Source organism: Anabrus simplex, chromosome 2, assembly GCF_040414725.1.
Source record: "Anabrus simplex isolate iqAnaSimp1 chromosome 2, ASM4041472v1, whole genome shotgun sequence".
Taxonomy (NCBI): domain Eukaryota; kingdom Metazoa; phylum Arthropoda; class Insecta; order Orthoptera; family Tettigoniidae; genus Anabrus; species Anabrus simplex.
The window spans coordinates 95792282-95936460 of record NC_090266.1 but is presented as its reverse complement, the minus strand read 5'-3'; the positions used below and the strand labels follow the sequence as shown (position 1 = coordinate 95936460).

The window sequence follows — 144179 nt, the reverse complement described above, 5'->3', positions numbered from 1 at the left end:
AATTTATTTTTAACAACGACAAAATCAGCTTCGTGATCACTAATACCATCTATTACTTGTGTTTCTCTATAGAGCTCATCTGGTTTTAACAGCACTAAGTCCAGAATATTCTTCCCTCTAGTTGGTTCCATCACTTTCTGAATCAGCTGTTCTTCCCATATTAACTTATTTGCTTTTCGTTCCTGTCATTCTCATTACCTTCCCAACTGACATTTGGTAAATTGAGATCACCCGCTACAATCACATTCTTTCCATATCGTTTCCCACATAGCTGATTATCTTATCAAATAATTTCGAATCAGCCTTCATGTTCGTCATCTTAATCTTCTTCGTACTTTCAAATTCTTCTTTCACAAGAATGCATACTCCCCCTCCTACTATTCCTCTCCTATGTCCATGATGCACACTTCAGTTGCGTGAGAAAATTTCTGCATCCATTAAGTAACTTCTCAGCCATGATTCAACTCCTCTTACAATATCTGGTAAGTATATATATATATTCAATTACCGTACTTCATTCTATTCCTTTCTTTACAGTACTTCTACAGTTCAACACTAACATTTTTAAGTCATCCCTACTTGACTTTCAGATTCCTGTTTCCTTATAACTGCTCCCTAGACCACCCCGTTTGTCTGAAATGGATAAAGTGTAAACGCTTGTCCTCGTCCCAAGGCGTTGCAACTCTCTTCAGGCATACACCCAAGGGAGGTTAGCTGCATGTACCATTTTAACCACGTACCAGCCATCGTTCCCTCCTTAAATGTCTGACAGTGCCGGGGATCGAACCCAGGCCTCTGAGGACGACAGCTAATAGCTCTAACCGTTGCGGTACGGAGGATGGCTATTATTGCTAGGTGATACGATAATACGTTCTTAAGGTGAAGTTGATTTTGTGCACCAAAAATGTAAACAATTATTAACATTATATTGTAGGCCATGTGATGTGGGGCGGGAACACTGGCACAATGGTCTAGCTACTCGGCTTTCTAACCGACGGTTCGTGGTTCAGATCACGTACGCTGACGATATACAATTATATCTGCCACGTGAACCGGAACATAACTGAAGAAATTGAGAATTTCAATAAGTCCATACAGAAAGTTTGTGTCTGGACTGATACAAATGAACGTGAAATCTCGAGCAATAATAATCTCATCCAAAAGATCGTACAAGACATGCAAAAGGCATATTTAACAAAATTTCCCGATATAAATTCAGTCGAACATCTTTCTATTTTACAATTTTTTCCGTCGCACCGACACAGATAGGGCTTATGTCGACGATGGGATAGGAAAGGACTAGGAGTGGGAATGAAGCGACCGTGGCCTTATTTGAGGTACAGCCCCAGCATTTGCCTGGTGTGAAAATGGGAAACCACGGAAAACCATCTTCAGGACTGCCGACAGTGGGGCTCGAACTCACTGTCCCCCGGATGCAAGTCAAACATCTTGGTATCATAATATAGGATATACAGTTTCATGAAAGGAGCACATAATCAGCGTTCCCAGAAGTAGCCTATTACCTACGCTGTCAATCAATCAATCAATCAATCAATCAATCAATCAATCAATCAATCAATCAATCAATCAATCAATCAATCAATCAATCAATCAATCAATCAATCAATCAATCAATCAATCAATCAATCAATCAATCAATCAATCATATTTGATCTGCATTCAAGCCTGTTGCCCTGGTGGCAGATCCCCTATCAATTGCATACCGTGCCTAGACCTTTCTTAAATGATTTCAAAGAGGTTGGAAATTTATCAAAATTATCCCTTGGGAAATTATTCCAGTCCCTAACTCCCTTCTCTATAACAGAAAATTTGCCCCAATTTGTCATCCTGAATTCTAACTTTGTAATTCATATTATGATCTTTCCTATTTTAAAAACTCCACTCTAGTGTATTCGTCTACTAAAGCCATTCCATGCCATCTCTTCACTGACAGCTCGAAACATAACGCTTAGCCAAGTAGCTCGTCTTCTTACTAGCATGTCTTCCTAGGGCGAGATTTACAACATTTTCCTAACACTAGCCTTTCGTCGGGAATCAGCGAGAACAAACCGTGCTGCTTTCGTTTGGATCTCTTCCAGTTTTGGAATCAGGTCATTCTGGTGAGGGACCCATTGGCTGGAACTAAGATGCCTGTAAATAAAGTAGTGCCAATACTGATAGAACGCGATTTTTAATGAACTAGCAAGTACAATTGGATTACATACCTTCAGTATAGTCACCCAAATACCAAATGTCGGGAAGCCATTGCTGACCGTTGGCAAGGCGTTCTCCGTGCCTTGTCATACAACACGATAGGACGATGATCTCGCAACAAACGTGGAAGTCAGCCAGTTCATACCAGTGCCCTTTCTGTACGTCCGTGAGCTGATGTATAACCCAACGGGATGCTATTTCCCCTCATGTTAAGGCATTTCGTCAGTATGTGCCACACCGTTTGATGACTAAAACAAACATATACGGATAATTCCCGTACAGTCCATCGATGGTCTAAGGCAGGGCCTCTCAGGGTGCATGCACCAGTGCATTGCACTGTACACGATGCAAAGACGACTTCGCTTCGTTGAACAGAGTGCAGACCCCCACTCCTCGATTTGGAGCAGTGGCGCTGCCTCTCTGTTTCCCCAGCCTGTCTCGCTCTTCCTCACTTGCTCCGTAGCGCTCCAATTCTGAGCCGAGTTGAGCCGAGCTTAGCCTAGTAGCCCAGAGACGAAGCGTTGGTGCGAGCCGAGCCGAGTGGGACCGATGCACTATGCACAGGACCTCTGCGCCTCAGTTTGCACGCGTGAGATTTTGGGCGTTTGAGAGGCTCTGGTCTAAGGAAAGGAGACCACTCTCGATGTCAATCTGATCTTGAGGAATGGTCGACCGACCTGTGCAGTGCAAATCTGCAGTCTCAATCCGACCCGCGCGAAACACCTTGAACTATCGTGCAACCGCCACAGGCTTCACGTAATCCTCGATAGCATTCGGATGCAATTTTGCCATGGGTAATCTCGATTTCAATCAATGAACGCTGATCACCTTTTGGAAACTTGATTTAGAGCAGTGAAATCGACGCTCTTCATTTGAACCCTACACAGTAACAACACTTCCAACTCGATGCCCGTCAAATGCAGATTACACAACGACAACAGCACCACCCGACCGCTCCCATATCTTATATGCGCAAGCCCGATCTCCTGCGAGTGTCTGGACTACGATGCCACTACTTTATTAACAGCCCTCATATACTCTTCATTGGGGTCTTTACCATGACTCCTACGCCGTTTCATCTCATCCCTACTGTAAACATTAAAAACACTCATAGCGTCATAACCATATTAATCCCGTTAATGTGATTACCCTACTGAATGAAACAAATACTTACAGTGATCCTCCCCGATGTATTTCCACACCACCAACATTGTAATAAAAACTTAGGCAACTTTTCCTCTTGGTGAAATTTACAACCTGATTTTTCACTCCGTTTACCACTGTACCATTGTCCATCACACAATATTGTAAAGGCATTTTTGTAGTCGCTCGGAATACTTTATGTTATTCGTTACTCAATACAGTATAGCATAATCACACCTATTATTACTATTATTCATTTCATTCAACTTCGCTAATCGGCCAACTAGGGACCACGATAAGCCTCACTTTACATTCTGGCATTTGTTGAATTTTCGCTTGATCCACATCGTCTTCATTAGCTCACTGTGTTTAGCACGACGTTCTTCTGTCCATTTAGCACCAGTTGCCCATTTTTCGTCCCGGAAAGTCCCAAATATTTCGGTCTTGTGCATCTTCTGCTTGTAGGCCAGGTTCTTTAAGATCTTTCTTGACATTTACGTACCATGGCATTGCCGTTTTTGGTTCTGAGTCAAATATATTGAAATATATTGAAGATACGTTTCGTCCATCCAGAGTCGATCATCCGTCGTATATGACCGTAGAAGCGAATTCTGCCTTTACGCATTGTGTCCGTAATCTTCTCTTCCTTAGAGTACTCTTCTTGCCTGAATTTTCTAATGTAGATGCAATTTTTGCAGTTTGGGGCAAGTATGGTGTGTAGGATCTTTCTTTCTTTCCTCTCTATATCCGCAAGCAAACATTTCTCGGACAGGATAAGGAATTTAGATGCATACAGCGATACTGGTTTGACCACTGATCTGCATTTAGGGAAGTCACCCAGAGGGCAGATTCCCTATCTGATTTTTTACCTAGTCTTTTCTTAAATAATTGCAAAGAATTTCGGGTTTAAACTGACCTTTCGACAAAAGTTTTAATAGGTATTCTTTAACTCTTTGTAATGCAGCTGGCAAGATGAGACAAGCCGTAACATTAATTACATCAATACCTGAATGAATATTCTACAACTAAACATGAAGATTCTCATGGTTGTGATATCTTCGAAGTTAGGTAGTCTTGAAATGAAAACCCGAACGTTGTTATTATTAGATGATGTTCCTCCTAGGTTACGAAATCCGGCTCCCAAAGCTGCCTGCAGGTCTCGGAACCTCTGTAGATTTGAGTATGTCCATATTTGATCAATATTTTTGTCGATAAGCAGAAGAATGGCTTTATTTTTGTAACTTTTTAATTGTAGTTTTCTGTACAAGTCAGTTCTTTATATCGTTGAAATTCCTCGAAATCAGGGTCTTACAAATTGAGATGTATGCTTACCTGCATTTTTTTTCTGTAAAATCTCAGGAACTTCAAAGCTGATAAGATAAGGCGTTTCTGTAGGCTTGGAGGACGGAAGCACACGAGCTCAGCTGTACTTCCCATATGCAACACTAATTTAGATTTGCCCATTACACTGCAATGGACTGGGCGTCACAGAGCAGAACATAATTCAGCACGAGCCATACTGATGTGATGTGTGGAAATTTTACTTTTAAAGATCAACCTCAAAGTTTGACTCTGCTGGTTAAGAAATGTTATCAGCTGTATTTTGTGTGTGAGGGAGGGAATCAAGGTAAGAACTGGGACCCTTATATCTGTTATTTTACTTGCGTTAAACGCCTGACAGGTTGACCTATGTTATACCTATGGTTTAGCGTGAACCACAAGATCACACAATCGACTGTTATTTTTATATTATAGTGATAAAAGGAATAAGCAGCAAATCAAAGTACTCAGTGAAATACCCTAACTTACGATCTGCTATGGGGCCGGTATGTCACAGCGTGGATTTACTAAAATATCCCGGCATTATCTAGTACATAACCTCTGAAATATTTACCAGGAACATACCTCACTTATTGAGTCGCGTGGTTTTACAACAACAACATTGACCAAACACAACATCACTACCACCCACAAAGTTACATCGGACAGTTACAAAATTTCTCTATACGACAGAACCCTTCACTTGGAAATACGATAATCCAGACACATATGATACTCACTTCAACGTCGACTTCCAGCCGTATCAGACTGAACTCGGATACTAACACCTCCTGGCAAAATTATCACAAAATATCCTTTCACAAACTAAAATGTTACCGCACGGATATTAACCAATACGCGTTCATTACTTAGTATTAATTACTGACATTTACAAATTAAAGATTGACCAAAACTTTAAAATATTGCGCACACAACGGATTCTACGTCTGTGAACATGAACTATCTCAAAATAACGTAGTTAAAAGTCTCTCTTCATGATAATACGCTTAAAATATTCTAAATTTCACTGTTTACCGTAAACATGTTCCTGAATACGTCTGAATGAAATGGAAATGGAAATGGCGTATGGCTTTTAGTGGCGGGAGTGTCCGAGGACAAGTTCGGCTCGCCAGATGCAGGTCTTTTGATTTGACTGCCGTAGGCGACCTGCCCGTCATGATGAAGATGAAATGATGATGAAGATGACACATACACCCTGCCCCCGTGCCAGCGAAATTAACCAATGAAGGTCAAAATTCCCGACCCTGCCGGGAATCGAACCCGGGACCCCTGTGACCAAAGGCCAGCACGCTAACCATTTAGCTATGGAGCCGGACATCTGAATGAATCCCTTGAGAAATATAATGACTTTAACGTCTCCATCCGGAAGGAAAAAGTTAAGAAAAAATAGCTGAAACTGCTGTCAACTTCCACTAAATAAAACGAGGCAAAAATCAGCCCTACATATGACAAAATGCTAGCATGGAAAAATACAAGCGACTGCGTTGTAATAGGCGTGAAAGGCACAGATATTATTTAATTCGCACGAGTCATTGGTAACACTGCGTAACGTTAATCGAGCTTCAAAATCACGTCCGTGGAGCTGCTGGTGTAACTGCAGATAGTAGGGGTGAAATGTATTGATATGCTATACTCACACAACAGGCGACCGGCTGATGTTGATCTTCCGTACAAGTGTCCATGTGCTAGTATAGGGATTATTCCGGACAGCGACCAGAACAGTCCCTTTATTTGGACCAGACCTTACATGAACATCTCTAACAGGAGGTATCCTTCCAAGTGTCCTAGTTCACTGCAATCAACGTTCCAGTTTTCGGAACGTATTTATAGTCTTTTGTCAGAAAATCGAATGACCTGGTAAACTGAAACAACGCGAGACGTTACCTATGTAAATTTATGGCATGTTTGTAACATCGCGTTTTGTTCTGAGGAGCGCACTACTTACTTGTTCAGCAATCCACTTGCAGAGAGCTTCACGACGGGTAAGATCATCTGGTTGGATACACTGGCAAGGGAGGTGCGTGACCTTGTCAGCAACTTATGGTGACGAATTTTGGCAGATGGAGCCAGGGAAGGGTAGAGAAGACATAGGTGCATTCTTTCCGCTAGTTTTAAAGAGTGCTAGGGTGTAGACGCGACGGAATCAGCGCACTACTACATTTTCTTCTTGTTTACAAATGCCATAAATCGATACTCAAGCAGTTCTCGTTCTTCTAGCAAAGGATTTCCCTGGAGAATACATTGGAGATACGAATAAGGAGGTTTGTTAGGTGGCCCAGAGGGTTCGAGATATTATAATTGCAAACAACTTAATGGATGAAGAGAGGGCATTGGGCGCCGAGGACTGTACTATCCATGAAGATGACGAGTCCAATTCGTTTGGACGTGCGCCCTTTGAAGAGGACATTCCTGGTGAAGGAACAAACTCGCAAAAGGAATACGCGCCGTCGCCACCGAAGAAATCAAAGCAGAGGTATGATGTAGATTATCTTCAGAGGGCATACGAGTACTGGAAAGGTACAAAATGAGGGAAACTGTGGTAATTGAAAACCGTGAGAAACCAATTCCCGATATCGGAGTTCTATATCGATGTGAGTAAAAACCGCAAGAGCATGTAGAACACTCGGGGAACACCTATCAGGAGCACAAGGCAACAATCAACAAGCGGACCTTTGAAGGCTGGTTGCAGCGAGCAGCATTATTCGTTATAGAACTGTTAGACAAATAGCACTCCGATGTGTATGAAGTTGCACCTGCCAACAATTTCACGGCATCTTGCCCATGGGTGCAATTATTTAAACAGAGAAACAGAATTGTGCCTCGTGCCATTAGGCATCGTGTTGAACGAAATTGAAAAGATCGATTTACAACAATTATCAGATGACATTCTTCGCATAATCTGGAATCTGATAATCAGAAACAACATTCTACCTACGGATTTTAAACTGTGACTAAAGTAGCTTCTATGAAGAGGCCCATATTATAGGACGTTAAGACCGTCTGTTAGCAAGCGGGTCTTTGCTGTTAGTGCTTCGAATGCAGCCACCACACACTTGTACATGATCTTACCTGTGATTTCCACGGATAGCACTTCCAGAGGCCGGTAGAAAATGTCCTAGTTCTTTTATTGTAACTGAAGATGTTTCTAATATCGTACCTCATGTGTCTACGAGTGAAAATATTCACAAAGACTCTTTGAAGGACTTCCTGAAGAAAGCATTCTTTCCTAGTACCGCAGGTAAAAACAATCTACTAATCGTTGATTAATGGCATGCATTCAGAAATGAGCAACTAATCCAACGGCGTACACCTGCTGACGTGCATTTGAAGATGGAATAATTCCATAAAATGCGCACAGGTCTCATACAACCACTGGACGTGTCCTTGCAAAAATTTCATAAAATATATCACAGGCTCCTTCTTTTAACTATTGCTCCACAGTATGGAAAGGGAAACACTGCTTGAAACTTCAAGCAGTGGCGGTTCTAATCTGTGGCATCCAGATTCAAACCATCAATTTTGTGTTCATTTCATAAAGTTGGATATATAGATCCAGTACAGTGAATATATAAAACGTCACTCAGTTTTGTTTCGACGAAAACACTGATGATGAATTTATCACATGTGAACGTATTACATTCATGCAATATGCACACTGCTGTAGAACATTTTGTTTTATTCATGCTACTGTGGAACTACATAAATATGCATGATGCTCCACATATTTTCAAACAATCGCGTTGGCTGTGTTCCTTTCGTACATTTCATACGTTATACCTGATTAATCCATTGCGCTGTGGCGTCCATATATTTTCTTCATGCCTATCCTGTCATGTACTTTCGATGTGCTACGGGAAAAAGGAAGGTATTTGAAATAATTCTACCAAATCGTAAGCCATTTCTCTAAAATTCCCTCAATAAGTAGAAACTTCCCTGAATTCTTTCGCTTCTATTCAGAAATGGCAATAACATTTAAATTAATTAATGATGGATAACTATCCAGCAATCCTAAAACCATTTTGGAGCATAAATTACCGGTGACACCGTCATCTCATCTAGAACTTCAAGATATTTAGATGATGATGTGTATGATGGGTCTATTGACCGCCTAAATATGTTTTACATATATTTTTTAATAGAAGGCTTAGATGTGTCATACAGAGAAGAAATCGTCGTGTACGTGTGTGATCATCTTGACTTTCTAAATTCAAGCTAAAAATCAATCAACTCTTCCAAGAATATCAAGGAGGGCGAAGAGGAAGGAAGCTTAGTGCCCTCTGTCCCGTCTTGTCAGCGATCAACACTGTTTCATTGTTCAGATTACCGTGCTATGTCCTTCGGCTCAGTGAATGAAAGTTGACTCTCCTATGGTTGAAAATCGGAAGACGACACCATCCAGGAAAAGACAATGGGAATAAAGATTTTCCTCTTTTGAACTGAATTGTTCGATAAGTACCGGTGGTTCATGTTTGTGAAAGTGAAGGTACTTACTTGGGCGATAAAAGAGCTATTTATTGAAAATAGGCAATAACGGATTACCAGAAGGGACATTCCGGGAAACGACTACTTGTGTAGGAAGCGGAGTAGTGCCAAGAGGGGGTAGAAATTGGTTCGAACAAAGGCGTGCAAAATTGAGGGTCACTTCTTAACACAAGGAGCACGGTGATAGGATTGTCGTCTCATTCATATGACGTCAATCGATCGATCTGCTTCATTATCAGAGTCACTCGAAAACAGACAAGCTGTAACTTATCACCCACCATCGTTTTAAAGTTTGATAACTGTATGTTCAAATTCATTATAACATGTGCTGTTGAAAGAAGTTTGTGAAACTGAGATTATTAAGGTTAGTAACTGAGACATGTAATAAGAACCTAACCAGGCATTCCCATCGAGGGAACATGAACATTTTTAGATAATTTCGCTCTGTGGTTAACCAGATTGATAGTTGGGATATGAATGTTGCAGTTCTGAACGATGTAGTGGAGAGTGATTTGGTGCGTTTGGCCAAGATGGTAGAAAATTAATTTTCTCTATCAAACACTATACCTGTGCAGGCTATGTTACGTGATAGAGATGAAACTCGAATCGTTGTGGTTAAAATGGGAACCATAGTTGCTTTCAGTTACAATTACCATTGCCAATTTCCATGGCTAAATGCTTAGCATGCTGGCCTCTGGTCACAGGAATCCCGGGTTCGATTCCCGGCAGGGTTTGGAATTTTAACCATCATTGGTTAATTTCGCTGGCGCGGGGGCTGGGTGTATGTGTCGTCTTCATCATAATTTCATCCTCATCACGATGCGCTGTTCGCCTCCAGGAGTCAAATCAAAATACCTAAACTTGGCGAGCCGAACATGTCCTCGAACACTCTCGGACTAAAAGCCATACGCCATTCCATTCATACCATTTTCGTTCAAGCATTTATTTTCACTACGAACAAATTGATGTTGTAAGTCTACATCATTCCCAATCCTAGTCTAAGGATTGTTAAGCTCACGTTTGGTGGCGAAAATTTCGAGATAGAATCCAATTTCTTTCATTCACTCGGTGAACAGGACTATTCATTAGATTTGCTTTCTTTAAAAATTTCAGGAACAACATTCATGACATATTTAGACACTAGCTTGTTTCTAAGAAGTATGTACTGCGTCAATATTGTGTCCCTTTTCCAGGATAGAACCAAAGTCACTGACAACTGTGTTATCTGCAGAGTACAAAGCATCGGTAGGTTAAGATAGTGATTATGAATGTCTACACAAGGATCTCCTTCCTCTTCTTCTTATGCTTAAAAAACTTTTCTCACATCTGTGGGGTCGTGTGTGCAAACTGTGTCACATATTTGTCAATTTGATCATATTTTACTGCCGGATGCCCTTCCTGACGCCAACCTTATGTGGAGGGATATATTCGCTATTGCGTATTTTGGTAGTGGTTGGTAACATGGTGTGATGTCTGTATATGAAGAGGAGAATGTTGGTACTGAACCCATGACCTTTGTGCCCTAAGAATTTTAAGTATTAAAATTATTACACGAGGCCCCATGTCAATTGTAATAGGAAGCTCGAATTTTTATATATATCCGAGGCGACACGTGACAAGGGGGTTGGCTACCTTCCGTCCCACGCTCTGAGATGTGACGTCATCCGCACGTGTCGACAGTGGAAGGATACAGAAGAAAGTTTATGTTGAATAAATATATTTAAATGAAAGAATTAGTAGTGAACGCAGTATAATGAGGGTCCTGTATTTATGTATAAGAAAATTGGTCATTAATAAGACGGATTTGAGACTGCTAAGCCGTTTCTGTGGATTATTTCAGAGGGACGCGCGTGTCTAGTTAACCCACGCTAAGTCGACAGAAATAAGTGCCTATCAAATGTGGTCATTTAACCAGTTAATTTAATAAGAATAAATTTTAAAGGTTCATGAACACTGCCGCTAGCAACGTAGCAAGTATGTGGTTACATCAAAAACTCCTTTAAATACAGTTCATTTAAGTCGAAAAAGTTACGCAAATTTTCTTGGCGGCAAAAGGAAAATGCCTGGAGAGAGGGGGTGGTGTCTATAAATAAGAAGGGACGCCATGTTGAAGCCCCTGCATTTTATCATTGAGGCTTGAGACAGAGGGTTGAACTGTTCTGTAAATCGATCGACAAGAAGCTGACTAAGTCCAACAAACAGATTTTGGCCGATGTGGCTGGGGTCTTGAATCCATGGAGATAGTTTTGATTGAGCAGAAGTAGTTTTACAACAGGACGGTCAAGATACAGAAGAAGTATTTTTAAAGTTGTAAACATTTTGTTGTGTAAAGAAAGTAATTCGTGTGCGGGTAATAAATACAATCATTCGAGGGCAATCAACGAAGACACCGAGTGAAAGGACATTTCTTTTTTATGCTTTATTTCCAGGAAACATGAAGAAAATTCGATGTACAGCCAGAAATGTAAAAATGGCTAAATAAATGACAGAGGGTCAGAGGTGAGCCCAAAGATGGACGCTGACGTAACATAAGGTAGGTGACATACCATCTTACCGCCTACTATATATCTTGTTTATGATGTCAAACTTATATGTATTTGAAATGGTTTATTTATGACGCAGTTGGTCATCCATATGTTTTTGTGAATGTTAGAAATATGACGAAAGGTCATTTGTTTTATTTTCTGCTTGGATAAATTTTTAAAAGTATTGCGAGTGCCGTGTAATGTTGTAAAAAGTTATTAATGAGGGTTTCGAAGTTATATCACGTCCAAAGTATATCGTCATTTCCGTGAATTTATTGCCTATATTTTATGATGTCAAATTAAGATGTTTATTCGACGTAAAATTTTCTGTTGGAATTTTGATGGAATTGGTGCAAAAGGATCCGTGGTTACCCATTTTCAATCGGGTGGAAGCTCTGTATGTAGTGTTGAGTAATGCAGATTGGTGAATTTTGTCACGAAGTGTAACGTTATGCTATGTCCGTTTAAACTGGGTCTATGTGACAATAAATCACAGTAAAATTTGTCAGTCATTTTTGTGAAAATCCAGTTGTAAAATACGAGATCATTATATGCGAAGTTGTTCATTATTAAAGTATTTGTGCGTTATTATGCGTCGTGGATTCTAGTAAGGATTTTTATTCCAGTTCTTTTGTCAGTGAGAGTCGTCGAGTTTGAGACAAGAGGTTAGAGTTGTCGTATGAGTTGAGATGGGATTTGCGAATCAGGTGATTGGAAGCCTGTTAATGGTGCCGGGACTTTGGTGTGAGCCTGAGGAAGATTTTATAATGTTTGGGATGGAATGTAGAGTGCGAGAATCCACGAAGTTTTTTATTTGCGACGTGTACAATTATTGTAGGGCATTTAAAAGTAAAATCTATGTGCATATTTGTTTGGTCAGAATATCGTATCATATTCTATGTTGCGAAGTCAAAAGGGTTCATTCTTAGAGGCCCGTCAAGCGTGGCGAAAGACATGTGTTTCATGTTAAAACAGACAGACAGGTTGAGGGTCGTTTGTTTTCAATGCCGCCTGCTGATCGGAGTTCGCCGCTCGAAGATAACAGGGTTGTGCGCTTGCTACGTGTTAAAATGATATTACCTTCTTTGGAACGGAGATCATTAATTGGGGAACTAGTTGAAATTTTCACCCGGAAATTACGTGTAGGTTATTAGATACTGTGAATGTGTTTAATTGAAATCGTCATTTATATTTGAAACCACGAAGTTTGAATATAATGAGCGAGGTTAGCCAATTTCAGAGTTGTCCAAAATATATAGTGGTGGTAGTGATGATTGTGTGTGAGGGGTACACAAAGCTTTATGGAATATTATGACAAGACATGACATCGTAATCGGCTTACATTGTACGGCGAGTTACTTATGGTTTTTTACTTAATTATTAGGGTTATCCAAATATTAATAATAGTTAGTATTAGATTAGATTTAAAGTGCGATGTCATGAAACAAGAGATAATACTGGAAATAAATTATGTAAATTTTTTCCAGCTGCACGATAACAATAGATGATAAACATTAAACATGAACTGAAAATAACTACGTCAGAATTCGTCCGTGGATATAGAATTTGTTTTTCATTAAGATTTCATTAAATAATTTAAATTTATTTAATTATTAAATTCAGTGGAAACCTTATTTGTGAAATAACTTAAACCAAGGGAATAACTTGAAAATGCATTCTGGAAATCTTAGTTTATCTTTCTGGGAATATTTAAATGTTAACGTAACGATTAAGGGGGCATATCCGAAAGTAATGGATTTTACTGCCACAAAGTATTGAGAGCGTTGTTGTTGTTGTTGCATTATTTGACTTTGATTGATTGAGCAGTAGATGTACTGGGGTTAGTAAAGTGGAAACTTTGGTCATCAACCGATGTAACTTAATTGTGTTTAGCCGTCAGCTTAGAAACTTGGATGGTCATGGGGTCATCAACCTCAGTGACTTAGATTAGGGCCATACGCCACTGTAGCATCATTTTCCTTGCGGTCATTATCCACAATGACTTTAAAGTAACTTAGAAGTTTAGAGGTCGGTCCATGACATAGTCGCAGGTCACATCGATTCAATTAAGGGTCCATGCCGTACAACCACTGTGTGGCATACACCGATTGGGCTGCCTGAATTATACCCAGAGCCCAGAGTTCGTGTTACGAGGGCTGGACCATCAAGAATCATTATGATGGTACATGTAGTCTTACATGGAAGCCGAAGTTAATGATTTCCAGACTTTCCTTTCTTTTAATAATTGAGACAATGGTTTCTAGTATAGACGCCCATCAGGCAGTTAAGTCAAAGGCTCAAACCAGCGTTCGGCCCCTCTGTGTAAAAATGATTGTAGTGTCAAGCGGACAGGATTTGAGTCCATATTATATTGATTATAAATTGTTATTCCTTCAGAAATCACATGAATAAATAGGAATATTTTTAAACAGACCTTTCATTTGAATAGATAGATTAGGATTACTGAACCCTACCTTTTACCTCAGCAAGTGACGAAGAACCCGAAACGACCCAGGAGACAGACCCCATGAAATTTTGCTGATAGGTAAGGAAGGTAGGTATCGTTCAAGATGGACCAAAGGGTTCAGTATAAACACAAAAACCGACTCCAGATTTAGAAGAATTAATCAGACGCGATAAAATCCCCGACATGGCCGGTAATTGAACCCGGGACCCTCTGAACCGAAGGCATCAGCACTGACCATTAGGCAAGGAGTCGGAGGAAATTAGAATTACGAGGGCTGTAAGTAATGTATTGCCAACGTAGTCCAGACACTCGTAGGAGATCGGGCATGCGCAAATAGGGTATGGGAACTGTCAGGTGACGCGTTTGTGCATTTGACGAGCATCCAGTTGGGAGAGTTGTTCTCTGTGGCGTTGAAGTGAAGAGTGTCGATTTCACCACTCTAAAGGTGATCAGCGTTCGTGGATTAAAATAGAGGTTTCCAGTGGCAAAAATGCATCAGAATGTTATCGAGGCTTGCGTGAAGCCTGTGGCGAGAATGCGTTACCATAAAGGACGGTTGCACGATGGGTCAAGGCGTTTCGTCGGGGTCGGAATGAGACTGCGAATTTGCACCGCACAAGTCGGCCGTCCATTCCTCAAGATCAGATTGATATCGAGAGTGGTCTCGTTTCCGTAGACCATCGATCGACAGTCCGGGAATTATCCGTAGAGGCTGGTCTCAGTCATCAAATGGTGTGGCACATACTGACGATATGTCTTAACATGAGGAAAATTGCGTCCCGTTGGGTTTCACATCAACTCACCGACGTACAGAAATGGCACCGGTATGCACTGGCTGGCATCCACCTGGACAGATACCGCAACGAAGGAGACGCATTTCTGAAGCATATTGTCGCCATTGATGAGACGGGCACGAGCCTACGAGCCTGAATTAAAGCGTCAGTCGAATGAATGGCGTCACTCAGGTTCACCAGAAATTTCAGCAAGAACCCAGTCGGGGGAAATTTATGCTTGCTGTGGCATACGCCACGAGGGTGTTATTAATTAATAATGTTATTTTGGTTTACGTCCCACTAACTACTTTTACGGTTTTCAGGGACGCAGATGTGCCAAAATTTAGTCCCACAGACGAGCTTTTACGTGCCAGTAAATCTACCGATACGAGGATGACACATTTTAGCACCTTCAATTACCATCGGACTTAGCCAGGATCGAACCTGGCCGGTTGGGGCCAGAAGGCCAGTGCCTCAACCGTCTGAGCCACTCAGCCCGGCTAGGGTGTTATTCATACGCATGTTTACCCTGAGGAACAAACCGTCAACCGTGACTACTATTGCCGATATGTGGAGCGACATCTGCGCCTGGCTATGCGGCGCAAAGATCCACTTTTACTGCCAGACGATCGCCCTATCGTTTTACATGACAACGCTCGTTGTTATGTCGCAAAGAATGTCAAGCTCTTATTGCAACGGTGGCATTGGGAGGTCTTTGAACACCCTCTGTACTCACCAGACGTGGGTCCTTGTGACTTCGACCTGTTTCTGATGTTGAAGGAATTCCTCCAAGGCCGCCAATTTTCTGACGTGGCACCTGTACACAGAGCACTTTGGAGATCCGTCGCTGTCATTAACCGATAACGCCTTGCCAACGGACCCGTACGGATTCTGAACATTGGACTACATTGAAGAAGTGTAATGCAATTGTACTTGTTCTTTCATTATATATCGCGTTCTATCAGTATTGCCACTAATTTATTTTCACCCCTCGTACATGGAATATATAATATGTCACCAAATAAAAGGAGAATTGTGACATACGAGGATGCTGTAGTACAAACAACAAGGGAATGCCGGGAATAACTGTGTGTAAAGATCAAAAACAACGCATGAAATAGGCGAATCAAATGTAGCTCCGTACAGGATTTGATGTAGGAAGGAAATAGCACGCAGGTGAAACAAGCACAATGAAACAAATCATTGTAGATTCAGAAAGGAAGTCATGGGAATATTTCGTAAATAAGCTGGAAAAGCTAGGTGAAGTGCCAGGAAAATATTTCAGGACTGTAATTACGAAACTTATAGTAAACAGCGTCTTGGTAAATCACGTGAACTCATTATTGATTCTAGGGAACAACTGGACAGATGGAAGGAATATTTTGAACATATTTCCAATGTAAAAGGAAGTCATTCCGTTGAAATACAAATCAACCGGCTTCATGGAGGAGAAGAACGAATGAATCAATCACTACTGATCTATATTTAGAGCAGTCGCCCAGGAGGGAGATTCTCTATTTGTTGTTTTCCTAGCTTTTCCTTAAATGATTGCAAAAGAAATTGGAAATTTATTGAACATCTCCCTTGGTAAGTTATTCCAATCCCTAACTCCCCTTCTTATAAACGGATATTTGTGAAAATGTGTCCTCTTGAATTCCAACTTTATCTTCATATTGTGATCTTTCCTAAAACGATGATGGCAATGAAATTACGCCGGAGTAAATGCAAAATGGTAAATAAACTGCATGGCCATAAAGCGGCAAGAATAGATGAAATGGTCATGAAATGGTACAATATATCAAGAAGGTGGGGATGAAATGGCATGATAGACTACCTAATAGGATTCGCACGGAATTTGAGTAAGGTACTTTCTTATTGGACGAAAGCACACAAATTAAGCAAGGGAACGGAAAGTGTTGCAACAACGACCGATATATTTCTTTGATCAGAATACTTGGCAAGGGGTCCACAAGCATCTTAGAGAAGAGGGTGCGATCAATGGTGAATAGTATATTGGATGAATACCAGTGCTGTTCCTGACCACAGAGAGGCTTTGAAAGCTAGGTTTTGTATTTCGTGGGGTTAAGAGACAAAACCTCGTACCTCACAATGGTCTTCCTCTTTCTTAATACAGGTCACGCCTTCAGACACATGGATATGTAAAGGAAAATGAACCTTACATACATTATACTGTCGGAGTGCGTAAATTCGCCATGCAAACAACGCCCCTACAATCCTGTGTGGTAGGGTCCATTTCCCTTTACACATTAGAATAGGAAAATTAAAATAATGAAAATTATTCTGATGGACTGCATACTAATAGGCCATGTGACTGGAAGGCGTGACCAGTCTTACGAAATATAATGGGAAGGAAGAGCATTAGGAGATACGAAGTTAGAAGAAAGTCATTTGATATTTGCATGACCTATTTACGCACTCCTACAGTATAGTGTATTTAACGTTCATTTTTCTTCACACTTCAGCATGGGAATGAACACTGTTCTGATGGACTGCATATCCATATGTGATTGGGATTTCTGACCAGTCTTAAGGAAAATAATAGATAGGAAGAACATTGTGAGAAACGAGGTTTTGTCTCCTAACTCCCAATTTGTATCAAGTAACCGAAAAACGCGACGAAAGGAACAGACAGCTCTGTTTGTGTTTCGAGGATCTAAAGGAGGCATATATACCAAGGGAAAAGATGTTGGCCATGCTGAGGGGAAGGTTATTACTAGCACCCGGATGTTTGTGACATGTCATACTTTATTTTTATACTATTTCCATGGAAAATACAACTTAACCATGATTTTACCTATAGTGGCTATAGTGGCTAAAATTATGCAATTTTCATGGGTCATATAAAGTCGTATTTTGGCTCTTTTAACGTTCTTTGTCATATTCTGGTAATTTTTCATATTATGGTCATATTTCCCAGTGATGTTCGTGTTTTTGTCAAATTTTATCATCTTATTCCATTTTCGCATAGGCCTACGTGCTTTCAGTCGTCTCAAAGACGGACTTTTCACATCACTTAATTTTTGTCTGTAATTTCTTAAAATTATCTTTCTTAGAAACATATATTTATGAGAATTAAGAGGGTAAGCTGTACAGAAAGAGACAGATGCGTATGAAGTGACAGAATAGTGAGCCTCAGTATTGAAATCTAATGATTTGCCGTATTTCAAATGTGCCACAATAACATCCTGCGATGTTCAGCGGTGTTTTCCCCGTAACAAGTCAACGTGGCCTGAAAATAGAAGATCATTCCAGTTTGAAAACTTCAATATAATTAGTTATTGTAAATTTTTCTCATCGCCCATCAAAATATGACATTTATTTCATTCTGTGCAGGGTCGAGAGTTACCTCTGGATTAATTAATAATTAAATAAATTCAAATATAATAATAAATTAATATTATTACTTATTTTTTATTACTGAATGTTCTAGATTTTTAAGAGTATAATTTGAATATAATGTTAATTTAAACAGCATTGAGTGACATCGTGGTCAGGGTCAACAGCTAGAATAGAATAGTGCTAATGGGCGATTTCAATGCGAGAGTTGGGAATAGAACTGAAGGATACGAAAGGGTGATTGGTAAATGTGGGGAAGATATGAAAGCTAATGGGAATGGGAAGCGTTTGCTGGACTTCTGTGCTAGGATGGGTTTAGCAGTTACGAATACATTCTTCAAGCATCAAACATAAGGGTACCAGATCCATAATAGATTATATCTTAACCGACTTCAAATTCAGGAAATCTATTAGGAATGTACGAGTTTTCCGGGGATTTTTCGATGATACAGACCACTATCTGATCTGTAGTGAACTAAGTATCTCGAGGCCTAGGGTAGAGACAGTGAAATCTGTCTGCAAACGAATAAGGGTAGAAAATTTCCAGGACGAGGAAATTAGACGGAAGTACATGGATATGATTAGTGGGAAATTTCGAACAGTGGACAGTAATCAGGTTCAGGATATAGAAAGTGAATGGGTGGCATACAGGGATGCTGTAGTAGAAACAGGAAGGGAATGCCTAAGAACGACTGTGTGTAAAGATGAGAAAAGGCGAACATCTTGGTGGAATGATGAAGTGAGAACAGCTTGTAAACGTAAAAATAAGGCTTATCAGAAGGGCCGAGGCAGACAGGAAGGGAGGGAAAATGGAAATGAACAGTGTTTTGAGTAATTCAGGTGAACTCATAATAGATCGCAGGGAATCACTGGAGAGGTGGAGGGAATATTTTGAAAGGAAAACGTCCTGGTGGTGTTGCAAACAGACAAGCTCATGGGGAGGAGGGAAATGATGTTGGTGAAATTATGCTTGAGGAAGTGGAAAGCATGGTAAATAAAGTCCATTGTCATAAAGCAGCAGAAACAGATGAAATTAGACCTGAAATGGTGAAGTATTGTGGGAAGGCAGGGATGAAATGGCTTCATGGAGTAGTAAAATTAGCATGGAGTGTTGGTAAGGTACCTTCAGATTGGACAAAAGTAGTAATTGCACCTATCTATAAGCAATTTAACAGGAAAGATTGCAACAATAATCGAGGTATCTCATCGATTAGTGTACCAGACAAAGCATTCATTGGCATCTTGGAAGGGAGGGTGCGATCAGTCGTTGAGAGGAAGTTCGATGAAAATCAGTGTGGTTTCAGACCACAGAGAGGCTGTCAGGACCAGATTTTCAGTATGCGCCAGGTAATTGAAAAATGCTATGAGAGGAATAGGAAGTTGTGTTTATGTTTCATAGATCTAGAGAAAGCATATGACAGGGCACCGAGGGAAAAGTTGTTCGTTGTGAAGATCAAGGAGCCTAATTTGAATAGCACCAACCAGGACTACAGCAGAAAGAAAAAGTATTCCTTCCTTACGTGGCAGGTATAACTGACAGAATAGGGCGCATTCTTAAGAAGTACAATATAATTCCAATTTTCACCGCAGACCGGAAGCTCAAATCCCTGTTTCGACCAGTCAAAGAGAAGCCACGTCTTGAAACACCGGGCGTATATGAAATTCCATAGCAGAACATTTCTACAGTACAGACCATGAAATCCTCTTTGACCAGGTGAAGGTCATCGCGCCTGTCAAAGACTTCTATGCTCGTCTTGTGAGGGAAGCCATAGAGATAGAGCTGCGCCCAACAGGGAAGACGGCTTCAAGTTATCAAATACATGGAGACCTGTACTGCAGAAATACATACATAACACCACCATGGCACAGCGGGACGCACTCAAACTGTCGACAGAGAGCGGTGCATCAGTAACTTCCCTCCCAACTACCAGAGCACAGCGCCACGATCCTGGAGTCCAGTTAGTGGGGTAGGCCGTGGATAGTACGGGCATGACTTCCATGTTCCTTTAGATAATTTCTTTGCTCACTGTCGGAGGCAAAACTTCACATGCCCTGATGAAGGCCAATGCAATTTGGCTGAAAGCTTGGCTTTATTATTAATAAATATATATATAGTGGCTTTAATCCAGTTCATTTATTTCTTTATGAATCTTCAATGTTTAATATGTTTAATATTTTGTGTCAGAAAGAACATTATAAAAATATTTTTTTATTGTTGAAAATTCCATCAACTGATGTACCTTTTTCTAAGAAAATACTCAAACCAGACCCCAGAAACTTTCCATTCATAATATTTAAACATTTTTTAGCTTCTGAAGTAAAATTATTGCCCTATTGTTTTTAGGGGTTTAGAATGTTTCTTTTATCCCAGTTGAAAATTGACACTTTCTGTAAAATTTTCTTTGTTCTTCAAGCTCCATGAACTAAACTAGATATCTGATTAAATTTACTTCCACCAGCAGATCTATACAGTGTCTAAGAGACTGCCAAGTTTCAAATACATTGATGTCATAGTTTCTGTGAAAAACGTACACAAAGTTTCAAAAAATATGATTTACGGGAAATCCAAAAAGAATCTTTGACAGGTAGCAGGCATCCAATGATATTCAGCGTGCAGAGTTATGTTTAAACCTAATTTTATTGCCTCAAATATAGCTTCAGCACAATAATTGATACACCAATTTCTTCAGAGAAGAATGGAGATATTTTTAAAAGTTCGAAAACGAAAATTGACATTTTTGGGCTTCTCGCACTTCCCGGTTCCCTTAAACTTCAAAAGACCGGGCGAGTTGACCGTGCGGTTAGAGGAACGCGGCTGTGAGTTTGCATCCGGGAGATAGTGGGTTCGAATCCCACTGTCGGCAGCCCTGAAGATGGTTTTCCGAAGTTTCCCATTTTCACACCAGGCAAATGCTGGGGCTGTACCTTTATTAAGGCCACGGCCGCTTCCTTCCAACTCCTAGGCCTTTCCTATCCCATCGTCGCCATAAGACCTATCTGTGTCGGTGCGACGTAAAGCCACTAGCAAAAAAGAAAACGTCAAAAGAATTAAATCAATTAATTTTAAGAGTGAGTTAATGTAGATATAGTAGACTACACAAATAGTAGGATCTACACAATCTGGATTGACGACATGCGGACAAATTCTACTGAATAAGTTATAAACGAGAGAAAATAAGTGTCATGAACTGTGCAAATAATGCAGGTTGCTTAAAATTTCTTAATATTATTAACTTACTACAACTTACGTATACAAAGCAAATGCATGTTGAATATCATTGGACCGGGCGAGTTGGCCGTGCGGTTAGGGGCGCGCAGCTGTGAGCTTGCATCCGGGAGATAGTGGGCAGCCCTGAAGGTGGTTTTCGGTGCTTTCCCATTTTCACACCAGGCAAATGCTGGGGCTGTACCTTAATTGAGGCCACGGCCGCTTCCTTCCAATGCCTAGGCCTTTCCTATTCCATCGTCGCCATAAATCTGAGACGGTGCGGCGTAAAGCAAATAACAAAAACAACAAAAAATCCTAATATTATTGGCTTTACGTCCCAGTAACTACTTTTAACTTTTACTATTTTTCGGAGTCACCAAGGTGTTCTGCAGGAATTTTTTTTTAAGTGCCAATAAATCTACTGACACGAGGCTGACGTATTTGAGCACCTTCAAATACCACCGGACTGAGCCAGAATCAAACCTACCAAAGTTGGGATCAGAAGGCCAGCGCCTCAACCGTCTGAGCCACTCAGCCCGGCATTTACACACAAAAAGCAATAAATAAAGTAGTTTATTTCACATTTTCTGTTATTTCCCAAACGTTTAACCCCTATACTCTTCTGTGTTTCGATCAAGTGCCCCGGCTTCTTTATTTCGATAAATGAGATCCCTAAGAAAAGGCTCTTAAAATATGTTCAGTTCTGGCCTGAGAAAGTATTAATATAACATACGTTTTATCGGTTACATCCATTTGATACATAGTGATCTATTCCCGAAGTACAATATTTACCTGGTATATAATCTGCTCATTTATTTCCTTTGACGTACATCATCATAGGCTTTCTGCCTAATCAGCAGGAGCAGTAGCAGCAGCAGGACTTGTGTGGAGTACCCTTGAGAACGGTTACTCTGGAAGCTGCTGGGCTCAGCAGAAATGGGGCGACAGCCTAACAAGGCGTGGCCGAAGGGGGTTTGTAGGATCGCAGAATGCCAAGAAGAACGAGTCAATTGTATTTGAAGTGCTCCTCGGATCCACCCCACCCCACCCCCACTTTCCCCCTTCCCTTTCTCCTAAAGCTAGGCCATATGCAAGAGCAGACAAGGGAAGCTTCAGCGGCCATTGCACAAATCTGGAACAAAATCATACAAAGCATTCTAACAAATGAGTACAATGCAATGACTTCAAATAAGAAAGGAGTAAGTGTGAAGGGTCATATAAAAAGCTACTGTCTTTTTCCCAGCATTGCTACCAACCACATTTCCGTCCAAAATTCGGCTCCGGGCACTTCTTTAATAATTAGGCGAATTATGTCTCATATTCATGAACTGCAAACTTAACCACACAATATACAAGCAAAACAACTGATAATGTTAGAAAGAGCATTAGAGAAGAGTGCCAGTTCAATTGGTGGTTTCTGATATACAACAAATTAAACATGTGGACGTACCGGTACTCAAAGTCCGCCTCTGTAGTGTAGTGGTTAGTGTGATTAGGGGCCACCCCCGGAGACCCAGGTTCTATTCCCGGCTCTACCACGAAATTTGAAAAGTGGTACGAGGGCTGGAACGGGGTCCACTCAGCCTCGGGAAGTCAACTGAGTAGAGGTGGGTTCGATGCCCACCTCAGCCATCCTGGAAGTGGTTTTATGTGGTTTCCCACTTCTCCTCCAGGCAAATGCCGGGATGGTACCTAACTTAAGGCCACTGCCGCTTCCTTCCCTCTTCCTTGTATATCCCTTCCAATCTTCCCATCCTCCCGCAAGGCCCCGGTTCAGCATAGCAGGTTAGGCCGCCGGAACGAGGTACTGGTCATCCTCCCCAGTTTTATCCCGACCCGGAGTCTGAAGCTCCAGGACAGTGCCCTTGAGGTGGTAGAGGTGGGATCCCTCACTGTATCCGAGGGAAATACCCAGGAGGGTAAACAGATAAAGAAGAAGAAGAAGAAGAAGAAGAAGAAGAAGAAGGGGACGTCCTCAAGACTCGAACCCGGATACTTCTAGTTTATTTCTAACGGTTTTAATGTTGCACAATGACGGGTGTGCGAAGCGATTAGTATTGAGAGGTTGGTGGTCACTCCCTTAACTTTCTGATTTGAAACAAAAATTCCACAGCCTGTTTCCAGTCATTTGACCGGGTCAGGAATGAAGTGAATGAGCCCCCTTCAGCGCAACTTATTGATTTTACGTCTCACCAACTACTCTTACGGTTTTCGGAGACGCCGAGGTGCCGGAATGTAGTTCCACAGGAGTACTTTTACGTGCCAATAAATCTACCGACACGAGGCTGACGTATTTGAACACCTTCAAATAACCCCGGACTGATCCAGGATCGAACCTGACAAGTTGGGGTCAGAAGGCCAGCTCCTTAACCGTCTGAACCACTCATCCCGGTAGGATAGGAAGTGTGCCGGCTGCCGAAGCCTGAATGTAAAACCATAGCTTGAGCTCAAACCAAGGTCTCTAGCTGGACACAATGGTTACAGTAATCACCAGGATACCCATTATCCAACACACGATGAAACGTCTCACACACTCATGAAAATTAAATCATATTATTCTACTGGCTACGGCCAAGAATGTTTTTCCATTTGATAACAATGCAGTATGCATCTACAGTATGTACATCAAATAAAATTAAAACATTGCCAAGGTACACTTGAAAAATCTCCCTCATACAGTTAGGCCTACTTCGTCTTTATCTTGGACTAGCGAGATACCCGTGTTTCGCTACGGTTTTAAACTGAAAGCTATTATTCAAAGTTTTACGTTTTGGAGAGTCCACTGTCAGCGGAGCCTGTGAAATACACCCTCACTTCGTATGTCAAACAGCTTTTGGGGGAATGGTTATTTATTTTCTGATCTAACACTCATTTGAACACCATACTGAAGAATTTGAATGTTTTAAAATCTATCTTATTTAACATGTACGATGTATGATTTTGTACGTCGAACAGTAATGGAGGAATGAATACCTTTTAAGGGGTGAATGTTTTTAGGATGCAGAGGACCATCCTTTAAGTTCTTGCCTGAAACGATTTCGGAGCAATGGATATTGTGTTTTTGAGTGTCACCCACCATAGGTATAAAATCTTTTAGGAGAGAAATATATGAAGTATACGATATTTTTCACCTAGGACATAAAAGAAGACACTTCTTGTAAAAATGCAACTTTATGCGTCAAACGGTTTGGGAGAGATGAATAATTTCGTTTACGGAGCTAACCTCATTTAACACTTTAGAGGTGGAACGTTAAAACATATCTAGGATTTAAAATATATACCGCTATTTGGAATTTTGTCTTCGTATGTAAAACAATTTCGCAGGAAGGAATGAATACATTTTTACCGGGTCTTAACCCTCATTTAACTCTCTGAGTGGTTAAAGTTATTTCAAACCTTCTGCTATTTAATACCCAGGATATCATTTCAAATGCTTTCATATAAATGCATATTTCTGTCATCATTCCTCACCTCCCAGTTAAAAACCCTTTACGAGTGCATTGCTTTAAGTCCACTTCTAATTTTTAACCTCATAAAAAGAATTCAGCTCATTTTACACCCCCTCCCCTCTAAGTTGATTCCACACACCCCCTCCACCACCACAAAATACGTGTGTCGTTACTTTTAAAAGAGATTCCAAATACCAATTTTCTCGTCCTTAACATCCATCGTTTTCGAGATATAAGTATCTCAAAGCAATAATTCAACTCATTCCCAATTCATTTATCCCCCCTTAATTGGATTTTCCGAAAACAAAAGAATACGTGTTTCTTTATTTTAAAAGGAGATTCCAATTACAAATTTTCATGTCTGTAACATCTTCAGTTTTTGAGATATATGTATCCTCATTAAAATAATTCAACCCCTTCCTCAGTCCTTTTTGCAACCCCCACGCCTTAAGTTTTCCGAAACCAAAAAATACGTGTTACTTTTAAAGGATAAAAGTACCAGTTTTCACGTCTGTAATATGTTAAGTTTTTGAGATTTACTGTAGATATGCTCATTTTAAAGAAAATTCCAAATACAAATTTTCACATCTGTAACATATTCAGTTTATGAAATATAAGTATCCTCATAAAAAGAATTCAACCCCTTTTTCAATTCTTTTTACAACCCCCTTAAGTGAATTTTCCGAAAACAAAAGTACGTGATTCTTTATTTTTAAAGGAGATTCCAAATACCAATTTTCACGTCTGTAACATCCTAATAAAAATAATTCAACGTACTTTTCCCAGTCATTTTTACCCCACCTTAAATGTTTTTCGAAACAAAGAAATGCGTGTTGCTTTTTTTAAATAGATTAAAAATACCAATTTTCACGACTGTATTATGTTACGATTTTCAGGTTTACTGCAAATATGCGCATTTCAAAATTTCACCCCTTTAACACTTCCCCTTAAGAGGATTTTCAGAAAACAAGTTATGAGCGTTCCTGTACTTTTACGGCGATTCCAAATGCCAATTTTCACGTCTGTTACATGTTACGTTTTTGAGATATATTGTAGAAATACTCAATTTAAAAACTCGCCCCTTGTCACTCCTGTTTACCCCTCTCTTAAGTAGATTTTCCGGAAACAAAAAAATACGTGTTTCTTTATTTTTAAAGGAGATTCCAAATACCAATTTCCACGTCTGTAACATCTTCAGTATTTGTTATATTACTATCCTCATAAAAATTATTCAGCACTTTCTTCACTTCATTTCACCCACCCCACGCCCTTAAGTGAATTTTCCACAAACAAAGAAATAGTGTTCCTTTATTTTTAAAGGAGATCCCAAATACAAATTTTCCCATCTGTAATATCCTCAGTTTTGGAGACACCAGTATCCTAATAAAAGTAATTCAGCTCTTTTCTTCCAGTCAGTTTACGCCCTCCTTAAGTTTTTCCGAAAACAAAAATAAGTGTTATTTTATTTTTAAAGAGACTAAAATACCAATTTTCATGTCTTTAATATGTTGAGTTTTCATATATATTGTAGATAAGCAAATTTTGAAATTTCACCCCCTTTAACACTTCCCCCTAAGAGGATTTCCAAAAAACAAATTATGTGTGTTTCTTTACGTTTACAGGAGATTCCAAATACCAATTTTCATTACTGTAACATCCTCAGTTTTTGAGATATAAGTATCTACATGAAAAGTATTCAACCCATTTTCACCCTTTTTCACCCCCCTTAAGAGGTTTATCCGAAAACAAAAAATAGTGGTTTCCTTTTTTTAAAATAGATTCCAAATACTAATTTTCACGTCTTTAAACTGTTAAGTTATTGAGATATAGATACACTCGATTTAAAAATTCATCCTCCTTTTGGCCTCCTTGGCGACAGAATATCCACAAATTATCCCTTAGCGAGTACATACATTGTGATATAAATGTAGGCTCAAAATTTCATTTCTTTATGTCCAGTAGTTTTGGCTCGGAGATTATGAATCAGTCAGTACATGTTATTTTATATATACACACATATATACTAGCAAAATACCCGTGCTTCGCTACTGTTTTAGACTAAAAATTATTATTCAAAGTTTTACATTTTGTAGAGTCCACTGTCAGTTGAGCCTATAAAATACGCCCTCAGTTCGTACGTCAAACAGCTTTTGGGGGGATTATTATTTATTTTCTGATCTAACACTCATTTGAACCCCATACGGAAGAATTTGAATGTTTTAAACCCTATCCCATTTAAAATCTAGGATATAAAAGCGAACAACCTGTGAAATTTTGATTTTGTACGTCGAACAGTAATGGAGGAATGAACGTTTTTAAGGAGCGAATGACTTTGGATATTTATTATCATCTACGATATAGAAGACCACGCTTCATAAAAAATAATTTATTGCCTGAAACGGTTTCAGAAGAATGGATATTGCATTTTTGAGAGTCAACCACAATCTAAACCCCTTAGGGGAGAATTTTTTTGAAGTATACAATATTTTCCACCTAGGACATAAAATAACACCCATCTTGTAAAATTTCAACTTTGTACGTCAAACGGGTTTCGAGGGCTGAATAATTTCGTTTACGGAGCTAACCTCATTTAACACTATAGGTTGGAACGTTAAAAAATATTTCCTATTTCACACCTAGGATCTAAAATATAAACCGCTATTTGAAATTTTGTCTTCGTACGTTAAACCGTTTTGGAGAAAGAAAGGAATATATTTGTTTCCGGATCTTAACCCCCATTGAACTCTCTGAACGGTAAAATTTGTTTCAAACCTTCTGTTACTTAATACCTAAGATATCACTTGAAATATTAACTTCATAATTCAAACGGTTTCAGATAAATGCATATTTTTGTCACCATTCCTCATCCCCCAGGGGTGTATTGTTTTCAGTCCACTTCTTATTTTTATCCTCACAAAATAATTCAAATCCTTTTACACCCCCCTTAAGCTGATTCCACCCTTCCCCCTCGCCCCTCAACATAATATGAGTGTCTTTATTTTTAAAGGAGATTCGAAATACTAACTTTCTCGTCCGTAACATACTTCGTTTTCGTGATATAAGTATCCTCAAACAAAGAATTCAACTCATTTTTCAATTCATTTATCCCTCTCCCCTTAATTGGACTTTCCGAAAGGCAAAGAATACATGTTCCTTTATTTTTAAAGGAGATTCCAAATACCAATTTTCATGACTGTAAAATTGTCAGTTTTTGAGATATAAGTATCCTCATAAATGTATTCAACCCATTTTTTCAACCTTTCTCACCTCTCTTAAGAGGATTTTCCAAAAACAAAGAAAATACGTGTTTCCTTAAAGTAGATTCTAAATACCAACATTCACGTTTTAAAACTGTTAAGGTTTTTTGATATATAGATACATTCATTTTAAAAATTCATACCTTTTTCACCCCCTTAGCATCGGAATAACCAAAAATCCTCCCTTAGTGAGCAGCTACGTTATATATATAAAATAACTTGTCCTGACTGACTGACTGACTGACTGACTGACTGACTGACTGACTGACTGACTGACTGACTGACTGACTGACTGACTGACTGACTGACTGACTGACTGACTGACTGATTCATCATCGCCGAGCCAAAACTACTGGACAAAAAGAAATTAAATTTTGAGAACACATTCACATTACGTTGTAGGTGCTCACTAAGGGAGGATTTCTAGATATTCCGTCGCTAAGGGGGTGAAAAGGGGGGTGAATATTTAATGTGAGTGTATCAGTATGTCGGAAACTGAACAATTTAAAGACGTGAAAATTGGTATTTGGAATCTCCTTTAAAAATAAAGAAACACGTATTTCTTGTTTTTGTAAAATCCCGTTAAGAGGATGAAAAAGGTGAAAGGGAGTTTGAATACCTTTCATGTGGATACTTATGTCACAAAGACTGAAGATGTTACATTGATGCAAAATGACATTTGAAATCTCCTTTAAAAATAAAGAAACGTATTTTTTATTGCCATTAATGCTTTCACGGCCTGCACTTATAGACATGACATTGTATAGACTTTTGGGCTTGTGCCGTGTCAAGAAAATAAGGTGAAATTATTAACGTTTCGCAGAAAACTGTGCTCTGCGTCCTCAGAAGAATTCTCGACTGCCCACGAGAAAGGCTTTCTAAACAATGACACTTTTGAATTTGGAACGTTATAATAGAAGTAGAAATGGAAATGGTACGTTCATTCACCACCAGATGGCCCCCAGGACGTGGCACAACGCAAGCGTTCGAAGCGAACGTTCCTCGTCGCCAGATGTTTCATTCCAAGCTTATGTCTATGTCTTACACCTGTCATATGTTACGCAAACAAGTTATGTGAACCGCATAGTCAGATTGTGATAGTTCAGTCAGCTTCCGCTTTCATCTTGTGTACCCTTTCTTCTACTGCAGATTTGTTTAAACCATTTTCTTGAATTATTTCTCCCAGATGTTTGAATTTCGTTACTCTTTCTACTGGACCAATATACTGTATGTTGCCAAAATTTTGGAGCATTCTTGATGTTTGTAATAAATTTTGTTTTTTCTACGGAGATCCTTAAACCTCTCTTGTTGGCTACTTCTTCCAAAAGATTGATTTGTGTTGTTGCACTTGTTAGGTTTTATGACAATAGCGAAATCATCTGCAAATGCTAGGCAATTTATTTCAATGCCTTTGTTTTTTCTCCCCAAACTTACCGGCAAAATGTAATGCTCTTTAAGTTTTACGTTACAAATTCTTACAATTTTCTCTAGAACGCAGTTGAATAGAAGGGGTGACAGACCATCACCTTGCCGTACCCCTGTATTTATCTTAATAGGTTTGGATATCTCACCCATAAATTTCACCTTTGAAAATGTGTCAGTAAGGATTTCACTTATTAGGTTTGCCAACTTAGTTTTCACTCCAAATTCACGAATTGTTTTATCTATGGTTTCTCTATCAACCGAGTCAAAGGCCTTTTTAAAATTTAAAAAAGTCACAACAATGTATTGAACCCTTGAACTTACCATTCCATCGTTGGTCGGCCACGGCTGCTACAGCAGAGCAATATTGAACTCTTAAATCATGGGTCGTTGCGGGAAGAAATTCGGTCACGATCTTAACCAAACGATGGGGTTCAGAAGAGAGCCTAACTACTTGAAATGAGGAGCAAATATGTGCTTACTAACTTTTATTAAATTCGAAATGGCACGACAACATTATTTTAATATAAATCATTGAAATAAAAAATTATAAATCATTTATTATTGAATGTTTCAAACGCAGTCACATTGCATAGCGTTGCTTTATTTCTCACAATATCGAAAAGTTGCTTCGGAGAAAGTAATAAATTAGTGGACAGCGAAACTGAAAAACTGAAAAAGGAAAGACCTGAAAACCGGGAACCTATTACTCCAAACGAGAACTGAGAATTAATCCACACGATCCGTGGAAAATCTGACTTTCAACAAGTAGAACGCCTGATTTCCTCTCAATTAAGGTTATCCACCAGTCGAATACCCTTACGGATATGGAACACCCGCCGAATGGACCCTTAATCGAACCAAATTGACTATCAGTTGCTTTGGATAGGTTGCGAAATATTATGGGAAAGCATGGTGTTCACTACGAGTTAACAGCATCATTCACAATTGAAATAAAATTCCACCATGTATTTGTCATATCATGACACCCTTAAGTGATAAAATAATCCCGATGCTGAATGTGCATCACCCAAACAACTGTTCGGAAGGAACCAACAACAACATGATCCGCGAGGATCTTACGTTACGTCGTTCTGAATGAACAAAACTGCGAAATGCAGGAAACACTTATTCATCACCCATTTAGAAGAAATGCCAAACACTGAAGTTAATTAAAAAGTGGTAAATCACTTGAAAAGTATTATTATCAAACCGATTTTCAGGTTAGAAATGGTAATGTTACGCTTAATAAAATTACCAGTCCACATTGAAAAATACAACAAACTTAAGGAATTCTTTCCTTTCTCAAACAATGACTATCAGTACAGATCCATCTACTTATTGTTTGTCCCAACACACTACCTACAAAGTTAGCACTTAATCGAACTCAACTACGTATATAAATGAAAGAACGACAAAGATTGAAAATAAAAATAATACTACTGGCTGACGAATCGAAACCACATTCGCAACTCAAGTCTCCCACTAATACATTGAATGTCAATATGCACACTATCAAAACGAAACGGACGTTAGAACGACAAAACAATTAAGTCCGTAAAATAAAATAAAATATCGAAGTCATTTAAACTCAACACGCATGGAGAATTACAGTAAAATATTTAATCACCATCAGGTCGACATCCAATGTTAGGCAACCCTCATTCGCCGATAACGGTCCCATATCTTAGGGAGCACCTTCCAGCTGTTTGGAGCTGCGCACAAGTTGGCCTCATTATTACCCATCTAACCCTCTTCATATTTCGTATTTTACTGTAGATACTACCTTCGCCCAGGTCACTTCGCAAAAACAGAAAAACATCTAATCTGAGACTTGAGTATGTACAGCTGACATCCCAGATCTATCGTCGGGGTCACTTAAAATCTGTACACCCTAACACTAATCTCTATGTACACGATACCTTCCTAATTCTATCGCCGAGCGTGAACTAGGACGTCTCATCATCAGTATACTCCAAGGATAACATGTGACGTCCTAAATCTATGGTCGGGCGTAAACTGAGACGTATTACGCTTCCCCTGGCATATCAGGCGAACTAACAAATTCAAACAAACTCTGACATTTCAATTTTAAACCTGGTCAGACTAATAACACACAACGGAACAACGTCTCTTACTATTAAACGAATGCAAGTCGGAAAATGCAGTAAGTCTCTATCTCGTTACAAACGTGAGCTCGAAAATAAATATACGTGACGAACAATCCCCCAACTCAAACACGATCTCAGCGTGCGCAATGAATGTTTAGGGAAGAATATAATAATTCCCAACACACGTCTACCATATAGTGGATGTTGTCCAAAAAAAATCATCACTACCGCATTGGACACCCTCAAATTGCCTACCGTCAATTTCAAATATTTATATCTATGACTATCCAGTGAAACGAAATTCAATAAATTTACACGGTCAAACAACACCGACCGTGTATTCTAAATGCTCTTTTATCCTTGAGGTCACATTATCCTACTATTCATACTGACTTTACGTAACTAGTCACTTGACTTTTACTACCACGATTTTTAATCTTTACTAGAATCGTTTTCACTTGGGATCTTACTAGAAATCTAGGGTGCCTCACACAGTAGTCGTCTCGATTTTCGGATTGTTAGCGGAATACCCTACAGCCTGCCTCAATACAGCCTGTCTCACAAATCCTTCCTCGGCAAACATAGCCCGTCTCAAAACTCATTCTCCTCGCCTTATCCCAGCGGTATTACTTAAAATCCAGGCTCCCTTTCACCTTCAGTATTCCTATCACTCTCATCTCCACATATATAAATTCTTCGCTCTCAATCCATTTTCTTATATTTCAAGACCCTTTTAAAATTTCAATCCTCTTATGAAAAAAACAATAACCATTATAAAATACACCTCTTTATTTTACTGTTACTACAACTTTCGGACCTCGAGAATACAAGAACACACCGCGATTTTCCGTATCATCGACATACACGATGTCACAAAATTTTACTTCCCATGAATAAAACATAACTCTATCGAATTTCACTGGAATTTTTCTAAATGCCTGCGATCCTTGTAAAACATACTTGTTAAATGCACTTTTAACATAGAAAAATTTTTATCCCGCGGTAGATATTATTATTATTATTATTATTATTATTATTATTATTATTATTATTATTATTATTATTATTATTATTATTATTATTATCATCATCATTAATTTCGACACAAATTTCTGAATTCAAATGATATTTGAAATTAAGACATTCGCCACGACTATTTTACCATTATCGCTTTCCTAATTTTCCTCACTTTGGACAATATCTCATAGAACATTAGCACCAGATTTAAACGTCGCATTTTACAGTTTCTTGGCGTAAAATTTTACAAAACTAAAATTTTCACACACTGACCAAAATTATAACATTTCTCGCGTGATAATTACAAATATCAACCCGACACACGTCTTGAAAAAAATTGGTTGGGACAAACAAAAAAGTCTAACTACAACATAATGCAAAATATAGACAGACCTGCATTGACGTCATCTCCAGTATTCTGGCTACATTTTTGCCAGCTGACCTCGTGCTTAGCCGCACATTGGTACAAGGAACATCATCTCCTCAAACATATCTATCTTACAAATACTGCCTTTTCACACGTTATTAAATGACAACACAAATCACGCACTTTCTTTCGTTATAATTTGTACAGCAAACCTCCTTCGTTCTGCAGTCAACTGCGACTGTCTGCCTTCTCCCCAGAGTCGGCTTTCAGTCACCCTAATACAACAGGTGTTCAACAGATAACGAAATCAGAACTACTCTGACTAGCTTCCCAACTCCCTTAACACTTTCCAACACACACGAGGTCATACAATAAAAATGTGCTATGTACTTTAACAGATGCTATGCTTTCACAGTTTGTCGGCGAAAGTTCAGAAAATTTCTATCACCTTCCCTTTTTAACAGAAGATGTGGACCACAGCCACGAACATGTACTAAGTTATTTGTAGATCAATCTTATACAATTTTCTGCTGACGACGGGCGTAAGCTTCCGCTGCTTCAGAACCCAGACCGACACTGAGAAAAATGCAGAGGGGGGTTTCTTTTATAGTCTTAGGAGTGACGCTACTCACACTACTAAGCTTGATTACGTAATCTGCTAATTTCCCGTCCAATAGACCGATTTTCATGAAACTTGTTCCAGAATTCCGGACAGACTTGTGATTTATTTAGATGTTAATCTCATAATTTTACCACACTTGCAACAGGTGAAATAAATTATTTCTGCCCGGGCGTTTCGCTGGTTTTCTTCATCCATTGACCTTGGCACGTGGAGCTAGTCCACTGATCTGACGCTGATCTGTACTTAGGCTTAACTGCATTTATATTTACCCTGGGGGTCCTGTCTTCACGTAGGGTTTAAGAATAATTTAGATTAATTTTTTCTGTATTTACTGTGTTGCCAAAATCTCTCGTTACGCCGAATTCCGTGAATTTGAAGAATTGTTGGGTACTCGAAGTCCACCGAGGTGTCACGGTATTTCACTAGCTTACCGCGGGTGAGTTCGTTCCCACGCGACAGCGAGGCTCTGGAAGTGCAACATGGCTGCTCTCAAAAATAAAAGTAGCTTATTATTTGAAATAAATATTGAGAAAAATAAAAAATATTTTTCTCATCGTAGAATTATTGGTTCAGTATTTTGAATTCAATATCCTATGGCGAATTATGGATTTTAAGTTAAATATTTGTTCTGAAAAAGATCAACCTTTTCGAAATCCAGCTTGATACTCACCCAGTTGTTAGTCAAGTGATGTTTCTACTCTATTCAGCAAGATTTTTGAGAATACCTTGTATACAATTTGCAGAAGAAAGATGCCTCTGTAGTTATCAACCTTTTGATTGTTCCCTTTTTTATGAATTGGGTGCTTCAGAGCCACTTACCATTCTTCTGGTATCCTCTCTGTTCTCCAAATATCTTAAAAGATCAACTGCAGCTCTTCAATGATTTTTGACTGAGACAATTTCAAAAGGTCAGCTGTTATAGAGTCTTCTCCACTAGCTGTATTATTTTTCCGATTGTTCATTACTTCTTTAATTTCTTCAGCAGTGGGTGGTATATCTTCTTCCAGATTTTCAGTTGTTTGAGAGAATTCCAACTTGCGGTTGGGTTCAGGGAAGTTTAAAAGTTGATAAAAGTGCTTCGCAAGTATTTCACAATTCTCAGCATTGCTTAGGCCAAGTCTACAATTTTCATCTTGGAAGCATATGCTAGGATCTTGATAACCCTTTAACCGACTTTTAAAACTCCGGTAGAAGATTCGAGAGTTATTTTTAATAAAACTGTCTTGTAGATCAATAAGTTGTGATTTTCCGAAAGTTCTTTTAACTCCCCTATTATTCTAGCAGTGTCTTGCCTTTGCCGTTTAAATTGGTCATAGTGCTCAGTATTTCCAGAGATTTAAACTTTTTCTATTGTTTAATTCTCTCTTGTAATGCATCTTCACATATTTGATTCCACCAAGATTTTTTTTTCAGGTTTGACTAGCCCAAATGTTTTCTGGGCTGCACTGGTTATTTCTTTAGATAAATCTTGCCACTTCCCATGATGACATACTTTTATATCTTCCTAAAATGTTTCCAATGTTTCTTGTGTAATTTGAAGTCTATTTGTGTTATATTTGTTTACTCTTTCCCTTCTTCTGTGATTTCTGTTGGGTAAGAAATTTAGTTTGATTTCAGACAAGTAGTGATCGGAATCAAATTATCTGCTTCTTACTACCTTGATATTCATAATTTATTTTATGTTTCTTATGGATATAGCTACATGATCCAGTTGAAATTCACCTAGTAATGGATTTGGAGAAATCCATGTTTTAGCTTTCCTTGGCAATTTCTTGAAGAAAGTTGACATTAACTTCAGCTGAAAATTTTTACTGATGGTAATTAATCTCATTCCATTGATGTTTGTTCTTTGGTGTGTGGCATATTCCCCCACTATTGGTCTATAAATTCTCTCTTTTCCTACTTGGGCATTGAAATCGTCAAGTAATATCACCACATTTGATTTCGAAATTTTAGATAATTCATCATCCAGGAGTGTCCAGAATTCCTCTACTTTATTTGGGTTCTTTTTGTTGTCTTCATTTATTGGTGCATGACATTTAATAAAAGTATTTATTTTCATTTTTTCAGTTCATTGTTAGGAGAAATGTCCGTTCTGAGTGGGATTTGAATTCAGTTACATTGTATAATAATCTTTTATGGACACAAAAGACTGTTCCCAAGAGTGGCATTCCTTTCATAATTTTAATCGCAGGTTTACCTTTAAAGATTCGATAATCTTTTGTTTCTGTCACATTCTCATCCAAAAATCTCCTCTTGTACTGCAAAGATCTGAATTTCGTTTCTGTCTAGAAGTAGTTCTAATTCCTTCTGTTCACCAACCTTCAACAAAGAATTTACATTCAAAGTTCCTGCAAAAACTTCTGTTTAAACTTAAGTCTGGACGAATTCCAAAGATGCTCCGAATCATTCTTATTGCAGAGGTTGCGACTCCCCAGGACCCTAGGTCCCGATGCATTGCATAACGCAATGGTGATTTATCTTCCGAGCTGCCACCAGGGGCAGTGCTTTCTTTAAGCGGCTTTTCCATTCTACAATTGAAATTGTATGTTTCAAGGATAGGAATAACATTCCAAAGTAAGATCAGATTGTTAGTTTGAAATGATTGTTTTTCGTGGTTGACTCCACTAGGTTCTTCCGCCCTCTCAGCCGTTGAGAAATGAGATTCTTCTTCCGCCTTTGAGACCGTTGACCGTTTTTCTCTTAACCTCAGTTGATCCGTGGGTGCTTATTTGGCATTGCCGTATTCACACCTGTCCTGTCACGCTTTGAACCTCTTCCAACAGCTAGGCGAGTATTACTGCGCCTGTGCCAAGCAAAACCCCTCTCCCCTCGACACCGAGACGTATCCTAGTACGTCCTCCGGTCGTGTTGCCACAGTGGAAAGTGGAAACAAGAGCTTATAACATAGGAGCTGAGCTGTTCCCTCCGTTCTTCCCGCCGCGCTCAACAGTGCATTTTTACATTATTGTGTTATTGTTTTCTATTAAAATACGATGTGACTTCTCCTGTTAAGGTGTGAATTTATATTTAATTTATGTTAGGTAAAGATAGCCTATAGGACTGCGCAACGTATCAAACATTAAGATGAGTGCTGTCGCTTCCACCTTGAAAATAAGTGAGCTGACGGGCCCAGAATGTTCATGTATAATAGAAAGCTTAATGTGCACGCCATTTTCGTTAAGAACGTTTGAAGAAAATAATACACATTTGAAATAGGTAGACCCACGCCTTCTCTCAAAAATTTATTTAAGGAATCGAAAAGAACAGTACGATATTTTTATGACTCGTGGTACATAAATCTGGACTGGTTATGTGGTTGTGCGAAAATGAATAAACTAAATGAAATAAAATAAACTAAATGAATAAACTAATGCACCCAATACTGTACCTTCGCGTTGGCCTTGTATTATATTTTCCTCAGAAAATAATGCTTGGAATTAAGACGATGTGGACAATTTAGATAGTTTCAGAGTTTTAAAGAGACGCCATGGGGTGTCTCAAGCACACATCAACGCTGTAGCCGATATGATAAAAATGCGGTGCAAGCGAAAATATACTCTCAGAAGGAGTGTGATAACACTTTTCTAAACGTCACGTGTCGCCACTGTGAGGCACATTCCCCCGCAGATCACCGGCGCTTGTGCAGTTACCGTCCCAGTTGGTCCCACGCGTGCTCCAAGTTTGAAGGGTCTATCGGCTTCGTCGACCAATGCAGATGGTTAGCACATTGTAGAACCATTGGGTTACGGCTTAAATCGTGTGTTGTGATGTTGCAAAATCCCTTCTGGCGTAGGTAGAGTAACAGCGGTAGTCTGCTGAAAATGTCTCTCGCACAAACACCAGAGAGACCCTCAGTTTATCACGAATGCACCCAATACTATACCTTCGCGTTTGGAGCCTCTCTTCAGTTCCATGATGTGCATCTCACGACAATGCCGACCTCTGGGAAAGCCGTGTCTTCATCCATCCATTATTGCAGTCTTCATCCGAGCAGGCGATGCTCGCCTTCTCTGCATCACAGAAGGTGCGCTTGGATGCATGGATGTAAATGGTAATCTGCACAGAGGAAATTGTGACTGTAGCCCTTTTTCATTCAATCGCCGCCAGATAGTCTGTGGATTACTGGCGACGGTAGTAGTGACCTCAATAGACAGCATGATCTGAAGTGATTGCTTTGATTGTTGATTGTTAACACATTCTAGAACCATTGAGTTCCATTGAGAACTATTCAGCGTCTCGGTGGTGAGTCTAAGTCCCTATTTACGTAGGCTTTTCTTGACGTGGCTCATGCGTAGTATGAAATACACTCATGTATCTGCTACATCTACCATGCGAAATTGGCATCTACGTCCGTGCGTCCGTGCTACGGTCATGCTACATGCGCATCAGACAGGAGAGACATAATAATACGACTATTGGCGAACACGTCCGTGTTACGGTCATGCTACATGTGTATCAGACAGGTGAGACATAAAAATACGACTATTGGCGAACACGTCCGTGTTACGGTCATGCTACATGTGTATCAGACAGGTGAGACATAATAATACGACAGGGCCCGAAGGTCAGCACTACACGAAAGGTAACATGTGACGGAGTGGAAAAGTTCCTGGAAGTACATTGAACTGACGAGAAGTGTTGATTGCATTGCGTTCTGGTGCGTTGGTACACGGCATATAGTGCGATGATCGACGTACAACATTTGTTTGGCCTTGTGACAACATGTATAGCGTCTCGGTGGTGAGTCTAAGTCCCTATTTAGGTAGGCTTTTTTTGACGTGGCTCATGCGTAATATGAAATACTCTCATGTATCTTATACATCTGTTGTTGTTGTTGTTGTTTGAGTCATCAGTCCATAGACTGGTTTGATGCAGCTCTCCATGCCACCCTATCCTGTGCTAACCTTTTCATTTCTACGTAACTATTGCATCCTATATCTGCTCTAATCTGTTTGTCATATTCATCTACCACGCGAAATTGGCGTCTACGTCCGTGCTACGGTCATGCTGCATGTGCATCAGACAGGAGAGACATAATAATACGACAGGACCCAAAGGTTAGTAGAATACAAATCGTAACATGCGACGGACTGGAAAAGTTCCTGGAAGTACATTGAACTGACGAGAAGTATTGATGCTCCTATGATGCTAGGAGTAGGGACTAACATAATCTAATGAATAGGTGTAATGCTTTATAGAGTATTTGTCAAAATTTTACATAAGTTCATCCTATACTAGTATGACTGTTGCTGAATACCGCAAAGTAGTGGAAAGATTTTCATCGGGTGAAAGATATACCTTTGAACAGACCTCAATGTCTTAGTGTGTATCAAACACAGTAACAAATGATAGGTGTCTTCATCAATTCTTAAAACATTTCCGAATGAGTATTTATTCTCCAGTAATATACAGGATGGCCGGAAACAATGTGAACCGAATATATGGGCGTTAGAGTGTTGGTCATGCGGACAAATAGTTGGAAAAAAATAGTTAGATATCACGCGCCGTTGTCATTTTATCAGCTGCTGAAGTTAGCGGGCGACTCCAGATGGGCTTTGCGAGGCGGTGTTGCTAAATCTTCACGTGGCTTATAACCATCTTGAGAGGGACAATAGAAGAAATAAACTTCTCCAGGGGAGGTACTTAACAAGGACCTCCCTGCTGATAGGCTCGGCCCACAGCAAGCACGCTACTGTGGCACTGGCTGAAACCCACTGTGTGATAGTGTTTGAGACTCATTTCTCGGCATGGCTCTCTCGAGCCCAACCAAACCGTGTGGAGATTTAGCAACACCGCCTCATAAAGCACATTTGAATTGTCTACCAAGCAATCTGATTGGCTAAATGCAGCAGCTGATAAAGTGACAACGGCGGGAGATATCGACGTAAGTTTTTCCAGTTACCTATCAGTATGACCAACGCTCTAACGCTCATACACTCGCTTCACGTTGTTTCCGGCCGCCCTGTATTTTGACTTAGGGAACTAAAACGTTCCGTACCTTCGCGCTTTAGTTTATTCTATTTTTTATTAGTGCAAGTTAGAAACAAACCACGGCTTTCGTCATGCTTACGTCCATTTTGAAAGCACGGCCAAGGTGACAGATGTTGCGCCACAATATGCCAGTGTAGACAGGAGCTCAAAGCCGTCTGAGGCTTGGTTAAGCTTGCTCACTTTATCGCCAGTTACTGTCCTATTAAAACAACGTGCGATTTCTGACGGGAGCACTGTGTTGCCACATGTTCCGGCTGGTGTTACTACCATCCGAGACGACGAGCTGTTACACCCCTTTAAACCCAAACATCTTCGTCATGAATTGGCAACGTGGAACTCGGACTGGACGCATCAGGGAGCTTTAAGGCAGATAGGTTAGGGAAAGGGAGAGTGCGCGACTACCTGGGATTGGCTTAAACGGGAGGCGTGTACTGGTTACCATAGTAACTGCCAAATGGAACTACCACTCTGCCAGCTGTCAAAACATGCACGTTGTTTTAATGGGACTGTAAACTGCGCTAAGGCAAATAGCTGGGCTGGTGACTTGACTAGACCCACCCAGAGGACCTCCGTACTTCTCTACATAGACACAAAACATCTTCATTCCAGTAAGAGAAAATGCTCTTACTCGAGAATTACCACCACCGCCATCAATTCATTTCGAATTATTCGTAGGAAAATATTCAAAATACCGTACTTTGCACCATAAGGCCCCTTTCATAAGATCCACTGCTTACCACGCCACTGCACACCACCAGAGGTGTAAAAAGTGGCGCGGAGACACTTCGGATGGCGCCACCTCCCTACACTCTCGTCAACAGCAGGCCGCTATCAACAGGTCTGAAGTCTCTTTTACTCTTGTCGACTAGTAGCTCACTAAATCAGATTAGTTCGCTCAGACGGTCAACACTGTGTGCGCCACAAATTCGAAGTTTTTGTCTCAAAATGTCGGTTCCATTCGTAGAAGGTGAAAAATTAATAATTTGAAATACAAAATATCACTTACCTTAAAGTAACAGCAAGCCTCTCCTTGCGTGGAATATATATTCCCTTGCTGGTGTCCTGACGCTGTAAACTTGCTTTAAGGACTGACTACAATTCATCAAACGAATTCTCAGTAATACTAAAGTAATTAAATAATTTTTTAGATCACTGGTAAGTTCACCTAGAAGGTACGGCTCTATGGCTAAATCGTTAGCGTGATGGCCTTTGGTCACAGGATTCACGGGTTCGACTTCCGGCAGGGTCAGAAATTTTAACCACGATTGGTTAATTTCTCCGGCAAAGGGGGCCGGGTGTATGTGTCGTCTTCCTCATCATTTCATCCTCATCATGAGGCGCAGGTCGCCTATGGGAGTCAAATTGAAAGACCTGCACCTGGCGAGTCGAACATGTCCTCGGACACTCCCTGCACTAAAAGTCATACGCCATTTCATTCTTTCATCTAGAAGAAAGCTATGAATTCCTCGTTCTAGGCGATATGAATTCAGTGGATGGACCCAATGAAGCCTAGTACTCTTCTTTCACCTCAATCTTCTTTTCGTAAGAATAAAAATAACCATGGTCCAAAGACAAACTGAGACGCAAAAGTTGTGGTGTGGGTTAGAAGTTGCCGGAAGTAGACAGCAAGGAAAAACCACGGTGTCTGAGGAGTGCCATGGCGTGGCATGGCGTGGAAAGCACTGGATCGTGTGAAAGGGGCCTAAGTGGTAACTTTGCTCTAGATTTCAATACTTTTAGGGCCATCTTATGGACAAGTTAGCAATCACAAGGAAAGTGTTTCCTTCTTTTCTAATAAGTCGACAGCACACGTCAGTGTAGCATGTGTGGTTTGGCGGAGGCTGGGAGCAGTTGTGTGTATACACAAAACATTTACGCATTTTCTCGTGCGCTGTGAAGTTGGCACTAATGCAGACCGACGTCATCTGTCGAAGACATTCAATACAGAGTGAGATAGGTATTCAATTCAAACGTATGTACTGCACTTACCGTGCTGCCACATATTCATGGTATGAAATGGCCTCCGTATGACTTGACTAAATATAGCACCAGCGGCTCACGTTTTTCATCAACTAATGTGCAGAGAAAAATTCCCAGAGTACACGTGGGACCGGATTCGATTATGCCTCACTGAGTTCCTTTCGCTAGCATAACAATAACGCAAGAAAACATTGATGAGGACCTTTGAAAGGACCATCCCTCATACTGCCAAACAATTTAACATTTCAGATATTCTGCAGCCAACGTCAGTGATGTAGTACGGTTATTTCCTGGCCTTCTTTTCCCAATGAAGTGGGTTTGGTCCCGGCTGAAGTCGCCGGTATTGGAGGGTGTTTAAATGAGAAAACTCGATACCGTTGCACTTTAGAAAACCTCCTGTGGGACAACATTCTCCGTCACACCGACGTCTCTTAAGGGGGCACTAACCACAATTTGATATTATTGAACAAAGCAATTAGTATTTATGGAGCAATACAATTAATTTGCATTACATTTTTGCCACACATGTATGGAACAATCGGCAAGTCAGTCTGTGAATTCAGATCTTGATGACTTCCTTATTTAATACTAGCTGATGTACCCGTGCTTCGCTACGGAATTCTACATTGTATACAGTATTCTAGGTTAGGTAGTGTACACGTTGTGAGCAAGATTGTATTAAATTGCGTAGTACTTAACGTTACCCTAGAAACACGACGGGGAAGTCACCAAACGTTTTTTCTCATATGAAGACTGGGTTAGGGAATTTTCATTGTAAGGGTAGGCCACTTTGCCTACCATCAGTCACAATCAGGTTGGGGAGTTTTCATTTTAATGACAGACACTCACTCTCCACCTGCCTTTTTACATCTTAGACTATCTTAGTAGTTTCCCCAATTGAAATGAACATAGGTCATTACAATGACGTCAGTATGAACGGTGCGATTAAAAGCAATGCTTTTATATGAAATACTCGATCAAATGAAAAACCTCACATTTTCTCTGCCGATCTAACAGCCCAAAGTTCCAGAGCTGGAATGACCAAGCCGCAGAGAGCCGTGATCCGTGAACACAATTCGTCTTATCTTCGGCCGGGTGGGGGTGTCGAATAGTGGAGACTCACAGGGCAAAAACTATGCCCTCTTACTAATCTGTTTAATAGGAGTACCCCTTGAGTCGGAAAATCTCGGTTCACTACGCTGGCGGCGGACAAATTTTTCCTCCAAGCCAGAGGAGAAACCCCACCTCACTGTTAATTTGGAATAAAATGCACGCAGAATTTAATAAAAGTGAAGAGGAAGAAGCTTTCCTTAAGAAACGGCTCTTTTCAGGGTTGAATTTTGAGTTATTTCGTGAATTGTGGTGCTATAATTTGGATTAGTTCTAAATTGTATTCCTAGACCAGGTCATACTAATACTAATACTACTAAGGGAGCGTTTGCCTTGAGTATGCACACTGCTCATTCAAAACAGTGCGTCAGAGTAGGGATCGAATAGCTGGAATACTCTGATGAACCAGTCTGTAACGTACCGGCAGTATCAGAAAATATATGAACCAGAGGAATGGCATGCTAGAGAAGAAAGTTTTCTAACTCCCCAGCTATTTTCCGCCAATATTCAGTCAGGCTGTTATACTCGTTACGGAGCATTAATCCCATTTATTTGAGTTGAGCAGCAGCATAAGAGACAAAGAACATCACAACAAACAATGGTCAATGTAATTGTTGATCATTGTTATGCACTTTCAATATTGTAGGCCCCCACATTTAGTTTTCCTCCGACTCTGAAATACCACTCTTATCATAGTCGGTACGGTAAAACTGAATAAAACATAAATGATCGGAAATTGTATTCTCTATAACTTAAGTTATGTAGTACTTTTCGGTAGGACCAATAACATGGGTATTTAAAAATTAAATATTAAGCGCCTTCCCCTAAACTACAATTTCATCCAGGGTGAATAAAATTGTTTACAACTTAGACTGTATATACCGATTTTCATTAAATTCTGTTAACCCATTTTTCGGCCTTGATGTGGACTTGGCAACAAAAATACAAATTGATGAATATCTGTATTATCGAAGCCGGTACGGTAACAATTTATGACATAAATGATCGGAAATTTAATTATATATAACTTTCGTTATGTAGTATTTATCGATAGGACCACTAATAAAATAAATATTTGAGAATTAAATTTTAGGCCTTCCTCTAAACTACCATTTCACTCAGCGTGAGTAAAATGATTTATAGCCTAGATTGTAGCAGCTCATCCCCCGACTTTACATACCAATTTTCATTAAATTCTCTTCAGCCGTTTTCTAGTGATGCGTGTACAGACAGACAGACAGACAGACAGACAGACAGACAGACAGACAGACAGACAGACAGACAGACAGACAGACAGACAGACAGACAGAAATTACGGAAAAGTAAAAAAGTGCATTTCCTTGTTACTATGGACATGACCGATACAGAAATACTTTTTTTTTCAAATTCTGAGCAATGTACGAGACAAAACTCTTATTATATACACTGACTGACAGAGCAAATGCAACACCAAGAAGGACTGGTCAGAACTTTATGCCAATTGCAGGGTAGACTGACGTCACTGAGGTATGCTCATGATGTGAAATGCGCCTCTGTGCTGCGCACGTAGCGAACGATAAATGGGACACGGCGTTGGCGAATGGCCCACTTCGTACCGTGATTTCTCAGCCGACAGTCATTGTAGAACGTGTTGTCGTGTGCCACAGGACACGTGTATAGCTAAGAATGACAGGCCGCCGTCAACGGAGGCATTTCCAGCAGACAGACGACTTTACGAGGGGTATGGTGATCGGGCTGAGAAGGGCAGGTTGGTCGCTTCGTCAAATCGCAGCCGATACCCATAGGGATGTGTCCACGGTGCAGCGCCTGTGGCGAAGATGGTTGGCGCAGGGACATGTGGCACGTGCGAGGGGTCCAGGCGCAGCCCGAGTGACGTCAGCACGCGAGGATCGGCGCATCCGCCGCCAAGCGGTGGCAGCCCCGCACGCCACGTCAACCGCCATTCTTTAGCATGTGCAAGACACCCCGGCTGTTCCAATATCGACCAGAACAATTTCCCGTCGATTGGTTGAAGGAGGCCTGCACTCCCGGCTTCCGCTCAGAAGACTACCATTGACTCCACAGCATAGACGTGCACGCCTGGCATGGTGCCGGGCTAGACCGACTTGGATGAGGGAATGGCGGAACGTCGTGTTCTCCGATGAGTCACGCTTCTGTTCTGTCAGTGATAGTCACCGCAGACGAGTGTGGCGTCGGCGTGGAGAAAGGTCAAATCCGGCAGTAACTGTGGAGCGCCCTACCGCTAGACAACGCGGCATCATGGTTTGGGGCGCTATTGCGTATGATTCCACGTCACCTCTAGTGCGTATTCAAGGCACGTTAAATGCCCACAGCTACGTGCAGCATGTGCTGCGGCCGGTGGCACTCCCGTACCTTCAGGGGCTGCCCAATGCTCTGTTTCAGCAGGATAATGCCCGCCCACACACTGCTCGCATCTCCCAACAGGCTCTACGAGGTGTACAGATGCTTCCGTGGCCAGCGTACTCTCCGGATCTCTCACCAATCGAACACGTGTGGGATCTCATTGGACGCCGTTTGTAAACTCTGCCCCAGCCTCGTACGGACAACCAACTGTGGCAAATGGTTGACAGAGAATGGAGAACCATCCCTCAGGACACCATCCGCACTCTTATTGACTCTGTACCTCGACGTGTTTCTGCGAGCATCGCCGCTCGCGGTGGTCCTACATCCTACTGAGTCGATGCCGTGCGCATTGTGTAACCTGCATATCGGTTTGAAATAAACATCAATTATTCATCCGTGCCGTCTCTGTTTTTATTCCCCAACTTTCATCCCTTTCGAACCACTCCTTCTTGGTGTTGCATTTGCTCTGTCAGTCAGTGTATGTGTATATATATATATATATATATATATATATATATATATATTTATTCCTGCGAGGTTGCAAAAATTACTTATTGCATTTTGTCTACGAGACCGTCCATGTTCCTGATGTAAATTTCTTTTGCTCTCTCCTCAGAATATGGAGACTAATATCATCTAAAAGGTGATTTTTTCTCAAATAATATTGTGATTATGAATAATATATTTCTAGTTGAGCTTTCATAATATTGTATATTTTTGAGGGGAAACGATTTATCCTACGACTATATTTTTAGTTCATATCGTTGCATAACTATGAAACACTCGTGTTGAAAAAATTCTTGTTGAAGGAATTATACTTCTACTACAATTTGGACGAAAAAATGTAGATGTTGGAAAACAGGGGTAAAATACACTGCCTGAAAAAAAAGGTTAGCACCCAGGAGGAGTGGTTGAAAGTGAATGAAACAACATATCCTGAAAGACCATGTGCCTTTACTGATCTGATTACAATATGGGATGAAAAAGACAAAGTCGTTGGCAGTTACAGGTGGAAATTTGGCGGCAGGTCAGTAGGGTGTCGCACCCCTCCTGGCCGCATTGCATGCCCTTACGTGGTTAGGAATGGTGTCAAACAGCCCTTGGATGCTCTTCGGAGGCAAGTTCGTCCACAGTTGTTGCAGCTGTCCCTCCAGACCCCGCAGGTTGGTACTAGGACGGAGTCCCCTTCCAATGTCATCCCACACAAGTTCAATGATGGAGAGGTCCGGGGATCTTTCTGGCCACGGGAGGAACCCAGCATGCTCTAGGCAGTCCATAGACGCACGTGCAGTGTGTGGACGTGCGTTATATTGTTGGAACATTGTCCCAGGGTGCTGTGCGTAAGCGGTAGGAGGTATAGACGCAGAATGTCTGTGATGTATCGCTGTGCCGTCAATGTCTGCTGAAGCACTATTAGAGGTGACCTGAACACATATCCTATGGCTCCCCACCCCATGATGACGGGGATTACGCCTGTATGACTTTCCACAATATGGGCAGGATCTGCTCTCTGCCCTCGACGCCGCCAAACCCGCACATGATGGTCATCGGTGGTTATGGAGGAGCGGAATTTATCACTGAACATGATGCGACCCCAGTCGTCCTCTGTCCATGCCTCCCGGGCAAGCACCACTCTAAATGCAGGCGTTGGTGTTCTGGTGTCAATGGCAACCGACGAATGGGGCGGTAGGACTCCAATACGGCCGATCCGAGTCGTCGGGACACTGTGCGGGAACTCACAGGATGTTGTAGAGTCTCCAGTACATGTTCGCGTTCGCGGATGGCGGGTGCCGAAGTTATGGGATCCCGCAATGCTTGGCGCACAATACGACGGTCCTCCGTCGGGGTGGTGTTTCTTTGTCGATTCAAACCTGCACGACGTGATTGGGTGCCCTCATGTACCCACTGAGTCCAACTCGGGCCACTGTGACATCTGAATGGCCCACATGCCTGGCAATTGAACGATACGACCAACCAGTCTCATGCAGCCCCACAATGCTGTCTCTGTCAATCAATCAATCAATCAATCAATCAATCAATCAATCAATCAATCAATCAATCAATCAATCAATCAATCAATCAATCAATCAATCAATCAATCAATCAATCAATCAATCAATCAATAAATACTGATCTGCATTTAGGGCAGTCGCCCAGGTGGCAGATTCCCTACCTGTTGTTTTCCTAGCCTTTTCTTAAATGATTTCAATGGCATTGGAAAATTATTGAACATCTCTCTTGATAAATTATTCCAATCTCTAACTCCCCTTCCTATAAATGAATAGTTGCCCTAATTTGTCCTCTTGAATTCCAACTTTATCTTCATATTGTGATCTTTCCTACTTTTAAAGACGCCACTCAAACTTATTCCTCTACAAATGTCATTCCACGCCATCTCTCAGCCGACAGCTCGGAACATACCACTTAGTCGAGCAGCTCGCCTTCTTTCTCTCATTTCTTCTAAGCCCAAACTTTGCAACATTTTTGTAACGCTACTCTTTTTTTCGGAAATCACCCAGAACAAATCGACCTGCTTTTCTTTGGATTTTTTTCAGTTCTTGAATCAAGTAATCCTGGTGAGGGTCCCATACACTGGAACCATACTCTAGTTGGGGTCTTACTAGAGACTTATATGTCCTCTCCTTTACATCCTTACTAAAACCCCTAAACACGCTCATAACCATGTGCAGAGATCTGTACCCCTTATTTACGATCCCATTTATGTGATTACCCCACTGAATACTGCCATTTGGTGGATAGACTGTCTAGCGCGGGTGCTTCGTGCTGTCCTCACAGCAGTTGACTGGTAACAGCTTATCAACAACAGGACGGTGCCATCACGAATGCATTCTGGTGGACGTTCTACACATTACAGATCCTTGTAAATCTAATAATTTACTCAAACATCAATGTTATGCATATATACCGAAATGGGTCCGGCTCCATGGCTAAATGGTTAGCGTGCTGGCCTTTGGTCACAGGGGTCCCGGGTTCGATTGCCGGCAGAGTCAGGAATTTTAACCATCATTGGTTAATTTCGCTGGCACTGGGGCTGGGTGTATGTGTCGTCTTCAACTTCATCCTCATCACGACGCACAGGTCGCCTACGGGAGTCAAATCAAAAGACCTGCACCTGGCGAGCCGACCTTACCCTCGGACACTCCGGGCACTAAAAGCCATGCGCCATTTCATTTTCATACCGAAATGGGATAACATTGGACCACTCCTTCTGGGTGTTCAACTTTTGTTGTCAGGCAGTGTATAAACGTACCTGTACATGTATTTAAATGCCACGTCCACTTCGGAGCATCAAAGCCCACAACATAGACCTATAGCGAATATGAGTACAATTTCCTTTATGATCACGGTCCGCTGGTCCGCTTCTCCTAAAGTTCTTCTCAAATCCCAAAGGTGGCAGCATAATTTGCGTAGTCCGTGGCAGTGGGTAAGGCACAGAGCGAGGGCTGCTACCGCAGAGTGATTATCGTAACTGCAGTCGTAGATATAGTATAATAATTATTTAATGAACCAAAGAGGCTTTTAGCTAACTACTTGCTAAAAGAAGTATAGACTTATTTGTACTTTCAGGTTGTGTAGTTGAAATTATTAATAAATTTATTACAATTCCTACAACTATGTTGGCAACCCTACTGTCGGATGTTGTTTGAGTCATCAGTCCATAGACTGGTTTCATGCAGCTCTCCGTAACTACTGCATCCTACATCTGCTCTAATCTGCTTGTCATATTCATACCTTGGTCCACCCCTACCGTTCTTACCACCTACACTTCCTTCAAAAACCAGCTGAACAAGTCCTGGATGTCTTAAGATGTGTCCTATCATACTATCTCTTCTTTTCGTCAAATTTAGCCAAATCGATCTCCTCTCGCCAGTTCGATTCAGTATCTCTTCATTTGTGATTCGATCTATCCATCTCACCTTCAGCATTCTTCTGTAACACCACATTTCAAAAGCTTCTATTCTCGTTCTTTCTGAGCTAGTTATCATCCATGTTTCACTTCCATACAATGCCACGCTCCACAAGAAAGTCTTCAAAAACATCATTCTAACTCCTATATCAATGTTTGAAGTGAGCAAATTTCATTTCATAAGAAACCTCTTCCTTGCTTGTGCTAATCTGCATTTTATGTCCTCCTTACTTCTGCCATCGTTAGTTATTTTACTACCCACGTAACAATATTCATCTACTTCCTTTAAAACTTCATTTCCTAATTTAATATCTCCTGCATCACCTGCCTTCGTTCGACTGCATTCCATTACTTTTGTTTTGGACTTATTTATTTTCATCTTGCACTCCTTACCCAAGACTTCGTCCATACCATTCAGCAGCTTCTCGAGATCTTCTGCAGTCTCAGATAAAATAACAATATCATCGGCAAATCTCAAGGTTTTGATTTCCTCTCCTTGGATTGTGATTATTTTTCCAAATTCCTCTTTGATTTCGTTTACTGCCTGTTCTATGTAAACAGTGAAAAGGAGGGGGGACAAACTGCAGCCTTGCCTCACTCCTTTCTGGATTTCTGCTTCATTACCAAAGCCCTCGATTCTTATCACTGCAGACTGATTTTTATACAGATTGTAGATAATTCTTCGTTCACGGTATCTGATTCCAATCACCTTCAGAATCTTAAATAGCGTGGTCCACTCAACATCTATATAAATAAAACTAGCGAATGTACCCGTGCTTCGCTACGGTATTCTATATTGTATTCGAATATCGAAGTAAATAGTGTACATGCAGTAAATAAGATTGTTTTAAAATTGCATGTCTCTTAGCGTTATCCGAGAAAGAGCATGGGGAGGTCCCCGTACGTTGTTTCCAATGTAAAGTGTTTGTTACAGAATTGTGATATAACGGCAGGCTCACTTGCCTACTGCCATTCACAATCGAGTTGAGAAGTTTATATTATAATTGCAGGCCCCATTGCCTACCACGCGGACAGAATCGATTTGGGGAGTTTTCGTTAAAATGGCAGCCCCCTTTCCTACTTCCAGACAGATTACAGTTGAGGAGTTTCTATTATATTGGTAAGCAATTACCCTACTATCACTCGAAATTGAGTTGTGCAGTTATCATTATAATGCGAGGCCCATTTTCCTACTGCCAGCCAGCTTACTGCCAGTCACACCAAGTTGGTGAGTTTCCATCAATATAGCAGGCCACTATGCCTAATGCCAGTCACATTTTAGATGAGGACATTTGTTTCTAATTGCGGGCACCCTTGCCTACTGCCAAACACAATCGGGTAGGGGAGTTTTAAACAAAACTGCATGCTCACTTGCCTTCTTCAAGTCAAATCGAGAAGGGAACTATTCATTACAATTGTAGGCGTTCCTTACTAATGACAGTTACACAGGAGTTGGAGAAGGAACCCTTTCCTACTGCCAGTCAAAGTCGGTGTGGGGAGTACTGATTACAATATCAGACCCACCCTTTCTCGATCGCTAAAAATCGACATCAGTGAATATATATAGATCGACATACGAAAGTATATGCGTGTTTACAATATTGAAGACCTTCATTTACAGATAAACTGCTACTAAACGTACGTCATATCGATAAAAGATCATACCATAAGACACGCCGGATTTAGTGGCCTAAATGGCTGGTCCTATGATATGTCATCTATCCTTGGGTCAGATTGAGTTAGAAACGTGGAACAGGGTAAAGGTTTTGTAAGATTATCTCACATTACATTACTTTTCGGATAATTATGTGACAGCTACATACATAGCATTTGGCTCACATATGCCTACTGGGTGGGACAATTTTCGTGAAGAGTATGATGATTCTGTATTTCATATAAGTAATTGAAAGTATGAATTATGCATGTGAAAATTCCAAATTGACTTAACATCGATTAATAGAGAAAAATCAAACGTAAAAGGGATACAGATACGGCAAAAAGTCATAAGACCAAGGTTGTAGATCATTCCAAATTGAACGGAGATTGTGCAATCCGTTATGTGATAGGAATTTCCGAAGGTCTGCACCATCATTAAAATTGCCTGCATATTTCGATATTCTTCGGGGATAAAAAGTGAAAAATTTAATGATCTAGGATGTTTTCCGTTCGTTACAGGCTAAAACGTATAATTTTGTCAAATTTCAATTATCTTATTTTTCTTCTGGCAGATTATGCCGCAATCTGGATTTTGGGCGAGGCGGGTAAAAATTAGGACTTTCTGGAAACTAAACCAAAAATTATGGATACGGTCATTATTACCCCTTAAACGGAAAGCTGTACGAAAATATCGCCAAAATAGTCAGTGTAGAGGCACACAGTCGTTACGATTTGATTTATATAGATAAGGAATCTGCTCCATGTAAACCACCTTTTGGGCTATGTCCGCTGGACTTAACCTGCAAAACTGACCATTCATGATATCTCCCTTATTAATCCTCCTGACGAAAAAATGCACATAAAAAGAAAGGTTTAGAGGTGGAATTCCATCACGTTTGTTCGATTTCCAGTCAGGTTGGTCTTATTCTGTATATACTGTGGAAGAGTAAAATCACCATTTGTGTTCCCTATAAACCGCCTGTCCATTCCGGAACATGAAATGTTATTTACGTGTAAAACCTACCTTTGGACAGGTGGATGCTAAATATAAATTTTGGTTCGAATGTCTTCAGCAGTTTTCAAGTTGTAAGCAATACGCTTTACACGCACCCCCTCGTGAGTCAAGTCCGATGGGACTTGTACAGAAAAACGGTCCGTTAATGATATCTCCCTTATTAATCCTCGTATCGAAATGATGCACATGAGAAAAAAGATTTAGAAATTAATTTCTACCAAGGTAGGTAGATTTCCATTAAGTTTGGTTGTGTATATTTTGTGGAAGTGCAAAATCACTGTTTCGGTTTCGTATAAACCCCTAGTCAGTTCAGGGATTTAGAAACAATATTTGCCCTAAAACCTATCAAGGACAGGTGTATTCTAAATATGAGTCTTGGTGGAAATACATCCAGTAGTTTGTAGCACTCGCGTACATACGGCGTAATTAAGGAAGAAAATAATACAGTTAAGAAAGTTGAAAGTAATAGAAAATGGGTTATAACTGAGGACAGCCGGATAACGACAAATATTTAAATGCCAAGTGAATATATTGGAATATCAAATGCCTCTCAATAAATTATGCTAGTGCGAGGTATGGATATAATAAAGCGGTAACAGAGGACAAATTTAGGTCCAGTGATTCTTAGGTAAACAAATAATAAGAAGATGACTAATGGTGTTATTACTTAATCTATTCGAGGGCGGTTATAACATCCAACGATATTCCGCCAATATCCCGCAGATGGGCCGATTGACGCCTCTCTTGCCATCTACCCAAGGAACAACCAGGAATTTAAAAGCATGATGAGGAAAATGGCAATACGTTACTTCCCTACTGGCATGCAGTCAGAGACGTTGCCATGGTAACCTGTAGGTTCGTTGTCAGTCTGTCGGTCACTAAATGGAGAGCATGATACCAGCAGAAAATTGTAAATTTCTCCGCCATGTGAAGAGTAAGGCAAATTATGAACATAACGAAAGTTATTTATAATGCAGAGACGTTTCACGTACGGTAAACGAAGTTTACAGAAAATCAATAGTATAAGAGAAAATGGAGGAAAAGCATTCTGGTTTTCCTATAAACACCCCGTGTATTCAATGATTTTAAAATGATATGCATATCGATACCTTCCCGGGATGAGTATACTTTAAATATGAAGTTTGGCTGAGATCTATCCAGCCGTTTCGACGTGATGGTGGGAAAATCATTCTGGTTTTCCTATAAACCCCCCGTCTATTCAAAGATTTTAAAATGATATGCATATCGAAACCTTCCTCGGGATGTGTATACTCTAAATATGAAGTTTGGCTGAGATCTATCCAGCCGTTTCGACGTGATGGTTGAAAAACCATTATGGTTTTCCTATAAATCCCCCGTCTATTCAAAGATTTTAAAATGATATGCATATCGAAACCTTCCGCGGGATGAGTATACTCTAAATATGAAGTTTGGTTGAGATCTATTCAGCCGTTTCGATGTGATGGTGGAAAAACCATTCTGGTTTTCCTATAAACACCCCATGTATTCAAAGATTTTAAAATGATATGCATATAGAAACCTTCCCCGGGATGAGTATACCCTAAATATGAAGTTTGGTTGAGATCTATCCAGCCGTTTCGACGTGATGGTGGAACAGACAAACAGAAAAACAGACAGACAGACAGACAAACAGACAAACAAACAGACACGAAACGTAAAAAGCACCGATTCGGTCTTGAGTTGACCTAAAACGGATAAATATCTGAAAAATTGGCAAAACAAAAGAAATTACAGACAGCGGACCCCCTACAATTTTATTTATATAGATTGTTCGTGTCTGTTTGTTTGTCTGTTTGTCTGTCCCACCATCACGTCGAAACGGCTGGATAGATCTCAACCAAACTTCATATTTAGAGTATACTCATCCCGGGGAAGGTTTCGATTTGCATATCATTTTAAAATCTTTGAATACACGGGGGGTTTATAGGAAAACTAGAATGGTTTTTCCACCATCACGTCGAAACGGCTGGATAGATCTCAACCAAACTTCATATTTAGAGTATACTCCTCCCGGAGAAGGTTTCGATATGCATATCATTTTAAAATTTTTGAATACACGGGGGGTTTATAGGAAAACCAGAATGGTTTTTCAACCATCACGCCGAAACGGCTGGATAGATCTCAACCAAACTTCATATTTAGAGTATACTCCTCCCGGGGAAGGTTTCGATATGCATATCATTTTAAAATCTTTGAATACACGGGGGGGTTTATAGGAAAACCAGAATGGTTTTTCCACCATCACGTCGAAACGGCTGGATAGATCTCAACCAAATTTCATATTTAGAGTAAACTCATCCCGGGGAAGGTTTCGATATGCATATCATTTTAAAATCTTTGAGTACACGGGGGGTTTATAGGAAAACCAGAATGGTTTTTCCACCATCACGTCGAAACGGCTGGATACATCTCAACCAAATTTCATATTTAGAGTAAACTCATCCCGGGGAAGGTTTCAATATGCATATTATTTTAAAATCTTTGAGTACACGGGGGGTTTATAGGAAAACCAGAATGGTTTTTCCACCATCACGTCGAAACGGCTGGATACATCTCAACCAAATTTCATATTTAGCGTATACTCCTCCCGGGGAAGGTTTCGATATGCATATCATTTTAAAATCTTTGAATACACTGGGGGTTTATAGGAGAACCAGAATGGTTTTTCCATCATCACATCGAAACGGCTGGATAGATCTCAACCAAACTCCATATTTAGAGTATACTCCTCCCGGGGAAGGTTTCGATATGCATATCATTTTAAAATCTTTGAATACACGGGGATTTATAGGAAACCCAGAATGGTTTTTCCACCATCACGTCGAAACGGCTGGGTAGATCTCAACCAAATTTCATATTTAGAGTATACTCATCCCGGGGAAGGTTTCGATATGCATATCATTTTAAAATCTTTGAATACACGGGGGTTTATAAGAAAACCAGAATGGTTTTTCCACCATCACGTCGAAACGGCTGGATAGATCTCAACTAAACTTCATATTTAGAGTATACTCCTCCCGGGGAAGGTTTCGATATGCATATCATTTTAAAATCTTTGAATTCACGGGGGTTATAGGAAAACCAGAATGGTTTTTCCACCATCACGTCGAAACGGCTGGATAGATCTCAGCCAAACTTCATATTTAGAGTATACTCATCCCGGGGAAGGTTCCGATATGCATATAATTTTAAAATCTTTGAATATACGGGGTGTTTATAGGAAAACCAGAATGGTTTTCCTCCATTTTCTCTTATACTATTGATTTTCTGTAAACTTCGTTTACCGTACGTGAAACGTCTCTTCATTATAAAGAACTTTCGTTATGTTCATAATTTACCTTACTCTTTACATGACGGAGAAATTTACAATTTTCTGCTGGTACCATGCTCTGCATTGAGTGACCGACAGACCGACAACGAACCTACAGGTTACCATGGCAACGTCTCTGACTGCATGCCAGCAGGTAAGTAACGTATTGCCATTTTCCTCATCATGCTTTTAAATTCGTGGTTGTTCCTTGGGTAGATGGCAAGAGAGGCGTCAATCGGCTCATCTGCGGGATATTGGCGGAATATCGTTGGAGGTTATAACCGCCCTCGTATAGATTAAGTAATAACACCATTAGTCATCTTCTTATTTGTTTACCTAAGAATCACTGGACCTAAATTTCTCCTCTGTTACCGCTTTATTGTATCAATAACTCACACTAGCATAATTTATTGAGGGGCATTTGATTTTCCAATACATTCACTTGGCATTTACATATTTGTCGTTATCCGGCTGTCCTCAGTTATAATCCATTTTCTATTAGTTTCAACATTCTTAACTGTATTATTTTCTTCCTTAATTACGCCGTATGTACGTGAGTGCTAGAAACTACTGGATGCATTTCCACCAAGATTCGTATTTAGAATACACCTGTCCTTGACAGGTTTTAGGGCAAATATTGTTTCTAAATCCCTGAACTGACTGGGGGTTTATACGAAACCGAAACAGTGATTTTGCACTTCCAAAAAATATACACAACCAAACTTTATGGAAGTCTACCTATCTTGGTAGAAATTAATTTCTAAACCTTTTTTCTCATGTGCATCATTTCGATACGAGGATTAATAAGGGAGATATCATTAACGGACCGTTTTTCTGTACAAGTCCCATCGGACTTGACTCACGAGCGGGTGCGTGTAAAGCGTATTCCTTACAACTTGAAAACTACTGAAGACATTCGAACCAAAATTTATATTTAGCATCCACCTGTCCAAAGGTAGGTTTTAAACGTAAATAACATTTCATGTTCCGGAATGGACTGGCGGTTTATAGGGAACCGAAATGGTGATTTTATTCTTCCACAATATATACAGAACAAGACCAACCTGACTGGAAATCGAACAAACGTGATGGAATTCCACCTCTAAACCTTTTTTTCCTGTGCATTTTTTCGTCAGGAGGATTAATAAGGGAGATATCATGAATGGTCAGTTTTGCAGGTTAAGTCCAGCGGACATAGCCCAAAAGGTGTTTTACATGGAGCAGATTCCTTATCTATATAAATCAAATCGTAACGACTGTGTGCCTCTACACTGACTATTTTGGCGAAATTTTCGTACAGCTTTCCGTTTAAGGGGTAATAATAACCATCTCCATAATTTTTGGTTTAGTTTCCTGAAAGTCCTAATTTTTACCCGCCTCGCCCAAAATCCACATTGTGGCATAATCTGCCAGAAGAATAAGAAGATAATTGAAATTTGACAAAATTATACGTTTTAGCCTGTAACGAATGGAAAAATCCTATATCATTAAATTTTTCATTTTTTATCCCCGAAGAATATCGAAATATGCAGGCAATTTTAATGATGGTGCAGACCTTCGGAAATTCCTATCACATAACGGATTGCACAATCTCCGTTCAATTTGGAATGATCTACAACCTTGGTCTTATGACTTTTTGCCGTATCTGTATCCCTTTTACGTTTGATTTTTCTCTATTAATCGATGTTAAGTCAATTTGGAATGCTTAATTCATACTTTCAATTTCTTATATGAAATACAGAATCATCAAACTCTTCACGAAAATTGGCCCACCCAGTAGCCATATGCGAGCCAAATGCTACGTATGTAGCTGTCACATTATTATCCGAAAAGTAATGTAATGTGAGATAATCTTACAAAACCTTTACCCTGTTCCAGGTTTCTAACTCAATCTGACCCAAGAATAGATGACATATCATAGGACTAGCCATTTAGGCCACTAAATCCGGCGTGTCTTATGGTATAATCCTTTGTCGATATGACGTACGTTTAGTAGCAGTTAATCTGTAAATGAAGGTCTTCAATATTGTAAACACGCATATACTTTCGTATGTCGATCTATATATATTCACTGATGTCGATTTTTAGCGATCGAGAAAGGGTGGGTCTGCTATTGTAATCAGTACTCCCCACACCGACTTTGACTGGCAGTAGGAAAGGGTTCCTTCTCCAACTCCTGTGTAACTGTCATTAGTAAGGAACGCCTACAATTGTAATGAATAGTTCCCTTCTCGATTTGACTTGCAGAAGGTAAGTGAGCATGCAGTTTTGTTTAAAACTCCCCTACCCGATTGTGTTTGGCAGTAGGCAAGGGTGCCCGCCATTATAAAGAAATGTCCTCATCTAAAATGTGACTGGCATTAGGCATAGTGGCCTGCTATTTTGATGAAAACTCACCAACTTGGTGTGACTGGCAGTACGCTGGCTGGCAGTAGGAAAAGGGGTCTGTCATTATAATGATAACTGCACAACTCAATTTCGAGTGATAGTAGGGTAATTGCCTACCATTATAATAGAAACTCCTCAACTGTAATCTGTCTGGAAGTAGGAAAGGGGGCTGCCATTTTAACGAAAACTCCCCAAATCGATTCTGTCCGCGTTGTAGGCAATGGGGCCTGCAATTATAATGTAAACTTCCCAACTTGATTGTGAATGCCAGTAGGCAAGTGAGCCTGCCGTTATATCACAAATCCGTAACAAACACTTTACATTGGAAACAACGTACGGGGACCTCCCCATGCTCTTTCTCGGATAACGCTAAGAGGCATGCAATTTTAAAACAATCTTATTTACTGCATGTTCACTATTTACTTCGATATTCGAATACAATGTAGAATACCGTAGCGAAGCATGGGTACATTCGCTAGTTAGGAATACATATTCTGTGAAGTGGAGAGGAGGGTTTGTTTCAGAGCAAATTTACGGTATGTAAGTTATTTTTAAATTGCGGGTGTTAAATTCGTATTTGTGTTCATGTCCATTTATTCTATAATATTATTGGCAACATAATACGGACTAAGTGGACTGCCGTTAACGTATTAACCGACTGGAGGGTAATTTAAGCATAGATTTTAATCTACTGTCTACTCTGTTAGCACACACAAAGATTTTAAGCACGCGACGACGCTGGTCTGGTTAATGAATAAATCACTGTTGTTTTTGTATGTGTAATTTCCAATCCGAGACTCAAGGTCCTTGGAAACCTTCTTCTATTTAATTTCCAAGAGGAGAAATCCCGATGGGTTTCTGATCCTCTAATACAGAATATTAAACACCGTCGAGTTATTGAACTCATTTCAAGTGTATTGTTTTACGAATTCAATATCTTGATGTATTGAATCGAATCTTTGTTTTACGCCATTACTGATACGTTTAAAAAATAATGATAAACTGTGTATTGTACTTTACTATTTAAATCTGAACTAAGCTATGTCACCATGGGTTGATGAAGAGAGAATTCAGAGAAGAAGAAGAATGTTACAGTGGGAGAGCAACCTTCCGATGGCTCAAATGATTCTCCAATACTACATGATACACAATATTATTGCTATATGTATGTGTGTGTGTTATTTTTACTTATTTCATTGCGATCACCTTATTAATTATAGTTCTCTATGTCCTGTGATACGTGCGACTCGTTGGCGGAACGGTCAGCGTACTGGCCTTCGGTTCAGAGTGACCCGGGTTCGATTCCCGGCCGGGTCAGGGATTTTAACCTTAATTGGTTAATTCCAATGGCACGGGGGCTGGGTGTATATGTTGTCTTTATCATCATTTCATCCTTATCACGACGCGCAGGTCACCTGCGGTGTCAAATAGTAAGACCTGCACCTGGCGAACCGAACCCGTCCTGGGATATCCCGGCACTAAAGGCCATACGACATTTTTTTCCTATGATACAACATAGTTTTTGGATGTTCGAAGTCATGTGTTGGGTGTGTATTTGGGTGCGTGAGTAAACGGGCGTGCTTGGTACAATACGTCACAGCATAATATTAACTTGTCCTATTATTCTTCAGTTTATTAATTGCAGCTAATATTATTTAGTTCACAATTTAACAATAATATCAAGAAGAAGAAATAATCCATTATAACATTTTTAATAGTTTATTTCTCATTTTAATTTAGTTCGTTACATTTTGATTTGAAAAGTAAATTTACTGATGTCTACATTTAATTGCTAGTATTTTGCACCTATAAAGAAAATTTTGCCTAAATATTGATTTGGAATATTATATTCTGGATCTAAAAGGAGAATTTTGCTTAAATCTACATTTAGTACTTAGAATTTTCCATTTCTTAATTCAGTTTTACCAGAGACTACATGTTCATTACCTTTTTGATCTGTAAGGTGATTGTTTCCGAACTGTCATTTTAGTTTAGCCTGTTACATTTTGGATCTAAGAGGTGAATTTCTTCTAAATATACACTTGATTCCTTAAATTTTAGATCAACAATTAGAATTTTACTTAAACCTGCATTTCAATTCTTAAGTTCTTGATTTACAAAGTGGGTTTTACCTAAATCTGTATTTGATTCCTTAAATTTTGGATCAACAACGAGAATTCTACCTAAATCTACTTTTGAATCCTTACATTTTGGATCTATAAAGGGAATGAACTAATACTCAAACCTACATTTACATATAGCAGGCATTAAATTATACAGTACACATTAGATTCCTAACATGTTAGAGCGACAAATAATGTTTCAACTAAATCTAGATTTGGTTCTTCAGATTTTTGAACTGAAGAGACCATTTTACAGAAGTCTACATGTTCATTACCTTTTTATGTGCGAAGAAATTTTTGTGAAGTATCAATTTGGTTTATTACATTTTGGATCTCTGAAGAGAATTTTGATTAAACTTACATTCAGTTAATTAGATTCTGTATTATTTTTTTAGCAAAATCTTTCAGATATATTCTGAAGAACCATTTCCATATCCGCCATTTCCTTTTTCGTTAGCAGGTTCATCATCAGTAGTGATGTAGTTGTTGTCGTCATCGTCTGAAGTACACGGGACGTCAGATGCGCGGAGAAAAACTGAAATGAAAGATGAAGTAAGAAAATCACTGAAACAATGAACATTTCCACATATTTAGTGCTAGAGGAAATTGCAAACAGTTTGCTATTGAATATAAAAGATAATTTCCGGTCTTGTTGGCCGTGGTCCCTTTGAATTTCTAGCTCCCAACATTTCACCGGATGCTGCGCCATCCGTGTTCAAGTCTCTCTGTTCTCGCCGAAAGACAGAAGTAGACTGAGGTCTCAGTCACCATTCACAGTAGAAAAGAGCGGGGCCCGGTAATATCTGAGGGATTTTAGACTTTCGGCCTAGAGAGACCTTGATTTATGCAGGGAATGAATGCTGTTCTTGATATTTAGGCATGTTTCTGTTATCACTGGGTGAATGAGAGGTGTGAGTAAATTATGAATAGCGCAATAATGATGAAACTGTATGTTTATTACTCCACCGAGAGATTTGGCCGTACGGTTAGGGGCGCTTAGCTGTGAGCTTGGATTCGGGAGATAGTGGGTTCGGACCCCAATATCAGCAGCCCTGAAAATGGGTCTCCGTGGTTTCCCATTTTTACACCAAGCGAAAGCTGGAGTTGTACCTTAATTAAGGCCACATCCGCTTCATTCCCACTCCTAGGCCTTTCCTATCCCATCGTCGCCATAAGACCTATTTGTGTCGGTGCGACGTAAAGCAACTTGATTATAAATCCAAATGATATGCTGATTTGCCCATACCGACACAGTCATAAATGAGACTGAGAATTCTCTGGTAGCTACATTCTGTTCTGGCCTGTGTCAGAAGTATGTCGTTAACTCGGATAACGCTCACTTCTGTATTTATCACAGAACTTATTATCTCGATTTACCAAAACAAAGTTTTCATTTCGATCTGAATTTGAAGTTAATTTTTTTATATTGACGGACGGAAAACAAATGACTACGTGCCGCCGCCACTGTCGAAATATATGCAAGATTTGATTTCATTCGGAGTTTGCAAATAAATTATCATAAATTACGTTCACTCTTCACCAGAAACGGAGAAGGAAGGCTAGTATGATTTTCCAAGAGAATAAATTATTACTCAATTTGTTGGCAGGAAGCATTAATATCACTGAGGATAAGAAAACAAATTATAGTCTATACTGTGCCCTTTGAAAGGCAACCAAATGCGGTGGTCTTCTTTCTTGATATGTGCGCCGGCTGCTCCTGAAAAATAATGACATTTAAAAAATATACCCACCGCCGCATGTAGACTCTTCTTCCTCAAGCGTGGTGCGTCCGTAGATCCCTCGGGTTACTGGGCCACACGTCGATCGTGAGGTGAGGAAATGAAAGATGGGGTGAACTAAACTATTAAATAACGGTACCCAAAGATTGAATTAAAATTTAAATAACTAAAATGGTTTATTTAACAATATTGCAAAATGTAAAGATTGAAGATAAACTGGTGTAAAATAAAATGATTTGAAATGAAATTAGAATTTTAAAACAATTGAAAGATCTGCATTACAATGAATTAATTATCTGCCTTAATAAATCTCGACTGAATGTCGATTAAATTTTTGTGTTCTGAACCACATCGAACCACTGTCTCCATGACGATGACATGACCACATTTAAACACTGGTCAGAAATACAGTCACATTTGAATGAATGATTTGTAATACCTAGAAAATGTCATCTCACAATAAATTCAGTAATTAATTAATTGATTTATTAATCCATCCAATTGATATTGACGTTAAGGTTTATGTCAAATATTTAACTCACGTTTAAATTCATTAGGGAAGCACCCCACTCTAAAATAATAACAAAATACACTGACCATGTGTAATAATAATAAAAGAGAGAAAACGAAAACAACCATGAACATTGTACATTTCTGTTACATAATCTTTGCCACCTGTTTAAACTGCTTGCGGCTTAAACATGGAAAATTTTACTGAGCTGAACACCTGAGTGCTATCACCACTCATTTAATCTGTAAAACCTTATTTACTAGCTTGTGATAGCCTGGACTCTGAAAATTACTTAAATTAATTAGGCCAAGTGCCTTAAGTTTACATCTCAAATGAAAGCGATCCCTTTACATCATTAATTTTACCTAGTTTGCCGCTGTTTGCATTTTCATTGTGCACGCATATTTTTGTGGTACCAACTCTAGATGGAGGCGGATCCCATCTTATTTATGTCATTCATTTACGGCATTTGTGATACAACTGCTTATTAAAGATCGCTTCGTTTTTCTAACTGAAATGTAGTGGATTTTTAAGACTTGATGATTACTGACTGCCTTTTATATGAGCATCCCACTACTATATTTTTGACTATGAACTAATCGATGATCTCTTACCCTAACACATGAAATCTTATTTACATAACTGAACATGTCAATGGAGAAACACTGCTCCTAAGAAATACTGAAATAAAAATAATCTGACTACGCCTATTCTATTCTATTTACAGACATAAATCAAACACAATTCACGTATCAGATTTAAAATAATACGGTGACAAAAAATATATACAAAGAAGTGATATCATAATAAAAGTCTGGATCCCAAAAATCGCTGCCAAATAAAATTTGAAAAAAAAAATATATGCGCAATGAAGAAGCATAAAATGGTACCTGATCCAAGTAGCAAAAATTATGTGAATTTGAGGGCAATCTTCTAACCTCAGACTAACTGTCTGGACATGACCTTATTCAATCTTTACGGACAATAAATATTCGCATTACATGTCATCAATGATTAGACTTGACTGTCAAAACGCGCATTGATCAGTCGCTCTGTACACAACTTATCTCGGGCTCTCGATTGCATATTTTCCGAGCATTTATTTTCCCTGGAAACTATTTGAAGCAATACGGGCTTTCCGCCTACAACCATAACACATGTCGTCATATATTTAACACTCTCGGTTAAATAACTCATATCTCAATTCTATTTATTCATCAATATTCTCGACGTAATAACTCATAATACGGCCTCGCTCGTATCCGGCGGGCGAATAACTGTGTCGTTCACACATCCAATTATACGACACCATTAATTAATGACATGGTCCAAATATCAAATTTTCCATTTCTCACTATGGAACATCAGGGATATTACTATTACTTTGCTCGTTACTTTGATCATTCACCGCTTCACATCTTATGAAATATCAGAGCTAACTTATCAATGGCTTCCTGTCACTAATTAAATAACTGAAATAACGAGATTGCCTCCCAAAAACACGGCTATCGAACTGTGTAACCACGTTGCATAAAGAAATTAAAACTTCGCGTATCAACCATCGTCGCGAAATACCAATTATGAGAGCTACCAGAAACGGTCATCTGAATAATAATTACAGAACATGAAATAATAAACCTAATGCGCTAATAGCAAAAATAAACATTTAAACTAACATGGCAGCATCCACAGAATCAAAATGTCAACAAAATACCGCTCATTACCACAACTATTATTATTATCATCACTTTAAAAATCTGCACTACATCGTATGTAAATTTCCCAGCAAAATAGGATTCTCACATGTCAAAATGACTTACATTGAAAGAAAACTGCGCAAGTAACACACGCTAACACTCATCTATAATAATTATTATTATTTATTATTATTATTATTATTATTATTATTATTATTATTATCCTAATTTTATAATTACTATCCGATCCGTGAATTATTTACAGTCCTATCTAAAATTCTAAACTACATTTTTGATCATCGACTGTTCATAGTCTTCATTGTTTACAAAATTACATTATGCTCATTTACCTTGGTTTGTGCTGGAGGCAGGTCAGATCATCCTCCGGACCCCGTCATGTTGAATTAGTATCTAATCTTCAGGCTGATGTTATCCAAGAGGTCACACACGCAAACTTGATGCATTTTCACAATATCGTTGCACACGTCCATATTTATATTAACACTCGCATTTTAACACTCCTGCGAAGAATATTCAATGACACTGCATTGAACACCTGACGTGAAGTCGAAAGTCTGTACTCCGCTACCTGCCTGCTGTCGCCTCTCTCTCACCCCTCTCAGATTGTTTGTGTAAAGGATTATTGGTTATTCACCTTCTCTGACTGCGGAAGTATTCCATTTATGAAAACAAAGTTTTTCTCCCTGTAACTGGCTGGACTAATTCTGCTCCCAAATATCTCGCTTCCAATAAAAGTTCAATGAGAGTGTGGAAAAATTTACGTGTAATGTTCCCAATGATGTGGAGAATTTTATAATAATTGTTCTCCAACATATGATTTTTCCACGAAATATACAAGCTACACGTGAAATAGGGAAAATGTGAATTCAGCTACGTGTTACGACGAGATTCAATGTTCACCTCGGTCCTAGCACCTTAAGTTCATTCGTGGCAAGTGTTGAGAATATAACTACCATTGTCATTTGTCAATTTAATTGCCTGATTATATCTGCATGATCTAAAGTTGAATAAAAGTTTGTCAAAGTGTTTATTTCTGCTAAGATATTGCTCTCACAAATAAATACATTACTCACTCGGATTTCAACTACTGTATAAGACACTGAAGATTCTTATAAGACTGTGAATTTTCACAAGATTGAGACTTCCGACGAGATTGAAGTTTACCACGAGACTACTGATCTTCTACAAGACTGGTGTACGAGACTGAGATTCACCACCTTGGTGTCTCCGTTTTGTAAACAGTCCTCCCCCCACTTCGAAAATAGTCCTGTGGAAGGGATGTGGCGTAATAATTCTGCACTTGGGACCGATCTATCATGTGTCCGTAGATTAGAGTTTTAGAAAATGTGCTCAAAATCCTCCTAATTTCGGTCCGACTTATGTGTTACATTGCGTTATGAGAAACGATCACAGATTAATTTCTACGACGTCGCGCGTCACTGGCTCTATGTTCTGTCAGAGCATGACGTCTTCCCGCCATGATGGTTCGCTTCCTGGTCGATTCCACTCTTCCGTGTAAAGTTGAAGATTTCTTATTTAGCCACTGATTAACCACACATTTGCACTGATAAATCCTTAAATATTACTTGGAAGTCAGGACACAATATTTTACAGCTACTTCGGTCACTAGATCGCGAAATACTAGCTGCAGATTCCCGCTATGACAAGCCATTAAAATTTGCAATTTTGTGATTGGCTGAGACATTCGCGCTCTTGGTAGTTTGGGTTCTTCCATTTTCTGCTAAGGGATGACGGGTATTATTCGTGTCTCACTCACTCTTCTAGGTCAAGTGCATTTCAATCGTGCGAATTCACGTGGGAACTGGATAGAAAGTTTTCGCTTCCCGTCGGCATCATAAAACCTAATTGTACGTACCACTCAGGCTAGCTACATCCTGTCCGTGCCTTAAAACCTATTCTGTGGATTTACTTTCAGTCTGAACGGCGCCTAGCAGTTGCTTTGTTAGACTGCAATCTTTTCCTAGCCTACTGCTGTATTCTCATATGCGAAAAATTGAACATTTAATATATGCATTAATTACGCACATTCGCTTATGGGTGCAATACATTGTATATTTCACTTAAAACATAAAGCAGTATTCCCTAATTCTTTATTAAAATGTCATTCAGTCGTGTACCATACGAGATATAATCAGGAATTCATCGTAGGCCTGTCTATGTGTTGGGAATTCCAGGTTACGTTCGATCATGGATAATATCAAATACACTATAGTGTACCTGATAAGACTGACAATATCGAAACTTTAGATAACCTAAAATGTGACTGAAAATCAGTGTCGTCGTAGTTCTCGAAGTATGTTACACGTTCTTTTATCCACCTAGGGCGTTTATTAATTTCTTAATCTTGATCATATTCCTCGTCGCTCTGATTTTCTCTTTCACTTAGATATTGCAGCCGTCTCAGTGCGTCGGCCTCTCACCGTTGCGTGGTTCAAATCCCGGTCACTCCGTGTAAGATTTGTGCTGGACAAAGCGGAGGCGGGACAGGTTTTTCTCCAGGTACTACGGTTTTCTCTCTCATCTTCCATTCCAGCAACACTCACCAATATCATTTCATTTCATCTGTCATACATTAATCATTGCTCCAGAGGAGTGCGACAGGCTTCGGCAGCCGGCACAATTCCTATCCTCGCCGCAAGATGGGGCTTCATTCATTCCATCCCTGATCCGGTCATTGACTGGAAAACAGGCTGTAGGTTTTCATTTTCATTGCAGCCGTCTATGAGCTGTCATCTTGGATTTCCCATTTTACCGGCCAACCAATCTCAGATAAATTTTAAACCAAGATAATACCCGTTATCCGAGATAATGTTGTTGGTGAATACAAACTTAACTGTTATCTCGGTTTAAACCAAGATAAAACTTATACGGTACTCGCGTTGGTAAATACGGGCCTTAGCGTATGTCTTTTAGCCCCGAGAGTGGCAGTTCTGTACCTGTTTTTCCTGATTCAACACACCGGTTGTGGCCTTGAGAAAGCTATCATCTCGACATTTGTCTGGAGTTGGCCGCGCGGTTAGGGACGCGCAGCTGTGAACTTGCATTCGGGAGGTAGTGCGTTCGAACCCCACTGTCGATAGCCCTGAGGATGGTTTTGCGTAGTTTCCCATTTTCATACCAGGCAAATGCTGGGGCTGTACCTTAATTGAAGCCACGGTCGCTTCCTTCCCACTCCTAGTAGGCCTACTTTCCTATCCCATCGTCGCCATAAGACTTATCTGTGTCGGTGCGACGTAATGAAACTTATAAAAAAGGTCTGGACTTTAAATGGGAAACCACGGAAAGCCATTTCGAAGATGGCTGACAGGGTGCCTCCGGAGTGCTGATACCCTACCGCAACGCACTGCGTGTACCTGGTCGGATCCCTGAACCGTGCTCAGTAGGACCACACTTCATCTGGCAGCGTGAGCAAAGAATCTGTTCGTTTGATGTTTCACTGTAGTCCGACTTCATGGGTGAATGGTCAGCCTTCGGTTCAGGACATTACGGGTTCAATTCTCAGTTGGACTGAGGATTTTAACGGCGTAAGCTTAATTCCTTCAGAACGGGGATGGGGTGTTTGTGTTAATCTTAAGGCATTTCTCTTCATATACATGCAACATACCACACTACCCTTCACCACAGAAACACCCAATCAGCTTGCTTTGGGAGACAGTGGGTTCAAACTCCTGGTTGGTAGCCCTGAAGACGGTTTTCCGTGGTTTCTCACTTTCACACCAAGAAAATGCTGGGCCTTTACCTTAAATACGGCCATGGTCACTTCCTTTCCCCTACTAGCTATTTCCTACCCCATCGTCGCCTAAAACCTATCTATGCTGATACGACGTAACCCATCCTCCTTCATGCGCCTCACATGACCCCAACACCGAAACCGGTTTATCCATATACCTTCATCCATCGAGTTCATTCATAACTTAACCATTATCTCCTCATTCCGAGTACCCTTCTGCCATTGTTGCCACCTGTTTGTATGGACAATCATTCTCTGATTAATGAACAAGATATCCTGATCCACCCAGCTCTCTCTCCCGTAAAGCAAAGTAGGCCTGAAAACAGACCGATATAATATTGTGGTCTCTTCCGGGAGCTGACTTCGTTCTCACAGAATACTGTTGATCGAAACTGCGGGCTCACTGCATTAGTTTTGCTGCACCTTGATACAATTTCACTTATTATACTACCTTTCTGAGAGAACAACATTCTAAATTACATGGATAAATGGTTAGTGTGCTGGCCTTTGGTCACAGGGGTCCCAGGTTCTATTCCCGGCAGGGTCGGTAATTTTAACCATCATTGGTTAATTTCGATGGCTCGCGGGCTGGGTGTAGGCCTATGTGTCGTCTTCATCATCATTTCATCCTCATCATGACGCACAGGTCGCCTACGGGCATCAAATCAAAAGACCTGCACCTGGTGAGCCGAACATGTCCTAGGACACTCCCGGCACTAAAAGCCATATGCCATTTCAATATCCTAAATACCTGAAGCGATCTACCGGTTCCAGCTTTGTATGCCCAATCTGACATTCATTTCTCGTGGATTTCTTATCTGCTGACATCAGTTAAGTCTTGGAGAGCCTAATTTTCATACCATATTCAGCGCTCCTGTTTTCAAGTTCCAATATATTAGACTGCAGGCTTTAGGCACAAACTGCTAATAAGACCAAGTCGTCAGCATAGGCCAAACTGCTTACTACATTTTCACATAACTGAATACCTTCTTGCCACTTAATACCTTTCAACTATGAACAACAATGGTGAAATATTATAGCCTTGCCTAACTCCTGTAAATACCTTGAACCAAGAACTTAAGTGCGGCCAGTATCCAGTATTCGGGAGGTAGTGGGTTCGAACCCCACTGTCGGCAGCCCTGAAGATGGTTTTCCGTGGTTTCCCATTTTCACACCAGGTGAATGCTGGGGCTTAATTAAAACCACGGCCGTTTCCTTCCCAGTCCTAGCCCTTTCCTGTCCCATCGTCGCAATAAGACCTATCTGTGTCGGTGCGAGGTAAAGCCAATAGAAAAAAAAAAACAGAACTCATTCTACCACAAATTCTCGCTGCAGCCCAATTGTCAACATAAATGTCTTTGATTGATTTCAATAATCTACCCTTAATTCCATAGTTCCCCAGTACGGCGAACATCTTTTCCTTCGGTACTCTGCCATATGCCTTCTCTAGTTCTACGAAACATAACTCTCTATTCGTCTCGCAGAATGTTTCAATTACTTAGCTCCATGCAGAGCACCTGTCTGATTCTGACAGCCCCTCTGTGGTTTAAAACTACACTGGTTGTCATCCAATGTACTCTCAACCGCTGATCACACCCTCCCTTCCAAAATCCCAGCGATCACCTTGCCTGGCATATTGATCAACGAGACACCTCGATATACAGTTGTTACAATCCTTCCTGTTCCCTTGCTTGTAGATAGGTGCAATTACTGCTCTAATCGAATCAGAAGGTACCTTACTAACACTCCATGCTAATCGTATTACTCTTTTCGGTATTAAATTTAAAATTAAATGTAAATATTCTAATTTATTATAATGTAGGGGTTTAAGTCATGACCTGATCTTTGCCTAATCATTCCTAAATAATTGTACCGTCATTCGACCTGTAGGGCATGACGTACACCTATACGCAACAAACAAATATACCGGTATCACAATTTTCGAGCTTTTTCACTGGAATCACGCCTGTGTACGGGTTTTGTAACATCATGTGCCTGGTCTTGCACAACTTTCTCGAAACTGGGCATTTAAGTTCAGGGATATCCGAAGTTTGCTATAGGCTGTACAGAGTGTAAGATTGGCCAAGGGGTCGAACTCTAGTCTGCGAAGTCAGGTGAGAGGAGCCTATAGGGCTAGGGTGAGCCAAGTAGCCTAACTCGAAATTTCAAACTGTGAGCACCTCAGGTAGCTTTACAGAGTTAGCCCTTTAAGAGCAGTGTATAGCATTCATCTTGCCTAGCAGCCCTTGCAACAGTTCTCCAAGGTTAGTCCGATAATACTATCAGCTCCTAAGAAGAGGTCTTTAGCCCTTTAGTCTATTTTTTGACCTATGTAAGATATTTAGCACCGAGCTCGATAGCTGCAGTCGCTTAATTGCGGCCAGTATCCAGTGTTCGGGAGATAGTGGGTTCGAACCCCACTGTCGGCAGCCCTGAAAATGGTTTTCCGTGGTATCCTATTTTCACACCAAGCAAACGCTGGGCATGTACCTTAATTAAGGTCACGGACGCTTCCTTCCCAATCCTAGCTCTTTCCTGTCCCATCGTCGCCATAAGACCTATCTGTGTCGGTGCGACGTAAAGCAACTTGCAAAAAAAAAAACAAAAAAACACACAGATATTTAGCCCTTAATCTATGTGTGTCCTTTAGCCACATATGCAGTACATCATTCGAAGATTCAACAAGAGTCTTTTATGATAACAGAATTACTCGAACTAACTTATACAAGAATCGGACGCTTGACCTTGAGCTAGAGTTAGTCACACAAGAGCATGCATGAAAAAATATAAGTCAAAACAGGACGTGAAAGTGGTTATTTTCTACGCACTCAGTACTCCATAGTTTTGAAAATATATGGATGAAAGTTGGAAGTGTTATGTGAAGATGGGGAGCAAGTAAAACGTACCATTTTAAGCTAAAGAACAGTTATCTATCTAGCACTACCGCTTTGAAAGAGAATGTTTTTTATTTTTTTAATGTTAAGGGATGTTTTCACCCCCAACGTATGTTTTACTGGATTAGTTGGTTTTTTTGGTCGTTCGGTCGGTCGGTCGGGTCGCTCGGTTGGTTGGTTGGTTGGTTGGTTGGTTGGTTGGTTGGTTGGTTGGTTGGTTGGTTGGTTGGTTGGTTGGTTGGTTGGTTGGTTGGTTGGTTGGTCGGTCGGTCGGTCGGTCGGTCGGTCGGTCGGTCGGTCGGTCGGTCGGTCGGTCGGTCGGTCGGTCGGTCGGTTGGTCGGTCCGGTGGTCGGTCCGGTGGCATGCACTTCCACATGGGCTTGCCATGGTTTGTTTCTTACATTATTACAGCTTTCGCTGAGAAGGTTCGGCTACGTGTGCATGCTTGTACAGGATCGGGTTCGAATCCAGGCTTAATCTGACTAGCCAAGATGGCAGCAATACACTGGACCTACCTCTGGAGACCTACCTCAGGGGCTCACAACTTGTAACTAATGACCAAATAGTTTTATCAGCTAACTTACGGGAACTGAGACAAGGGCTACTAGACATGATGGCTGCTATACACTGGGCCTACCTCTAAGGGCTCACAAATTGTAACTTCTGACATGGTAGTTTTATCAGCCTAACTTACGGGAACTAAGGCAGGGCTACTAGGCATGATAACTGCTACACACTGGCCTAACTGTAAGGGCTCAAAAATTGTGTCTAATGACCTAGTAGTTTATCATCCCAACTTACGGGAACTGAGACAAGGGCTACTAGGCAAGATGGCTGCTATATATTGGGCCTAAATCTATAGACCTACCTCAGGGGCTTACAACTTGTAAGTTATGACCTAGTAGTTTATCATCCCAACTTACTGGAATAAGACAAAGGCTACTAGGTAAGATGGCTGCTATACAATGGTCCTAACTCTAAGGACTCACAAATTGTAACTAATGACCTAGTGGTTTTATCAGCCTAACTTATGGGAACTGAGCCAAGGGCTACAAGGCAAGATGGCTGCCATACAATGGACCTAAGTCTAGAGAGCTGCTTCAAAGGCTCACAAATTGTAATTAATCACCTACTAGTTTGACTTTTACCTTAAAAGTATAGAATGATACTTTAAATGACTTGGAGTAAAAAAGTTGAAAATTCAGTATATCCTCAACCATTAGTTGCAGAAAACTCATTTATAGCTTAAACTTTATCAAGAATTATCTTTAAACCAGTGATAGAGGATTATTTTGATGAGTTTTAAGCTAAAACAGTTTTCTAGGACTACCAGTTTGGAAGATAATAATTATTTAAGTAAAGGGTTGCCTTTAACTACCGACGTATTTTCTTACTCTTGAAGTAATTTGAAGTATAATCTAAGAATCTATTTTTCACGTTGGAGGTTATTTTTCCCCAAAATTTGATAGGAAACTGATAGGAGTGAGTTCATGTATGTAAACTGTAAAAGCAGTATTTTTTATTAATTTTAGGCTTGAAAAATGTTTTTCTAATACGAACAGCTCTAGAGTTACAGAATTTTTAAAAAATGGGGGAGTAAGTTAAATGCCGAACCTATTTTCTACACCAGAAGATGTATAGAACATGATTTGCTACTTTATCGGAAGGCTCTTTGCAAATTTTATTATGCACATTCAGGAGAAGAATATGCGTGCAATTAGAAATGGGGTGTTATTTAACAAATTTTGTATCATTGTTCATTTTTTCTTTTGCAACTATCTCATTTATATATATGTTTAAAGTTAAAGCTAGCTTTGTGTGTATATTTCAGATTTTGCAACTCGCACTTCTATGTAGGTGCATGTGAGTTTTAAAGTATGCAGAGTACATATCACTTGAGTCATCCTGAGTGCGGATTTCTCCCCCTGTTTTTCCGTACGCCTTTTTTTTAGCCAAATGCCGGGATGATACTGTGTTTTAAGCCCTGGCTCATACTTCCCTTAACACACACTACACTTCAAACAAATTATACATACATACTTCCATATAAGCACATAAGGCTGATTACCTCGATGTTACAGAGCTCCTAACGAATCAACAAGAACAACAACTCAAAAAGAATTGTTTGTTAATGATAGAGCATGAATCATAATAGTTAAAAACAAAATGCGTCTAGTTCTTGTGTACCTAGGACGTACCAAGCAAGAATGAAATAATAATAAGAAGAAGAATAATCTAGTCAGTAAGGTTGGCATCCCAATGAGGTTAACACTGGAGTCAAATCCAAGCCACACCCACTTTTCGAATAGCTCACCAAAGTACATCACACCCACATCAATCATCAATGATCTGCATTTAGAGCAATTGCCCTACCCGTTGTTTATCTAGCTTTCTCTTAAACATCGCACCGCACAATTTAGAATCTCATCCGCTATGACGTCACACGCCCAACAGCCAATCAACGCTTGATAAGGTGTCTGTAGAAAACATCTTGATTGAATCTCAAAAAAATAAATTACAACTAGTGGTTCTTAAATCTGTATCTGCATCTCAAAACAAAGACATAACTTGAAAACTTTTAGAACTGCAAACAAAATCGCAAAAGAAAAAACATCACCTTTCTCCGATTTTGAATCAGAAATAGACCTCCAGAAAATGAATGGATTGGAACTGGACTAAAATGATTTACAATTATAATCAAATGCATCATGTTTGAACATTGTTATTCATATAGTAAAACATATAAGGAAAAAAATAATGAAACAGAGCTTGTAATCAGTCCCGGCCTAGAAAGCCAAAACAATGGCCGAGAGGATTCGACGCGCTGACCACGAATCAATTCGGAATCTGCAGGTCTTTAGGCTGGACAACGGCCACATGGTAGGCTAGACCAAGTCTCATAAGGGCTCATGTGTGATAGAGTTTGTTTGTTTTGGAATAAACAATATTTCAATTCTAATAGGTAGGTCTGTTTTAGTCAGTACAATTTCCACTTGCATTTGGCTTAATAAGTTCACGTGATGTGGCTGCAGAGGGAATTCATTCTACTCTGATGGGCAATTTGAAATTTCTTGGTTTTAAATATGGATTTATTAAAAATAAAATAGTTTCACATGCATGTGTTCAAGCTGCTGGTTTTTGGAGCAATGAAACTCATGCAAAATAAGTTTACTGGTGTTTTATTTTGGTAAGCGTGCAAATCACAGACTTGAAATTTCAGTGAGTGATACTGTAAATGACGTGATGGAAGTTAATCGCTTTGAGATATTCATGGGCAAACTTCTTTATCATTTTGTTTGTCATTCATTATCTCCCATCAGAAATCAAATTCCAGAATCTCCAATAGTTTTATAGCTTTGTAGACAAGCAGCTATATATATTATGATTGGCAGAAAACTCAGCATACACTGACTTTCTTCTAGTTACCACATTGCAATAGCAGTATAGCAAAATTTTTAAGCACTATTTAATTTTTTATATTACTTCAAAGGACTCATTTCAAAGTGTGCGAGAGAAGAAAGTATGTGTGAAGCTTCTCAGATTGTTTATATGATAAGAGGTGAAGTTTCACTTTCGATTTTGTATTAAATTTAGCATTAATGAGTGATTTTCTGCAAGAATTTTCAGAGTTATCTCTCGAGTTCCAGTGTAGAGAAATGGCTTGCGTATCGGGCAACTGGGCTGATCAAGAGATAGTTCAATGTATTTGAAAGCAGAACAGATAAACTAGGAATATGCCACAATACAGCAGTGTTATAAAATGGTTTAGAATATCTATAAAAATGACATCAATCAATCAATCAATCAATCAATCAATCAATCAATCAATCAATCAATCAATCAATCAATCAATCAATCAATCAATCAATCAATCAATCAATCAATCAATCAATCAATCAATCAATCAATCAATCAATCAATCACCACTGATTTGCATTTTGGGCAGTCGCCCAGGTGGCAGATTCCCTACCTGTTGCTTTCGTAGTCTTTTCTTAAATGATTGCAAAGAATTTGGAAATTTATCGAACATCGCCCTTGATATGTGGCCAAGCTTGGTGGATGCTGATGTGCACCTAGTGTTGTACATGTTCATGTTACTTAGAAAGCGAGTTAGGTATAAAGGTACAAAATAATTATAAGCAAATTCCCCCTTCATTTCTCCATTAATTTATAGTTCATAATTTGGTTGTTACTGTACTAGCTTGATCCTTTTCTTTTTCCAGACATGTGTTTTTACCAGATTTTTATAAATGAAAATGTTCCGCACACTTCAATACAGCCATAGCATTCAAAGATGAGGAGTATTTCCCTCTTCCATTAACGTCCCGACAACATAAGATTCTTCTGATGAACATTGCAGGAGAGGCATATGTTTTAACATTAAAAAGGATTTAAACAATGAGACTGTTGTAAATCGAAGAAATGGCATTCTTCGATTTTAGATTTTAATTTGGACTATCAGCTTAATCTAAGATTTAGGTTGAATGTAGCCTACTTGATACATACTGTGTATATTCTGGTTTTAATGTGCTAGACCTTGTTTTGTAAATATAACTGATCACTAAGAGTGACTGGAAGGCGGTATTTACTTGGAGGATCTCCACAACCGTTATAATTTTAAATTTCACAGTCAGTACGGAACAAGGATGAAATGAAATGAAAATCCAGTCACTCGACCGGGTAAGGAATGGAATGAATGAAGCCCCATCCCACGGCGAGGCCTGTCCCACTCCTCTGGGACAATGATTAATGAATGACAGATGAAATGATATTGGAGAGTGTTGCTGGAATGAATTATGACAGGAAAACCCGGAGCACCTGGCGAAAAACCTGTACTGCTTCTGCTTTGTCCAGAACAAATCTCACATGGAGTGATCAGGATTTGAACCACAGAACCCAGTGGTGAGAGGCTGGCACGTTGCCCCCTGAGCCACGGAGGCTCTATAAAGAACTGGAACAAGGATGAAGTTTTTAATTTTTCAACCTACTACTTATTCAAAGTTAAGAACTTCATTTTGGTCCGTATTGAAACTAGATTTACACTATAAATTGAGGATAATTATGTCCACCTTTTCAATACAAATACAATGTGACGTCATTAACACATCCCGAATTTTTTACCTTTCAAAAAATTGGGACCGGTTTCGGCATTATTTGTATGCCATAATCAGCCATAGGAAACTTTGTGACAAGGCTTAAGTACAATATTAACATGACATACAACATGAATATATATAAAAATTGAACATATTCTTACATAACTATTAAAATTTTGGTGTACTCCTTAAAAATTAAGATTAAAATTGGTAGCATATTATATGCGACATATTATGACATTTCTTCTATACAATTTTTTAAAGTTAAAACTTTTGTCAGTTTTTTTTTAATGAATATTACAAAAATGCTGATTAAGCATCCAGTTAAAAAATCAATCTTTGAAAGCTTTTACAACTACTAGGCGTTTAAAGGCAATTGTGCATGAACATATTCTTACATAACTATTAAAATTTTGGTGTACTCCATAAAACTTAAGATTAAAATTGGTAGCATATTATATGCGACATATTATGACTTATTTCTTCTATACAATTTTTTCGGGTCTCGAATCAAGTAATCCTAGTGAGGATATGGTATGCTGGATCCATACTCTAGTTGGGGTCATCCTAGAAACTTATATATGCTCTTTCCTCTACACCTTTATTATAATCCCAAGATACCATCATAAAAATCATTTACAATCACGTTTATGTGATTTACATATTAAAGATCTTTCTCTTTATGTTAACACCTAGGAACTTAAAATGATCCCCAAAAGGAAATTTTACCCCATCACCCCAGTAATCAAACCTGAGAGGATTTTTCCTATTTGTGAAACTCACAACCTGACTTTCAACCCCGTCGAGGTCTTTTTGCTTTTGCTCACAGTCTTGTAACTTATTTATTACACTGTACAGAACAATATCATCTGCAAAAATCCTCATATCTAATTCCAGTTCTTTATTGACATCATTTACATATATATGAAACACATGAAGGTCCAATAATAATCCCTTGAGGAATTGCCCTCTTAATGATTACAGGATCAGATAAAGCTTCACCTACTCTAATTCTGTGAGTTCTATTTTCTAGAAATATAGCCGCCCATTCAGTCACTCTTTTGTCCAGTCCAATTGCACTTATTTTTGCCAGTAAACTCCCATGATCTACCCTATCCAATACCTTAGATAGGATAGTCGAGCTACAGGCCATTTGACATCCAGAATCCAAATTATCTGCTATAACTTGCTGGAATCCCGCAAGTTCAGCTTCAGTGGAATAACACTTCCTAAACCCAAATTGCCTTCTGTCAAAGAAGTTGTTAATTTTGCAAATATATATAATATAATCAGAAAAAATGCTTTCTCAAAGCTTACCTGAAATGCATGACAAACTGACTGGCCTATAATTCATACCTTTTTGTCTATCAACCCTTTCTTTATAAAGAGGGGCTACTAGAGCAACTCTCCATTCATTTGGTACTGCTTTTTCATGCAAACAATAATCAAATAAGTACTTCAGATATGCTACTATATCCTACCCCATTATCTTAAGTATAACCCCAGAAATCTTACCAATTCCAGCTGGCCTTCTAGGTTTCAACTCTTGTATATTATTGTAAATGTCATTATCATAGGTAAATTTCAACATTTTGTTAATATTAGTGACCTCATCTATCTGGACATTATCCTTGTTACCAATAATCTTTAGATAATGCTGACTGAATCCTTCTGCTTTCTGAAGATCCTTCATACACACTCCCCTTGTTCATTAATGTTCTTGGAATGTCCTTCTTGGAACCTGTTTCTGTCTTAAAGTACTTATATATACACTTTAATTTTTCACTAAAATTTGTATGACTGCCAATTATACTTGCCATCCTGTTATCCTTAGCCGACTTCTTTGTTAGATTACATTTCTTAGTAAAATCATTCTATTCTATTCAGAATCATTTCAAACTATATCTCTTTCCAACCTGCACCTCCTTCTTAGTCTCTTTATTTCTCTGTTATAATAAATGAACATACCTATTTTCACATTCCTCAACAACTGCTTTAAGCTGATTCTACAGTCTTTTTGCATCTTTATTTACTGTTTTACATGGATAATATTTAATTTTTATAAACTCCTTCATGCCTGATTTACCAACCATATGGCACTGATTTATATTTCTACTTTTAGGATCTTCCTTTCTATCACATTTATTTTTAACTATGACAAAAAATGCTTCATGACCACTAATACCATCTGTTACTTCAGTCACTCTATAGAGCTCATATAGTTTCACCAGTACCACTTCCAGAATATTCTTCCCTCTAGTTGGTTCCATCGCTTTCTGAATCAGCTGTCTTACCCTGATTAACTTATTTTCCATCTGCTTGTCATGCTTCCTGTCATTTGCATTACCTTCCCAATTGACATTTGGTAAATTGAGATCACCCGCTACGACCATGTTCTTTTCCATATTGTTTCCCACAGAGCTGATTATCTTAGCAAATAAATCCCAGTCAGCATCTGTGGCACCCTTTCCTGGTTTGTACACTCCTAAAACATCAAGTTGCTTATTATATTTAGAGGTAAGCCTTAAACCTAGAATTTCATGTTTATCAATTTAAACTCTTTTCTACCTTACAAATTCTTCTTTCACCAGAATTGATTCTCCCCCTCCTACTATTCCTATCCTATTTCTATGATAAACACTCCAGTTCTGTGAGAAAATTTCTGCATCCATTATATAATTTCACAGCCATGATTCAACTCCTATTACAATACCAGGTAGGTATATATCTGTTAAGTTACTTAATTATATTCCTTATTTTACATTTATTTTACTTCTACAGTTCAACACTAACATTTTTGTCATCCCTGCTTGACTTTCAGATCCCAGTATTCTTATTATCGCTCCCTAGACTATCCCCTATTCCCTGATGTATTTCCCTAAGATATGTCTATACAAATTTCCTAACTTCTATGCACCACTGCAGTTTATGTGAAGGCCAACTGAGTGCAGATCCCTATCCTCTACCCACCCATTAGGATCTAGAAATCTTACTCCCAGTTTCCCACATACCCACACCATAGTCTCATTTAAATCCCCAATAACCTTCCAGTCAGTATCCCTCCCAAACAGTATTTCACCGATAACAATCACTGCTTCCTTAAACTTCACCCGTGTTGCATGTACCAGATTCCACACGTCACCAAGTATGTAGGTATTTACATCAGCTTGCCTTGTGTTGTTTATACCAACATGAAACACTACCACTTTCTCCTTTCCTTCCTCCTCCTCTTCAACTTTCCCTAACTTCTGCCTTAACCTAAATTCCTGGATAACACTGTACCCTGGTTTTCTTTCCTCCACTTATTTTCCCCACATGTCTAACAATGGATAGTCCCATGACCAGAGCCACAACCCTACCCACCTCATTTTATCCCCTCCTCTCCTGATCTTTCCTGACAGCAGCAGAACCTACTTGCTCCCCCATTTTCTCCCTCCCATGACTCTGTTCCACTTGACGTTTCCTTTAAACTACTATACATTTCTCTCTCCTACCTTTTCCTTTCTTCCTACTTCCATATTGCTCAGCAACTGTTCCCTGTTTTTCATCTTTGCTCTGTTGTTCTATCTGCAGTAACTCAACCAATTTCTCACTTATACCTGTCCTGTATTCTGCTCCTGAATAGAGCCCTTAGCCTACAATGTCCTATGTCCTTCCCCTTACAGCATTACACCACCACTCTTCTAAATGCCCCCTTTCCTTCCTATCCCTCTTTTACACCTACCGCATCTCACACGTAGTTTGAGGGAGGTCCATTTTCCTTCCTCTGAGAGAATCCTAATTATCTCCCTCAAACTCTCCAACTCCTTCCTCACACTCCTTAATGTCTGGCCACACCCACAGTTCCTACACCTGCAGTCCTTAGCCATTATTTATGGAATAATGAAACAAAAAGTTAAAACAACTTATTCTGTGCAGAATAAAAGGCACAATAGGAAAGGAATATTGTCTAGGATAGTATACAAAGATGACATGAGAGTAAGGTAATTGACCATTCACTGGTGTCACAGTTACGTACCGCTGTCCCAAATGTTGAGGATCTGACAGTCCCGCTTTACCTGATTGTGACGCTGATACTTAAGGATACCCAGCGACAAACTGTACACCTAGCCTGATCTCCATAGTCATTTTAATTACATGTAAATGTCTCCTACTCAACAAAAAAAAAATTAAACACAACTCCCTGTATTAAATGTATATTTTGAGTCATGGCCCTCCTTGTGCTCAGGAGGCTGACAGTATATAATCGGCAACCCATTAGAAGAGAGATTCTTATTGGGACTATGTGCAAGTACAGTAGCATCATTACTCACAGAAATTACCAAGCTTCAAACATTCTAAGCAAGCCTCGGACCTATGGGAGTAAGGGAGTTCCAGTTCCATTTGACAGGTGACAAACTCATTGGAAAAAACTTGGTGTACAAAATGGAAATCAATGGGGAGCTATCAATTTTAATGGGGCTTGTGGAAGAATGAAAGTAAAACTGGCTGAGTTGGCAAAGAGGATGCATCTGGATGTGTTAGGTGTTAATGGAATTCTGGTAAGGGGAGAAAATGAAGAAGATATAGCAGATTATACAGTATTCCTAAAATGTGTTAAAAAGGGAAGGGCAGAGTGGGGTAAGACTGTCCACCAGGAATACTATTGCACACAACATTGTTTTTGTTAGGCACATAAGTGAGCAAATGATGTGGGTTGGTTTGGTTTTTGGATGAATTAGAATGAGAATTGTCTCAGCCTACTCACCATGCAAGGGTGCAGATGAGGATGAATTTGGCAAGATTTATGAAGCACTGAGTTATATCCTAGTCAGAGTCAATGGCAAGGATGAGATAGTGCTAATCAACAATTTCAATGCAGAGAGTTGTAAATAGTACTGAAGGAATCGAAATAAAAAGGTAATGGGAAAATGTGGGGAAGATGTGGAAGCTGATAGGAATAGGAAGCATTACCAGGTCATCTGTGCTAGAATAGGATTAGCAGTTTTGTATACATGCTTCCATGTGAGCTTGAATATCTATATCATCTGATGGCCTAGCAGCATCAATTTTGTATATGAGACAAAGTCTCTCGTAGTACACTGGCACTGCTGGAGGCTGCAAGTAGCCTACACAGTGGCCTCTATGAGTCCATGGATTGCCATCTTATTCAAATAGCTCTCTGTCTCCCTTCTGTTTATTATACTGAGGACCTCTATGATACCTTCCCCTTTCCCAAACGAGACACTCATGTCTCCCTACATTTTCAGAGATTCCTAGATGAAGCCTTTAAGTCCCACCCATCCGATCACATCACAACTCCTGACAATTCCCCTCAAAACAGCCCGACATATCCTCTACTTCCATTGTATCCTCAACCAACTCATAGACTGACCACTCCCATAATGCAGACTGTGACTGGCTAAACCAACTCAACCCGCCCACAACATGGAACCTAATTGACATTCCAAATCCAACTAAACCAATTTGATATACCAGTAAAACCAGACCATGTGGGCTGTCCCCTCAGACAGTTTAACTCTTCTAGATAACTTAAGCCATCCTATTGTATTAACTATTATTGTATTACATGCAACTCTCATCAATCTGAAAACATTTCAACTAGTTTATATCATTATATACCGTATAGTATGGGTTCATATTATTTTGCACTATGTATTACATTATATCATCATATTATTTTATATTGGAAGAACATCACAACAGAAGGTTGCTCAATTATTCTTTACATAATCAAATCACTCCACTGAATACTTACATTATCTTAACATGCAAAACATTCCAAATATTTCTTCTAGGTGAAAAATATCAATATTCTTCCCACACAACAATACATACTGGTAATTGTTTGTTAATTTAATCTTAATCATATCTAAATATAAGACCTGGTTATGACATATCAGTAAATTGTACCATGTTAATTTTCATTAGACCCTACATATCATCTATTACATTTTGTCAAGGTTTAGATTCTAGTATTATGTATGTCATATGTGTACATCATATCAGAATATAGCCAGTTTAATTATTTCACAGAAGGCAAGCCAATGTGCAGGTATAACTATACATTCTTTATACTTCAAATAAGTGCAAATTCTCATCTGTATAAAACAATATTCCCTTCACTAGCTTTGATTAAACAAGCAAGATATATGCAATTAAACAAAGTCTGAATCCTTATATCACTCACACTTTCCATATGCATACTTTAGTGTGGATTATAATTAGTAGATATTTAATGCCAATATTCCCTTCAATATATTATATTTCTTTTCAAGATCTATTTGAAGGTAACTACACTATTATGTATATAGATCTGTTATGTGATATTATCTCACATTGTTATATGCTGTTATGTGATGTGAAAAGACATATACATACTACATATATTTATTTGGAAAAAAATTAAAAAGAAAAAAGAGAAGAAAGGAAGGTAAAAGAAGAAAAATGGGAAACAGAAAAGGAAAACGGAAACAAATGGAAGGGAAGAATAAAGGAAAACAAGAAAAATGAACAGAAAAATAATTGGAAAAACAAGATTCTGGTTATGATATGACATCTTACACTGTGCCATATTTATTTCATATTTTATTATGCCATATAATCTAATTTATATCTAATATCTATGTATCCCTCTTTTTGCTGCCTAGCTACATTATGGTGCACACGTTTTGAAAGGTTCAACACAGTTCTTGATGCTGAACCATATGCCTCAATACTGTAATCCATTTGCGATGGAACCATGGCCATACAGACATATAGCAGCACCGCTTAGTCACATTCCACATGTTAAGTCTCTTCATGCAGGCAAACTTCAACTGATGGATGTGGGGGAGTCATGGAGTTGCATTGTTGGATGTGCTTGTGAATGGTTGGCTCTTGTATTATTGTAGTGATAAAGTAGTTAAAACCTATTGAAATTGCTTAATTTTGTGTGTGTGTGAGTGTGATTCATTTAGTGCTATTTATATATTGGTATTTAGTGTTTGTTGGTAGAAATTGGGAGTAGTGATATTTATTTGCAGTAAATTACGTTTTCTACGTTAAGCAGGCTAGCTAGGTGTACCTTGTTTCGAATTTAAGTTTAGGAAATACTTTACGTAATAATATTAATTTTAAAAAGTATTTGTAAATTTCTCTGGGTTCGTTGGTATAATACTTACAAAGGCAGATTATCATAAATAATAGTACCGTAACTTCCGCCGCAACTTTTCCGGTATTTCGTATAGATATCCGTACAAACTATCACGAAGGTAATAATTTATTAAATTAAATAACACGATACGCCTGTAAACTTCGATTTAAAAAGAAGTTAAAGAGAATACACGGTAATTTCACTGGATAATTACGGTACGTAACAGATTTTGGATTGTTGACGATTGTTGCTACATTCCGACTAGATCAAAGAGTACGGACTATATGCACATTGTAGTTGTGTAAACAAATACAAAATCAGCTGATTACTATATTCCGATAATTTGTAGTCTAAGGTCCCGGCATACTTTGCACCTTCGTTCATACATCGATTAAAAGTTAATAATCAAATTCCTATAGGGCCCATCGTGATAATATTGCAGTTCAAGCCCCCGGCGTAGTTTTGACAGAAATTATTGTAGACAACCTCTTATTTTTCGGCATTTAAGGACACTTATATTCTCCGTCCCGCATAGTAGGGAACATAATAGTAATCCACCAGAGGTAAAAATCATATAACCACATTTCAGTTTAGAATTGTAGTGTACATACGGTATATTTAGAAACTAGCCCGCAGTATCTTACCTGCTATATTCGTGGGTATCTTTGTGTGTGCGTGTATCTTTCGTGTGTATCTATTAGAGCATAGTGCCGTACTAATAATAACCTATCTAAGCATTTAGATTTGTTGGTAATCTTTGAGTGCAGTACTTCGTGCAAATTTCAAACTTGAAATTTCAATTTCTGTTTGTGTTTAGTAGTGCCTGTATTGTAATAAGGATACGTCTGAACGGAGTTTAAAATTATTGTAGTGTACAGTACAGTAGTATACGAGTAATATCTTATTAGAAATTAACTCCACCATTGCCGGTCCCAAGTCCGGGGCCCCATCTCGCAAGTGATGGGAAAGGAGGAGGGGGAGGAGTAACAACTCGTTAAAAAACCTGGGTCCATCTGGCTCCGGATGGTAGTACCCTGTAAGGGCCCCTGCCTAGGGTTACTAGGTGAAACCTGGCCAACGGTCTCAAAGACGGAAGAGGAGTTTCAGATTCCCAACGGCGGAGAGAGCGGAAGAGCTGCCTCCAGGACTCATAGTCCTGGTTGTATTTTTGTGGTCTTCGGGCCACACTAGAAATAACTTTCATCAGTGATGGAAGTGTGTCAAAGTCCTTAATGGCAACTTCGGCGGAGATGGAGACCATCGTAACGGTGTAGTTGGCAGACGGGGCACTCTATCTTTCTGGGAGTTAATGCAGAGAGGAACGTAGCGTTTGTTCTCTAGAGGAGCGGCTACAAAAGGCGTCTGTTCTCCATGTCAGGAGAGGCCTAACTACCAGCTGGCAGCAGCTCTAAAATGTCGGCGACAGGCTCCGTGACAAGCCGGCCGTAAAAACATACCGTCACATCTTTATGGAAATGTTGTCTCATGGAATCGGAACCACGGCTAGGGCGTCCCCCGCTAAAAGCGACGCGTGTTCGCAGGGCCCAGCCAGCACGAAAAGTATGCAAGGGTTACCGTCGCACGGGCGGCGACGGCTAAACAGCGAGCCCCCACTTTCTGTATAGCATCACTGAACGTCGGGACTATGTCTGGTCGAAGCAGTGAACTGGCCACAGCACTTGAAAGAAGGCAAATAGACATCTGCGCGGTGCAGGAGACAAGATGGAGTGGAGAAAAGACTCGTGACATTGGGTGCGGATACAAACTCATATACAACGGAACCCGAAGAACAACTAACGGTGTTGGCATTGTTACATCCGCAAAATTTGATGGTTCTGTCTCTGAGGTGCAACGCTACCATGGTCGATTGATGAAAATCGTATATGTCGCGGATAGAAGGAAGGTCCATTTTTTCAGTGCCTATGCTCCACAAACCGGCCTAGACGCGAAAACAAAAGATGCCTCCTGGGAGCTGCTTGATGAGAAGACTGCTGAAGTGCCACCAGAAGACTACCTTATCATTGCCGGTGATCTGAATGGACACGTTGGACAGAGGAAAGAAGACCACACTGCCATTGGTGGAAGAAGAACAGCGACGATTATGTAGAAACTCATGATCTGATCATCACGAACACCTGGTTTGATACTCATCTAATCACGTACTACAGTGGCTCCCATGCAACTCAGATTGACTACATCTTTGTAAGACGACGGAATTTCAAAGATGTTCTAGATACAAAAGTTGGTCCTTACGAAACCGTCACGATGCATCGCCGACCTGTCATCTGTAAGCTACCGATGAAGTCGCCAAGAGACGATTTCTTACACAGAAATGGGCCTAAAAGAATCAAATGGTGGCGCTTCAAGGAGAAGGAGGCAGATATTATTACAAAAATTACTGTGCCACCAATCACCACGGTTGAAGAGAGCTGGACTAAACTGAAAGACGCCGTTCGTGAAGCCGCACGCTCTATTCTTGGAACAACTAAACCAGGACGACGTAGGATTGACAAAGACACATGGCTTTGGAATGACGATGTTAAAGATGCAGTGCGGAAGAAGAAACAGCTGTACCATGAGTTTCTTTCAGATAAAACACCATCTCGTTGGGATGCCTACAAAACAGCCCGTAGTGAGGCGAAGAAGGTCATTGCTGTAACAAAAGCAAACCGATATGCAGACCTATATGCAAAACTTGACACGCGCGAAGACGAGCGGCACATTTACCGGCTACTCAAATCGAGGCACCGCAAAACGGAAGACATCCAACATTTCTACGGTATCAATGACGAAAAAGGTGACCTGCTGGTCGACTGGAAGAAAGCGCGAGAACGCTGGCGGAGCTATTTTGAGAAACTTTCAACCGAGGAATTTCCCCGCCCACCAATCCCAGCCAGTGAAGGAAATTGACGTCACGGAAGTTCAGGCTGTTCTGAAGGAGATGAAACCAGGAAAAGCCACCGGCCCCGATGACCTTCCGGCAGAGTTCTGGTGCTCTGAACGGTGGGATGCGGCAATATGGCTAACACAGCTTTTCAATCAGATCATCAAAGAAGGTCAAATACCATCAGATTGGCGACGGAGCATTACCGTACCAATCTTCAAGAAGAAGGGAAGTCCTGCCGATTGTTCTAATTATCGCCCAATCAGACTTCTGAGCCACGCGATGAAGATCTTCGAACGTATTCTCGACAAAAGGATTCGCCAGATAGCTAAACTTACAACGAACCAAGCTGGATTCGTGAAAAACTGTGGCATAACGGATGCAATCCACGCTGCACGGCTGTTAGTTGAGAAACACCATGAAAAACATAAGCCTCTTCATCTCGCTTTTCTGGATCTTGAGAAGGCCTTTGATCGGGTGCCACATGACCTAATCCGGTTAGCGCTACGAGAACATAGCATTCCAGAGCACCTTGTTAAGTGGGTACAGATGCTCTACGTAGAACCAAGGAGTTGTGTTCAAGCTGCCGCAGGAGCGTCCGATGATTTCCGCATCTCTGTAGGAGTACATCAAGGCTCTGCCTTATCACCACTGCTGTTCATTCTTGTGATGGACACTGTTACATCCGATCTGCACAAGCCAATACCATGGACACTTCTCTATGCTGATGATGTCATGTTGGCTGCTGAGAATAAGTCTGATCTCCAGCGCCAAACAGAAGAGTGGAACAACCGACTTGCGCAATACGGCCTGCGCCTCAACAAAAAGAAGACAGAGTACATGACATTAGATCCTCGAGAAGTTGGAACCATCCACGTTGATGGTGAAGATCTACCACGAGTAGAGAAATTTAAATATCTGGGCTCCACACTCTCTGCCGATGGCAGACTTACTGATGAGGTCAACACAAGGATACACGCAGCCTGGCTGAAGTGGCGAATGACAACGGGCGTCACCTGCGACCGTCGGATGAAGGACCATCTGAAATCTAAGATCTACCGGACTGTTATCCGTCCCGTCGCTCTCTACGGCACCGAGTGTTGGCCTGCTACGAAGGAGGTAGAACGTCGACTAAGCGTCATGGAGACAAAGATGCTTAGGTGGACAGCTGGCATCACTAGACTGGATCATATTTCAAATGACAATATTAGGAAACGCTTTGGCGTTGCACCAATCCAGAAGAAAATGCAGGAAAATCGTCTACGCTGGTTTGGACATGTATTGCGTGCAGAAGACAATACACTGGCAAAGTCAGCGCATACATTGGAAGTCGCTGGAAAAAGGCCCAAGGGACGACCAAGACAACGATGGATCGATACAGTGCACAACGACCTGAAAGCTGTAAGACTACATCCTGACGTGGCCAGTGACCGAATTAAATGGAGACAACGAATCCATACAGCGGACCCTGCCACCAGGCGGGACAAACGCTAAAGGAGAAGAAGAAGAAGGTCTTATTAGAAATTAGCGTGCTTATTTTATTATTGTAAAATATTTGTGTAGTATAGTAGAGGTACCTGTAGAAAACCTCTTACTAAAATTCTCTTGTTGTAATTGGGATAGGCTTAACTGCAGTAGTGAATTGTGTAATTCTTGTGTATTCCTATCGGTATTCAGTAATTAACAGCAGTTTTTATCTGTTAGGGTGTTGTAGGATAAAAAATAGAGTATGACTAAGTAGTATTGTAGTGTAGTAGTATATTAATTACCTCATTGCCGTGTGATCTTTGAGTACTACTCTAGATAATATTTTTCGTTCATTTTTTTGTTGCACAAAACAAGTTATTTCTCCTTTTCTTTTCATTTTCCATAAAGAATGACTAAGGAGTGCAAGTGTAGGAACTGTGGGTGTGGCGAGGCATTAAGGGGTACGAGGGAGGTGTTGGAGAGTTTGGGAGAGATAATTAGGATTCTCACGGAAGACAGGAAGGAAGGGAGGCCTCTCTCAAACAATGTACAGGTTACAGCAGGTGTAAAAGACCGGTGGAAAGGAAAGGGGGAATTGTAGAAGACAAGTGGTCCACTGTTCTAAGGGGAAGGAGATTGCAGGCTAAGGGCTCTATTGAGGATTAGAATTCAAGACAGGTGTCTGTGATAAATTGGTACAAGCCACTCCAGGTAGAGCAACAGAGGGAAGATAAGGAACAGGGAACTGTTGCTGAGATGTGTGGAGGTAGAAGGAAGGGAAAAGGTAGGAAAGGGAAATGTAGAGTAGAGGATGGGAAAATACAGGTGGAACAGAGTCAAGGGAGGGAGAAAAGGGAGGAGGAAGTAGCTTCTCCAGCTATCAGGTAAGATAGGATTGACCAGGAGGTGAGGAGATCAAATGAGATGGGTAGGGTTGAGGCTTTGGTCGTGGGGGGTTCCACCGTTAGATATGTGGGGAAAGTGTGTGGAGGAAAGAGAAACAGGGTAAAGTGTTATCCAGGAATTAGGTTGAGGCAGATGTTGACGAATATAGAAGAGAAGGAGGAAGGGAAAGAGAAGGTGGTAGTGTTTCACAATGGTACCAACAACGTAAGGCAACCTGGTCTAAGTGCCAACATAGTTAGGGATGTGTGGGATCTGGTAAATGCAGCATGAGTAAAGTTTACGGAAGCGGAGCTTGTTATCAGTGGAATACTGTGTAGGAGGGATACTGAGTGGAGGGTGATTGGGGATTTAAATGAGACTATGGGTGGGTATGTGGGAAAATGGGAGTGAGGTTTCTAGATCCTAATGGGTGGATACGAGATAGGGATCTGCACTCAGATGGCATTCACTTAAACCACAGTAGTACGTATAAGTTAGGAAGTTTTTTGGGAAGGGTGATAGGGAAGTACATTAAGGGAAACGGTGTTGTCTACAGAGCAGTGATAAGGGCACAGAGAACTGGAAGTCAAGTAGGGATGACATAAAAATGTTAGTGTTAAACTGTAGAAGTATTGTATAGAAAGGAATAGAATTAAGTAATTTAATATATATATATATACACCAGATATTTTAATAGGAGTTGAATCATAGCTGAGAAATAATACAATGGATGCAGAAATTTTCTCATGGGACTGGAGTATGTATCGTAGAGATGGGATAGGAATGGTGGGAGGGAGAGAATTCATTCTGGTGAAAGAAGAATTTGTAAGTTACAAAAAAGTTAAAGATGACACACATGAAATTCTAGGTGTAAGGCTCATTTCTAAAGATAATAGGCAACTTGATATCTTTGGAGTGTACATTCCAGGAAAGGGTAGCACTGACACGGATTCAGAATTATTCGATAAGATAATCAGCTAGTGGGAAACAACATGGAAAGGAATATGATTGTAGCGGGCGATCTGAATTTACCAGATGTCAATTGGGAAGGAAATGTGAACGACAGGAAGCATGACCAACAAAGGGCAAATATGCTAATATCGGAAGGACAGCTGATTCAGAAAGTAATGGAACCAACAATAGGGAAAAATATCCTGGATGTCGTGCTGATAAAACCAGATGAGCTCTATAGGGAAACTGAAGTAATAGATGGTATTAGTGATCACGAAGCTGTTTTTGTCGTAGTTAAAAATAAATATGATAGAAAAGAAGGTTTTAAAAGTAGGAATGTTAGTCAATACCATATGGCTGATAAAGCAGGCATGAGGCAGTTTAAAAAAAGTAATTATGATCAGTGGAAAACAGTAAATAAGAATGTAAACAGACTCTGGGATGGGTTTAAAGAAATTGTTGAGGAATGTGAAAACAGTTTTGTAACTTTAAAGATTGTAGAAATGGTAAAGAGCCACCTTATTATGATAGAGAAATAATGAGACTAAAAAAGAGGTGCAGACTGAAAAGAAATTGAGTTAGAAATGGCTGTGGAAGTAAGGAGAAATTGAAGGAACTTACTAGGAAATAGAATCTACCAAAGAAGTCAGCTAAGGATAACATGATGGCAAGCATAATTGGCAGTCATATACATTTTTGTGAAAAATGGAAGCATATGTATATGTATTTCAAGGCAGAAACAGGTTCCAAGAAGGATATTCCAGGAGTAATTAATGAACAAGGAGAGTGTGTATGTGAGGATCTTCAAAAGGCAGAAGTATTCAGTCAGCAGTATGCAAAGATTGTTGGATACAAGAATAATGTCCAGATAGAGGAGGTGACTAATGCTAAAGAAGTATTAAAATTTACATATGAAAACAATGATATTTACAATAAAATACAAAAGTTGAAAACTAGAAAAGCGGCTGGAATTGATAAGATTTCTGGGGATATACTAAAGATAATGGGTTGGGATACAGTACCATATCTGAAGTACTTACTTGATTATTGTTTGGTTGAAGGAGCTATACCAAATGAATGGAGAGTTGCTTTGGTCTATAAAGGAAATGGTGATAGACATAAAGCTGAATATTACAGGCCAGTAAATTGACATGTATTGCATGTAAGCTTTGGGAAGGCATTAATTCTGATTATATTAGACGTGTTTGCAAAATTAATAACTGGTTCGATAGAAAGCAGTTCGGTTTTAGGAAAGGTTATTCCGCTCAAGCTCAACTTGTAGGATTCCAGCAAGATATGGCAGATATCTTGAATTCAGGAGGTGAAATGGACTGTATCGCAACTGACCTGTCTAAAGCATTTGATAGTGTCGATCATGGGAGACTACTGGAAAAAAGTAGTGCAATTGGACTAGATGGAAGAGTGACCAAATGGGTTGCTATATTTCTAGAAAATAGATATCAGAGAAATGGAGTAGGTGAAGCTTTATCTGACCCTGTAATAATTATGAGGGGAATTCCTCAGCACAGTATTATTGAACCTTTATGTTTTTATATACACGGAAGAAAATGGAAATTGCTACACCCAGAAGGAGTGGTGCTACATTACTGCAATTGAACATGCAGGACGAGTGTTAGGTTGTGATTCGATGATTACACTTTTAGATACCTCTGACTGCAAGCTTGGACAATAATACAGGATATGCCCACCACGAGCTGCAATACATTGATGAATTCATCGAGGCATTTTGTCAATAAGGCCCTGGATCGCTTCCTGAGGAATTGTGGCCCATGCTTGCTGCACTGCACGGGTCAGTTGTTCCAGAGTTGTGGGTGGCTGAGGACGGTTGGCCAGTTGTCGACCCATCATGTCCCACACATGCTCAATAGGACTGAGGTCCAGGGATCTGGCGGGCCGTTCGAAGGTTGTGATGTCATGGAAAGCTTCTCTGGAGATGCGTGCAGTGTGAACCTGGGCATTGTCGTGCTGAAACATCCCATTAGCAATGTTCGCCATGGATTGAGTACCCTATCAATGTACTGTCGAGCAGTCATAGTGCCCTCAACAAGCACTAATTGTGATTTCATATTAAAGCCAATAGCTCCCCAGACCATAATGCTTGGTGTTGGCCCTGTGTGCCTCTCGACAATAAGATCTGGGCGGTCCCTCTCCCCGGTACAATGGCGCACACAATTCTGGCCATCACTGCGGGCAAGACAGAAGTGCGATTCATCACTAAAGATGACCCTATGCCATTGGTCGACCCACGTCGATCTTTCTCGACACCAGTCCAGCCTTACATGTCGCTGTCGTGGGGTCAATGGAACACCTTCTGCAGGGACACGGGCTCATAAGCCGGCTGCACACAGGCGATTACCAACTGTTTGTTGTGTAACGTGGGGTGCCACAGCTGCTCGAATTTGCGCTGCTGTTGCATGGAGTTCCATCCGGGCCATCCCAATGCTGCGGCGATCCTCTCTCACAGTTGTCTGTCGCGCTGGGCCTGTGCCAGGTCTACAAGTGTGGGTACCTTCATTTGACCACTGCTGCCATACATGTTGTACCGTAGATGCCTGTCGGCCAACACGTGGAGCAACAGTCCTTAGCGATAATCCAGCCTCACACAGCCCAATTATCTGAGCCCTCTCAAACGGTGACAGTTGTTGATAGCGTGCTCTTCTCTGTCATCGAGGCACGTTTGATGGGGAACACTTCACTGCACAGACTGCAAGTCAACTACGCTACACCAGAGTCCGTATACTGGAGTTGATTCCTCCATGACCAATCACTTGGGGAGACCTCTAGTAACAATCCAATGGGTCTGAAACTTTGATCGATTACATACCTACATGTCATCATTCGATATCTTGAAAATCAATACAAACGACCAATGCCTTCATGGTTTTGCAATTTCCATTTTCTTAAGTGTATATAAATGATATGAGTAAAGGAGTGGAATCAGAGGTAAGGCTTTTTGCGGATGTTGTTACTCTGTATAGAGTAATAAATGTTACAAATTTGTGAGCAACTGCAAAATGACCTCAATAATGTTGTGAGATAGACAGCAGGCAATGGTATGATGATAAACGGGGTTAAAAGTCAGGTTGTGAGTTTCAAAAATAGGAAAAGTCCTATCAGGTTTCATTACTGTATTGATAGAGTGAAAGTTCCTTTTTCGGGATCATTGTAATTATCTGGGTGTTAATATAAGGAAAGATCTTCATTTTGGGTAATCACATAAATGAGATTGTAAATAAAGGATACCGATCTCTGCACATGGTTATGAGGGTGTTTAGGGATTGTAGTAAGGATACAAAGGAGAGGGCATGTAAGTCTCTGGTAAGACCTCAACTAGAGTATGGTTCCAGTGTATGGGACCCTCACCAGGATTACTTGATTCAAAAGCTGGGAAAAATCCAAAGAAAAGCAGCTCAAATTTTTTCTGGGTGATTTCTGATAAGAGAATAGCATTACAAAAATACTACAAAGTTTGGTCCGGGAAGAACTAGGTGAAAGAAGACGAGCTGCTTGACTATGCGGTATGTTACATGTGATAAAATTAATTTTTTGGTCCGTATTGAAAGTATTTGTACTAAATAACACTAGTATGTTTTTTTGTTCTCTCACCTATTCAATACCATATAATCTTAAAAGTTAGGACTTTGTCCTTATCAAAATGTTAACATACAATTAATATATTGGATGGTACATGTTTTGCCTATCAACAGTAGGCATTATCAGCCATTTTTTACCTGAGGAATAGATCAGGTACCTGATTGGGAATGACAATTTATGAAAACTGTTAAAAACTATGTCTTGTAAAATGGATTAGAGATTGTTAAACAAAATTACAATATTAAATGGCCTAATGACGTCCACACAAACTTCCATATAGCCTACGGCACCAGCATTACAACTAATATTATCTTAAAAAGAACCAGGCCATATGAAAATCCTTCAAAATTTATAAACATATCAATGAAAATCAATACATATTAACTTCAAGAACCAACGACCATTATCAATGCTCAACTTTCCTTAAGTTTTTAACAACATGCTATTTGACAATTAAATGGAATGTGCTTTCTGATTTTTATCTTTATTGTAATATATTTTAATATCACGAACCAACCACCTATGTTATAATCCTCAAATATTTGTCATGTTTTTAGACTCAAATATCAACACAAATATTGTTAAGTAATAGTTTACTACATTTTATATTGTAATGTAATAGTTGTTTAATGATCTCTAATCCATTTTACAACACATAGTTTTTAACAGTATTCATAAGTCATTCCCAATCAGGTACCTGATCTATTCCTAAGGTAAAAAATGGCTGATGATGCCTACTGCTGATAGGCGAAACATGTACCATCCAAAAATGTATTAATTTTATGGTTAACATTTTGATAAGGACAAAGTCCTGACTTTTAAGATTGTATGGTATTGAATAGGTGGGAGAACAATAAAAACATACTAGTGTTATTTAATAAGTGGTATGTTCCGAGCTGACAGCGGAAATATGGCGTGGAATGGCATTAGTAGACGAATACGTTTGTGTGGCGTCTTTAAACATAGGAAAGATCACAATAGGAAGGTAAAGTTGGAATTCAAGGGGACAAATTAGGTCAAATATTCATTTATAGATATGGGGATTTAGGGATTGGAATAACTTACCAATGGAGATGTTCAATAAATTTACAATGTCATTGAAATCATTTGAGAAAAGGCTAGGAAAACAATAGGTAGGGAATTTTGCCACATGGGCAACTGCCCTAAATGCAGATCAGTATTTATTTATTGATTGATTGATTGATTGATTGATAGAGAGATAAATAGATAGATAGATAGATAGATAGATAGATAGATAGATAGATAGATAGATAGATAGATATTAGTCTCTTACCAAAAAGGGAACCCAGAAACATGCAGGCGTCTACCAATGTTACAGCACTCTTTTGCAAGAGGACCTCTGGATCAGATTGAATTATCCAACATTGACACAAATGTACAACTGTGATTTTTACAGTGAAAATCGAAAACCATGCTGTGGGGCCTATTTGTGATTCGGTTAATCACATGTTGTTCCTGTCTCTCAGCAACTACCATCCTTCCGAAGATGTAATGTAGAGCTACACACAGGGATGGAACAAGTACGGTCCTGGCAGCGGCAACTATGCCATTGAAGGCCATTGTAAATGTGTGACACTCAGCACAGATCCCTGTGTGGTACTCCATATTCAATCAATTAATCCTCAATGATTTGCATTTAGGGCTGTCACCCAGCTGGCAGGTGCCCTATCAATTTTTCATGTAGTTTTCATGAACATTTTCAAAAAATTGTATAGTAACCGAACATTTCCCTTGATAATATGTTCTAATCCCTTCCTCCTTGTCCTATAGATGAATATTTGCTACAGTTTGTTCACTTGAGTTCTTATTTTATTTTCATATTTTGATTTCTCTTACTGTTAATGTTAATTCTTACCTTTCTCTGAGAGGTTGAGGGGGGCCGCGGCCCCCCTTGCCCCCGGGTATGGGCGCCCTTCCACAGCTCTATTTCATTCCAACCTGCACCTCCTTCTTAGTCTCTTTACTTCTCTGTATTAATATAGCGGGACTTAACCATTCCTAGCCAAATTTAAGGGTACAAACCTGTTATCATTTTCCTCAACATTTGCTTTAAACTCATCCCAGAGTATGTTTATATTTACAGTTTTTAGAGGGGGGCCTAGACCTGGGAGTGTGTAGTATTTTTAATATTTTGGAAGATGAATGGTGACTTGTATTCCACAGCAGAATAACACCCACGTTATCCTCTGCCTGTTGGTGGGATGCGGTACTACCATTTCTCTGCAACATTGACTTTTAAATCATTGGATGAGGGGGGCCGCGACCCCCCTTGCCCCCGGGTATGGGCGCCCTTGCTTAAAACATAGCTCAAGCATATTCGTCTATTTATGTCACTTCGCACCAACATTCCACTGACAGCTTGAAATATATCACAAAATCCATTATCAAAAGCAGAACATATTGTCTCCTTACCCACAAGTCTTCTGAGCACAAGTTTGCAACATTTTTGTAACATTACTTCTTTGTCGGAAATCACCCAGAACAAATCATGCTGCTTTCATTTCAGATTTACCCAGTACTCCTATGGAGTAATCATGATAAGGGTCACATACACTGGAACCATACTCTAAGTGTGTTCTTGCTAGAAACGTATACATCCTCTCCCTTACGTATAAACTACAACCCCCAAATACTCTCAAAAACATGTGAAAAATTCTGTAACGTTTCTTAACAATCTCATTAATATGATTATCCCAAAGAAGATAATTCTATATATTAGCTCCTAGGTACATGCAGTGTTTGCCATGAGGTACAATCACACAGATTCAAATTCCTACTAAGTTCCTTCAGTTCCTGCTTACTTCCACAGCTCTATATTTCATTCCAACCTGCACCTCCTTCTTAGTCTCTTTACTTCTCTGTTTTAATATAGCGGGACTTAACCATTCCTAGCCAAATTTAAGGGTTCAAACCGGTTTTCATTTTCCTCAACATTTGCTTTAAACTCATCCCAGAGTATGTTTACATTTTTAATTACCATTTTCCACCGATCAGATTTACATTTCAATAACTCCCTCATGCGTGTTTCATCAGCCACATGGTACTGCCTAATATAGTCCTAGTTTTAAGACCTTCCTTTCTTTCACATTTATTTTTAGCTATGAGAAAAACAGCTTCATGATCACTAATACAATCTATTACATCGGTTTCTTTATAGAGCTCATCTGGTTTTACCAGCACCATACCCAGAATATTCTTCCCTCTAGTTGGTTCCATCACCTTCTGAATCAGCTGTCCTTAAAATATTAACTTATTTGCCATTTGTTGGTCATGCTTCCTGATGTTAGCACTACCTTCCCAATTGACATTCAGTAAATTGAGATCACCCGCTACAATCACGTTCCTTTCCATATCATTTCCCACATAGTTGATTACCTTATTGAATAATTCTGAATCAGCATTAGCACTATCGTTTTCCAGTCTGTACACTCCAAAGACATCTAGTTGCCTATTATATTTGGAGATGAACATTAAACCTAGAATTTCATGTTTGTCATCTTAAACACTTTTGTAATTAAAAAATTCTGTCTTCACCAGAATGAATACTACCACTCCTATTATTTCTCTACGATACACACTCTAGTTCCGTGAGAAAAAGTCTGCATCCATTATATCATTTCTCAGCCATGATTCATCTTCTATTACAATATCTGGTAAGTATATATCTATTAATTTTCTTAATTGCATTCCTTTCTTTTCAGTACTTCTACAGTTCAACACTAACATTTCTTTGTCATTTCTACCTGGCATCCAAATCCCTGTACCCCAATTACCACTCCCTAGACCACCCCGTTTCCCTGAATGTACCTTCTTATAACATTTCTAAACAAATTTTTTAACTCATACGTACCACTGCAGTTAAAGTGAAGGCCATCTGAGTGCAGGTCCCTATCCCCTACCCACCCATTAGGATCTAGAAATCTCACTCCCAGTTTTCCACGTAAACACACCTCAGTTTCATTTAACTCCCCAATCACCTTCCAGTCAGTATCCCTCCTAAATTGTATTCCACTGATAACATACTCCACCTCCTTAAACTCCACCTGTGCTATATTTACCAGAAACCCACACATCCCTAACTATGTAGGTACTTATTCCTTCTTGCTGTACATTGTTGATACCAATGTGAAACACTACCACCTTCTCCTTTAAATTCCTCAACATCTGCCTTAACCTAATCCCAGGATAACACTGTACCCTCACTCCCTTTTCTCCACACACTTTCCTCAAATGCCTAACAATGGAACGGGCCATGACCAGAGCCTCAATGCTACCAACCTCATTTGATACCCTCCCCTCCTGGTCAGTCATATCTTTCCTGAAAACTGCATAAGCTACTTCCTCCTCCCTTATCTTCCTCCCATGACCCTTTACCACCTGTCGTTTCATATCCTCTACTCTACATTTCCCTTTTCCTACCTTTTCCTTTCCTCCTACTTCCACACTTCTTAGCAACAATTCCCTGTTCCTCATCTTCCCTCTGTTGTTCGACCTACAGTGACTTCTACCGATTTTATAACAGACACCTGTCCTGAATTCAAATTTTGAATCGAGCCCTTAGCCTGTGATATCCTTCCCCTTAAAACATTAGACCACCCATCCTCTAAAATTGGCCCCTTTCCTCCCATAGCTATTTTACACCTACTATCTCTGTACATTAAGGGAAGCCTACCTTCCTTCCTGTCCTCTGAGAGAATCCTATCTCCCTCAAAATCTCCAACTTCTCCCTCAAACTCCTTATCACCAGGCCACACCCACAGTTCCTACACTTGTGCTCCTTAGTAATTCTTTATCAAATAATGAAACTAAAATTTAAAAAATACTTATTCTGTGCAAAAAATGAAAGAAAAGAAATATTGTCTAGGATAGCACACAAAGATCACATAACAATAATGTAATTAATATAGTACTAGAATCCAATACAACTTAGTCGTACCATACTGTATTTTTGTCCTACAACACCCTAACAGGATGAAAAGTGCCAGTAATTACTGAATAACAAAATGAATACACAAGAATAACACAATTCTAAACTGCAGTTAAGCTTATCCTGATTACAACAACAGAACACTAGTAATATTTTTTCTAGAGATATTTTTATTACTGGTACACAAATATTTCTCAATAATAGAATAAGCACACTAATTTCTAATAAGATATTACAATACACTACAGTAATTTTTAAATAATGTTCAGATGTATCCTAATTACAATAGGTTAATACTAAGCACAAACTGGACAAAAAATTGCAAATAAAGTTTGAAATTTTCAGGAACTACTCAAAGATTACTGTACCAACAAATTTAAATGTGTAGACAATTATTATTAATACTATTTTATCCCACTAATAGAAATGAAAACTGCCGTCCTTCTCACAACATTGTTTAAGTCTCACTGCAGTCGCCCATAATGCTGCAACTCACTTAGTGCTCTACACAGTATAACATCATCAGCAAATAGCCTTATCTGTGATTCCAGTTCTTTACGCAAATCTTTTATATACACTATATATATATATACATATTGTAAAACATTTATATATCAAAAAACATAAGAAAACATATAAGAAAACATAAAGGTCCAATAATCATTACAGGATCAGATAATACTTTACCTACTCTAATTCTCAGAGTTGTATTTTTTAGAAATGTAGCCACCCATTCACCCACTCTATTGGCTAGTCCAATAGCCCACATTTTTGTCAGTAATACTGGATGATCTACCCTATCAAAAGCCATGGATGTAATACTGAGAAAATGCATTCCCTACTCGGATTTGAAAGATTCAGAGGGATATGAAATTCTCAACAAATATTGGTAGATTTCCACAAATCCTCACTGGTGTTGAGTTGAGATAATACCTTAAAGCCAGGCAGTGCCGTAAGCCTTGTCAAGTCAATAAACAAGGTGACTAAGTGCTCCTTGAAAAGAAAGAACCCATGAATTTCTTTCTCCGATCTAACCAGACGATTGGGGGCAGAGGGGTGAGAGTGAAAACCACACCGGAATGTTAGTCAGGTGACTTCTCCCTTTTAAAGCCCACAAAAGTCACAGGTTTCACATCCTTTCAAACAGCTCAGACACATCATTTGTAAAGCATATGGGCCCATAACTCCCCAGAAGCTTTGGAACCTTACCTGGCTTGTGAATTGGTATTGCAATTCCCTCATGCCCCTGAGATGCAACCCCCTCTACCTCAGTCCATATTCTGTTGAAAAGGGTGAGGGTATCACTGAGACATCAGTTACTCAAATGTTTTAGCATTTGATTATGGATTTTGTCTGGTCCGGAAGTGGTATCCCCAATTTGCACTCTGTATGAGGGACATTATTAGAATACGAAGCACTAGAGTCGGCCTCGTGCTTAATAGGCAGAAATAGCATTCAGTAAAAAGATGTTCTTCAAGGCCACTTGAATAAATTCCTTTGTTCAATTTTAAGAGCATCCACAAGAGTGATGTGTATTGTAGCATAAATTTATTTGTCAATGAAAATATTGGAGAGGTAAGAAAGTAACTCATCCAGTATGGATGAAGATACTGGCTCTGCTGTAATTAAAACTGAAAAGTTATTTTCATCATCACTTTCCGCCCTATTTCTACCTCCATGCTATGTATATTGATTACTGGAATGTAATGTTTCTACCTCCATGCTATGTACATTGATTATTGGAATGGAATGTTTAGGCCTAAAAGTTACCCATTACAAGTAATTCAATTACCTTAGCTGTACTCACTTACATGCCAACACTCTCTATAATACATTTTTTTTTTTTTAATTTATGCTTTTCAAGTTCTTTAAAAAATTTAGTACTCATACCATTGCGTTTAATTAGATATTGAAAAGCGTCAAGGAAAAAAAGAACTTACAGTGGTAGAACAGTATGAGAACAATCATTAGATGATAACAAGAATACTCTGCAGAAGAGAAAGAGTGAATTGGTTTTGTGACAGAGAGTTGCAAGTATTAGAATAGCAATACAATATGAGCAAGGACAAGTAAATAATGTAATGCAGTACTCTCGGGTTACTTACCATAGGTCATGCATTTGTGGAAGAGGTAAAGCATCATGACCATAACAGTGAAAGTTATTATGAGATAGTTTTTTTCCACATTGTACATCTCAGGATGGTCCAGGGCTACACCTAATTCAGAAAGTGAATATATATAAGTTAGGTTTCATCAATCAGCTTACAAAATTTATCATCATACCTAATAAATTGTCTATTTAAATTTAAAATACATTTCTTGCCCACATGAAACAGACTTCATTCCAGTTAAATACAGTTCCTCTAGAGTTATGCTCAATGACAAGAAGAAGCATAAACAGTATCTATGATATGACGCCAGGTGAAGGAGTAATATTGAATGACATAAGCAGACAGTTACAAAGCCTTGTGTAATGGAATGAACTACACCAGTCCAAGCAGTCCAAACAGCACGACATCACATTGTTTAGAAAAAAAATTAAGTAACATGTCAGAAGATGTAGAGCCACATCCTGTTGAAAAATGTAAAAAATTACAGTAATCATTCAGTTGTGGAAATAACTAGTTCTGCAGTTTTGATGTTAAGGTGTAGAGAAAAATCCAACCTCAACACCACATATCCTCCCTTGGGTACTTCTCTCTCTCTCTACTAATTTTGCAATATCCAGTTCTATAACAATATGAAAAATCACTCTTCTTTCTTCTTCCACCACTGAAGTTCGGACTGAATATCTGAAGCATTCTTATGTGGTTTTAGCCAAATTGTTGCCTGCTAAGTTTCTGCTGTCTATTGGTTTTGATCACTTGAATAATTCTATTCTTAGTTAGATTTCTAATCTGATTGTGTAGGAGATGGGAAGAGAATGAATAATGGTGATGAACAATTGAAAGAAAAATAGGAATAATATTCACACAACATTTACACTCACGAGGGAACTACTGTAGGATTATGAAAGAATGAAAGACCAAGGCAAGCAAATATACTATCATGTAGGAATAGCATACTAAAGATGAACTCGCATATAAAGTCAAGAAACTGAACCCACATGCAAGTATCTTGAGAGCAAGATTGAAGACAAAGAAATCCAATCCAAGAAGAAGCTCACACCAGATAGAGAATAAAATTTTGATGAAAATGGAGGAGTAGGGTCTAGACAGAGAACTTGGAGTGAGTTTTTCATACAAAGGAATGAGATGAATATAAACTGAAAAATAAAAGGGAAAAGATGTGTACAGATATATAGACGAATACATTGCAGATAGTACCTGGAAGAGACAAAGAAACTGGGGATACATCACTCGACTCAGAAAGCTGGAAGAGAATTTAAACTACCTGAGAAGCACACACGATTATAATAGATAGCTTGACAGACTCATGAAAGGGAAAGGGTATTTTTAGGAGTGAAATATTGCACTCAATCATTGTCCTTTTGACAGTGAGATGGAATAAACTCTTTTGAGACAGCTAAATAAAGGGTCATATAACTTAATGTTGCTTAGAGGGACTTATCTAATATAAAAATTGGGAAAGAAGAAAGTAATCAAACTTTTGACCTGTACGAACTGAAATCTATCAGATCATCATCATTTGACAGACCAGAATATAATACTGAATACAAGAAGCATTAAAGGAAAATTTTATTTTTGGATGTGGGGAAAGGTCAAACAATATAGTTTTTATATGTAACTGCAGAATATATGGTATGTATATGAGTAATGTACAGGGAACTATCTCACTCCTTAATTCCCTAGCATGTCTCATCAATAATGCCAAGGCCACCTATGATGGATGATGATGGACCTGTTGAAAATCCAACCAAACTTCAATTTGAGGACTCTGAGGAGGCTGACCCTGGAGCAACACATTGACAAAAATGTATGGAATGGAAGTGATGAAGTTGAAGATGTAGTTCATTACAGAAAGAGACAGCAGCTTCCCATTGGAAAACTGATACAACTGTCTGCAGCAAAGCAAAGAAGACGGTAACTGCAATAAAAATGCTCAGTGTCCAAACATCTACACAAAATGTGATGCACACAAGGGCAAGCAGGACATCTACCAAATTGTCATATCCAGATATGATAAAGTAGAACACTTCTATGGAATTAATAGCAAAAAGGGAAACATGCATTCTGATTGGATGAGAGTGCAGGAACACTGGTAAAATTAGTTCAAGAAGACATCAACAGAAGAATTCACATGCCCTCCAATCCAAACCAGCACTGCTGCTGAGAGACCCGTTACTCCAGTCAACAAATTCAAGGCAGCTTTAAACCTGCTGAGACCAGGAGAGGCCACTGGTCCAGATGATACTGTCACTGAATTGGGGGCTTTTGAAGGTGATATACAGCATACTGATAGACAAGACTCTTCAACCAAATAATCAAAGATATACAAATGTCACATGACTGACAACAAGCATCATGATGCCCTTCTACAAAAAGAAGAGATGTCCCACTGAGTGTGAAAATTATCACACATTTCGTCATCAGATTCACACCATGACGGTGTTCAAGAGTAGGTGTTCTACAAGCAGAACCATGAGAAAGTAAAAGAAGAAAGATGAAAAATGAACAAGGAAAATGAAAATGGAAGGGATTAATAAAGAAAAGCAAAAACAAAATTGGAAACACAACTGGTTGTGATATGACACCTTACACTGTGCCATATTAATTTCATATATATTACATTATGCCTTATAATTTGTTTTATATTCTTATATCTACATATCCCTCTGTATGCTGCCTAGCTCCATTATGTTGCACACTCAAGGCTCAGCACAGTTCTTGATGCTGAACCATATGCCACACTACCATAGTCCATATGTGATGGAACCGTGGCTATGCAGAAATATAGCAGCACCGCTCAGTCACACCCCACATGTTAAGTCTCTTCATGCAGGCAACCTTCAACTAATGGATGTGGGGCAGCCATGCTAGTCTCTTATCAAAAAGGGAACCCAGAAACCGGCAAGTGTCTACCAATGCTAGAGCACTGTTTTGCAAGGGACCTCTGGTTCAGATTAAATTATTCAACATCAACAGAAATGCACAACTGTGATTTCTTACAGTGAACATTGAAAGCCAAGCCTGTTGGGCCTATCTGTAACTCAGTTAATCACAAGCTGATATTGTCTCTCACCAACTGCCATCCTTCCGAATCTGTAATGTAGATCTACATCCAAGGATAGAACAACTATGGTCCCAGCAACTATGCCATTGATGGCCATTGCGAACAGTGTGACACTCAGCACAGATCCCTGTGGTACTCCATATTCAATCATTAAATCCTCAATGATTTGCATTTAGGGTTGTCATCCAGTTTGCAGATGACCTACCAATTGTTCACATATCTTATTCATAAACATTTTCAAAGAAATTGGATAGTAACCAAACATTTCCCTTGATAATATGTTCTAATCCCTTACTCCTTGTCCTATAGATGAATATTTGCCCCTATTTGTCATCTTGAATTCCAATTTTATTTTCATATTGTGATTTCTCCTACTGTTAAACTCAGCTCAAACATATTCGTCTATTTATGTCATCTCTTACCAACATTCCACTGACAGCTTGAAACATATCACAAAATCCATAATCAAGAGCAGAACATATTGTCTCCTTATCCACAAGTCTTCCCAGCACAAAGTTGGCAACATTTTCATAGCATTACTTCTTGAAGTAAAGTTTTTCAAGAATAAAATAATAACAAAATAATAATAAAGTAGAATGATCAATCCACTGAATACTTTCATTATCTTAACATGCAAAATATTCCAAATATTTCACTTGGTGGAAAATATCAATTTTCTCCCCACACAACAAATTCAGGTAACACTTCTCTAGCAATAACACAGGCACACAAAGTACAACCCACTCTCCTTCCTCCTCTTCACTCCACCCGTCCATTACCGCATCAGTACTTCACTAGAAGCAGAAAGGTTAGTCGATCAGACGTAACCGGAACAGGTGGATCAAACTAACATCAGACTGGATGAGTAGGTTTGACCACAATGATGGGGTATTATCTTTATAATTATCAATGCAGGCTCTAACATTCGTCATTCTAATTTTTTTCTTTTTATTCAATTACAGACAATATTCATAAACCATTCCAAGGTAGAACAACAAAACAACAAGAACAGTAGTCTAATAAGAACAGCATAAAAAATCCAGGAAGCATTTTGTTAGAGGAGCAGTGGCTTATGAAGGATATTTGGCAATATAATTTCAACACACACAATATTTAACCCATAATTGTACTAAATTCCTTAAAAAATAGTATTATCCAACCTCACTTCTTTCCACATGGGATATTCAAGCTTTGCATGATTGAAAACATACCACAGTTCTGGTTTTGTTTCTGCCAGACATACGACATAGGTGATTAAATAGCACCTTAGGATGAACTTAATTTTTACAAACATTATTAACTTTATGATTCATCCACTAATTGATGAAGATCCAATTTTTGCTTTGAACAATTCTTAGTTAAATGCAGATAATTTTTATTGCATTCATGTCACAAATTTTGGTTTTATTCAATGTACACATTTTAAACCCATGTACAAAGGATCTACAGAAAAACTGTTTTACAAAAGAATATTTTAGAAAAAGACCACTTTGTACAGTATTTTCAAATGTTTAACTCAAACAAGGCCTTGGACTTGACCTTAAGATTGTCAATAGGCTGAAGATGCCCAAAAAGTGCAAAACATGTACCTAAAAAGTTTATGTAATTCATGTAGAATTTAATCACTATAAACTGTGAATTGTATTGAATAGGTGGATAGAGTAAATTTTATTCTTGAAAGAAATTTACTAATTGGTATCATCAATACAGAACAGACATGAGATTTGTTACTTGTAACATTACTTCCTTGTCAGAAATCACCCAGAACAAATCATGCTGCTTTCATTTCAGATTTACCTAGTACTCCTATCGAGTAGTCCTGGTTAAGGTCGCATACATTGGAACCATACTCTAATTGTGGTCTTACTAGAAACTTATACGCCCTCTTCCTTACATACATACTACAGTACAAACCCTAAATACTCCCATACGCATGTGAAAAGAACTGTAATCTTTCTTAACAACATTAATATAATTATCCAAAAGAAGATAATTCTATATATTAGCTCCTAGGTACATGCAGTATTTGCCATGAGGTACAATCACACAACCAACACAATAATTAAAACTGAGAGAATTTTTCCTCTTGGTGAAACTTATAACTGGACTTTTGTGGATCCTCTTGTAAATTTATTTCTTATAATTGCACTTCAGAACAGAATAAAAATGAAATTTATAGCTTATAACATACCACTTACTTGAGCAGCTCGTCTCCTTCCTCCTAGGTCTTCCCAGCCTAATTTTGCAACATTTTTGTAACACTAACCTTTTGTTGGATATCACCCAGAACATATCGAGCTGTTTTCTTTAGATTTTGTCAAGTTCTTGAATCAGGTAATCCTGGTGAGGGTCCCACACACTGAAACCATAATCTACTTTGTGTCTTACCAGAGATTTATATGCTCTCTCCTTTCGATCCTTACTACAGTCCTTAAATACCCTCATAACCATAGGCATACAATCCCATTTATATGATTACACCAATGAAGATCTTCCCTTATCTTAACACATAGGTACTTGAGGTTATCCCAAAATGAACTTTCACCCTATCAACCAAGTAATTAAATCTGAGAGAACTTTTCCTATTTGTTAAACCCACAACCTCAGTTTTAAGCCTGTTTTTCATCATAACATTGCCTACTGCCCATCTTACAACATTACTGACATCATTTTGCTGTTGCTCGCAGTTTTGTAACTTATTTATTACACTATACAGAACAGCATCACCCCAAAAAGCCTCATCTCTAATTCCATGCCTTTAATGATACCTATCATTATATATATAAGAAAACATGAAGGTCCTATAATAATGCCTTGAGGAATCCCCTCTTAATTATCACAGGGTCTGATAAAGCTTCACCGATTCTAATTCTCTGACTTCTATTTTATAGAAATATAGCCACACATTCAGTCACTCTTTTGTCTAGTCCAATTGCAGTCATTTTTGCCAGTAGCCTCCAATGATCTACCTTATCAACTGCTTTAGGTTTGATTTGGCCTTCTGATTCCAAGATATCTGCTATGTCTTGCTGGAATCCTACAAGTTCACCTTCAGTGGAATAACCTTTCTTAAACAATAACTGCCTTCTGTCAAACCCGTAATTAATTTTACAAACATGTCTAATACAACTGGAAAGATTATTTTCTCAAAGCATACATGCAATGCATGTCAAACTGACTGGCCAGTAATTCTCAGGATTTTGTCTATCAATATTTCCTTACACAGGGTCTAATATGGCAACTCTCCATTCATTTGGTATAGCTACTTCATGCAAATAATAATCAAATAATTTCTTCAGATTTGATACCAAATCCCAGCCCATTGTCTTTAGTATATCCCCAGAAATCTTTCCAATTTCAGCTGCTCTTTTAGGTTTCAAATTTGTATCTTATTGTGAATGTCATCGTTATCATACATAAATTTCTATAGGTACCTTGTTGGTATTAGTCACATCTCCTGTCTGGACATTATACTTAATACCAACAATCTTCACATAATGCTAACTGAATATTTCTGCTTTCTAAAGATCCTCACATACACACTCCCCTTGTTCATTAACTATTCCTGGAATGTCCTTCTTGGAACTCGTTTCTGTCTTAAAGTACCTATACATACCGGTACCACTCCAATTTTTACTAAAATGTGTATGTATGCAAATTATACTTGCCATCATGTTATCCTTAGCTGACTTTTTGCTAGATTCAAATTCCTAAGTTCCTTCAATTTCTGCTTACTTCCACAGCTCAATATCTTTCCAACCTGCACCTCCTTCTTAGTCTCTTTGCTTTTCTGTTATAATATAGTGGGACTTTACCATTCCTAGACAATTTAAGGGTATAAACCTGTTTTCACTTTCCTCAACAGTTGCTTTAAACTCATCCCAGAGTATGTTTACTTTTTTATTTGCCATTCTCCACTGATAAAATTTACTTTTTACAAACTCCCTCATGCATGCTTTATCAGCCACATTGTACTCAATCAATCAATCAATCAATCAATCAATCAATCAATCAATCAATCAATCAATCAATCAATCAATCAATCAATCCTGATCTGCATTTAGGGCAGTCGCCCAGGTGGCAAATTCCCTATCTGTTGTTTTCCTAACCTTTTCTTAAATGATTTCAATGAAATTGGAAATTTATTGAACATCTCCCTTGGTAAGTTATTCCGATCCCTAACTCACCTTCCTATAAATGAATATTTGCCCCAATTTGTCCTCTTGCATTCCTGGTTCGTCTACATATTGTGATCTTTCCTACTTTTAAAGACGCCACTCAAACTTATTTGTCTACTAATGTCAATCCACGCCATTTCTCCGCTCACAGCTCGGAACATACCACTCAGTTGAGCAGCTCGTCTCCTTTCTCCCAGTTCTTCCCAGCCCAAAGTTTGCAACATTTTTGTAATGCTACTCTTTTGTCGGATATCACCCAGAATGAATCGAGCTGGTTTTCTTTGGATTTTTTCCAGTTCTTGAATCAGGTAATCCTGGTGAGGATCCCATACACTGGAACCATACCCTAGTTGGGGTCTTACCAGAGACTTATAAGCCCTCTCCTTTACATCCTTGACACAACCCCTAAACACCCTCATAACCATGTGCAGAGATCTGTATCATTTATTTACATTCTCATTTATGTGATTACCCCAATGAAGATCTTTCCTTATATTAACACCCAAAATGAACTGCCAAACAGTCCTACTTTTAAGACCTTCCTTTCTTTTATATTTATTTTTAACTACAACACAAACAGCTTCATGATCACGAATACCATATTCTACTTCAGTTTCACTATAGAGCTCATCTGGTTTTATTAGCACCATGTGCCAGTATATTCTTCCCTCTAGTTGGTTCCATCACCTTCCGAATCAGCTGACCTTCCCACATTAACTTATTTGCCATTTGTTGGTCATGCTTCCTGTTATTGGCATTACCTTCCCAGTTGACATTCAGTAAAATGATATTGCCTGCTACAATCAAGTTCCTCTCCATATCATTTCCTGCATAGTTGATTATCTTATGAATAATTACGAATCAGCATCAGTGCTAGCCTTTCCCAGTCTGTACACTTCAATGACATCAAGTTGTCTATTATATTTAGAGATGAGCCTTACACCTAGAATTCCACGTTTGTCATCTTAAACATTTTTGTAACTCACAAATTATTTCTTCACCAGAACAAATACTCCCCCTCCTACCACTCCTATCCTATCCCTATGATACGCACTCCAGTTCCGTGAGAAAATTTCTGCGTCTATTATATCATTTCTCAGACATGATTCAACTCCTAATACAATATCTGGTGAGTATATATCTATTAAATTACTTAATTCCATTCCTTTCCTTACAATACATCTACAGTTCAACACTAACATTTCTCTGTCATCCCTGCCTGGCATCCAAATCCCTGTACCCCTATCAGCGCTCCCTAGACGACCGCGTTTCCCTGAATGCACCTCCTTATAACCCTTCTAAACAAATTTCCTAACTTATACGTACCACTGTGGTTTAAGTGAAGGCCATCTGAGCACAGATCCCTACTTCCTACCCATCCATTAGGATCTAGAAATCTCATTCCCACTTTCCCACATACTCACACCTCAGTCTCATTTAAATCCCCAATCACCTTCCTGTCAGTATTCTTCTTAAACTGTATTCCACTTATAACATTCTCCTCTTCCTTAAACTCAACCTGTGCTGCATTTTCCAGAAACCCACACATCCCCAACTATGTTGGTACTTATACCTGCTTGCCTTTCATTGTTGTTACCAATGTGAAACGGTACCACCTTCTCCTTTCCCTCCTCCTTCTCTTTTACTTTCCTCAACATCTGCCTTAACCTAATCCCTGGATAACACTCTATCCTGGTTCCCTTTCCTCCACACACTTTCCCCACACTTCTAACAATGGAATGCCCCATGAGTCAGAGCCTCAACGCTACCCACCTCATTTGATACCCTCCCCTCCTGGTCAGTCCTATCTTATCTGAAGGCTGCACAAGCTACTTCCTCCTCCCTTTTTTCCTCCCATGACCCTTCACCACCTGTCCTTTCCTATCCTATACTCTACGTTTCCCTTTCCTACCTTTCCTTTCCTTCTACTTCCATACTTCTTAGCAACAATTCCCTGTTCCTCATCCTCCCTCTGTTGTTCTACCTGTAGTGACTCGTACCTATTTTATAACAGATATTCGTCCTGAATTCTTATCCTGAATCAAGCCCTTAGCCTGCGATACCCATCCCCTTAAAACATTAGACCACCTCTCTTCTACAGTTGTCCCCTTTCCTCCCATAGCTATTTTACCCCTACTGTCCCCTGTACGTTGTTTAAGAGAAGTCCAACTTCTTTCCTGTCCTCTGAGAGAATCCTAACTATCTCCCTCAAAATCTCGAACTCCTCACTCAAACTCCTTAATACCTGGCCACACCCGCAGTTCGTACACTTGCACACCTTAAACATTCTTTACAGAATATTGAAACTAAAATTTAAAAAACTTATTCTGTGCAAAAAAATGAAAAAAGAAATATTGTCCAAGATAGTGCACAAAGATCACATGACAATAAGATAATTAATATAGTACTAGAATCCAATACAACATAGTTTTACTGTACTGTATTTTTCTCCTATAACACCCTAACAGGATGAAAAGTGCCAGTAATTACTGAATACCAAAATAAATACACAAGAATTACACAACTCTAACCTGATTACAACAACAGAACACTAGTAAAATTTTTCCTAGAGATATTTCTACTACTGGATCACAAATATTTCACAATAACAGAATAAGCACGCTAATTTCTAATAAGATATTACAATACACTACAGTAATTTTTAAACTACGTTCAGGTGTATCCAAATTACAATAGGTTATTACTAAGCACAGAAAGGACAAAAAATTGCAAATAAAATTTGAAATTCGCAACAACTACTCAAGGAATAGAGTACCAACAAATTTAAATGCATAGACAGATTATTATTAGTACTATTTTATCCTACTAACAGGAATGAAGACTGCCGTCCATCTCACAACATTGTTTAAGTCTCGCTGCAATCGCTCATAATCCTGCAATTCATTTACTATTCTATACAGTATAACATCATCAGCAAATAGACTTGTCGCTGATTCTAGTTCTTTACTCATATCATTTATATACATTATATACAACACTACCTGGCTTTCTGGTATTATCTCAACTCAACACCAGTGGGGATTTGGGGAAATCTACCAATATATATTGAGAATTTCATATCCCTATGAACCTTTCAAGTCCGAGTAGGGAATGCATTATCGCAGTATTACATTCAAGGTTTTTGATAGAGTAAACCATGCAATATTACTGACAAAAATGAGGGCTATTGGACTAGCCAAAATAATGGGAAAATGGGTGGCTACATTTCTAAAAAATAGAACTCAGAGAATTAGAGTAGGTAAAGCATTATCTGATCCTGTATAGATTATTTGACCTTTATGCATTCTTATGTGTTTTCTTATGTTTTCCTACATATATATAATTGATATAGCAGTAAATTATACTGCTATACTGCTATATCATTTATATATATGTAAATTATACTGCTATATCATTTATATATATGTAGGAAAACATAAGAAAACACATAAGAATACATAAAGGTCAAATAATCTATACAGGATCAGATAATGCTTTACCTACTCTAATTCTCTGAGTTCTATTTTATAGAAATGTAGCCACCCATTTTCCCACTATTTTGGCTAGTCCAATAGCCCTCATTTTTGTCAGTAATATTGCATGGTTTACCCTATCAAAAACCTTGAATGTAATACTGCGATAATGCATTCCCTACTCGGACTTGAAAGGTTCATAGGGATATGAAATTCTCAATATATATTGGTAGATTTCCCCAAATCCCCACTGGTGTTGAGTTGAGATAATACCAGAAAGCCAGGTAGTGTTGTAAGCCTTGTCCAAATCAATAAGCATGGCGACTAACTGCTTCTTGAAAAGAAAGAACCCATGACTGGCATCCTCCAATCTAACTAGACGATTGGTGGCAGCGGGATGAGAGTGAAAACCACACTGGTATTTTAGTCAGGAGACCTCTCTCTCTTAAAGCCCACAAATGTTACAGGTTCCACATCCTTTCAAACAGCTCACACACATCATTTTTAATGCATATGGGCTTATAAGTATCCAGAAGCTTTGGACCCTTCCTCCCCATCATTACATATTCTGTTGAAAAGGGTGAGGATATCTCTGAGACATCGGTCACTCAAATGTTTCAGCATTTGATTATGGATTTTGTCCAGTCCGGAAGTGGTATCCATGCACAGCATGAGTGCACTTCTCAATTTTCACTCTGTGTAAGGGACATCATGAGAATACAAAGCACTAGAGGCTGTCTCATGCTTAATAGGCAGAAACTGCATTCGCTATAGTGATATCCTTCAAAGGCACTTGAATAAATTCCTGTGTTCCAGCACGGATGAAGCTACTGGTTCTGCTGAAATTAAAAGTGAAAAGTCATCTTCATCATCACTTTTCTCCCTGTTTCTACTACCATGCTATGTGTATTGATAACTCGAACGTAATGTTTAGGCCTACTACAATGCGATGGTTAGAGTTTTATATTAAGAAGTAAACTAAGAGTAAAATGTACATTTTTTAAAAGGAAACAATTTTAAGTTACTAAAATGTTACCCATTGCAAGTAATTCAATTACATTTAGCCTACTCAGTTACATGCCAACACTCTCTGTAATATATATTTTATTCAAAAGTAAAATTATGCTTTTCAAGTTCTTTTCAAAAATTTAGTACAGCAAACTATTGTGTTTAATTACATATTAAAAAGTGTACTGGTAACTGAAAATAGAATTTATAGTGGTAGAACAGTATGAGAACAATCATTATTGATACCAAGAACACTCTGCACAAGAGAAAGAGTGAATTGGTTTCGTGACAGTGAGTTGCAAGTATTAGAGATGTAGAGGTAGAATAGTAATACAATATGAGCAAGGACAAGTAAATAATGTAATGCATTACTTTTGGGTTACTTACCATTATCAAGACATTTATAAACTGTGTAAATCAGCACGCCGACAGAAATAAGAAATACAGTCAGGTAGATTTTGTCCTTGGTGTACATCTTGAAATGGACCACTCCTAGACCTAATTGAGAAAATTAATATATATAAGTTAGATTTCAACAACCAGCTAACAAAATTTCTCTTCATACCTGATAAATTGTCTATTTAACCAAAAAATACATTTCTCACCCACATGGAACAGACTTAATTCCATTTAAATACAGTTCCTCTATCCTTATGCTCAATGACAAGAAGTAGCATAAACAGTATCTGTGATATGACCCCTGGTGAAAGAGTAATATTGAATGACATAAGCAGATGGTTACAAAGCATTGTGTCATGGAATAAACTACACCACTCAAAGCAGTCCAAACAGCATGAAATCACATTCTTTAAAAAATTAAAATAAGTAACATCTTTCTGAAAAATGTACAGTAATCATTCAGGTGTGGAAATAACTAGTCCTGCAGTTTTGATGTTAAGGTGTAGAGAAATAACCAACCTCAACACCACATAACCTCCCTTGGGCACTTTTCTCTCTTTCTCTCTCTACTAATTTTGCAGTATCCAGTTACATAACAAAATGAAAAATCACTCTTCTTTCTTCTTCCACCAAAGAAGTTTGGACTGAATATCTGAAGCATGCTTATGTGCTTTTTGCCAAATTTTAACCTATTAAGTTGCTGTTGTCTATTGGTTATGATCACTTGAATAACTCTATTCTTAATTAGATTTCTAATCAGATTGTATAGGAGATGGGAAGAGAATGAATCATGGTGATGAACAGCTGAAAGAAAAATAGGAATAATATTCACACAACATTTACACTCATGATGATATTGATTGTTGTTTTAAGGGGCCTAACATTGAAGGTCATTGGCCCCTTACACTCATGAGGGAACTACTGTAGCAGTATGAAAGAATGAAGAACAAAGCAAACAAACATACTATTGTGAAGGAATAGCATATTTATGATGTGCTCAGGTATAAATACTCCTCAAATAACTTGAGACCAAGAATGAAGACAAAGAAATCCAATCCAAGAAGACCCTCACACCAGATACAGAATGAAAATTTGATTAAAATAGAGAAGTAGAGTCCAGACAGAGAACTTAGGGTGAGTTTTTCATACAAAGGAATGAGATAAACATAAACTTAAAAAAAAAGGAAAAAGATATGTACATAAATATAAGGTAGACCCATACATTCCAGATAATACCTGAAGAGACAAAGGAAATGGGGATTCATCACTCAACTCAGAAAGCTGGAAGAGAATTTAAACTACCTGTGAAGCACACATGATGATAATAGATGGCTTGACAGATTTATGAAAGGGAAAATGTATTTGAGGAGTGAAATATTGTACTCAATCATTGTCCTATTGATACTGAGATGGAATAAACTCTATTGAGGCAACTAAATAAAGGGTCATATAACTTAATGTTGCTTATAGGGTCTTACCTAATATAAAGGGAAAGAAGTAAGTAATCAAACTTTTGACCTGTACGAAATGAAGTCTATCAGATCATCATCATTTGACATACCAGAATATAATACTGAATGCAATAAGTATTAAAGGAAAAGTTTACTTTTGGATGTGGGGAAAGGCCAAGCAATGCAGTTTTTATATGTAAATGCAGAATATATGGTATCTATATGAGGAATATAACAGGGAACTATCTCAATCCTCAATTCCCTAGCATGCCTCATCAATAATGCCAAGGCAACCTATGATGGATGATGATGGACCTGTTGAAAATCCAACCAAACTTCAATTTGAGGACTCTGAGGAGGCTGACCCTGGAGCAACACATGCAGGAGGATCATACATTGACAAAAATGTATGGAATGGAAGTGAAGTCAAAGAAGTAGTTCATTACAGAACGAGACAACTGTATCGTGAGTTTCTGGAAGGCAGCTTCCAATTGGAAAGCTGATACAATTGTCTGCAGCAAAGCAAGGAAGATGGTAACTGCAATAAAAATTGCTCAGTGTCCAAACCTCTACACAAAACGTGATGCACACAAGGGCAAGCAGGACATAAACCAACTTGTCATATCCAGATATGATAAAGTAGAAGATATCCAACACTTCTATGGCATTAATAGCAAAAAGGGAAACTTGCATTCTGATTTGATGAGAGTGCAGGAATACTGGCAAAATTAGTTAAAGAAGATATCAGCAGAAGAATTCACATGCCCTCCAATCCAAGTCGGCCCTGCTGATGAGGGACACGTTACACCAGTCAACAAATTCAAGGCAGCTTTAAACCAGCTGAGGCCAGGAAAGGCCATTGGTCCAGATGATACCGTCACTGAGTTGGGGGCTTTTGAAGGTGGGATACAGCATACTGATTGACAAGATTCTTCAACTAAATAATCAAAGATGGACAAATGTCACATGACTGGCACCAAGCATCATGATGCCCATCTACAAAAAGAAGAGAAGTCTCACTGAGTATGCCAATTATCACACATTTTGACGTCAGATTCACACAATGAAGGTGTTCAAGAGAAGGTGTTCTACAAGCAGATCTGTGAGATCACCCAATGACCAAAATTCCAAGCTGGATTTATGAGAAATTTTCGATCAAGCAATGCAAAACATGCTACATGGCTTTCATTGAGAATCATCATCAGAAGAGTAAGGAGCTAGAACTTGCTTCCTTAGATCTCAAGAAGGCTTTAGATTATATGCTGTGTAACCTCATCTGGCTGGCATTCCAATAACACTTCATGCTAGGGTACCTTGTCAACTGGGAAGAGCTACTTTATGTAGAGCCAGGGACTTACATTCAAGCTGCTGCAAGAGCATCTGGTAAATCCATTCTTAAATTCAGTATTCATCACCTTTACTCTGGATCATTCTCTCCACTGACAGTGTCATGTTAGCTGAGGAAGACAAGCTAAATCTCCAATTCTTAATCCAGGAATGGAGTGATTGGCTGAGACAGTGGAGACTGAGGCTTAACAAAATGAAGATGGAATATATGATGACATACAAGAGAAATTGGAACAATCCAAATGCATGGTAAGAACCTACCACGAACAGAGAAATGTAAGTGTCTGGTGTCTATGATCCCTGAAATGGAAAACTTACCGAAGAGGTAAATGCAGGAATTTATGTTGATGAAGTGGTGAACAACAACAGACAACGCCAAAACCAATATAAATGGTCCGTTATTGGACATTATAAATCTTCCAGCTAACTCATTCCTGGTTGCCAGCGCCTCACCCCCGTGTGCTAGGCTGGGCTCATCAGTTGGTACCTAGCACACCTACCAAGACGCATGGCCAGTGCATACCGTGGAGGCCATTTTGTAGGCCAATTGCAGCCACCGGCAGCGCCAATGCACTATGAGAGATTTTGTCTCACTACCACAAATTGATGCCTGCTTGGCCATCAGATGGTGTAGATGTCGATTCCCAAAAGGAAATCTGAACATTTGTTCCGAATGAGTAAATTTATAATACCAATATAAATGGTCCGTTATTGGACATTATAAATCTTCCAGCTAACTCATTCCTGGTTGCCAGCGCCTCACCCCAGTGTGCTAGACTGGGCTCGTCAGTGGTACCTAGCACACCTACCAAGACGCATGGCCAGTGCATACCGTGCAGGCCACTGTGTAGGCCAATTGCAGCTACCGGCAGCGCCAATGCACTATGAGAGATTTTGTCTCACTACCACAAATTGATGCCTGCTTGGAAGCAGGTGGTAGTGAGACAGCCCAAAATTCAGATGATTGATTGATTGATTGATTGATTGATTGATTGATTGATTGATTGATCATATAAAATCAAAAATCTTCTGTACTGTCATTCAGCCTGTTTTATTTGGTGCTGCTGAAAGTAGACCAACCACTAGGGAAGCAGAATGTTGACTATGTGTCCGCTGTCCTTTCTGAAATGGACAGCTGACATCCCCAGATAGAATCATATCTCCAATTGAAGAATGAGGAAGTAATTTGGTATTGTACCAATAGAGGAGAAAATTTAAGAGCAGTGGCTAAAATGATTACCCTGGAAATTGTGGAAGAAAGTCAAATGAACGACTGAGCCAACAATGAGTTGAATCACCAAATAATTACCACTAAAGTGTACATTCCAACTTGACATGGCAAACAACACAAAAAATACGGGCAGTGGACACACATTTGCTACTGGGAGAGGCAAGGGGTAAGGAAAAGGAAGAAGATGATACTGTTCTTGTAACATTTTCTCAGTGACAAATTAAATTTCATAAGTAGCTGGAAAATTTAATCATGGATGAAAGTCAGTTGAAATTGGTGAATATCACATTACAACATCCCATTTTTACCACAGTTACATAGTTTGATTGTTGTAAATTTTAAAGTTATTGTTCCACTATACTCTGTATTTATGGTCTATTTAAGTATTACGGTATTCGTTACATTGATTGAGCAAGTATTGAGACTATTGGTATCTTAAGTTTCTGAAACAATCAAGATACTTGTTATTTTGAGGTCTAACATGAATTCAGAAACAGGTGTCCAGTAGTGTAAGAAGAACTATGAAAGGATGGTGAAATTTATATAAGATTACAGTAATTTGAAATAATACCTCCGTGTATTTAAAAAGGTTTTTTTGGCTCTATTTCCAGTTTACAGCAACTTAAGGAGCCTAACATACCTGACAATGACTAATTTAGCTTGTGGATAGAGTTTAATCATCATATCACTGCCAGGCTCAATTGACTGTGTACAGCTATGAGATCTTTCCTCTACTATGTCCTATAACTGGACCTCCTGCCAGCCATTCCCAGTGACAAATTTCTGTCAGGTCTGCATGTAGTCCAGCATTCCAGCTCTCCCTCAGACAGCCCAATAGTCTCTTCCCACTTGGGAGAGAAACCATCAGCTTCAAAGGGCATTTATTAGTACCCATTTTTGAGACATTCCCTGCCCACATGAGATATTTAATTCTCATGTAGCTTATAATGTTTGGATATCTAAGCACTTTATCTCACTTATGATTGTACCGTACCTGCCCATCTCCAGTCATCACTCCTTTAACTGATCTGAAGATCTTCCATAAAACTTTACTTTCACAAGTGAAGAGACACTTGTAATCCTATTTTTGGACATGCCATTTACATTTTCCAGGTACTGCAAATTTCAATATTTAATTTATTTTGATTGATCTAATAAAAGCCTGAAAAATGCTTTGGAAATGCTTTGAAATATTTTATTTTAGTTTTAGCTCATGAAATCCTGTGAAGCCATGCACTCATCTAGCTCTGATGTTCCCACTGTGATCAGCAAAACTAATTCTTCAGTCTGGTATTTAAATATTTACATACTCACCTTAAAATTGACTCACTAAGGGTCAACGCAGCTTCTAAAGAACCTCATAGACATATTCACTATTTTTGTGCTCATGAAAATATAACTGATTCTCTCTCGCTCTCTCTCTACTTCTGCTTGCCACCTCATTTGACTTACATTGAGCCGGCCCCACATTCTAGAAGCAGTGAACCTCTCACTTACCTGAAGGACCTGGGATCAATTCCTGACCAGGTTCTGGATTTTTGCCATGATCTGAAGGCTGGTTGAATCTCATCTTGACATATATTAGAACATTCAAGCAGTTATCTGTCATTGAGTTACAGGCTCTGTCTAGAAAGCCAGGAAAAATGTCCAAGAGGACTCGCGCTGATTGCATGTCACCTCATAAATTGGAGACCCGCAAGCTGAGCAGAGGTCAATTGGTAGGTCAAGTCAAGACCCATTACGATTGTAGTTGCATGTTTGTTTGTTGGTCTTTCTTTGTTTTGTTTTTGCTCTTGCCAGACAACTACGAGATGTTCTGTAGGTATTGTTGTGTCATTTGGCCACTGTGATGACGTCCTCAGCTGTATGGAATAGCTTTCTTGACCTTTAATTTTATGTGGATTCAAACCATAGGGTGTGATGTTTGATATCAAAAATGACCAGGATTCAAATCACAGTCACCTTGGTGAAAAGCCAGCAGTGAAATTACATAGCTTCTGTATTCTGCATTTAATTTTGGATGACTTCAATAATCTTTGTGAATCTGTTTCATAACATAACTTATCCAGAAATAATCAACAGATGTTGGGAAAAGAATGTATATTTATAATTAACTAATATACAGTACTATGTGCAAAATTATTGACAATAGTTTATGCAAAAGAAGCGATGCACCAGATAGGTAAAATAATGTCAGACTCCTATAGAAAAACCATCATGCAATGTACATATCATGTGAAACCAGTTCAAGAGGCCAATGAAAGCAGTAAGTTAGATAAAATGGAGAAAACAGTAAATTCTAAGTATAGATGTTTGTTGTGAAATTCGCAAAAATAAAGCACAGTTTCTAGTAATTTAATTTTTAATAAAGCATAGAAAATTAAGACCAAGTATGTGAACAGAAGAACTTACATACAAAGGAGACAATGAAGGTTGAAATAGGTGAGTTTAAAGACTATATTTACAAAAGTGTCACCAGGGTCGTCTGCCCACTACTTCCGCAGTGATGTCATCCATGCACATTCGAGGGAATGTGACTTTTGGACCTGATCTAGTCTGTGTTTAAAGTTCACTACCATGGTTGCAATTGGTGTAGTTGGTGGAGTGTCCAACATGGTTGTTTGTTGTTTGCCTTCTGCGTCTGTAGGTGAATTATGTTTTAGAATGAGGGCAGACTTTTATATATTGATGTTGACAATTTGCTTCCACTGTAGCTGTCTCTTCCTCAGGTGCTTGCTGCTGTGAGATAGGACTTGACCTGGCCCATCACATGTTGGCTGAAGAGGTGTTCTAACCACATCATGTTGAATGAAGATGAACTTGCTTGCTATCAGTGTTGGGCAAATAAGGAACTTCTTGTGTTTTTGTGTTCATTGTGTTCAGTGGAAGCTAGTTTCAGATTCCTCATCTGGTTCTTAATTTGAAAACAATGGCTGGAATGTCATTAAAGGAGCAGTTCAGGTTAAAAAATTAACTCTTAAGCTGAAGAAAATTAAACGTTATGGGATACATATTTTTTCAGAATCTTTGTGTTGATTGAAGTTTGGTGATGTCATGACAGTGCAGCCAGCCTGTGTTGCTGTTTATGAATCATCATGTACAAGTCGAGCTGAACTGTGTTCAAGTGTTGCATTGAGAAAAATATTTTCCAGGGCAATGCTGTGTCTTAAGTGTCATTCAAGATGCTGGAACAATTTACATTTTCTTGGCCACTAGTTTCCGAAACCAGTCAAATCTCCAGAAAGATGTAAATTTTAGATAGCTAACACCAAATAGCCAGAATTTTACATCCACAAAGTACAGTGCTGTGTGTTCTAGACATTTTGAGGAAGCAGTTTTGAACAATGTTTAATACTGAAGGAAATATTTTGTTGAAACATAAATTTAACCGACTGCTGAAGAGAAATTATGCCTCACCACAGTTTTAAAAGGATGAACTGAAGAAGGCATTAGTCAACAGTTTTTAATGTCTATGTATGAATTGCAAGACATTTATAGCTGCAGCTGTAGCTGGGACAAGTCACAGTGTTCAACAAATAGGCCATTTTTTTGGATTACCATGACAAAAAAATGCAAACAGTGTAAAGTTGTCAAGAAAATACTCAGAAATATAGATGACTTTAATTATGTACCAAGTGATTTATATAATTCTTTGCATTATCCAGTGACATTTATGATTATGATGATGATTATGATGGTGATGATGAAGACAATGAAGTTGTGGGGAAAGAAAAAGTATAATGATAGATCTTGAAATACAGACTGACAGTGAAAATGCTCTTTTGATGTACTTTTTTTGTTTTAGCAGGGTCTACAAATGTTGCTCCATTTTCTCAGTATTTGTCATGGTCCCTTAGGTGCTGTTACTAGAAGAAATTTTGGTTCAACATTAATGGTTATTACTGTTGGTCAAAACAATCATGAGTGTGAATGGGAGTCCACAAACCAAAAATAAATATATACAATTAAGTTCCATTGCTATTACTTCAGCCAATTATTTATTTCGTATAAGATTTGAAACTTTCAGATCTTTCTGCATGCAGGACTACGAATTTCATTTTCATTGAGAAAACAGTATTCTACTCACTAATAAATTTATTTATCCAACCAAATGTTAAAATTGCATATTGCATAAACAAAGCATACTGAATTCGCTGCAAGGTTATGAGACATGCATTTGTGGTGATGGACAGTTCAACTCTCCTGGCTGTCTTGTCTGTTAGGTCTACAGCCCAGAGGCTGGTTGGAAACACAAATAGCAACACCCAAAGCTTTACAGTAGTAGGAAAACCACAATATCCAATGGCAGCACCAGAATGAGGCATACTAGGCAAGATGATGATGATGTTTGTTGTTTAAAGGGCCTAACATCTAAGGTCATTGGCCCCTAGGCAAGATGAGGTGTGAGGTAGTATGCCATTGCTTTCCTCACTGGGCCAGAAAGTGATATTGCAGCATGACTAACCCTATGAGCAACACCTTTCATAACACTCAGATGCACTGGTTGTGCTTCGAATGACATTAATCAGCACCACCCAATCTGACCAACTTCCATACTATCACAGCCAAGGATAAGACTGAAACTTCAGTGGAAGCTATCTTTTGCTCTAGCCTGTGACAAGAGATGGATGCAAAAGTACTGTACCAATCAAGAAATGAGAGCAGGCAGCTCTCCTGGCTATAGTGCATTTGTTACAGCATAATGAATTTGAAAACAGAAAAGTAATTCGACCCTTAGAAATGTTTTGGAACACCTGGAGTTGTATGCTGCTAGGTTTCTGATGACCGCTGGGAAAAATGGGATGAAAATATACACTTTATGTGAAGCATAACAAGATTGATGTAAATAAAAAAGCAATGACAGAACCAACACAAACACTATTCTTCAACTACTTGCATCTACACTATGTGATCAAAAATATCCAGACACCCCCAAAAACATACCTTTTTTATCTTAGGTGTATTGTGCTGCCACCTACTGCCAGTTACTCCATAGCAGCAACCTCAGTAGTCATTTGGCATCATGAGAGAGCAAAATGGGGTGCTCTGCGGAACTCATGGACTTCTAACGTGGTCAGGTGATTGGGTGTCCCTTGTGTCAGAAGTCTGTACGTGAGATTTCCATACTCCTAAACATCCCTAGGTCCAATGTTTCTGATGTGATAGTGAAGTGAAAAGATGAAGGGACATGTACAGCATGAAAGTATATAGGCCGACCTTGTCTGTTGACTGACAGAGACCGCCGACAGTTGAAGAGGGTCGTAAAGTGTAATAGGCAGGCATCTATCCAGACCATCACACAGGAATTCCAAACTGCATCAGGATCCACTCCAAGCACTATGACAGTTTGGCGGGAGGTGAGAAAACATGGATTTCATGGTCGAGCGGCTGCCCATACAACACACATCACGCAGGTCAATGCCAAATGAGGCCTCGCTTGGTGTAAGGAGCATAAACATTGGACGATTGAACAGTGGAAAAATGTTGTGTGGAGTGACGAATCATGGTACACAATGTGGCGATCCGATGGCAGGGTGCGCGTATGGCGAATGCCGGTGAAAGTCATCTGCCAGGGTGTGTAGTGCCAACAGTAAAATTTGGAGGCGGTGGTGTTAGGTGTGGTCGTGCTTTTCATGGAAGGGGCTTTCACCCCTTGTCGTTTTGCATGGCACTACCACAGCACAGGCCTACATTGATGTTTTAAGCACCTTCTTGCTTCCCACTGTTAAGGAGCACTTCGGGGATGGCAATTGCGTCTTTCAACACGATCAAGCACCTGATCATAATCCATGGCCTGTGGTGGAGTGGTTACATGACAATAACATCCCTGTCATGGACTGGCCTGCACAGAGTCCTGACCTGAATCCTATAGAACACCTATGGGATGTTTTGGAATGCCATCTTCGTGACAGGACTCACCAATCGACATCGCTACCTCTCCCCAGTGCAGCGCTCCATGATGAATGGACTGCCATTCCCCAAGCAACCTTCCAGCACCTGACTGAATGTACGCCTCCAAGAGTGAAAGCTGTCATCAAGGCTAAGGGTGGGCCAACACCATATTGAATTCCAGCATTACCGATGGAGGGTGCCATGAACTTGTACGTCATGTTCAACCAGGTGTCCGGATACTTTTGATCAAATAGTGTATCTATCCCACATGGGAATCTGATCTTGACTTTCAATTTGAAGTGAAGTGAAGTGAAGTGAAGTGAAGTGAAGTGAAGTGAAGTGAAGTGAAGTGAAACATGACCAGACCCACCATGGCATGTTGCCCACAAGGCAGTTAGGGCTGCCCTGTTTGATATTGTCCCACTCTTCGACAGCAACCCTCCGAAGGTCAGCTAGGGTGACAGGTGGATTCGTTTGTCATCGCACTGCCTGTTTCAGCATATCACAGGCATGTAAAATTGGGTTCATGTCTAGAGAAACTGCAAGCCAGTTCATCCGATGGATGGGAGCCTCTCTGAACAAGAATTTTACAAGATTGGAGTGGTGCAGATGCACTTGGTTATCTTGCAGATCGAATCCGTCACCAAAATATTGTCAGTATTGTTGGACAATGGGCCCGAGGATTCTGTTCCAGTATCGTGTACCAGTCACATTGCACTCTTCAACTTGAGTGGCATCCAATGTCCATACATAATGCTACACCAAATCATGACTGAATTGCCTCCCTGATGAGCACACAGGATGGTGTACAAGACTCGTCTGGCATTACCTGGTTTACACCAAACCTCCTCTAACAGTTATCCGGCATTAGACATATTCGGCACTCATCCCTAAAAAGGCCCCACCCCCATTATTCCAGAGTCCAATCCAAGTGTTCCCTTGCCCATCTCTATATGGTACCATTGTGTTGGGGTGTACATGCTGGTGCTCGCCAAGTAACTCTTGAGTGTAGGTGGTCTCTATGGAGATGATTTCTGATTGTCTGCATAGACACAGTCCTAGCAGCTGCTTATGGTAAGGCATTATGCAGTACTATTGTGATGTCTGCAGTGTTCCTGGGAGCATGGATTTGCATGTAACGGTCATCGGCAGCTGTTGTTGACTATGGATGAATACTGCAAGGACGATATTTTGCATCACATGACAGCGGCTGTATGTCCTGACAATTGTGTACTGCAATCAACGATGGCATTTGCCCTCACCGAGGGACCTTGCTGACACAATGTCACTATACGCATATGTTCAAAAGCAGTAAATTTTGGCAAGGTGAGGCAAGTTTACATACTGCACAGGTCACAAATGTACTTTAGTCATGTTGTGTTCAAAGGTTACAGTAACCGTTCACTCTTCTGGACTGTTCTGAGACTGCACATCCGCTTTCAGGTAGTGACATGTCATTCTGATGTCTGTCATACAACAACTCTTAGAGCAAACATCCTTCACAAACACAAAAAATACAGGTGGTGCTTAACATTCTTGAGATGTGTAGATTTCAATATATTACAATAGGGAATAGTAGATGGTGACATGGAAACATCATGCTACTGCAATCCTGCTCTACACTGCAGAATGTCAGTCTTTTCTTATCTAATGGTCATAGAGGTACACAGAGACTTTCAAGAATAGAATTTCAAAATGTAATTAATCAATTTGACATTGGACATTTAGCAAATGGTTTTTCCAATATACTAAAAACAGACACAAAATATTACCCTAAAAATTTTTCCCCAAAAAGCAATTTGATCAACAATATCATGTGGTCATCTGATAGTTGTGGAGGGGATAAAGATGGGCTAAAAAGGATGATTTATGTCTCTGTTGTATCACACCTGCAACATTCATGAATTGAGAGCACGGAAATAAAGTAAAGTAATAAAAAAGTTTAAAATGGGAGCGTGGTACTATATACACTGACTGACAGAGCAAATGCAACACCAAGAAGGAGTGGTCAGAACTTTATGCCAATTGCAGGGTAGACTGACGTCACTAAGGTATGCTCATGATGTGAAATGCGCCGCTGTGCTGCGCACGTAGCGAACGATAAATGGGACACGGCGTTGGCAAATGGCCCACTTCGTACCGTGATTTCTCAGCCGACAGTCATTGTAGAACGTGTTGTCGTGTGCCACAGGACACGTGTATATCTAAGAATGCCAGGCCGCCGTCAACGGAGGCATTTCCAGCAGACAGACGACTTTACGAGGGGTATGGTGATCGGGCTGAGAAGGGCAGGTTGGTCGCTTCGTCAAATCGCAGCCAATACCCATAGGGATGTGTCCACGGTGCAGCGCTGGTGGCGAAGATGGTTGGCGCAGGGACATGTGGCACGTGCGAGGGGTCCAGGCGCAGCCCGAGTGACGTCAGCACGCGAGGATCGGCGCATCCGCCGCCAAGCGGTGGCAGCCCCGCACGCCACGTCAACCGCCATTCTTCAGCATGTGCAAGACACCCTGGCTGTTCCAATATCGACCAGAACAATTTCCCGTCGATTGGTTGAAGGAGGCCTGCACTCCCGGCGTCCGCTCAGAAGACTACCATTGACTCCACAGCATAGACGTGCACGCCTGGCATGGTGCCGGGCTAGAGCGACTTGGATGAGGGAATGGCAGAACGTCGTGTTCTCCGATGAGTCACGCTTCTGTTCTGTCAGTGATAGTCACCGCAGACGAGTGTGGCGTCGGCGTGGAGAAAGGTCAAATCCGGCAGTAACTGTGGAGCGCCCTACCGCTAGACAACGCGGCATCGTGGTTTGGGGCGCTATTGCGTATGATTCCACGTCACCTCTAGTGCGTATTCAAGGCACGTTAAATGCCCACCGCTACGTGCAGCATGTGCTGCGGCCGGTGGCACTCCCGTACCTTCAGGGGCTGCCCAATGCTCTGTTTCAGCAGGATAATGCCCGCCCACACACTGCTCGCATCTCCCAACAGGCTCTACGAGGTGTACAGATGCTTCCGTGGCCAGCGTACTCTCCGGATCTCTCACCAATCGAACACGTGTGGGATCTCATTGGACGCCGTTTGCAAACTCTGCCCCAGCCTCGTACGGACCACCAACTGTGGCAAATGGTTGACAGAGAATGGAGAACCATCCCTCAGGACACCATCCGCACTCTTATTGACTCTGTACCTCGACGTGTTTCTGCGTGCATCGCCGCTCGCGGTGGTCCTACATCCTACTGAGTCGATGCCGTGCGCATTGTGTAACCTGCATATCGGTTTGAAATAAACATCAATTATTCATCCGTGCCGTCTCTGTTTTTTCCCCAACTTTCATTCCTTTCGAACCACTCCTCCTTGGTGTTGCATTGTCACTGTCAGTCAGTGTATAATGACAAAGATTGGTTAACCCAATATTCCTGCACATTTAAAATTCTGAAGAAAATAATGACAGATACTCATTTTCAAATGATTTAAAAGAGACCAATCATTTTTTTAATACCAGCACCTTGGAATCCAATCATAATGAGAGACTGAAATATACACCCAAATGCAAACACATTTCCCACATGAACAATAGGTGACCCAAAGAATGTTAGCAATACTTGATCACAACAGCAACAGACATTCTGAACAGGCAGGGACAATGTTGCAGTTTTGAAAAACCATAAAACAGTGGATTGCAAAAATAAGTATTTAAATCCAAAATTAATTAATGGTGTATGGCCTCCAGAGAGGCCTGGTGTGGGTCTCTTTCTCATAGACAGCCTATTAGGTGACCTGCATATCTGTGAAGATGACGGGCCTACTTAGAATGATTTCTAATGCTGAATACGCCACACACACTCAGTCCCCGAGCCAATGGAATTAACCAATTACCCTGACTGGCTGGGAATCAAATCCAGGTCCCTCTGACCAAAGACCAGCACACTAACCATTTAGCCATGTAATTGGACAATCCATATCAATACCTGCACAAAAGGTCTGCATTACATCATAGAGGTTGCCAAGCAGTCTCCTTTACCAGTGTTTGCAGAATCTTAGTTGTTCCCCCAATATTGTCACACTACCTACCACATCTTTCTCATTTGAAACATGAAGATTCAGATGAGTCACTTCCAGGTATGTTCGGACCAAACAAGGGTCAATGCGGTTAGGGTCGCACAGCTGTGAGCTTTTATTTGGGAGATGGTGGATTTGAACCCCAATCGCTGATAGCCCTGAAGATGGTTGTCCATGGTTTCACAGTTTCACACCCAGCAAATGCAGGGCCTGCACCATAATTAAGGCAACAGCTGGTTCTATTTGCCTCCTAGCCCTATCACATCATCGCCATTAGATCTATCTGCGTAGGTGTGATGTAAAGCAAATTGCATGTATGTTCATAAGATTGTCATGGAAGAAACCACTAATGCACATTTTTATTCAAAACATGTCAAGTGAAGTCTGTAGATTGCAGTGATGCACTCGATTAAACTATAACTGGTAGATTCTTATTTTCTGGTTATTCATCTGAAAGAATTACAAGAGGGACTTTGTAATGTACACAAAGACTTATCCAACATGCCAGTAAAGCAAGATTGCAAGGCATATAAAAATCTTCTGTTGGATGTTTTTCCTCGGGACAATGAGTTGTTCAGCATTGTTCATACCAGTACTGATTTTCTTAGACCCCTGTCACAATTGAGTGTTTTTATGCACTGTCTGACTTGCAAAGACAGATTTATAAGTTGAACTGAGGCAATACCACTTCAAAATATAATGGTAAAAATTGTAGCAAAAGGAAATTATGGATCATGTTATTATGAATACTAATTCAGGGGATTACTGATCAAGGAAAACCATTTCAATATGAACTCTTCCATCACTGACAAAATTTATGATGCAGATGTTCACAAATGACCAGTTAAATGCCCTCAGAATTATGATCAAATTAAGATATACAATCGTACACTGAAAACAGGAATCTGAGTACTGCCTCTAAAAATGGTGGATGTAAGTTCAACCCACCATTCTCTTCAGAATATGCTGTAAGGTACAGTGCCCATATTTTGTTGACTTAGCCAATTTGGACTTGCAGAAATTCAGGAATATTATGGACAAGGCTAATTGGTATATATATTATTGAATATATTCTCCACTTACAGGAAAATTACAATGAAACTGTTATAACATAAGGTAGTCAGACATAAACATAAACACTACAAAAACGAACCACCAAAAATGTGTTCATAATTTTGCCCTCACCAAATTTATGAAAAGTACATACATACATACAATCATCATCATTATAGACCATTATGCCTTTCAGTGTTCAGTCTGCAAGCCTCTGTGAATTTACTAAATGTTGCCACAATCCTCTAATTGCAACTAGTGCTGTGGCATTATTTAGTTCTATACCTCTTATCTTTAAATCATTAGAAACTGAGTCTAACCATTGTCGTCTTGGTCTCCCTCTACTTCTCTTACCCTCCATAACAGAGTCCATTATTTTCCTAGGTAAGCTATCCTTCTCCATTCGCCTCACATGATCCCACCACAGCTTCATCAATTGAGTTCATTCCTAACTTAGTCTTTATCCCCTCATTCCAAATACCCTCCCACTATTCTTCCCACCTGTTTGTACCGGTAATCATTCTCGCTAGTTTCATGTCTGTTACTTCTAACTTATGAATAAGATATCCTGAGTCCACCCAGCTTTCATTCCCATAAAGTAAAGTTTATCTGAAAACAGACCAATGAAAGATAATTCCGTCCGGGAGCTGACTTCCTTCTTACAGAATACTGTTGAACGCAACTGCGAGCTCACTGCATTAGCTTTACTGCATCTTGATTCAATCTCACTTACTATATTAACATCCTGGGAGAACACACATACTAAATACTTTATTAACTGCAGGCTTTTGGCACAATCTACCATTAAGACCAAGTCGTCAGCATAGGCCAGACTGCTTACTACATTTCCACCTAACTCAATCCCTCCCTGCCACTTTACACCTTTCAGCAGATGATCCATGTAAACTACGAACAACAAAGGTAAAAGATCACAGCTTTCCTAACCCCTGTAAGTACCCTGAACCAAGAATTCATTTTACCTTCAATTCTCACTGCAGCCCAATTGTCAACATAAATGCCACTGATTGATTCTAATAATCTACACTTGATTCCATAGTCCCCCAGTATGGTGAAGATCTTTTCACTTGGCACCCTGTCATATGCTTTTTCTAGATTTAAGAAACGTAAACACAAATGTCTATTCCTCTCGTACCATTTTTCAGTTACCTGGCACATATTGAAAATTTGATCATGACAGCCCCTCTGTGGTCTGAAACCACACTGGTTTTCATCCAGCTTCCTCTCAACCATTGATTGCACCCCCTCTTCCAAGATGCCAGTGAATACTTTGCCTGGTATACTAATCTATTAGATACCTCAGTAGTTGTTGCAATCCTCCGTGTTCCCTTGCTTATAGACAGGTGCAATTACTGCTTTTGTCCAATCTGGAGGTACCTCACCAACACTCCATGCTAATCTTATTATTCTACAAAGCCATTTCATCCCTGCCTTCACACTATACTTCACCATTTCAGGTCTAATTTCATCTATTCCTGCTGCTTTATGAAAATGGAGTTTATTTACCATCCTTTCCACTTCCTCGAAGATAATTTCACCAACATCATATTCATCCTCCCCATTAGATCCATTGTTCGCAACACCACCATGAAGATTTCCTTTTACGTTGAGAAGATTTTTGAAATATTCCTCCACCTGTCCTGTGATTGCCTGGTATTTACACAGTTCAAAAAATAGTGGAACATATTTTGGAGTGTATGCCATGCTCCACAAAATAATACCTCACACCCAGGTATATTACTGACTATACCTTTATTCTTTACCGTTGAAGTACACAATAGAACATCGATGAATTCATGTTCATTTTCACAACACAAATTGGAATGTCCAAATAAGGGCAAAAACAAAGTGATAACTGTCCTCCACGGTGGATTTTTATCACAGTTGGAGGGCTTCAGTATGGTGTATGTCCTCCATGAGCATTTACCACAGCTTGTCATGTAAGTGGCATGCTCTGTATAAGTCGATGGAGGTCACGTTGCAGTATCAGGTCCCATTCTTCAATGAGAAACGTTTTGAGGTCTTGGAGAGTCTGTGGTGGAACAGGACACTCACAAACACTTCTGTCAAGCCTATCCCTCACACACTCGATGGGATTAAGGTCGGGACTCACTGCTGGCCATTCCATCTCTTGAAGGACCAGTTATCACAAGACTGCTCTGGTAATGCGTGCTACATGAGCCCTGGCATTGTCGTGCATAAGTACGAATTCAGGGCCAACACCGTATGCAGTAAGCAACACATGATGTAGCGGTATCTGCTCAATGCACCCCGCAGTGGTAAGATTACCACGGGCAATGACAAGATCCGAATGGTCATCAATACTGATGCCACCCGACACCGTCACAGAACCTTGTCCGAATCGGTCGCTTTCCTGGACAACATTTGGCATGTACTGCTTTACATGGCATCTCCACACCATTGACGGCCACCACGCTGTGTAAGGGGAAATCTGGACTCGTCTGTGAACAACAAAGTTCTCCATTGGCGAAGTTGCCAATTGACGTGGGTATGGGCAAACAGAAGGCAAGCTGCCCGATTTTGCTGAGTTAAATGGGGCACTCAAACAGGATGTCTGGGTCAAAAAGACACTTCTTTTAACCTGCTTGTTACTGTATGGTGAGACACAGTGACTCCAGTGACCCTCCTGAAGTCTTGTTGCAGTTCTCTGCCAGTTGCTGAAACGACGCCGCAACATACAGATGATCAGTCATCCTGTGGAGTTGTCATGCGTCCATGACCTTGTCCAACCCTCCTTATGAACTGGCCTGTCTCACTGTAGCCATTCCACAAGCGTTGACTAACTGATGGAGAGGCATTCAGATCCAAAACAACACAACTAAAAGTCCATCCTTCCTGGATCAAAGTGACGGTCCTTGCAACTTGAACCTTGTTAAGATGTCTCATGGGATGTGCTGGTTTACATACAATGTACTCAAATGACTGCAGTAGTCTGTGTACCTCACAACAACACATGGACGCACTGCTATTCACTTTGTTTTGAGGGGACACCTGACAGCTTATTGCATGGCTACACCTATGGGTGTTGTAACATCCATTTGACATACCCTGAGTAGCTAAGTTCTCAAGGTATGCTGTACAACCATTAGAACCCCATCTACCAAATTAATGTTCAGATACCAGAAGTTACAAAATGTGTTACCCTAAATTTTTTGAACTGTGTATTATGAGTTCACCTGAATTACCCAAAACACTGATCATATCCTTCAGTTCTATTACCAAAGTCTTCCAAAGATTTCTTTTTGGATTCACCAACTATTTGTTTTGCTCTGTTTCTTTCATTTATGTACAATTCCCTGTCTGCATCAGGCCTTGTATGGAGCCATTTCTGATAAGCCTCCTTTGTACGTTTACAAGCTGCTCTCGCTTCATCATTCTACCAAGATGTTAGCCTTTTCATAACTTTACACACAGTTTTTCTTAGGCATTCCCTTGCTGTTGCTACTACAGCATTCCTGTATGCCACAACTTCTTTTTCTATATCCTGAACCTGCTTACTGTCCACTGTTTGGAACTTCTCACTAATTATATCCATGTACTTCTGTCTAATTTCCCTCGTCCTGGAGATTTGCTACCCTTGTGTGTTTGCAGACAGATTTGCCTTTCTCTATCATAGCCCTACAGGTACTTAGTTCTCTACTGATCATATAGTGGTCTGATTGATAAAAAAAATCCCCAGAAAACCCATACATTCCTAATAGATTTCCTGAATTTAAATTCAGTTAGATATAGTCTATTATGGATCTGGTATGCTTGAAGAATGTATTCATAACTGATAAACCCATACTAACCCAGACGTCCAGCAGATGCTTCCCATTTTTATTAGCCTCAATATCTTCCCCACATTTACCAATTACCTTTTCATATCCTTCAGTTCTATTTCCAACTCTTGCATTGATATCACCCATTAGCACTATCCTATCCTTACTGTTGACCCTGACTATGATGTCACTCAATGCTTCATAAAGCTTGTGTATTCCATCCTCATCTGCACCCTCACATGGTGAATACACTGAGACAATTCTCGTAATAATTCCTCCAACTGCCAAATCTACCCACATCATTCAATCGTTTACATGCCTAACAGAAACTGTGTTGCGCATTTATAAAAAATATTTTCTTGGTATTCTTCATAAAATAGTTTTTCAGTGTTGCTCGTCAAACACTTTACTTGCACATTTATAACCCATTATCTTGTCCCTTACTGCCTTAATAGTCTTTTCATAGCCTTCTTATCCCACTGCTTACATTTTCCCATCTGAAAATAATAATAAACTTCATAAATAAGAAATAAACTGAAGGGGACAAAATTACGAACATTCCCTGATTTATTATAATGGCCGTTAAAGTAGCTCATGCCAACCTCCTCACTGTAGCGATTACACACCAGGGTGTAGCACCACATGACTGAAATGTATTCCAGTATTTCATACACATATCAGTGCTCATTCTAGGAACAACAGCTCTTAATCTGAATGCTGCATAAACTCAACTCAACATGAAAAATGAATCCTCCTTGTAAACGGAAACTGAATGTAATGCACACCCAACTGACTCTCACAACAAGACAACAGGATGAGGCTATGTGAGTGCGCGTGGCTAAATATTAGATACCAATCGTGAAAACTGGATATACCTAGCGGAATGAAATTAGGTGCTGGGACACAATTTGTCCCCCAAACCTTAGTCTTTGAGGAAAATCTCAATTTTCCATAGTAGAAATGGTGTACAGAATACCCATCAGTCCTCCTAAACTGCAATGAATTCTATTCATCATTTTTTTAACCAATTATGTCACATTTTGAGGATCTCTAATAGGCCTACTGCCAAGCAGCTTTTTAGCTGTGTAATGACACCTTCTCTTTACTAGAGCATTCAGCGATTTTGTTCACTATTTGTATGATTTGGTTGAATAATGTCACTCTTATAAAAACAATGCAACAGCCTATATCCACCTTTGCAGAGTTGTGTTAATATATCACTATATTTCACTACGACCCTCAAGGGTTGGAATGTGAGTTTCACAAATAGGAGAAGTCCTCTCAGTTTTAATTACTGTGTTGATGGGGTGAAAGTTCCTTTTGGGGATCATTGTAAGTATCTAGGTGTTAATATAAGGAAAGATCTTCATTGGGGTAATCACATAAATGGGATTGTAAATAAAGGGTAGAGATCTCTGCACATGGTTATGAGGGTGTTTACGGGTTGTAGTAAGGATGTAAAGGAGAGGGCATATAAGTCTCTGGTAAGACCCCAACTACAGTATGGTTCCAGTGTATGGGGCCCTCACCAGGATTACCTGATTCAAGAACTGGAAAAAATCCAAAGAAAAGCAGCTCGATTTTTTCTGGGTGATTTCCGACAAAAGAGTAGCATTACAAAAATGTTACAATGTTTGGGTTGGGAAGAACTGAGAGAAAGAAGAAGAGCTGCTTGACTAAGTGGTATGTTCCGAGCTGTCAGCGGAGAGATGGCGTGGCATGACATTAGTAGACAAATAAGTTTGAATGGCGTTTATAAAAGTAGGAAAGATCACAATATGAAGATAAAGTTGTAATTCGAGAGGACAAACTGGGGCAAATATTCATTTATAGGAAGGAGAGTTAGGGATTGGAATAACTTACCAAGGGAGATGTTCAATAAATTTCCAATTTCTTTGAAATCATTTAGGAAAAGGCTAGGAAAGCAACAGATAGGGAATCTGCCACCTGGGCGACTGCCCTAAATGCAGATCAGTATTGATTGAAATTGATTGAAATTTTCAGTATTCCACTTGTTTGCCTCAAACCTGAGGAATTACTCACTGACAACTAGGTATAGCGAACATTACTATTACCTAGATTAACCAATACCAGACTCCCAATAACTGCACATGGAAAAAAAAATAAAGACAAAGCAACTGAGGGAACAATCCACATTGATGAATGTTATTATTTGTTCAGGTGGTAAAGTATACTTCTCAGCTTGTTTCTTTGAAAGTCTTTAAGCAACTTAGCAATGGGCAGGAGTTTATAGGGAACATGCAACAGGTATGAATGCAAATGTTCTCTGAGACTAATGAAGAGTGTAGTACCTATTCCATGAAACTGAGAATGACACAAGTCTCTTTCCTTGTGCGATACTGTAATGTGTATGTCAATAAATTTATGTCTGGTACTAATAAAATAATAGTTTCTAGTGCTGAGAATTAGCATCATCTATACTCCTATTATTAGCAAAACCCACTAATGAAGAAAATTTTTTGATTGATTATATAACTGGTCAAGTAACATCTCATAAAATTTATCAGGGATGTCAGAAAGATAAGAGAACCTAAGTTAAAGAGTGAATATAGGTTATTTTAAAACATTTCAGAGGGACAATACCATCACAGAACAGAATAAGGAAAAGTACACACATCCATATGTCATAATAATACTAATGTTATTGCTTTTACGTCCCACTAATTACTTTTATGGTTTTCAAAGCTGGCAAGATTTGGAAATTTAGTCCCACAGCATACTTTTATGTGCCTGTAAATCTACTGACATGAGTCTGACATATTTGAGCACCTTCCAATACTACCGGTCTGTGCCAGGATCGAACCTGCCATGATGGGGTGAGAAGGCCAGTTCCTCAACAATCTGAGTCACTCAGCCCAGCCATATATCTTCACTGTAGACCGTTATGTACTTCAGTGTTCATTCTGCAAATTTGTGATAATTAGCTACCCATCTACATAATCTTACATTTCCCACTAGCTATGTGGCTTTATTTAGTTCCACACCACTTATCACTATATCATTAAAAATTGATTAAAAATTGCTTGACTTCACCACCAAAGCCGCTTTAAACATTTAGCTTCATCCATCGAGTACACTCCTAATTTAGCCTGTATTTTATCATTCTGAGTACCCTCCTGCTGCAATCATTCTCACTAATTTCATATTTGTTACTTCCAACTTATAAATAAGATATTCTGTGTCCACCTATTTTTTAATCCATTCTAGAAAAGTTGGTCTGAAAGCAAACCGATGGAATGATAGTTTTGTACAGAAGCTAACTTCTTCCCTAAAAAATACCATTGATTGTAATTGTCAGTCACTGCACTAGCTTTGTTACATCTTGATTCTGCTTTGCTCATTATACTACATAGTGGACAGATATGCTTTACTCCAGCCTTGTGGGGTGCTCTGAGCTCCCAACTTCTTAGCCGTGCACAGGAGAGGGAGGCATTACATGCCATCACATATTTAGTTTCCTATCCCTAGGCTTCGTTTGGTGTGTACATATGTCCATTGTCAAAGTCATATTTCAACTGTTCTCAATTGTATGTGTATTTTGCTTTTTCTTCATTGTGTAATCAATCAATTGATCAATCAATCAGTCACCACTGATCTGCATTTAGGGCTGTTTCCCAAGTAGTAGATTCCCTGTCAGTTCTTAGTTTAATTAGCCTTTTCTGAAATTATTTCAAACAAGCCGAAAATTACCAAACATCTCCCTTAATAAATTATTCCAGTCACTAATTCCACTTCCTATAAATTAATATTTGACCCAGTCTGTCCTCTTAAATTCCAGTGTTATCTTTATAAACTGTTTTCTAGGTTATTTGTATACTAATATCATTCCACGCCATCCCATCGCTGACTGCTCAAATATCCTGCTTAGTCGAGCAGCTTGTCTCTCTACTCCCAAGTCCTCCCAGCGCAGAATTAACAACAATTTTGTGACATTACTTTTTGACAGATATCACCCCCCAACAAATTGTATTAGGGTCTTACCATTGATTTATATGCTGATGAAAAATTAGATGACATTTGTTATTGTTTGGAAAATTCTCCTAAAAAGTGACTGTCATCTTGAGCAACAAGTGGAAAACTCATATGGATCTGTGCAGAAATCTACCAAATTTTTATACTTAAAGCCGTATAAGATAACCGTGGCATATTCTCTTCAACAAGGTGATCGTGTATGTAAGTGTACAGTTTGTGAGTGGAGTCTGGAAAATGGACAAACCTTGGGGGGGCCTGTCAACCCACAAGGGTGTGTCTCAAGGTGATAGACGGGTATGGGGGCCTACAGAAATGTGTCTGGTGAAAATACCTTGGAAATGTACCTGACCGCCAACAGGCTGGGAATTTACAATACTGGAACAACCTCTCCCTGAGGTCAAAAATATGGAGGGCCAACTCAAGATTATGACTGAAATCTTCAATGGTAGTTACACTGGAGAACCTGGAATATGGAACATTGTGGCTGATGAAAGTCCAGAAGGATGTGCAAATTACCATCCAATTCACTCCTGTTACACACAATAAGAATTTTTGAGAGAATCCTAGATCAACAACTGTGTGATATCATCGACATCAGCACTAACACGTGTGGCTTCATCAAGGATGCTGGAAAAGCTGATGCAGTCCTTGCTGCCAGAATACTCTTTGAAGAGCACCAAGAGAAACAACAGCCACTGCATATTGTCTTCCTTGATCTTGAAGAGGCTTTCAACCCTGCTTCACATCATGTGACCGAGCTCGATAGCTGCAGTCGCTTAAGTGCGGCCAGTATCCAGTATTCGGGAGATAGTAGGTTCGAACCCCACTGTCGGCAGCCCTGAATATGGTTTTCCGTGGTTTTCCATTTTCACACCAGGCAAATGCTGGGGCTGTACCTTAATTAAGGCCACGGCCGCTTCCGTCCCACTCCTAGCCCTTCCCTGTCCCATCATCGCCATAAGACCTATCTGTGTCGGTGTGACGTAAAGCAGCTAGCAAGCACATCATGTGATCTGATATGCATTTAGTGCCCATCTGTACCAGAAATGCTTATCAAATGGATCAAGATGCTATACACAAATACCACATATGACTTTATGCTATCAGCATCTCAGAGAGCTTCCCAGTAAAAGCCAGTGTTCACCAGGACTCTGTACTGTTCCCATTGCTCTTTGTCCTCACCATAGATATAATCACATGGGACCTGCAAAGAAGATACACAGATGATGCCGCATTTCCTGAGACCATCAAAAGAGGATTGCAGCCTCAAGTTGAAGTTTGGAACAGCCTTCTATCATATTATGATCATAGACTGAAGGAAAAGAAGACCAAAAACCTGGACATCATCCCAAACAACAGCTCCATCCAAGTTGATGGAGAAATCTTTACAAAGATTGTAAGCTTCAGGTATCAAGGATCTCATCTGCAGGCTGATGTTGGGATAGGTAAAGAACTGCAAAGTGAATAAAGGCAGAGTGGATGAGATGGAAGGAAGTCATAGGCATCTACAGTGACAGAAGGATGCCACTACAATGGAAGTTCAAAATATACCGCATGTTATTTCATCCTGTTACTTTATATGGTGTAGAATGTCAACCAACTGACAAACATATACAACATGGAAATGTCCATGCTCCATTAGTCGAAGGGCATCATATTCCTGCATCATGTCAGAAACGAGACTGTTTGCCAGCAAATGGGCAGCGTACCCTTTACAGAAAAGGGGACATATAGTCACGTCTTGCATGCTGCACCTTACAGTTGCCAATTTCACTGACTCCTTTGAAATTAATAGTCAACGTCCATGTGGATATCCAAAGCAATGCTGGTATGACATAGTAAATGCAGATAGGAAGACTCTCACCTTAAGACCACATGATGCCCAAGATCATACAAAATGGTAAGCTAAGATTAAAATAGGTTATGAATTTCATTATAGTCCATATTGACAATTGATCACTATCAAAAGGTAGAGAAGGGTCCACCTATTCAATACCATTAATGGTATTTATGGTATTAATGTTATTGAGTAGGTGGACCCTTCTCTACCCATTGATAGTAAGATTAAAATAGCAAACATCATGGCATTGTCAACATCAGAGATTCAACTACAAAGTTGCCTGGGTTCAACTTTCCTCACTCCACCTGGACCACACTTAACAGGATACGCTGCAGAGTTGGAAGAAGTTCTTCTGCACTACATCAATGGGGATGGAAAGACTTATGACTGTGGTGCTGAAATGCAAACTGTTGTGCACATTATGAAGGACTGTACTCTGCATGCTTGCACTGCTTCCATTGAGAACATACATCGTATGAGGTACTCTCTTGGTCGGAAGAGCTGGGCATTTGTCTATAAGAAACTGAAAACCCTCCATATTAACCACTTTAATGTGGATTTTGTATATATTTATTTATTTTAAGGTGTGTATAGAGTCAACTGTATATCTTTCTTTGTGTCAAGAATATGTACATAGAATTGTTTGTCAACTGTAGCATCGTACACTAAATAAATAATCATTGAAAATCAGTTTCAGATCAGACAAAAATTGCTGAACCCTATCAATGTAGGACCATTCCAATAAATTTCTGAATCAACTTTGAGAAGGGAACTGAATCTAATGAACATATGGAGTTGATAAACATGTAACGGGGCACTGCTCACTGTCATATATAAAACTGTATATCTTCAATGGGCTTGAGAACACTAACATTGGACTTAAGCAGATCAGAAATAGTTTTCCAAGTATTTTTTCCAGTGATACAAGACATAGAGTTTACCCACAGCACAATAAAGCATATTATAAAATAAGATGAAGAAATTATTTATATTGAAGGACCTGAGGAGAGGAGTGTATTGTGGTTGTAGTTCAAGCAGGAAGTGGGTCTGTGATATTGTGGTGATGTTTTTCATACAAAGAATTTGGCCCGTGCATGTAGGTGGCTGTGAACATGAACTGTGTATCTCTACATACACAATTGTGACTATTCTATAAACACTTCCATCTTCAAAGATCTCAACTGCTGTGTTCACAAGGCTTAGCATATATGCATGGTTTCAGAAACATTCAGATTCCCTGTCACTCCTGGTCTGGCCCACAAAGTAATCATTGAAAATCAGTTTCAGATCAGACAGAAATTGCTGAACCCTATCAATGTAGGACCATTCCAATAAATTTCTGAATCAACTTTGAGAAGGGAACTGAATCTAATGAACAAATGGAGTTGAACACCCATGGAAAATCTGCTGGACTATTTGCAGAAGCAGGTGAAACAGACATTGGCATCCCCAAATTTTGTTGGAATTACAGGATCTCTTGGTGAGTGAGTGGATTCACCTTGATGTAGCATACCTGCTAATACCCATCAAATTAAATTCAGGTGGTTATTGCCAGGTGATTATCCAGGCCAGAGGTAATTTTACCTGGTGTTAAGTAGCCTTTCTTGAGAGAGAGATTTATTTTTGACCTGGGTGCTTATTTCTTCAGAGGGAAAATGAAACAAATCAATGGCTATAATTTATTACTTGATAGGCAGTTTCATGAGAAAATATTGTGGAGGAAAGAATTTTGGGGTGTTGAGAAAGGAATTTTGAAGGATATCATCTTGAAATTTATATTATATAATAAGGAGAATGACTGCTTCATATTGAAAGACCTGAGAGGAAAAAGGTGGTGTCTTAACTCCAGGGAATTAGAATGGGAAAGGAGATAGTAGCCTTAAAACTGGAGGCCACCTTCACTCAAAAGAACAACAGATTCAAAGTCAATGAATAATCAAAATTTGTTTCTGGAGGTAAGACTTAGAATATCGGAGTGAGAGCAAATCATAAGTACGGTAACAAGAAACAAAGTCAGATCCACATTTAACATGTCACGACACATAAGACTGAAGGACGCCGTCACTCCAGAGCACACAGCAGATTTGAGGTCAATGGATAAATAAAGTTTGTTAGCAAAAGTAGGATTGGTGACATGAGAGGGAGGAAATAAGCAGCAGGAAACAAAGCCTGGTCAGTTCAGGGCCCTGTAGACGCCATCCATGTCTTGCAGGTTGTGAGACACCAGGTAATTTATAACATAAAACGAATGATGGGTGGGTAGCGGCAGGAAATAATACAATAGATACAACACAAAAAATACAGAGAGGCCCGAATTCCAGCAGGGAAACTTACGAATTCCGGAAATCCTACGCGTAATGACGCGTCGCATGTAAGTTAGTGTACATTAATCACGCAGAATATCTTCTGAAATTTTACGTATGTAGCACCGAAAATGTCTTCACTGTATCTCTCAACAACATTACATAATGTTTCCTACCAAAAACTTTTTCGAGGTTTGCCAATAGTAATAGGATACCACCATTGTGAATACCCAGCCTAATATGGCGGAAGAAAAATTTCCATATCACAGATTTATGAAATGATAATTTTAACCAATGCACATGTTCATACGGAGATACTGTGATCATAAATGATATTTTATCTGAGGAGAACACCCTTGAACTTAAACAACCACTCGAAATAATACACAGTTGAAAAACAAAATGTCCGCCTCTGAAGGTAATTTTTCTTACAAAAGACATAATTTCGAAATTCACATGACAGATATGCAAATATTAAAGAAACAAAGACATGTGGAATGCTTGCATCTTTAAAAACATTCGCATATTATGCTCAAGATTTACACCTAATCCTCGATATCATGTACAAAACACTTTTGAAAGAATGGAGGTTACTCGAACCTAGTAAGTTGCATCACTCAAATAAATTCTCCTTTGAATGCCTACAATTTTATTTATCTGTTCAGTTTAGAACAAATAAGATGAATAACAGTTTCTTGTTGAATTAACGAGAGGAAAAAACGAGAAGTTCTTAGCTGCAGCGAGGGAATTACCTGTTCTATGCACCGCCGTCCACGACCAAGCCAAGAAGAAGAAAGACCGAGAGGCGGAAACACGTACACGTTCCGGTGAGAACGTCTCTCTAACTACGTTAGTTAAGGGGATTCCCAACGAGTTATAGCAGTCTTATTTGTAGGTCTCACTTGCATTGTTTGTAAACACTATTTGAATTTTTAATGCTGAGATTGCTTATGCCTTAGATTATGTCAGTAGAGTAGTGGCAATAGAGTTTTCGAAGTACCTGATCATTCGAGGCTTGACTCAAGTAGTCCAAAATTCATTTCCGCTAACGTGTAGTGTATCCCACTCAACGTTAGCTCCTGATGGGCGTACTTCTGCCTCATGGCCGAACCCTTACGGAACAAGCCGAAGATTTCCAAACCGCATACTGCGGCTTCATTCTTCGAATAGTTAAGAACGAACTAACTGATTTGAACTGAACGATTCTGAAGAATATTTCTACATGTTTATTTTTACCTACTGCAGCTGCACATGGTCAGCTGTGTGCTGAACACCTTCAACAAGTTTTTCATCATTAATAAGAAAAGAGCTACAATTAGTTGTATTCGCGCTTCGTTTTATAGCATGATTCCAGAGTACAAAATACGCCTTTCAGCGGACGTAGTGTGTGCTATTTACCGGCCGACAAGGTTAATCAGTAGACTTAACGTACGTGCCTTTTCTGATATATAACTTAATAGGCCTAAACACAGGAATGTGCACTTCATGGCATAGCAATGCTGGAAACACCGTACTAAAGTCAATCAATGCGATTTAACACTGTATAGGGCAACGTCATAGTACCACTTTTGTTTGTGCTTCTTCTTCTTCTTCTTCTTCTTCTTCTTCTTCTTCTTAATCTGTTTATCCTCCAGGTTCGGTTTTTCCCACGGACGCAGCGAGGGATCCCACCTCTACCGCCTCAAGGGCAGTGTCCTGGAGCTTCAGACTTTGGGGCGGGAGATACAACTGGGGAGAATGACCAGTACCTCGCCCAGGCGGCCTCACCTGCTATGCTGAACAGGGGCCTTGTGCAGGGATGGGAATATTGGATGGGATAAGCAAGGAAGAGGGAAGGAAGCGGCCGTGGCCTTAAGTTAGGTACCATCCCGGCATTTGCCTGGAGGAGAAGTGTGAAACCACGGAAAACCAATTCCAGGATGGCTGAGGAGGAAATCGAACCCACCTCTACTCAGTTGACTTCCCGAGGCTGATTGGACCCCGTTCCAGCCCACGTACCACTTTTCAAATTTCGTGACAGAGACGGGAATCGAACCCGGACCTCCGGGGGTGGCAGCTACTCACGCTAACCACTACACCACAGAGGCGGACTTTGTTTATGCTTACAGTATGAACATACTTATATACAAGCGCCCGTTTAGGACAAGCCAATGCATCGCGTATGTGGGAGTACTAGATATTTTTTACGACTGATTTAGGCTACTTAGGAGGTACATTTTCTTCAGGATAACAAGATGTATAGGCTTTATATAAAGAAATGTGTAAATAATTATTTTTTGTGTATTTTTAAAATTACATTTGACACTTATATTGTATTTTTCAGTTCAGTATTGCATCGAGTATTGTAACCTCAAATTATATATTGGAATGGATGCCCTATTTTACCTTAGATAGCTGTAGGCTCTATACAGTTAAGTACCGTACAATTCTTATTGATTATATTTTCACTATAAATACTGCTGTAAGTCTCAACTTATACAGTATACGGGATTGGTAACATTAGCCAGAAGATAAGTTAACGGTAATTAGTTATAATACAGGATAGTGGAACTGAAGTTATCCTTGTATTTCGGTATTACTTATCTTGAAGCCTATGTCCATTAGTGGTGGGCGAATTTACCTGAATCTCTATCAGAAAGTCAGAAGGAAGTGGTGATGAGAAAGCTGAATATAATCCCATCAATCCCTGTACCCCTAGGTTATCATAGAAGGGGTTATGTACAGGTTATTAATTCAATTTCATAGACAGGACCGACTGTGAGCTGATATTGAAGGGTACTATTTTCACTGCCAAGCATGAGATTGTACTAGCCAAGGGACTCAAATTTCCCGGTATCCTGATTTTCCACTAATGTGACTATTTCAGGAAACTTAGAAAAAGATCAAAGTGAGGAAAGAGCAACTAGTGACAAGCTTTTTGAAGAAGCAAAATTGAAATTTAAAACACCGTGAAAAGAAATGATCTTAGTGGTACAAAAGTTGTTCACGGAATGCTTCAGGGAATGAAAACTTTAAAACAAGAGGAAGCTTGTACATTAACAAGTAGAATGTATGCAGAAGAACTTAGACGGATGTCTTGTTGCAATGATAACTGTCACACCATGTTAACATCTGAGATTCAGACTGGCTATTGATGCTAGGTCGGACACATGCACGCTCCTTGCAAGGGCAAGAACTAGGTGCGCGCCTCCCGTACAGCTGCTTAGGTATCGGAGAGTAAAAACGCCGCTGGACGGTCTGGGTTTATAATAGAGGCCCTGTATTGTTCATGTATATACAACTGTGTAACTCGTAAATGGGACGAATACATTCACAGCTACTTGAATAGGTAGGGTAAGGGTGTATTCTACCTCCGCAGATTTGTGCCTGAGCCGGAGTATACGTACGGTAGGGTGGCCAGCTCCTTTCCGCTCCTCCATTCCCTTATCCCTCACCAACAGCGCGTGGCAACCCATCCAAATCTTGACCACGCCCAATGTTGCTTAACTTCGGAGATCTCATGGGATTCGGTGTTTCAACACGGCTACGGCCATTGGCTATTTGAATAGGAGGATAATTAATAGAACCTAAATTTCATTTTTTGAGAAGCAAGAATCAGCAGGAGTGTTTACGTATAAATACTCTTTTTATTCTATACAACTTCGTCTTACTGTGTTTTTTATTAATACCTATCATTTGTCCAAATACTATCCGTAACGTCATTGACAGAAACATAGAAGTCGGTTTATTATGATTACCGATACATGAAATATTGAAATTAAAGTACCGGTACTTAAAGGCAGTTGTAGTAAATTACCTTCAGCATTTCCTTTATTAAGAAAGTATTTACCTGTACTGCGTTTCTAAAAGGTGTGTTACCGGGCGAGTTGGCCGTGCGCGTAGAGGCGCGCGGCTGTGAGCTTGCATCCGGGAGATAGTAGGTTCGAATCCCACTATCGGCAGCCCTGAAGATGGTTTTCCGTGGTTTCCCATTTTCACACCAGGCAAATGCTGGGGCTGTACCTAAATTAAGGCCACGGCCGCTTCCTTCCAACTCCTAGGCCTCTCCTATCCCATCGTCGCCATAAGACCTATCTGTGTCGGTGCGACGTAAAGCCCCTAGCAAAAAAAAAAAAAAAGTGTGTTAAATTCTTAAGGGTTCTGAGGCAAAAATACTCCTCACATATACAACAAGAGTGATGTTCTTAGCTACTCTACCTAGTTTATGGATAGTCTTAATAGCGGATGGATGCACAGGTGCACTTCCTCTTAAAGCAATAATCACCACCACCACCACCACCAGCAGCAGCAGCACGTTGTACTATCTAGCTGCATGGGTTATCCATAAACTGTGCCGGTACGTCGTAAAGCAGATTGTAAAATACATTTTTTTTTTTTTTTTGCTAGGGGCTTTACGTCGCTCCGACACAGATAGGTCTTATGGCGACGATGCGATAGGAAAGGCTTAGGGGTTGGAAGGAAGCGGCCGTGGCCTTAATTAAGGTACAGCCCCAGCATTTGCCTGGTGTGAAAATGGGAAACCACGGAAAACCATTTTCAGGGCTGCCGATAGTGGGATTCGAACCTACTACCTCCCGGATGCAAGCTCACAGCCGCGCGCCTCTACGCGCACGGCCAACTCGCCCGGTAAAAGAAAAAGAAGAATACTTAGGCATTATGTAAATATTGGACTACACTTATCATTCGAATCACATGCCTCACTTTTATAGGTGTGGAATAAACACTTACGGTAGATAACTGCAAACCTGTTTGTCTAGGCTTTAATAATCTTTACCCCCTGTGGGTAGGAGTGGTAGAATAACACTCCTACGTGTCGTAAGAGGTGACTGAAGAGGGCTCCAGTGTCTCTTAACTTGGAACGCGATTTGGCGACTGAGTCCTGGCTTTTTTCACTTAGCCTACTTGTGCCAGGTTCCTTACTTTAATTTTTCCTAAACGATCTCCCTTGCGTAGTTAAGTCGAAAAAAGGAAATACGAATAATATTATTATAGAGTTCCTATTAACTTTGCTCGTAACCTGCTTACCCTCCAGGGTCGGTTTTTCCCTCGGACTCAGCGAGGAATCCCACCTCTACCGCCTCAAGGGCAGTGTCCTGGAGATTCAGACTTTGGGTCGGGGATACAACTTGGGAGAATGACCAGTACCTCGCCCAGGCGGCCTCACCTGCTATGCTGAACAGGGGCCTTGTGGAGGGATGGGAAGATTGGATGGGACGGGCAAGGAAGAGGGAAGGAAGCAGCCGTGGCCTTAAGTTAGGTACCATCCCGGCGTTTGCCTGGAGGAGAGGTGGGAAACCACGGAAAACCATTTCCAGGATTGCTGAGGTGGGAATCGAACCCACCTCTACTCAGTTGACCTCCCGAGGCTGAGTAGACCCCGTTCCAGCCCTCGTACCGCTTTTCAAATTTCGTGGCAGAGCCGGGAATCGAACCCGGATTCCGGGGGTGGCAGCTAATCACGCTAACCATACACCACATTAACTTTGTTACTTTTTTTTAAAAAAAGTAGATCATTTTAAAGACTTGGGTGGATTAGGAACATTTATGCGATGGAATTCCACTTGAGAGTTTCTGCCCATCTATCCTCTTCTTTTCAAATTGCGATTCATTAAAATGATATAGGAAAAAAATGGAACCCACGAATACTAAAACCGTTCATACAAACATAAATTTTTTCGGGAATAATGTCATTGTAATAACTTCCAACCTCGAAGAAGA

The 144179-nt window shown here is 39.6% G+C and overlaps 1 protein-coding gene across 1 annotated transcript; it reads right to left on the bottom strand.

Annotated features, from left to right (window-relative positions):
- Window positions 1-59250: 59250 nt before the first annotated feature.
- Window positions 59251-139245, bottom strand: LOC137498620 (uncharacterized). The gene is made up of 4 exons (XM_068226478.1): window positions 139214-139245; window positions 111479-111589; window positions 99345-99455; window positions 59251-60179 (listed from the first exon to the last, which is right to left on the bottom strand). The coding sequence occupies exons 2-4, from the start codon at window positions 111564-111566 to the stop codon at window positions 60049-60051; spliced, it is 330 nt and encodes a 109-aa protein (XP_068082579.1). The 5' UTR covers window positions 111567-111589; window positions 139214-139245; the 3' UTR covers window positions 59251-60048.
- Window positions 139246-144179: the final 4934 nt, after the last annotated feature.

Coding starts and splice junctions, on each gene's coding strand:
- LOC137498620 (XM_068226478.1), bottom strand. CDS start 111,566: ATGTACACCAAGGACAAAATCTACCTGACTGTATTTCTTATTTCTGTC. Junction 99,456..111,478: donor TTATAAATGTCTTGATAATG/GTAAGTAACCCA, acceptor TTTCTGAATTAG/GTGTAGCCCTGGACCATCCT. Junction 60,180..99,344: donor CCACAAATGCATGACCTATG/GTAAGTAACCCG, acceptor CTTTCATTTCAG/TTTTTCTCCGCGCATCTGAC.